The 144,179-nt window shown below is 49.0% G+C and overlaps 1 protein-coding gene across 1 annotated transcript; it reads left to right on the top strand.

Annotated features, from left to right (window-relative positions):
- Nucleotides 1-56,616: 56,616 nt before the first annotated feature.
- Nucleotides 56,617-117,233, top strand: LOC141173167 (dickkopf-related protein 3-like). The gene is made up of 6 exons (XM_073657800.1): nucleotides 56,617-56,960; nucleotides 62,879-62,953; nucleotides 67,176-67,277; nucleotides 82,375-82,522; nucleotides 91,504-91,660; nucleotides 116,733-117,233. Exons 1-6 carry the CDS (start codon nucleotides 56,835-56,837, stop codon nucleotides 117,103-117,105), a joined length of 981 nt encoding a protein of 326 aa, XP_073513901.1. The 5' UTR covers nucleotides 56,617-56,834; the 3' UTR covers nucleotides 117,106-117,233.
- Nucleotides 117,234-144,179: the final 26,946 nt, after the last annotated feature.

The following is a 144,179-nucleotide window of genomic DNA, read 5'->3' as shown; positions in this document are numbered from 1 at the left end:
TGGGTGAACTCATCAAGGAGAGGAACACACACACCAGAGGTGTCTCGACAGGTGCTCCTGATCTATCTGGAAAGTGCTGGACCCCCCTTCCTGGTGGCCGCAGCACGCCGCGAGGAGCAGAGGGAAGCTTTGCGGCTAAAGTTCATCTTAATGTGAGTAAAAACCCTGGATGACTTCACACCCCGCTTCAGCCTGTTATTTACTGTGTGGCACTGCACCCACCATCCTTCCTCACACTGCCCTGAGGCCTGCTCCGCCTGCGGGGAGCCGTCCCATCTTAGCTGTCCGTAACACCGGCCTCAGTGGACTGAAACAGCGCCGCTGTCCGTCACCGGGAACCGTAGGTGGCGTAGTCGGAAAATTACCACTCAACCCTGAAAGCCCATTAAACATCTTTTATTGTGACCGCCCTGGGCACGGACCGGGTCCGGCCACGACTGCAACCCCCAACATCTGACCCGACTCCGAGTAACCCCCCCACTTCCCAGGGTGAGGGCTGTGAGCGTCACATATCTACCCTGCGTGTCATTTCTCCCAGGAAGTCCTCTAAAGCTGCTTGCACTTGAAATGTGGTCTGAACATTACTACTGGTACTTTTCTGTGGGAATTTGCTTGCCTCCTACCAGCCTGAAATATTTCCTGCAAACTATGGTACAACGCCATGGTATTAGCACTGCCCCCAGTACCAGTAGCGAAGCCATCCCCAATTTCCTTCTCAGGAATTTATTTGATAGACTTGAGTTGATGCGCCCCCAGGGCCGTGGGGGAAACCGGAGCCGGGCCTTGTAGATGCTGGGGGTTGTAGTCACCGTGGCGGTGACCCAGTCCGTGACCCAGGGCGGTCAGACCAGGGTAGTGTATGTGTATATGTTTTAAATAGTCCGACTACGCCACCTGTGGATTGTGGTCATTGGTAACCGCCGCTGCGGAGCAGTCCGCTGAAGCTGGTGGTATGTGCAGCCAGGTAGTATAACTCCCCACAGGAAGAGTGTAGCTTCAGGGCAGCGTGTATGGATGATGGTGGTGATAATGCCTGGATCAGTAATAATGACACAGAGTCTTTACAGTGCAGTCCTGGGGTCTTTACTGGTGACAAGTTTATAGGCCCTGATGGGAGTACTTGCTAGGGATGAGCGCCTGGTCAGTCTGGGAGCAATCCTAGAAGTCCCTTGGCCAGGTGGAATTGTAGGCCTGCCGTTCTGACTGTACTCTTTTGGCTATCTCGCTTATAGTCGTGTTGTAGCCCACATCCCTGAGTGTAACGTGCTGCTCACCCGTATGGCTGGCGACTCGGATCCCGTGTATTCCTCGCTCCTCTGTGGCGGTACTGGTCCTTTTGTGTGGCTGAGCCTCCGGGCTTCTGGGGGTCAGGAGACCTACAATCTCCTGCCTTGTGGTATCTGCTGCTGGGCTTGGAGGGTCCCACAGCCTCGGACTCCAGTGTCCGGTCCTCCGTGTGTACTCCGGCTAGGACAAGCTCTGCACATCTCCAGTCATCAGCTCCTTGCTCCTTAGTCCTATAAGACTCCTCACACTACTGAACTCTCCACTAAACTGACTAACCCCGCCTCCAGATCCAGTTACAAAGGGCAAGATCCTCCCCTTTCTGGTCTGGAGCAGGAGGTGTTGCAGGTAGTGTGTTCCTGACCAGGAAACTCCTGTTTTGCTCCCAGACATGGTATTACTACCACTGTGGCAACCAGACCCTCTGGGGTGCCACATTCCCCCCTAGTAAATTTCGGTACTCCCGGACTGAACATATTTTGCAAAAAATATAACAGGTGACAATATACAATACATGAACATATTTACAATACAATATTTACAGACACTACAATCTTTATAGGTCATGGTATCATCCGTAACCAGGTGTCCATTTCACTGAAGATGTAGTTTGAGGGACCCGTCCCAAACCCTCCACGGAGGCCCTGGGGTGGCTACAGGGCATTGATGATCTGGATGCTGGACCACGTCTTCAGCCACCTCCACGGGTTTTTGTTCTGTGGTCTGGCACAAAGGGGGCACTTTACAGGTGCAACTATTTACAGCAAAGTTTTTGGTTATTCATTGTCCATAACCTAAAAAGTCTCTGAAACCTGTCGGGTAACTGGAAAAACAGGTTAAATGCACACATAAAACATTTCAACATTACAGTTATACATTACACTTAAATTCTCCAACGAGCAGGGATCTGACCTCTGGTGCTTCTGGTAGACCTGCGTAACACACTGTCTGTCTGTGTCCCGCTCTGGTCCCCTTTATTTACCCCTGGTGTAGTAGGCACTGTGTGATCTGCACTACTGGTATTTTGAGGTGTCACTGGTAGGTTGGGCAGCTTCCTACGGATCCTTTGGCTTACCGTGGGTACGACAGGCTCGCTACTAGCAGAGGGTAGATTCTCCTAGTCTGCTGATGAGGAATCTTCTGTCTCCGGGGCCAATGGTTCTTCCAACTTTACTGAGACTTCTGCAGTTTCTTGAGGGGCTGGTTGGAGAAATGTAAGGACTGGCACAACTATTGCATTATTTACTTGTGTCCATGACCGGGGAAATTCTCAGAGTACTGTGCTGACCATTTCTTCCACTTCCTCTGCGGGTTGAGGGATATCTTGATCTTCTTTAGCGTGTTGCAGCTGCTCGGGACATTTCTTCAGGTGGTCTCTGGAAACTGTTGCTGTTGTCTCACCTCCGTCCTTACTTATGAGGCACACCTTGGTGTTATCATGACTTGATGGTAGAATGGTGTACGGCTCTTTTTCCCACTGGTCATCCAGCTTGTGGAGTCACCTTTTACTCTTTAGGACTTGCTCTCCAGGTGACAGGGGAACAGCAGGTGCATGTTGATTGTAAGTCCTCTCTTGCCTTTCTCTTGCTTGAGACAGACTTCTTTCAACACTTTCCTGTACCTTGCGGTATTGCTGTTGCCGCTCAGTATCCCAGTCCGCATCTGGTGAAGCGTCCTCTGGTGTTAGGACTCCCATATCCAGGTCAATGGGCAGCTTACCAGGTCTGGCTCTCATCAGGTAAGCAGGCGTGAAGTTGGTGGAATTCACTGGGATGTGATTGTACAGGTCCACTAGATCTGGCAACTTTTCTGGCCACAGACTGCGTTCTTCCAGGGGCAACGTCTTCAGTAGGTCTATCACCACCTGGTTCATCTTTTCACACATCCCGTTGGTCTGGGGGTGATAAGGCGTTGTCCGGATCTTCTTGCAGTCATACAGGTTGCAGAACTCCTGGAATACTTCTGCCTCGAAGGCCGGACCTTGATCAGTCAGCACACGTTCTGGGTAACCGTGTGGGCGGCAGAAGTGCTGCTGGAAAGCTCTGGCTGCTGTCTGAGCCGTTTGATCCTTGACTGGCACTACTACCAGGAACCCGGAGTAGTGGTCCACGATGGTGAGAGCGTAGACATAGCCTGACCTGCTCGGGGACAGCTTCACATGGTCCAGGGCTACCAGTTCGAGTGGCTGCTTGGTGATGATGGGCTGCAGGGGAGCCCGCTGACTGTCACGGTCTTTTCTTCTCAGATTGCACGGTCCGCAGTCTCGACACCACCTCTCGATTGTTCCTCTCATGCCAACCCAATAGAACCGTTCACGCAGCAGGACTTTCAGCTTTTTCCATCCGAAGTGTCCTGCTCAATCGTGGTATGCTTCCAAGACCATAGACGCGTCCCGCCTCGGGACTACCACCTGCCAGACCAGCTCGTGCGTCCGGGAGTTGACAGTTCTTCGACATAGCTTCCCTTCATAGATGAACAGCTTACTCTTCTCTTTCCACAGCTGTTTGGTCTCCTCTGGAGCATCTGGGTCAGGGTATGAGTCGGCTCGTGTCAGCAACTCTTTGATGAGGTGGACGGCCGGGTCACTGTCTTGTGTTTCTGCCCAGCCATGGTGGGGCAAGGGATTGAACGTGGCCTCTTTGGTGGCAGAGTACCTGTCTTTCACACAGTGGGAGCACTGAGTTATCCCATGACGGTGGAAAGCGGGGATTTCTATCTCTTCCAGTTCTTCCGGGTCTTCTCCCCCATCTGGCAAGTTAGGCATCCTGGACAGTGCATCTGCGTTGGCATTCTTGCGCCCAGCCCGTACTTGATGGTGAACTCATAATTGGAGAGTCGGGCCATCCATCTGTGCTCCAGGGCACCAAGTTTCGCAGTGTCCAGGTGTGTCAGCGGGTTGTTGTCTGTGAACACGGTGAACTTGGAAGAGGCGAGGTAATGTTTAAAGTGCTCTGTCACTGCCCATACCACTGCAAGGAACGCTAGCTTGAAGGAGCTGTAATTTTCAGGGTTCCTTTCTGTGGGCCGGAGCTTCCTGCTGGCATAAGCGATTACCCGTTCTCTGCCCTGCTTGATCTGGGACAGCACCGCTCCCAGTCCCACGTTGCTCGCGTCCGTGTGGAGGATGAAGGGCTGGCCATAATCAGGGTAAGCCAGGATCTCGTCCCCCGTGAGGACCATTTTCAGCTGGTGGAAGGACTCATCTTCCAGCTTGTCCCATTTGAATGGCGGCTTCTGGTTCTTGGCCTTCCTGGACTGGCCTATCAGGAGGTCCTGCATGGGTGCCGCCATCTTGGTGAAGCCTGGAATAAATCTTCGGTAGTAGCCTACCAACCCGAGGAACTGCTGCACTTCCTTTACGGTGGTGGGTTTTGGCCAGTCCTTGATTACTGCGATTTTATCGGGGTCTGGAGCTACACCGTCAGCGCTCACCACGTGCCCCAGGTACTGTACCTTGGGCTTCAGCAGATGACATTTTGAGGGCTTCACCTTTAGACCAAAGCCAGCCAGGGCGTCAAACACTTCCGCTAGGTGCTTCAGATGGTCCTCATACGTCTGGGAATATACAATGACGTCATCCAGGTACAGCAGGACTGTCTCGAAATTCTTATGTCCCAGACAGCATTCCATCAACCGCTGGAAGGTTCCTGGGGCGTTGCAGAGCCCGAATGGCATGCAGCTGAACTCACTGAGGCCCATAGGGGTGGTGAATGCGGTCTTCTCCTTATCCGCCTCTGCTATAGGAACCTGCCAATACCCACTAGTAAGATCCAAAGTAGAGAAATAATTAGCAGATTTTAATGCAGCTAGTGACTCCTCTATCCTGGGTAGCGGGTATGCATCTTTGTGTGTTATGCGGTTGATTTTCCTGTAGTCTACACACATTCTCATAGTGCCATCCTTTTTCTTCACAAGAACTAATGGAGCTGCCCAGGGGCTACAACTGTCTCTTATTACCCCAGCCTCCTTTATTTCTCGCAACATCCCTTTGGCATTTTGGTAGTGTGCAGGGGGTACAGGCCGGTACCTTTCTTTAATGGGTGGATGGTCTCCCGTGGGGATATGGTGTTGAACCCCTTTTACCTGCCCGAAGTCAAGTGGATGTTTACTGAAGACTCTTTCGTATTCCTGTACCACCCGGTATACTCCTTGTTTTTGGTGTGGAGGGGTGGAGTCAGTGCCCACATGCAGCTTCTGACACCAGTCCTCCATTTGTCCCTTGGAGCCGTTATCCTCCGCCTGTTGGGATGGAGGCAAGGGTTCCACTGTCTTTATAGAATTCTGGTTGACAGTGAACAGTTTGGCTAGGGTGGCATACCGGGGCAAATGGACTTCTCTCTCCCAATGTTTAGGATGCGGACGGGTACCCTCCCATGGCGGACATCAACCACCCCCCGGGCTGTCAAAATGGTGGGCCTACTGTCAGAGTAGACGGGCTGGTCGTAGCGGTCACTGTTCCTCCCTCTGGATGGTGGAATCCTTTTCTGTCGGCGCCACGGGACGTCCTCCGGACTGGAAGCCAGCTGGATCTTTCCTTTGGGAGACACCTGCAAGGACTGCACAGTTTTGGTTAGTACTGCTACACTTTTAGTTAGCTCTTGGACCTGATGGTGCAGGTCTGTTGACGGAGCATTGTCCAGAGTCTGTGCATCAGCAAATACAGGCTCCGGGGAAAAGTGTGCCACCTCCTGGTGGTAGGTGATAGCTGGGCGGAGGTGAGCTGTAGCGCCACCTGGTGCTGGTTCTCGTAGCACCCGGATGGCCCTGTCCTTAAACTGAGCAAAGTCCAAGTCTGGGTTTTGCAGAGCCATTATGCGCAGCTGGGTTCGGTGGGCGCTGGACAGTAAACCCTCAATAAATTGTTCAGTTAACAGTCTGTTTTCATCACGCACACTGTCAGGGTCTACCTGTTTGATGGCCCTCAGCACCTTCTGCAGGTTTAAAGCATAGTCCCGTACACTGTCCTGTGCCCGTTGTTTGCACCCATGAAACTTCATTTTTATCTCTGCGGTGGTGCGGGTGTCAAAAGTGTCCTTTAGGCGGACCAGTATCTCTTTTACAGTCCCTTTTTCTCTGGCTGACCAGGATTTTACCTCTCTCTGGGCTGCACCAATCAACTGGCCTATGAGGATGCTCACTTTCTGCTCCTCGGACAGGGGGTATACTTTAAACAGGCTGCTGAGTCTCTCCTTGAAGTCACTCAGGGTGTGCGACTCTCCTGAGTACTGGGGCAGCCACGCCGCTCCCGGGATATAGGGCATTGTGAATGGCATCACTGCGGCAGCGGCCGCACTGGCGGTGGAAGTTCCCTCCATATCCGGCGTCTTCCTCCCCCGTAGTGAACTGTGGCCTACCTTCCTTTCCTCTGTAGGCCGCAGTTCCGCAGGCGATGGTCTCCGTTGAGTACCTGGCGTCGCACGCGTCTGACGTCAGCGTGCACTGTGGCTCCGTCCAGGACCTGGCGCTGTGTCAGTACGTGGGGCGGGGCTTTGGACTTCGCGCGCGTTTTCAGCGGTCACGCCCCTCTTCTTCCCGCGCGGCGACCCGAAGATGGCGGACAATGGCGGGAAAACGACAGCGGATGGCGGGAAATCTTCACTACGGTAGGCGACACAGTCTGTGAAGGCGCGCAGTACCTGGTGGTAGCGGGCATGTAATCCTGCCGACTACGCCAAAGTTGACGCGCCCCCTGGGCTGTGGGGGAACCCGGAGCCGGGCCTTGTAGATGCTGGGGGTTGTAGTCACTGTGGCGGTGACCCGGTCCGTGACCCAGGGCGGTCAAACCAGGGTAGTCTATGTGTATTGTAATGCAGCAGCTTGCTAGCATTACTGTAAATGGTCCAGGATGTGTTTACCGGACCATGTACCTTCCCCTTCAGCTGACTGATCACATGACTGTGACATCAGCAAGGTCCTGTCAGTATGTGGCTGTCTGTGCACAGCATATATAAACCCTGCTTAATTTGAGACAGGTGTGTTCGGTGTGAGAGGCGTGAGGCCTGTTCCCCATGTGTGTGGGATACCGTGATACCATGAAGCCTGGCAGCCTGAAAGGTCGAGACTTGATCCTGTGTGGATGCTAGTGGCCTTGGAAGGCAGCGGCTTTGGAGTGAAGCCTGGTACCTGAAAGGTCGAGCCTGGATCCTGCGTGGATGTCAGTGGCCTTTGAGGGAGAGCCGGCTTGAGTAAGAGTCCTGAAAGGCAGAGCCTGGATCCTGTGTGGATGTCAGTGGCCTTTGAGGGAACGACGGCTGGAGACCCCCACCTGGGAAACCACAAAGCCACAGTGGTGGCAGAGTAACGGACTGAGACAGCTAAACCCGGCAAAGGTAATACCCTGTGCAATATGGACATTGTGATATGAACATTGCTACTTTATTACCTTGCCGTAAGCTGTAACCTGGAGCAAGTGGGCCGGTGTGCCACTTGGCTCATGAACATTGTGTTTATGTGTGTCGGCGTGCCACGGAGTTGGACCCGGTGAACTGTGGCTTATGAAGTAATAAACTGCAGCTTTGTGAGAAAAACGTAAAGACATTGCACGTGTGCATTGATTGACGCAGCGAAGCGAGTAACCCCCATTATGATGACTAGCGCTGCCTTACAGTATATGTTTTAAATAGTCAGACTACGCCACCTGTGGATTGCGGTCATTGGTAACCGCCGCTGCGGAGTAGTCCGCTGAAGCTCGTGGTATGTGCAGCCAGGTAGTATAACTCCCCACAGGAAGAGTGTAGCTTCAGGGCAGCGTGTATGGATGATGGTGGTGATAATGCCTGGATCAGTAATAATGACACGGAGTCTTTACAGTGCAGTACTGGGGTCTTTACTGGTGACAAGTATATAGGCCCCGATGAAAGTACTTGCTAGGGATGAGGGCCTGGTCAGTCTGGGAGCAATCCTAGAAGTCCCTTGGCCAGGTGGAGTTGTAGGCCTGCCGTTCTGACTGTACTCTTTTGGCTATCTCGCTTATAGTCGTGTTGTAGCCCACGTCCCTGAGTGTAACGTGCTGCTCACCCGTATGGCTGGCGACTCGGATCCCGTGTATTCCTCGCTCCTCTGTGGCGGTACTGGTCCTTTCGTGTGGCTGAGCCTCCGGGCTTCTGGGGGCCAGGAGACCTACAATCTCCTGCCTTGCGGTATCTGCTGCTGGGCTTGAAGGGTCCCACAGCCTCAGACTCTGGTGTCCGGTCCTCTGTATCTACTCTGGCTAGGACAAGCTCTGCACAGCTCCAGTCCTCAGCTCCTTGCTCCTTAGTCCTATCAGACTCCTTACACTATTGAACTCTCCACTAAACTGACTAACCCCGCCTCCAGACCCAGTTATAAAGGGCAGGATCCTCCCCTTTCTGGTCTGGAGCAGGAGGTGTTGCATGTAGTGTGTTCCTGACCAGGAAACTCCTGTTTTGCTCCCAGACATGGTATTACTACCACTGTGGCAACCAGACCCTCTGGGGTGCCACAGAGTGGCTGCCCAAATACATTTTCTCACAAAGGAGCTGAAGATAGAGTGGCAGTAGGTGCAAATTTCTCCAGCCTGTTAGATATTAGAGGGTGAACGGCAGCACATTGGATCAGTGGTTAGCACTGAAGCCTTGCAGCTCAGGGATCCTGGGTTCAAATCCCAGCAAGGAAAACATCTGCAAGGACTTTGTTTGTTCTCCCAGTGTTTGCGTGTGTTTCCTCCTCAGTAAAAAAGCACCATAGAGTGTCCGGGAACCTTCCCACACACTTTTCTTAGCCAGGACTGCTTCTATGCAAGGTTGGACGGTCCCACCAGAGAATCCTCTGGTGTGCCTTGGCTTCTACCTCAGGAGAGTTCATGATAGCGCTAACTTTGCAGCTGCTATGGGGCTCTTGAGCTGGTGAGAAAGCTTAGCCCTCAGAATCAAATCCTCTGGTGGGCACAATGTTTTTCAATCTGAAACAGTTTCTCAGTGGAAGTTGTATTTCACCACAGCCATATTCTTTAGCTCGGTGAAAGGGCTGGCATAGAGGGAAACCGTATCTACCCCGGCTGTCATTTCTCCGTCACCAGGTTCCGCCCATTGTCACACACGACCATACCTGGCTGTATGTTCAGTGGTGAGAGCCACAGATCAGGCTGCTGTGTTATAGCTTTCAACAACTCTGCAGCGCTGGGCGGTTTGTCAATTAAGCATTAAACATGTTATCTTCAGCACAGCCTGTAGCCGCTTGGCCAAGGCAGTGCTGCAGTGCTGTCAACTTGTGACTGATGTGATCATTTCGAAGATGGAGGAGGAGGTGCATGAGCTAAACAATGTGATTACATTGAGGTTTAATTGGTGACGCTGTTTTTTATACTAAAGAAAGATCCTATTGTTTTGGCTTTTTTACGTTATTTTTTAAGACAAATGTGACGCGCCCCCTGGGCCATGGGGTACTCGGTGCCGGGCCGGTCGTTGCTTGGGGAGATGTCACAGTGGCGGTGACCCGGTCCGTGACCCAGGGCGGTCAGTAAAAAGGGGATTTTATAGTTTTTATGCACAAAGTTTGTGACGCCACCTGTGGTATGTGGCTAAAGGGAGCCGCCGCTGCGGAGCAGGTCCTCTGGAGCTGATGTTAGTGCAGCAAAGCTGGTGTGGCTCTCCACAGGTAGAGCTTAGCTCCAGGGCAGTGTAGATGTTATAGGTGATGCTGGGTGTTGTAGTGCAGGGGTGATGGCGCGGGTAATAATCACAGAGACAGTGGGGTGCAGTCTTCCAAGTTTACTCACAGTTGTTAAGTTCCTCAGGTTACAGGTTCCGGTCTACAACCTCCCACGTCGTGCTGCGTTCACCAGGCAGAGGTTCAGCAATCCCTCAGGTAATTCAAGAGTGCCTGACAGGACCCCTTTCTATGTGCCTTCCTCAGTCGTCTTCCTGCATTGGCTCTCGCCCTCCTGCCCTGTGCCTCACAATCAGTGTCCCAAGCCAGTAGCCTCGGGTCTTGTTGGGCGACCTGCAGTCCCCTGGACCCTCTGTGGCCACCTTTTCAGCGATATAATTGTGGTTGTGGCCACTGCACCTTACAAGTACAGCAGCCTCCTGTTCCTAGCTGAGCCTTGTAGTTCTCCACTAGTTTAGGGGCCGGTCCCCTCTGCGGCTCGATCCCTCCACCGCCTGGCAGATTCGGGCGTACGGGTGGCCTCCAACACTTCCCGTACCCCTGGGATCCCTTCTGTTCCTGGAGCCTTTCTCCTGCTCCCTCTCTCAGTCCTGGGCCTCTCGGGCTAGGCCCGCCTCCCGAGCAGAGCTCCTGCAGAGCCTCTGCTCGTTTCACTTCTCCTTCTCTGACTGGTTTGTCCATCTAAGATGGCTCCCCTTTTTATACAGCTTCTTTCATGTGCTCCCCTAATCTACTTCCTCCACCCACACATACTACATGGTTCCCCCTCGCTAGGTTCCCCTCCAATCCAGCCAGGGACCAGGGACTGTGCTCTCCCGTAGGAGCAATCTCGCCCTGCCCTACTGAAGTGGACGTGTTGGATGCAGGTGTTAGGGTCCCGGGCAGCACTCTATCCTTACCTGAGAGAAGGGGACACCACACCTCTGGGTGAGATGCAGTACCTCTGTGGCGACTGAACCCTCAGGGGCACCACAAATGCATTCACCGGGAAATGTCATTTTAACATTTTACAACCTTATCTGGCAATGTGGTGTGTGACACATCATCAGACACATCCTTTTTTTATTTATGATGGAGGGACTCTGAAAGTCATAAAGCCTATTTTTACAGGGACATCAGATGGCCCTTACTATTCTTAAAAGGCCAGCAGTCGGCCATAGCTATTGTGAGAAAGCCATCAGCCGGCTATGCTTTGTTGTTCCCATTATTAACAAGTGGGTCTCCTATACTGTTATTGCGTATCCAGTGACTGCAAGGGCTGCCAAAAATTTGGACGCAGCCCAATACCCCTTTGAAGAGACATAGAGGAGGGTCTCAGTAAAAAAAATGTTCCCATTATAAAGGAGCGGGTCTCCTATAATAGTAATGCCCATGCTGTGACTGCAAGGGCTGCCAAAATTTGGGAAAAACCCCACTAAGAATTTAAAGACACACAGAGCAGGGCCACAGTAACAAGGTACGACATGTTCCCATTAGAAAGGAGAGGGTCTGCTATACAGTTATAGGGTATGCAGTGAGTCCAACGGCTGACCAATTTTAGGAAAAACCCCACTAAGAATTTAAAGACACACAGAGCAGGGCCACAGTAACAAGGTATGACATGTTCCCATTAGAAAGGAGAGAGTCTGCTATACAGTTATAGGGTATGAAGTGAGTCCAACGGCTGACCAAATTTAGGAAAAACCTCACTAAGAATTTAAAGACACACAGAGCAGGGCCACAGTAACAAGTACGACATGTTCCCATTAGAAAGGAGAGGGTCTGCTATACAGTTATAGGCAGGGGCGGACACAGACTGTAGTGGGCCCCTGTGCAAGAAATTTTTTGGGCCCCCCCCCCCTGCGCTTCATAAGGCAACAAAGTTATCTAAACATAACCCCCCCCCATGTGCATCTCTCGCCCCCCCATGTGCAGCTCTCATCCCCCCCATGTGCAGCTCTCATCCCCCCCATGTGCAGCTCTCATCCCCCCCCATGTGCAGCTCTCATCCCCCCCGTGCATCTCCCATCCCCCCCATGTGCATCTCTCATCCCCCCCATGTGCAGCTCTCATCCCCCCCCCATGTGCAGCTCTCATCCCCCCCGTGCATCTCCCATCCCCCCCATGTGCATCTCTCATCCCCCCCATGTGCATCTCTCAACCCCCCCCATGTGCATCTCTCATCCCCCCCCATGTGCATCTCTCATCCCCCCCACTCCTAGTTAACTACTTGTATTTAAAACAAATAAAACTTGTTATACTTACCCCAATGCGATCCCTGCAGAATCCTGGCGCTCGTCCACGTCGCTGCCACCAGACGGTGCCACATGCATAGCCATCAGCTTTTGTTTTGGCCAAAAGATTTTTAAAGCCGCCACCACGATAAGGTAGACTCTTCTGGCAGGGCCCTACTCTAACCTATTAAAATTTTCTTAAAATATCCAATACTCTTTTTAGATATATTTTTATTTAGTTTTCTTTAAGGGAATGTGTCATATACATTTTTTTTTAAAAATGACCAATAATACCACATACAGGGAATACTGCCACACCATGACCAGACCACATATTACCACAACATAGTGACCGAATAATACCACACAGAAGGGGGAAAAACTGCCACACCATGACCAGACCACATATTACCACCACATTACTAATATTACCACCACATTACTAATATTACCATAAGTGTCATTATGCACGGGAGCTCTATACATGGTATGTATAATGTAAGTGTCCAGGTAATCTAGTGATCACCAGTGACATTATACACAGGAGCTCTGTATATAGTGTCAGTGTACAGGTAATACAGTGATCACCAGTGACATTATACACAGGAGCCCGGTACATAGTATATAGTGTAAGTGTACATGTAATACACTGACTCACTGGTGACGTCTCTAGGTGAAGTCCTTCAGCTACGCTTTTCTCCTTCATCCAGCACAGACCGCCATTACGTCTTCCAGCCAGGACTCGTCTCTGCATAAAATAACACAGTTATCTAGAGCACATTCCCCAACTTCTACATTACGCAGCTGAATACAGACGTGTATCCACCATCAATATATGGTTAGTTATTATACAACCTACCATTCCAAATATAAATTGTAATCCACCACGGTGCCCCCATTAACTGTAAATAGGCACTTAATATATAATTTAATTAGAACCTCTACTCTTTCCGCCAATTTGTTACCAGTTACACTCCTGCATCCGCAACGCCCCCTACTCTATACTTTCTGCTCCCCGCATTCATTATTTACATGCACCCCCTGCCCCAATTCATTATATCATGTCCTGCTCTCCCCACCCCATCATCATTTATCATTTACTGTCCCCCACCCCACATTCATTATGTGCAGCTCATTATCCCCCTACTCCCAATTCCCCCATGTGCAGCTCATTTTCTCCCAATTTCCCCATGTGCAGCTCTCACCCCCCCATGTGCACATCTCTCACCCCCCTCCCCCACATGTGCCCCTCTCTCATCCCCCTCCCCCACATGTGCACCTCTCTCATCCCCCTCCCCCACATGTGCACCTCTCTCATCCCCCTCCCCCACATGTGCACCTCTCTCATCCCCCTCCCCCACATGTGCACCTCTCATCCCCCTCCACCACATGTGCACCTCTCATCCCCCCTCCCCCACATGTGCACCTCTCTCATTCCCCCTCCCCCACATGTGCACCTCTCTCATCCCCCTCCCCCACATGTGCACCTCTCTCATCCCCCTCCCCCACATGTGCACCTCTCTCATCCCCCTCCCCCACATGTGCACCTCTCTCATCCCCCTCCCCCACATGTGCACCTCTCTCATCCCCCTCCCCCACATGTGCACCTCTCTCATCCCCCTCCCCCACATGTGCACCTCTCTCATCCCCCTCCCCCACATGTGCACCTCTCTCATCCCCCTCCCCCACATGTGCACCTCTCTCATTCCCCTCCCCCACATGTGCACCTCTCTCATCCCCCTCCCCCACATGTGCACATCTCTCATTCCCCTCCCCCACATGTGCCCCTCTCTCATCCCCCCCCATGTGCACATCTCTCATCCCCCTCCCCCACATGTGCACATCTCTCATCCCCCTCCCCCACATGTGCACCTCTCTCATTCCCCTCCCCCACATGTGCACACCTCTCATCCCCCTCCCCCACATGTGCACCTCTCATCCCCCTCCCCCACATGTGCACCTCTCTCATTCCCCTCCCCCACATGTGCACCTCCCATTCCCCCCACTCCTAGTAAATTGTATTTAAAAAAAAAAAAAAAAACTTGTTATACTTACCCCCATGCGATCCCTGCAGAATCCTGGCGCTCGTCCAAATCGATGACACCAGGTTCTCCTGACTTCCGGTCATGTGACGGTGCCGTCACATGACTGGAAGTCAGGGGAATCATGAAAGCGCTGCCGCAGCAGCGCAGCGCTAAGATGTTCCGGCCCCGGCGCTTAGCATGGGGCCGGGGGCCCCATGAGGAGAGAGACGCACAAGAGGGGGGCCCCCAAGGGGGCCCCTACCGGCTGGGCCCCATACTGGAGTCAGGGCAGTCATGCCCTGATGGCGGCCCTGCTGGAGGCTGAAGGGGCCCCCTCTCCCTCGGGGCCCCCGTTCAATGAACCGGCTGCACGGGCGGTAGTTCCGCCCCTGGTTATAGGGTATGCAGTGAGTCCAACGGCTGGCCAATATTAGGAAAAACCCCACTAAGACTTTAAAGACACACAGAGCAGGGCCACAGTAACAACAAATTGCCATTAGAAAGGAGAGAGTCTCCCGTAGTGTTGGCCTATGCAGTGTATGGGCTGACAAAATTTACCTCTGGGGGGTATACATGTGACGAGCCCCTGGGCCATATTCTTTAGGGGGAATATCCGGAGCCGGATCAGATGGGGGTTGTAGTCTTCCGAGTGGCTGTGACCCGGTCCGTGCCCAGGGTGTCAAACTCAGTTGTATGTGGCAGTCCTACAGATGTTACTAAGTTCTTAATGTCGACTACGCCACCCGTTGTGTTGCGGTCACTGTGGCTGCCGCTGCAGCAGGGTCCGCTGAGGCTGGTGGTGTAGGTGCAGCTTTGGTGATATAACCCCCAACGGGTGGGGTATAGCCTCAGGGGGATCAGGTGCAGAGGATGGGGGTTGTGGTGATGCAGTGTAGACGGCAATCAGAGACAGAGTCGGGTTATGCAGTTTAGGATGTTTACTCACTGCTGATGTTCCGGTCACTCCAGCTGCGAGTGACCTCCCGAGCCGTGCTGCGTCCACCAGGTTCTGGATCCAGCCAACCCCCAAATAAGTCCGGAGCGTGACCCTGAGCTCTCCTTCTGTCCTTTCTCTGGCCGTCCCCACTATTGATCCACCCAGGTCCAGCTCCCTCGGGCCTTCTGTTGGGAGACCCTTGGCCTTGGGTTCCCTGACCCTCCTCGTGGTATGCCTTCGTGGTGGATGTGGTGGGTGGCCGTGGCAAACGCTGCCCACGGTCTCCGGTCTCTGGCTGGGGTGTGTTTTTGCCCCCACCAGCTTGGGTTCCGGTACCCTGTGCCGACTCTTCACCCGGGGATTTAATTTGGGGTCTTAGAGTCCTTTCTTCTGTTTCCCCCTCTGGGTCTCTCTTTCTCCTCTCTCACTCTGGGTCTCTCTTCTCCTCAGCTCGCTGACTTTCTCTCTGCAACTGACCCTGTTCTTAGTTGGTGCCCACCTTATATACACCCTCTATGTGTGAGCTCAGGTGACCAGCACCCAATGAGCTCCTACCTTTACCCAGGCTGCTCCCCCTATCTGCCCCTACACTACTTGGGATGTACCACCCCCCTCCCACTCCAGCCAGGAACAGACTCGGTCGTACCTGCACATTTCTAAGTGGGAGTACCGTCGGCCTGCTCCTCGGAAATGGGATGTGTGTAGTGCATGCAGCCTACCGAGCTCAGTTCCACTCTCCATCCTTACCCGGGAGTGGAATATCACACCTCTGGGTTGAGGTGCAATACCCCTGTAGCAGCCGAATCCTCAGGGTGCTACATTCCCCCCTGGTAAATCACAGCACGTCCTCGGGCTGTAAGACAAAAACATCACAAAACATACAAAATTTTTCATAAACATATAAAACATATAAAACATATAAAACATTATATAAATTAGCAGCATTAAACATTCTCGTCGTCTTTTGTTCCTCCTCCGGTCACTGGACAACTGTTGACCGGGCAAAGTGCGACAGTTCCTTTCTTTAAGATGATTTAACAGTAAAACCAGTAGGGGGCGCTTTAGGACGCGCAACTATATACAAGGATATGGCCGCTCTCAGTCCTCGGCCAGTTAAGGAGGGAAAGGGAATGGCTGCTCACAGTCCTCAGCCTGTGGGATTAAGGGTAAACGGGTGAACAGTTCACTCAGCTGGTCCCAACGGGGACTATATTAGCAATAACAGTTTCTTTGTACCCCGATCGGGTAACTATTTACAGCACCTGCTCCGCTGTACTCAACAACGTCTTCCTCCTGCTCCTTCTTTGGAGATCTCAGCTTCAGACCCGTCCGGATCCTCTTGCTCTTCCTCCTCACATCGCAGCTCCTCCTCTATCAGGCGATGCACATGGAGGGCGTAAGGTCCTTTGGCACACTTGTGCCGGGTAAAGGTGACCTCGTCCCCGATATAAAGGTCACGACCTCTGTGCCCCTCCGGCAGATGGGACTCCACATCTCTGCGCGTGACAAAGACGTCGCCGGGGGTGTTGTGGTCTCTGATGAAGCCCCACCCATGCTGCATGTTGAACTTAATTACAGTCCCGGTGGTGCGGGGACTGTGCGCTGCACGGGGGTCCCTCCTGGTTCGGCTCTTCTGCTCGGCGCTCCTTATTTGGGCCTGTTGTTCCCGGACCCGCCTCTCTCTCCGCTCCCTCGCAAACTCCTCGAGCTGCTGTCGGCAGCACTCAGCACGCTCCGCTGCAGCTGCCCTGGTTTCTTGAGTGAACCCCATTAGGTCTTCTCCGGTGGGGTCCCACTCAAATTGGGTCTCTTCAAGCGGGGGCGAGATCCTTATCACGGGCTTCGGAGCCGGAATCAGGGGTGCACACATGGCCCCAACTCTCCTCTGGTGCTCCAGTTCATAATATTTCTGGGGCCAGATGAAAGGCTGCCCGTCCGGCCACGTGTGCTGGGCAAACAAGTCCTCTCCCAGACGCGGCACCCTTGGTTTTACGGGTGCGGGCGCGGTGGTGGTGGCGCCCGGGTTGCCCAGGCCTTGCGGCCAGGCCTGGGGCACCTGGAAGGTGAAGGGCACCGTTAGGACGGCGGCGCCCTGGGCTACCTGGCCTTGCGGCCAGGCCGGAGGCTCCGCGGAGGTAGGGGGCGCTGTTGGTGATGCGACGCCCGGGAATTCTAGGCCCTGCGACCAGGCTGGTGTTACTTCCTGTTTTGCCACGCTCGGGGTCGGTGCGCATGGCGTCACAGGGGTCGCGGCGGCGGCTTCCGGTTGGGGCCTAGTCTGCGTCGGTGACATGGCGTTTTCGGGCACAGCAGGGGGACTTTGGGCTCTGCGACGGGGAGCTGGGGCAGGTAAGCGGTGTCCCGGTTTGGGGTATAGACGTCCCCTTTACCTGCCTCCATGCGTTCGGCTCCCTTCTCGGCGCCGTCTCCGGCCTTGGGTCCTCCCGCGCCATCCTCAGAGGCGGTCTGTCTCCTCATCTTGGCTGGCGTGCTCCGGGTCTTGGTTTGCTGGGCCATCTCTCGGCTCCACTCCGCCAATGTCTCTCGCTGTACCCGGGCCATCCTCCGTGCGAGGCCCTCCAGGGCAGTCTGTGCACACTCCCGGTCTCGGGGGAGCTGTGCAAGGACCTCCACTAGGCCTAGTGGGGTCGTGGTTTCCAGCAGGCTCCTGACCAACGGGTCGGTGCTGCTCTGCTCTTCTTCCAGCAGGCTCCTGGCCAGCGGGCCGGTGCTGCTCTGCTCTCTCGCCATCTCCGGGTGAGCTCCTCCGTTACTCTTCTCCAGGCTTCTTGCCTCCGGGTGCGCTCGCTCCAGACTGCTCCAGGCGGCACCCATCTTCGTTCTTTTCTTTCGTCTCCTCCCACCTCGAGGGCGGTCCCGGGGCCACTTGGTGACTGTCAGCTCCAGGGGCGGTTCTTTCACGCTGACAGACACCTCTAGCATCACAGTCTCTGTTGGTGGGGGCGGTTTCCACTTTTGGCGCCATTTTCGGTCCTGGCCCACGATGGGAGGTGGCCTCTCGCCACCCTCTGGCACGCCCATAATGGCGTCCGCTCTGGCAAGGCGGGAAACCTTTGGAAATGGCGGGAATCGCTTCCCAGTGGCGGGAAACTCTGCAGATGGCGGGAAAAAGTTGTTAATGGCGGACAACCGGCGGGAATCGACTGGTGATGGGGTCCGATGGCGGGGACCCTCCGGAACCGGCAGGAGACTTCTTCTTGAGGTAAACTTGCACTTTCCTTCAGGCACGCAGTACCCGGGTGTTGCGGGCACGTAATCCTGCCGACTACGCCAAAGTTGACGCGCCCCCTGGGCCATATTCTTTAGGGGGAATATCCGGAGCCGGATCAGATGGGGGTTGTAGTCTTCCGAGTGGCTGTGACCCGGTCCGTGCCCAGGGTGTCAAACTCAGTTGTATGTGGCAGTCCTACAGATGTTACTAAGTTCTTAATGTCGACTACGCCACCCGTTGTGTTGCGGTCACTGTGGCCGCCGCTGCAGCAGGGTCCGCTGAGGCTGGTGGTGTAGGTGCAGCTTTGGTGATATAACCCCCAACGGGTGGGGTATAGCCTCAGGGGGATCAGGTGCAGAGGATGGGGGTTGTGGTGATGCAGTGTAGACGGCAATCAGAGACAGAGTCGGGTTATGCAGTTTAGGATGTTTACTCACTGCTGATGTTCCGGTCACTCCAGCTGCGAGTGACCTCCCGAGCCGTGCTGCGTCCACCAGGTTCTGGATCCAGCCAACCCCCAAATAAGTCCGGAGCGTGACCCTGAGCTCTCCTTCTGTCCTTTCTCTGGCCGTCCCCACTATTGATCCACCCAGGTCCAGCTCCCTCGGGCCTTCTGTTGGGAGACCCTTGGCCTTGGGTTCCCTGACCCTCCTCGTGGTATGCCTTCGTGGTGGATGTGGTGGGTGGCCGTGGCAAACGCTGCCCACGGTCTCCGGTCTCTGGCTGGGGTGTGTTTTTGCCCCCACCAGCTTGGGTTCCGGTACCCTGTGCCGACTCTTCACCCGGGGATTTAATTTGGGGTCTTAGAGTCCTTTCTTCTGTTTCCCCCTCTGGGTCTCTCTTTCTCCTCTCTCACTCTGGGTCTCTCTTCTCCTCAGCTCGCTGACTTTCTCTCTGCAACTGACCCTGTTCTTAGTTGGTGCCCACCTTATATACACCCTCTATGTGTGAGCTCAGGTGACCAGCAACCAATGAGCTCCTACCTTTACCCAGGCTGCTCCCCCTATCTGCCCCTACACTACTTGGGATGTACCACCCCCCTCCCACTCCAGCCAGGAACAGACTCGGTCGTACCTGCACATTTCTAAGTGGGAGTACCGTCGGTCTGCTCCTCGGAAATGGGATGTGTGTAGTGCATGCAGCCTACCGAGCTCAGTTCCACACTCCATCCTTACCCGGGAGTGGAATATCACACCTCTGGGTTGAGGTGCAATACCCCTGTAGCAGCCGAATCCTCAGGGTGCTACACATGAACATACTGTATAAAAAAATTTTTTAACGGGCATCATAAACACCCCTTAAAAAAATTATGTGGCTGTTGCATCACGGACCACGGTCACCCTGGTGCTATGGTGGTGGAGGATGAGGAGAAGGAGGAGGACAAGAGCAAATAGACAAAATCAGGAAGCATATACCCATGTGTGGGTGTGAAAAGGTGCATGGGAATACATCTCTCAAAAAAAGACACTGGATTTGAGTTTATGTTACGCTGCTATCATTCGGTGGTGTTGAGAAGTCTGGCCCAATACAGCCCTTGTTCATTTTTATAAGAGTCAGCCTGTCAGCATTTTCAGTTGACAGGCGGATGCGCTTATCAGTTATAATTCTACCAGCGGCACTAAAAACCCGCTCTGATAAAACGCTAGCGGCAGGGCAGGCCAGACCTCCAAGGCGTAGAGAGCCAGTTCATTCCACGTATCCAGCTTGGATACCCAATAATTATAAGGCACATCGGAATCACGGAGGACGTTGGTACGGTCGGCAAGGTACTCCCACAGCATCTTCCCAAACTTCCCTTGTGAGAGTACCCCGCGCCTCAGGGCCTGTGCGATGGGAGGGTCTGAGAAAACTCTTCCAGAACTTTGACAGTGTTCCACTGCCTCTGCTGGATTGAAGTTATGTCTCTCTCCCCTGTACTCCTTGGTTGTCCAACGAAGTGTGCCCTCTGCCGCCAGCTTTTTCAGATGGGAATTTTTTTAATCGTTCCGCAACAAGGGCCTTCTGGTACAGCCCCATTTTTGTAGACCTGTCCGCCTCGGGAATAAGAGATATAAAGTTCTCCTTGTAGCGTGGGTCTGGAAGTGTCACCAACCAGTAATGACTGTCACCCAAAATTTTGAGAACACGAGGGTCATGGGAAAGGCAGCATAACATAAACTCCGCCATGCGTGCCAGACTACTAACAGGCAAGACTTCCTTGTCCTCACCAAGAGGATGACTCCTCCTCCTTCTCTCTGTCCTCTGGCCATCCACGCTGAACAGACGGTATGACAGGTGTGCAGGTAGCACCGTCTATAGTGCATGAAACTAGCTCCTGTCCTTACTCCTCCTCCTCTTCCTCATTGTCACCCAATCCACGTTGGGATGAGATGAGGCTTGGCTGTGTGTAATCACCCTGTATAGTTCCTTGCTCCATCTCATCATGCTCCGCCTGCAATGCATCCTCATTGATTGTGAGCAGAGAGCGTTTCAGAAGACAGAGACGCGGGATGGTGATGCTAATTATGGCGTCATCGCCGCTCACCATCTTGGTGGAGTCCTCAAAGTTTTGGAGGATGGTACATATGTCTGACATCCATGTCCACTCCTGAGGTCTTATGTCTGGAGTCTGAACTGAATACCGATGGCCTTGTTGATGCTGGTACTCAACAACTGCCCTCTTCTGCTCACAAATCCTTCCCAACATTTGTAGTGTAGAGTTCCAATGCGTGGGGACATCACACACCAGTCTATGAGCCGGAAGCTGCAAACGCTGCTGAAACACTGCAACGGCGCGCGGAAGCTGTAGCTGACTTTCTAAAATGGGCACACAGGCGGCGTACTTTAACAAGCAGATCCGACAGCTCCGGGTAGGATTTGAGAAACCGCTGAACCACGAGTTTAAGCACATGGGCCAGGCATGGTATGTGTGTGAGCTCGCCTCGCCTCAGAACCGCCACCAGGTTCCGGCCATTGTCACACACGTCCATGCCTGGCTGTAGGTTCAGTGGTGTGAGCCACAGATCTGCCTGCTCTTTCAGAGCTGTCCACAACTCTTCAGCATTGTGCGGTTTTTCACCTAAGCATATTAGCTTCAGCACAGCCTGTTGCTGCTTGGCCGAGGCAGTGCTGCAGTGCTTCGAGCTTGTGACTGATGTGGTCATTTCGGAGATGGAGGCTGAAGAGGAGGAGGAGGCTGATGAGAATGAGGTGCAGGAGCTGTAGACCGTGGGGGGCAACCCTTATTGACCTAGGGCCCGCAATCCTTGGCATCGGGAGGACGTGTTCCGTCCCAAGGTCCGACTGGGTCCCGGCTTCCACTATGTTAACCCAGTGTGCCGTCAGTGAGATGTACCGTCCCTGCCCACAAGCACTTGTCCATGTGTCCGTGGTTAGGTGGACTTTACCAGTAACTGCATTGTTGAGAGCACGGCTAATGTTTTGGGACACGTGCTTGTGTAATGCGGGGACGGCACACCGAGAGAAAAAGTGGCTTCTGGGGACCGAGTACCGAGGGACAGACGCCGCCATCAGGTTGCGGAATGCCGTTCCTCTCACCTCCCTGCTCCGTCCTCGGCGTCCTCTTGCCGCGCTGCTGGCAGCGCTCGCCGCTTCCCGGGCACTGTGCTTAGGGCGCGCGAGCTGTCCTAAGGAGTCCCCGGCCAATTGCTCGTGGAGCTCCCATATATAAGGCACCTCCTCCAAAATGGAGGTGCCCGAGCAAAGTTGTTGCAAAGCCTTTCACCTCTGCTTCAGCCCTCAGGTCCCGTTGCCAGTCTGTTTTCCAGCTCTGTCTACCTGCTTGCATTCCCTGCGGTCCGACAGTCTGTCTGCCAGCATCCGCCAGTCTGTCTATGGACCAGTCCACCTGCGGACCAGGAAGCACCTGCCTGTTACCTGCCTGATACCTGCCTGAGACCACCTGCCAGCCAGCCGAGAGACTCTTACTCGCTCACCTGGGAGCGCTCACCTGCTACCCGCCAGTTAGCCTACCTGGAGGCTCTGCCGTCACTTGCCGTGACCACCTGCCAGCCAGCCGAGAGACTTTTACCCTGCTGTCACTTGCCGTGACCACCTGCCTGTCTAAGAGACTCCTACCCTGCTGTCACTTGCCGTGACCACCTGCCTGTCAAGAGACTGTTCCCGTCACTTGCCGTGACCTCCTGCCCTTCTATCCAGAGACTGTCCCTGTCACTTGCCGTGACCTCCTGCCCTTCTATCCAGAGACTGTCCCTGTCACTTGCCGTGACTACCTGCCCGCCTTCCCTGGGAGCCACCCGCTTCCTTACAAGGACTGCCCCTTTGTATAGTAGCTCAGAGGTTCCACCTCCCAGACCCGTTACAGTTTGCTCAGGCCATGGAACCCGGTGGCACCCAAGCTCCATCGCTCTCGGACCTATGTCATGAACTTTCCCGTCAGAGGTCCCAACAGGACTCCATCTTGGGCCACCTGCATAGTGTTCACTCCCGCCTGGACACACTGACTACCTCGTCGGGAGCTGCTTCCACTCGCACAACTACTACCCCGGCAGCGCCGCTGCCCATAAATACCATGGCATCCTTTCCCGGTCCCTGTCTTTCTGCTCCGCCTCGTTTTGGTGGAGATCCCGGTCAGGCACGGGGCTTCATTAACCAGTGCACCCTGCACTTCGAACTTTTAGCACACCAGTTTTCCACCGACCGAGCCAAAGTGGCCTTCATCATGTCCCATCTCACTGGGGAGGCGCTGGCCTGGCTAAATCCTCTATGGGAGAGAGGAGACCCCCTGGTGTCCAACCTGCCAGCCTTTCTCACGGCCTTCCGGAAAGTCTTCGACGAACCAGGACGAAAGACCTCATCCGCCTCATTTCTGCTACGCCTCCGTCAAGGGAGTCTCACCGTGGGCCAATATGCCATACGGTTCCGTACCCTTGCTTCTGAGCTAGCCTGGGATAACGACGCCCTGGTGTCCGTCTTCTGGGAAGGTCTATCCGGCCGGATTAAAGATGAACTTGCCGGTCGGGACATTCCTACCACTCTCGACGACTTAATAACTCTTGCCACCCGGATTGACATCAGGTTCCAGGAGTGTACCAAAGAGGTCACCCGTGAGAGGAGGTTTCCTCGCCTTGCTCCTACCTTCCAGAATCCCGTCACTTCCTCTGTTACTCCCCAGGCGCACTCACCCGAGCCTATGCAGGTCGACCAGACCAAGATGGTCAAAACCCGTCAAGAGTCACGCCGTGCCGAGGGGAGCTGCTTCTATTGTGGCAGTAAGGAGCACCGGATCCGTTCCTGCCCGGAGAGGTCGGGAAACGCCTGTGTCTAGGATCGCTCAGAGAGGTCGTGCTAGACCAGAGTAAACCCTCTCCATCTCTGATGCTGTCGGTCCCTATCATCTACGGGGAGAACCGTTACTTTGAACTAGCTCAACTTGATTCTGGAGCTGCCGGAAATCTCATTTCTCAGTCCCTGGTAGAGAAATACCGCATTCCCACCAAACCTCTGGTCGAACCCTTATCTGTCGCCTCTGTGGACGGGGGTCTCTTACCGCATCCCATCCAACTTATCACCGAACCCATAACTCTGCAGGTGGGAATGCTGCACTCTGAGAGCATCTTCTTTCATGCTCTACCTGGACTCTCTCATGCCCTTTTGCTTGGCCTACCTTGGCACCAGAAACATGCACCCGTGCTTGATTGGCAGACCGGAGAAGTCCTTCGCTGGGGACAGGACTGCCATAAGACTTGTTTAGTTCCCGTTCGTCCTGCCCGTCCTTCTCCTCCCCCAGCCAATCTACCCGGCCTGCCGGTACCCTATTGGTCTTATGCTGATGTCTTTAATAAAAAGGAAGCAGAGACATTACCTCCTCATAGACCATACTATTGCCCCATCGACTTGGTACCTGGCGCTACTACCTTTTGTCCGCTGCTGAGACCCGGTCCATGTCTGAATATATCGAGGAGAACCTGGCCCGGAGATTTATCCGGAAATGTACCTCCCCGGCGGGAGCAGGCTTCTTCTTCTTCGTTAAAAAGAAGGACGGCTCACTCCGTCCCTGCATAGACTATAGTGGCCTTAACCAGATCACGGTGAAGAATAAATACCCCCTTCCGCTCATTCCCGAATTATTTGACCGTCTGAGGGGTGCTAGAATCTTCACCAAGCTGGATCTCCGTGGGGCATGTAACCTGGTTCGTATCCGTCAGGGGGATGAATGGAAGACGGCATTCAACACCCGGGACGGCCACTATGAATACCTCGTAATGCCCTTCGGTCTCTGTAATGCTCCCGCCGTCTTTCAAGAGTTGGTCAATGATATCTTCCGTGACCTTCTCTACTCCTGCGTGGTGGTATACCTGGACGACATCTTGGTCTTCTCTCCGGATCTCCCCACACACCGGAGGGACGTTCGTCAGGTCCTGCTCAGGCTCAGGCTAAACCACCTCTACGCAAAGTTTGAGAAGTGCCTCTTTGAGCAGACCTCGCTTCCATTTCTGGGCTACATCATCTCTCAGACTGGTCTACGAATGGATCCTGAGAAACTTTCTGCCATCCAGAAGTGGCCCCGACCAGAGGGGTTAAAGGCTATCCAGCGGTTCCTGGGCTTCGCCAACTACTACCGCCTCTTCATTCCGCACTTCTCTTCCCGGACTGCCCCTATCTCTGCGCTCACCCGTAAGGGCGCTAATCCCAAAGAATGGCCGCCCGAGGCAGAGGAGGCCTTCCTGTCTTTGAAACAAGCTTTCTCCTCCGCTCCTGTGCTGCACCGTCCGGACAGCCACAAACAATTCTTCTTAGAAGTAGACACTTCCTCCTCCGGAGCCGGAGCGGTGCTCACCCAAAAGTCGTCTTCCGGAAGAATGGTAACCTGCGGCTTCTTCTCCAAACTCTTCTCCTCATCTGAGCGCAATTATTCTATAGGAGACCAAGAATTGTTAGCCATTAAGTTGGCACTGGAGGAGTGGCGTTACCTGCTCGAGGGGGCTCTTCACCCGGTAATAATCTACACGGATCACAAAAACTTGGCTTATCTCCAGAGTGCCCAAAGACTTAACCCGCGCCAAGCCAGGTGGTCCTTGTTCTTCGCCCGCTTTGATTTCATTCTTCATTTTCGCCCGGCAGACAAAAATATCAAAGCTGATGCCTTGTCCCGATCCTTTTTGTTCTCCGATCTAGAGGAGGAGCCAAAGCACATCATCGACCCCGCCAAGGTAATGCTGGTGGCTCCCGTGGATCTTAATCGTCTTCCACCCGGTAAGACGTTCGTAACAGTACCTGATCGTGAGAAAGTCCTACACTGGGGACATTCGTCTAAGCTAGCTGGCCATGCTGGCCAGAAAAAGACCTCCTGCTTATTACCCGGCATTACTGGTGGCCTACCCTGCACAAGGACGTAATAGACTTTGTCTCAGCCTGTGCGTCCTGCGCCCGCAACAAGGTTTCTAGACATCTGCCAGCCGGCCGCCTTCTGCCTCTTCCCATACCTGCTGCCCTGTGGCAGCATATAGCCATGGACTTTATAATGGATCTCCCTGTCTCTGCTGGTTGTACGGTCATCTGGGTGGTCGCTGACCGCTTCTCTAAGATCGCTCACTTCATTCCCCTGCCGGGTCTTCCGTCTGCATCTGAATTGGCTAAAGACTTTATCCATCATATTTTCCGTCTTCATGGTCTCCCTCTCCACATCGTATCTGACCGAGGAGTTCAGTTCACCTCTCGCTTCTGGAGAGCCATGTGTAAACTGCTGGGGGTCACCTTGGACTTCTCCTCTGCTTATCACCCACAGTCCAATGGTCAAGTAGAGCGGATCAACCAAAGTTTAACCAGTTACCTTCGGCACTTTGTTAATGCCCACCATTCCGACTGGGTGGATCTTTTACCGTGGGCCGAATTTTCCTATAACAATCACGAGAGCGAGTCTTCCTCCAAATCCCCGTTTTTTATTGTCTACGGTCAACATCCTCGGATCCCGTTTCCCGTCTCCGCCTCGGTGGATAATCCGGCCGCGGAATCTCTTGTTAGCGAATTCTCCTCCATTTGGGAGAGTACCAGATTCGCACTTCTTCAGTCCTCCGAGCGGATGAAGAAACAGGCTGACAAGAGATGTCTGGATCCGCCCCAATTCCGTCCTGGAGATAAAGTCTGGCTCTCGTCCAAGTATGTCCGGCTCAAGATTCCTTCCTACAAGTTAGGGCCTCGGTTCATCAGCCCACTGGAAGTTATCAAACAAATCAACCCGGTGGCCTATAAATTGAAACTCCCGGCCAACTTGCGGACCCCTAACTCCTTCCATGGGGGTACTGTAGCGTCAGCGTCCCTGCCTCCTGCTAGGCAGAGACGCCGTTCCTCTCACCTCCCTGCTCCGTCCTCGGCGTCCTCTTCCCGCGCCGCTTCCCGGGCACTGTGCTTAGGGCGCGCGCGTGCTCCCTCTCTCTTAAAGGGGCCGCGCGCGCCGTCCTAAGGAGTACCCGGCCAATTGCCGGTGGAGCTCCCATATATAAGGCACCTCCTCCAAAATGGAGGTGCCCGAGCAAAGTTGTTGCAAAGCCTTTCACCTCTGCTTCAGCCCTCAGGTCCCGTTGCCAGTCTGTTTTCCAGCTCTGTCTACCTGCTTGCATTCCCTGCGGTCCGACAGTCTGTCTGCCAGCATCCGCCAGTCTGTCTATGGACCAGTTCACCTGCGGACCAGGAAGCACCTGCCTGTTACCTGCCTGATACCTGCCTGAGACCACCTGCCAGCCAGCCGAGAGACTCTTACTCGCTCACCTGGGAGTGCTCACCTGCTACCCGCCAGTTAGCCTACCTGGAGGCTCTGCCGTCACTTGCCGTGACCACCTGCCAGCCAGCCGAGAGACTTTTACCCTGCTGTCACTTGCCGTGACCACCTGCCTGTCTAAGAGACTCCTACCCTGCTGTCACTTGCCGTGACCACCTGCCTGTCAAGAGACTGTTCCCGTCACTTGCCGTGACCTCCTGCCCTTCTATCCAGAGACTGTCCCTGTCACTTGCCGTGACCTCCTGCCCTTCTATCCAGAGACTGTCCCTGTCACTTGCCGTGACTACCTGCCCGCCTCCCCTGGGAGCCACCCGCTTCCTTACAAGGACTGCCCCTTTGTATAGTAGCTTAGAGGTTCCACCTCCCAGACCCGTTACAATCGTCCACCTCTTGTGACACATTCCCACCGTCGCCTTCGTGTGACCGTGGCTGCTCAAATATTTGGGCATCGCTACACGCGATCTCCTCTTGCCCCGCTTCAAGTGGACTGGGCGAGAGGCCCGAATCTATAAATGGAAAAGTGAACAGCTCTTCAGAGTGTCCAAGTGTGGGATCAGTTGTCTCTGGGTACTCGGCATGGTGGGAGGAAGGAGGATCATGGTGAAGAATATGCAGTCCAGACTCACGGCTACTGAGACTTGACCGTGTGGAAGACAGGGTGGTGGTGGTGGTGGTGGCTAAGTGACTGGAAGCATTATCCACTATCCAACCAACAACCTTTTGACACTGCTCTGGGTTCAATAGTGGTGTGCTGCATTCCCCTAGAAATTGGGTCAGGAAGGTCAGGCGAGAAGATGTGGGTGTTTGTTGTGGCACAATTTCTGCTTGCCCACGGCCTTGTCCTCTGCCTTTGCATGCACCATCACCATCACGTCCAGTTCCCCATCCCTTGCCATGTGCCTTGCCCATTTTAAATGAAGGACAGTATCTTCCACGCTCACTACAAATGACTGAGTTTGGAGCGAACTTATATGTGATCCGTGTGACGGAGAAAACACAATTTTAAATACGTGGCCTGTAGGTAAGTAGTTTGAACAGCAAACTGTGGTGAATTGCTTCTCTCACACACTAAAGGAAATTTTTAATGGAGGCCAGAAATGGCAGTATTTTCTGACAACGTATATGTGATCCGTTTGACGGAGAAAACACAGTTTTAGATAGCTGGATTTCTAGCGCTCTAATATGGAAAGGACCTGGCTGTATTCTGCAGTGCCAATAAGCAAATGGTGCAGAAAAAATGGTGTTCTCTGGATTGCTTTTTAAGCAAATAATGAGGATTAAGATCCAAAGAAAAGTATTCCTGGACCCTGAGACCTGGGCCTTTGTATAGAAATGTCTAACAGCAGCAGAAGGCGGAATTGGAATGGAGCCTCTTGTGCTATATGCACTGCAGTCTGCTATATACACTGCCTGCCTGCCTATACACCCTGCCGTCCTGATATCTCTGCAGATGGATTAGTCCTCAGAAGGACTGTTTGTTAAGATGGATATGTGTAATGTACGGTATTTCTCCCTACACTACCTAATACACGATCAAATCTCTCCCTGACACAGCAGCAGCTCTCCCTACACTGTCTCATTCGGAGTGACTGTGACGAGCATGGCGGCACCAGGTCTGATATAGACCTGATGATGCTATGCAGCCAGCCAATCACTGTAATGGCCACAACCAACATGGCTACGGCATTAAAGTGCATGGCAGGCAATCCCTGCATGTTCATTGGCTCTCTAAAGAGCGCCAAATATGCAGGGAGGGGACCCGAGTTCCCACCCGAGCAATCCGGAAATACTCGCCGAGCATCTCAAGCAGTGAGATGCTTGGGCGAGCACCGAGCAGTAGCGAGCATGCTCGCTCATCACTAACAGAGATGTCAACCAGGGTGACACATAATCAACAGGTTACGGCAAAAATGAAAGGGACTTTTTTGGAAGTCGTGGCTTATATACAGTAAAAGATCTTATCTGAATGAAAACACATTTGAAAAAAGTTGTCCAAACCTACTGATTTTTGTGGGATTGGCTGACCATTGAATGTGAATGGAATAGTGATGAGCAAGCACTAAAATTCTCGGGTACTCGTTGCTCGGGTTGAGCAAATTGGAATACTCGGGTGCTCGACCCGAGCAACGAGCCCAATGTAAGTATATGGGAAACTCAAGCATTTTTTAGGCGGCTCCCCCTGGCGGTCTGCAGAGGGCCTAAAAATTGCCCAAATCGATGGGAACAGTGCTCAAATGACATGGGAACAGTCAGGTATACTAGCATGCAACACTTTCCTGGCTCCAGACCAGCAACGGGAGCTCCTCCCCTTAGCAACTGCAATCTGGAGGCGGGGTTAGTTAGAGTTAGTGAGAGGAGTTGAAGACAGGACAGCAAAGAGGAAGGACCTGGGGAGTGGTGCAGCACGGAAGTTCACCCCAGAGAGGAGTGTAGAAGAACCAGACACCGGAGTCCGAGGTTGTTGGGCACTGAAGGCCCAGCAGCAGAAACCGAAGGGCAGAAGACTGCAGGTCTCCTGGCCCCATCAGACGCCCGGAGTCTCCGCAGCACATAGGGCCCAGCACCGCCACGTGGGAGCGACACTCCAGGAAGGCCTGAGCTGCCTGCCATACGGGTGAGCACAAAGACGTTTTACTCAGGGACGAGCGCCACAGCACAGCTATAAGCAGCAGGGCCAAAGAGATTAGCGCAAAGGGAAGGCCTACAACTTCACCTGGCAAGGTGGATTCCCAACTTGCTTCCAGGCCGCCCGGACCTCTACTACCAGTTAGTACTCGTGCCCCGGTCTGCCTAACCACCGCAAGTAAAGATAAGAGGAAACAGCCGTTAAGTTGTGGACTAGTTATTATCTGCTCCATCCTCTGCACTACACTGCACAGCAACATCTATAACATCACCATTTCCTGTCCTGGAGCTAAGCTCTACCTGTGGAGAGCTGTCCCAACTCTGCTGCGTCACCATCAGCTCCAGAGGATCTGCACCGCAGCGGCGGCTCCATATAGCTGCATACCACAGGTGGCGTCACGAACATTATATATAGAAACTCTATTCCCTTTTCTTTAAAACCCCTTTTATTGACCGCTCTGGGTCACGGACCGGGTCACCGCCACTGTGACATCCCCCAGCATCGACCAGTCCGGCTACCAAGTACCCCACGGCCCAGGGGGTGCGTCACAATGGCAGCCCGTCCAACATCAACTCGCACTTGTCGGTGGTGCTTTTGACTCGCCCCCAGGGCCGTGGGGTGCTCGGCAGCCGGATGGTAGGGCAGCTTGTGATGGAATGGCTCCCCACAGGTGGAGCGGGCCTCAGGGCAGCATGGGGGGATAATACTGGATGGTGGTGCAGGGGAGAGACGACAGGACGGTCCCGGGGGAAGGATGGACACTCACACAGGAGTAAGCTTCAGTACCTTTACTGATGATGCTGCAGACACGGTCCAGGGTACTCCAGGTGATGGGCGCACTTCTGGACTCTCCCCAGTGAGCGGGTATAGGGCCTCCTCATCCGTTACTCTATTCTCTAAGCTTCTGGCCTGCCTGGAGTTGGGCCTAGCTTGTTCCTGTCTCTCCCTGCTCTGCACCTGCTGACCTGGTGGTAGGGCCTTCTCTTTGGAGATCACACTCCCTGGACGCTGGGACCTCTGTAACTCCTAGCCCTGGTACTGCAATCAGCATTAGGTGGACCTGGGACCTGTAATTCTCCAGGGGTTCCGGTGGTTCCTACTGGGTATAAGGAATCCTTGTAGGCGCGGACCCGGTGTCCGGTATTTATATATCGGGGTGAGCTTGGTATGCTCCTCTGCCCCCTCACTACTTCTTCCTTTTCCTCTCGCCTTCGGCCCACTCAAGGCCCTCACGAGGCTTCCACACGTGCTGTAGGCCTTGGCTCGCCTAAGCACAGCAGCCAGCTTGCTGCTTTCTTCACTGATCTCTGAGCGTCAGCACACTCTCTGCTCACCTCTGAGCTGTGTTCCTCTCTCTCTGAACACTAAACTGAAAACTAGACTGAGCTGCCTTGCTCCACCCTTCCTTTATATATCCCTAACGGGCTCCCTCTGCTGGTCTGAGGTGGTAGGATGGAGGTGTGTGAATGTGTGAGGGCCTCTTGTGGAGAAGTCCATCCATGCACCCTTCTGGGTTCTGTGGCACCAATGAACAGCAGGGCGCCACACTTTGACACACAAACATCTTTCTTTGCGCATTTAATTTCATGAATACAGAGTTGGACAATGGCCTGATCTGCATTGCGGTTTAAGAAATAACATGCATAAGTATGTCCGATCCACATTAAAAAAGCAGCCATAGAGTGTCCGAGAACCTTCCCCCACACTTTTCTTAGCCAGGGATGCTTCTCGGCAGGGTTGGACGGGCCCACCAGAGAACCGGAGACTCCTCCGGCGGGCCCTGGCTTCTCCTTCAGGAGAGTTCATAGTGCCGAGGTGAGGCCATGATGATGATAGAGGCCATCTTCTGCTTAGTTTTCTGTTACTTGGAATGCAAGTGCAAGTATGCAGCCAGCCACCCACCCACAGGCCGCAACACTAAACTGCCAGATTTCTGGGCAGCTACTTGCACTTGAAATGTGGCCTTTTAGGCTTGGGGAGGCGGAAGCTGTCCACAATCTTATGGCGGCGGTGACCGGGTATCCATACTCGGTCCCCAGCCGCCATTATTTTTTCCGGTATTGTCTCCGCCTTCCACAAGCACGGGTCCCCCAACATTACGCGTGCCCCCCCCCAGTGCACTTACTTGGAAGGACCGCCTACCCACAAACACGTGGACAGGTGAATGTGGCCAGGGACGGTACGGAGCCAGTCCACAGCTTTTTTTGCTGAGAGTTGTATTTAGCTCGGTGAAAGGACTGGCATAGAGGGAAACCGTATCTACGCCGACTGTCATTTCTCCATCACCAGGTTCCGCCCATTGTCACACAACCATGCCTGGTTGTATGTTCAGCGGTGAGAGCCACAGATCAGGCTGCTGTGTTACAGCTTTCAACAACTCTGCAGCGCTGGGTGGTTTGTCAATTAAGCATGTTATCTTCAGCACAGCCTGTTGCCGCTTGGCCAAGGCAGTGCTACAGTGCTGTCAGCTTGTGACTGATGTGGTCATTTCGGAGATGGAGGAGGAGGTGCAGGAGCTGAACAATGTGATTACATTGAGGTTAAATTGGTGACGCTGTTTTTTATATTAAAGAAAGATCCTATTGTTCTGTTTTTTTTACGTTATTTTTTAAGACAAATGCATTCACCGGGAAATGTCATTTTAACATTTTACAACCTTATCTGGCAATGTGGTGTGTGAAACATCATCAGACATATCCTGTTTTATTTATGATGGAGGGACTCTGAAAGACATAAAGCCTATTTTTATAGGGCCATCAGATGACCCTTACTATTCTTAAAAGGCCAGTAGCCGGCCCTCACTATTGTTAGAGAGCCATCAGCCGGCTATGCTTTGTTATTCCCATTATTAACAAGTGGATCTTCTATACTGTTATTGCGTATCCAGTGACTGCAAGGGCTGCCAAAAATTTGGACGCAACCCAATACCCCTTTGAAGAGACATAGACGAGGGTCTCAGTAAAAAAAAATTTCCCATTATAAAGGAACGGGTCTCCTATAATGGTAATGCCCATGCTGTGACTGCAAGGGCTGCCAAAATTTGGGAAAAACCCCACTAACAATTTAAAGACACATAGAGCAGGGCCACAGTAACGACAAATTCCATTTAGAAGGGAGATAGTCTGCCATACAGTTATAGGGTATGCAGTGAGTCCAACGGCTGACCAATTTAAGAAAAAACCCCACTAAGAATTTAAAGACACACAGAGCAGGGCCACAGTAACAAGGTATGACATGTTCCCATTAGAAAGAAGAGGGTCTGCTATACAGTTAAAGGGTATGCAGGGAGTCCAAAGGCTGACCAATTTTAAGAAAAACCCCACTGAGAATTTAAAGACACATAGAGCAGGGCCACAGTAACAAGGTATGACATGTTCCCATTAGAAAGGAGAGGGTCTGCTATACAGTTATAGGGTATGCAGTGAGTCCAATGGCTGACCAATTTAAGGAAAAACCCCACTAAGAATTTAAAGACACATAGAGCAGGGCCACAATAACAAGGTACGACATGTTCCTATTAGAAAGGAGAGGGTCTGCTATACAGTTATAGGGTATGCAGTGAGTCCAACGGCTGACCAAATTTAGGAAAAACCCCACTAAGAAATTAAAGACACATAGAGCAGGGCCACAGTAACGACAAATTCCCATTAGAAAGGATAGGGTCTGCTATACAGTTATAGGGTATGCAGTGAGTCCAACGGCTGACCAAATTTAGGAAAAACCCCACTAAGAATTTAAAGACAAATAGAGCAGGTCCACAGTAACAAGGTACGACATGTTCCCATTAGAAAGGAGAGGGTCTGCTATACAGTTATAGGGTATGCAGTGAGTCCAACGGCTGACCAATTTTAGAAAAAAACCCACTAAGAAATTAAAGACACATACAGCAGGGCCACAGTAACAAGGTTTGACATGTTCCCATTAGAAAAGAGAGTGTCTGCTATACATTTATAGGGTATGCAGTGAGTCCAACGGCTGACCAAATTTAGGAAAAACCCCACTAACAATTTAAAGAGGCATAGAGCAGGGCCACAGTAACAACAAATTCCCATTAGGAAGGAAAGAGTCTCCCATAGTGTTGGCCTATGCAGTGAATGCAATGGCTGCTAAAAATTTGGAGGCTCTTCAATGCCCCTTGGAAGAGATGTGGAGGAGGGCCTCATAAAAAAATGTTCCCATTAGAAAGGAGTGGGCCTCCTATACTTGTAATGTCCATGCACTAAGTGTATGGGCTGACAAACATTTACCCCTGGGGGGTAAACATGAACATACTGTATAAAAAATTTTTTTTACGGGCATCATAAACACCCTTTAAAAAAATTATGTGGGTGTTGCTTCACAGACCACGGTCACCCTGGTGATATGGTGGTGGAAGATGAGGAGAAGGAGGAGGACAATAACCAAAATCAGGAAGCGTATACCCATGTGTGGGTGTGAAAAGGTGCATGAGAATACACCTCCCAAGAAAAGACACAGGATTTGAGTTTATGTTACGCTTCTATCATTCGGTGGTGTTGAGAAGTCTGGCCCAATCCAGCCCTTGTTCATTTTTATAAGAGTCAGTCTGTCAGCATTTTCAGTTGACAGGCGGATGCGCTTATCAGTTATAATTCCACCAGCGGCACTAAAAACCCGCTCTGATAAAACGCTGGCGGAAGGGCAGGCCTGGACCTCCAAGGCATAGAGAGCCAGTTCATTCCATGTATCCAGCTTGGATACCCAATAATTATAAGGCACAGTGGAATCACGGAGGACATTGGTATGGTCGGCAAGGTACTCTCTCAGCATCTTCCCAAACTTTGCACTCCTTGTGAGAGTACCCCGCGCCTCAGGGCCTGTGCGATGGGAGGGTCTGAGAAAACTCTTCCAGAACTTTGACAGTGTTCCCCTGCCTCTGCTGGATTGAAGTTGTGTCTCTCTCGCCTGTACTCCTTGGTTGTCCAACAAACTGTGCCCTCTGCCGCCAGCGTTTTCAGATGGGAATTTTTTTAATCGTTCCGCAACAAGGGCCTTCTGGTACAGCCCCATTTTTGTAGACCTGTCCGCCTCAGGAATAAGAGATATAAAGTTCTCCTTGTAACGTGGGTCTAGAAGGGTCACCAACCAGTAATGACTGTCACCCAAAATTTTGAGAACGCGAAGGTCATGGGAAAGGCAGCGTAACATAAACTCAGCCATGCGTGCCAGACTACTAACAGGCAAGACTTCCATGTCCTCACCAAGAGGATGGCTGACCATGCTCTCCTCCTCTCTGTCCTCTGGCCATCCACGCTGAACAGACGGTATGACAGCTGTGCAGGTAGTACCGTCTATAGTGCATGAAAATAGCTCCTGTCCTTCCTCCTCACCCTCTTCCTCATTGTCACCCAATCCACATTGGGATGAGATGAGGCTTGGCTGTGTGTAATCACCCTGTATGGTTCCTTGCTCCATCTCATCGTTCTCCACCTGCAATGCATCCTCTTTGATTGTGAGCAGAGAGCGTTTCAGAAGACAGAGAAGCTGGATGGTGACGCTAATTATGGCGTCATTGTTACTCACCATCTTTGTGTAGTCCTCAAAGTTTTGGAGGATGGTACATATGTCTGAAATCCATGTCCACACCTGAGATCTTATGTCTGGAGTCTGAACTGAATACCGACGGCCTTGTTGATGCTGGTACTCAACAACTGCCCTCTTCTGCTCACAAATCCTTCCCAACATCTGCAGTGTAGAGATCCAACGCGTTGGGACATCACACACCAGTCTGTGAGCCGGAAGCTGCAAACGCTGCTGAAACACGGCAAGGGCGGCGGAAGCTGTAGCTGACTTTCTAAAGTGGGCACACAGGCGGCGTACTTTAACAAGCAGATCCGGTAGCTCCGGGTAGGATTTTAGAAACCACTGAACCACGAGGTTAAGCACATGGGCCAGGCATGGTACGTGTGTGAGCTTGCCTCGCCTCAGAGCCGCCACCAGGTTCCGGCCATTGTCACACACGACCATGCCTGGCTGTAGGTTCAGCGGTGTCTGCCACAGATCTGCCTGCTCTTTCAGAGCTGTCCACAACTCTTCAGCATTGTTCGGTTTGTCACCTAAGAATATTAGCTTCAGCACAGCCTGTCGCCGCTTAGCCAAGGCAGTGCTACAGTGCTTCCAGCTTGTGACTGATGTGGTCATTTCGGAGATGGAGGACGAAGAGGAGGAAGAGGCTGAGGAGGATGAGGTGGAGGAGCTGTTGACCGCGGGGGCAACCCTGATTGACCTAGGGCCCGCAATCCTTGGCGTCGGGAGGACGTGTTCCATCCCAAGATCCGACTCTGTCCCGGCTTCCACTATGTTAACCCAGTGTGCCATCAGCGAGATGTACCGTCCCTGCCCACAAGCACTTGTCCACGTGTCCGTGGTTAGGTTGATTCTCCCGGTAACTGCTTTGTTGAGGGCACGGCTAATGTTTTGGGACAAGTACTTGTGTAATGCGGGAATGGCACACCGGGAAAAATAGTGGCTTCTGGGGACCGAGTACAGAGGGACGACCGCCGCCATCAGGTTGCAGAATGCTTCCGTCACCATGAGCCTAAAAGGCAACATTTCGAGCGCAAGCAGTTGTGAAATGTGAGAATTTAGTAGTGTGGTCTATGGGGCGTTCGCTGCATATTTGCGCTTGCGTTCCAAGGACTGGGGTATGGACAACTGAACGCTGCGCTGGGACAAGGAGATGGCTTTGCTTCCTGATGCTGCTATTTGAGAGTGCACAACGACAGGTGCAGGGCAAGAGGCATTTTTGCATGCACCACGAACAGCGGATTGGCTTGCATGCACAACAGCGGAAGAAGCAATGGTGCCACCTGCAAACACTCTTCCTGGACCCTGGGGTTCAGCCCACAAAGTCGGTTGCTTTGCTGCCACGTGCCTGATCATGCTGGTGGTGGTCAGGCTGGTCGTTTTGCCACCCCTGCTGATGCTGGCCTGGCAGGTGGTGCAAATGACCTTTTTGGGGTTATCGGCAGAGTCTTTAAAAAACAACCAGACTCGTGAAGACCTAACAGTTGTACGGACAACTTCCTTCGTGTTGGTGTTGCGGGGAACGGTTGCCTGCCTTCTGTCACCACACTGCTTCTTCCTGCTTGTTGGGGTGCTCTGCCTCCCTCCCCCTGTGTGCCAGGTTGGGTCAGTTACTATATCATCCACCACCTCGTCTTCCACTTGCGCAACCTTGTCCTCCTCCTGACTTTCTGGTAATTGTGTCTCATCATCGTCCACCTCTTGTGACACTTTCCCACCGTCGCCTTCGTGTGACCGTGGCTGCTCAAATATTTGGGCATCGCTACACGCGATCTCCTCTTGCTCCGCTTCAAGTGGACCGGGCGAGAGGCCCGAATCTATAAATGGAAAAGTGAACAGCTCTTCAGAGTGTCCAAGTGTGGGATCAGTTGTCTCTGGGCACTCGGCATGGTAGGAGGAAGGAGGATCAGGGTGAGGAATATGCGGTCCAGACTCACGGCTACTGAGACTTGACCATGTGGAAGACAGGGTGGTGGTGGTGGTGGTGGCTAAGTGACTGGAAGCATTATCCGCTATCCAACCAACAACCTTTTGACACTGCTCTGGGTTCAATAGTGGTGTGCTGCATTCCCCTAGAAATTGGGACAGGAAGGTCAGGCGAGAAGATGTGGGTGTTTGTTGTGGCACAATTTCGGCTTGCCTACGGCCTTGTCCTCGGCCTATGCATGCACCATTACCAACACGTCCAGTTCCCCATCCCTTGCCACGTGCCTTGCCCATTTTAAATGGAGGACAGTATCTTCCACGCTCACTACAAATGACTGAGTTTGGAGCGAACTTATATGTGATCCGTGTGACGGAGAAAACAGAGTTTTAAATACCTGGCCTGTAGGTAAGTAGTTTGAACAGCACACTGCGGTGTATTGCTTCTCTCACACACTAAAGGAAATTTTTAATGGAGGCCAGAAATGGCAGTATTTTCTGACAACGTATAATATGTGATCCGTTTGACGGAGAAAACACAGTTTTAAATAGTTGGATTTCTAGCGCTGTAATATGGAAAGGACCTGGCTGTATTCTGCAGTGCCAACAAGCAAATGGCGCAGAAAAATGGTGTTCTCTGGATTGCTTTTTAAGCAAATAATGAGGATTAAGATCCAAAAAAAAGTATTCCTGGCCCCTGAGACCTGGGCCTTTGTATAGAAATATCTAACAGCAGCAGAAGGCAGAATTGGAATGGAGCCTCTTGTGCTATATGCACTGCAGTCTGCTATATACACTGCCTGCCTATATACACTGCCTGCCTGATATCTCTGCAGATGGATTAGTTAGTCCTCAAAAGGACTGTTTGTTAAGATGGATATGTGTAATGTACGGTTTTTCTCCCTACACTACCTAATAAACAAGCAAATCTCTCCCTGACGCAGCAGCACCTCTCCCTACACTGTCTGATTCCGGAGTGACTGTGACGAGCATGGCGGTGCCATGTCTGATATAGACCTGATGACGCTGTGCTGCCAGCGAATCACTGTAAAGCCACAACCAACATGGCTGCGGCAATACAGTGAGTGGCAGGCAATCCCTGCATGTTGTTTGACACTCTAAAGAGCGCCAAACATGCAGGGAGGGGACCCGAGCTCCAGCCGAGCAACCACGCAAGTACTCGTCGAGCGCCGAGCATCTCGAGCAGTGAGATGCTCGGGCGAGCACCGAGCAGTAGCGAGCATGCTCGCTCATCACTAGAATGGAAGCCTCCCTACCCTGGACATTCAAGAGCTAATCCTTTTGTTCATCTTGGAGCCTTCAATCCTTAACAAGGGGAAGGTTGGGCGACATAACTGCTGACCCGAACAATCGTTCAGCCAACAGCTATCTAAAGTTAATGAACATCTTTAATTCAGACCTACAATGTGCCTTCAGATGTGATAATAGTTGATTGGTAGGAATGACTGGTGTTAGACCCTCACCGATCTAATATTGAAGACCTATACAGAGGATAAAAGTATTGGACACCCCTTTTAACTAGCATTCAGTTATCAATAGTGACAAAAAAATCTATTATGACTGAAAGGTGGAACCTGTTTTTTAAATGTCACACACATAACACTAATCAATAACCAACATCTTCATAGTTACTTGTAAGGACTCTTTTAGAAGACATATTTAGGAGGTCACATTGCTCTTTCTTTGCAGTAAAGCCCCCCATACACACTGGAATAATGTGGGCTGAACCCACCAATATCAAGGGGTTTGTATGACGGTCTACTGTGTATGGAGGCACCAGCCGACTGAGTGGTGTAACTAGAGTCTGATGGGCCCCAGTGCAAAATTTAGACCTGCCCCCAGCATTTTCATCAGATGTATGGGGCCTTGTAACATTCCAGATCCTATGAAGACATACGTGTTTTCGTCCTCTCATGTAACAATGTCCCCTTCCCTGTAATAATGTCCCCTATCTTGGGCTCATTTCCTATCATAATGTCCTCCATACTGGCCCCTTCCTATAATAATGTCCCCCATTCTTGACCCCTTCCAGGTATAATGTCCTCCATCCTGGGCCTTTTCCTGGTATAATTTCCCCAATCCAGTAATAATGTCCTCCATCCTCGAACGGACTCCTAGTGCACTCTCTGCAACCGCAATCATTATGCCCCTGGTTAGGGGAGATGTTGATTGCTCATGTCTGATTTCGAGCTCCCGAATGTATTGTTCTCTCTGAGATATGCCACCAACCAACGTGTCTTTCAGCGGTGTTCTCATAGAGAACATAGGAGCTCTCGGCCAGGTGAGCACTCTTGTGTATGGGTGAGTCGGCTGAGATGGTTGTCAACTGAGCGATCGGCCGAAGCATTGTTTGACCAATAGCCATTTAATGTGTATGACCAGGCTTTCACAAAATTTTCTACAACCTAGATTTTGTTTTCTTTTCCTCTGGGCTTTTGATGAGTAGATGGAGATTGATTTTGAAGTAGAAAACAGTAGACTGTTTGTGCTAGATAACACCCAACACAGGTGAAATAGAACATCTTCTCCCAAGACCATACTTTATCATGAAACCCCCAAGGCACAGCAATTGCAACTTCAATGATCAATTGTTTTGTTCTCACACGCCCTTGCCCTAAAGGTAGGGTTGGTTTATTTGTCCTAGGCCAGTTTGCCACTTTCTTCCCTTCTCTGAAATTTAGATTGTCTAGGGCTGGCCCCTGGCACCAGTGTAATGTCAGCCACATGCAAAATGTGAGTATTTTCCAAGTATTATTTTTTTCTTCTGAAGAAGGGAGGAAAATAATCTCATTTCTTTGTCTTCTAATTTAAGAGAAAAAATTCGACGTGTTGGAAAATTCCTTTTGGCACAACGCTGATAATGACCATAAAATATGATACAGATGTCATTTTGGAAGCTACTGTAATGACTGACATTGAAAGTGATTGCAATTAAATATTTGTATATTTTTGGGATGAAAACATCCCAGAATTTATGCAGTTGACTACATAAGCAAGAAGTCAGACAATATATTAGAACAAGATGTAGCATCGGCGTCTCTGCCCTCTGACAGGCAGAGACGCCGTCCCCCTTACCGCCGCGCTCCTGGCCCGGCGACTTCCGGCTCTCCTGCTGCTGCTGCTGCCGGCGCGCGCAGCTTCCCGGGCACTGTGCTTAGGGTGCGCGCGCGCTCCCTCCCTCTTAAAGGGGCCGTGCACTCCATCCTAAGGCGTCCCTGGCCAGTGGCCGGAGGACTTCTCATATAAAAGGCACCTCCTTCAAAATGGTGGTGCCAGTGCAAGGTTGTAGCTCTGTGTACTAACTCTGCTTCAGCCCTCAGGTCCCGCTGCTAGCCTGACTACCAGTCCAGTCCACCAGCCTGACTACCAGTCCAGTCCGCCAGCCTGACTACCAGTCCAGTCCGCTAGCCTGACTACCAGTCCAGTCCGCCAGCCTGACTACCAGTCCAGTCCACTAGCCTGACTACCAGTCCAGTCCGCTAGCCTGACTACCAGTCCAGTCCACCAGCTGGACTACCAGTCCAGTCCGCCAGCCTGACTACCAGCCCAGTCCGCGAGCCTGACTACCAATCTGCCAGCCTGACTACCAGTCCAGTCCACCAGCCTGACTACCAGTCCAGTCCGCCAGCCTGACTACCAGTCCAGCCTTACAGTCTGCTTACGGTCCAAACCCGCCAGTCTGTCTATGGGCCAGGCTTGCCTGCCTACCCGGAGAACGTACCAGTTACCTGCCGTGCCTACCAGCCAGCCTACCTGGAGGCTCCTGCCAGTTACCCGTTGTATCTGCCAGTCCGTCTACCCAGATCACCCGTCAGCCTGCCTGCCGTGCTCATCTGTGAAACCGGTCAGTCCCTGCTTTCTGACCTGTGGGAGTCACCTGCTGTCATACAAGGACTGGTCCAGAGTAGCACCTGGTCCCTCTGCTCGGTCCTTCCCTGGTTCACGAAGTCGATTAAGCCGCCGTGCGACCTTGGTCAGTCCGAGTTGATACCTAGTTACGCCCCTCTGGTCCCTCCTTGCACTGCAGCACAGAGGTTCCACCACCCGGATCCCTAACACAAGACAATGAATAAAAGAGACAACTTTTTAAAAAAGGACAAAGGAAATTCCTCATTAAGATTTTTTATCAATCAAATACATTTTAAGCAAAAAAACAGTATTTTAGCCGCAACTATAAATAAATAAAATCCTCAAGTTGGCAGATGTGCAGTACCTAGCCGTGGCCACTATCACTAGCCCGAGCAGCAGTGTAACTGAGCACTTCCCAGCAGCCGCCACCACCGAAAACAGCTGATCGGTGGGGGTGCCGAGTGTCGCACCCCCGCTCATCAAACATTGATGACCTATCCTACGGATAGGTCATCAATGTTAAAGTAGTGGACAACTTCTTTAAGTGCATGTGTTTGAGGCTAAAACTAATTTTTTCATTTGGGGTTTATTAAAAGTTTGGCTTTTTCAGGATCTTTGTTTCTCTGCACAATCAACTTTGCTGTGGTCTGTGGTAATAGATCAGCTGAGAGGAGCTGATAAAAGATAGATAAAAGAGATACAAACTCTCTTGTCAGACATCAGAACTAGAGATGAGCGAACTTGTTTGGAAAACATTCACCAATCTCAAAATCAGCATGAACATTGCACATTCGGATTCGTGTTCGGATTCCTAAGCATTTTCCTCAAAATTGGCAAAATTTGGCCAAAGTTCGGTAAATGATTGAGTTTCCACTAATGCTTTTGTTAGGACTTGGGCTAGGATAGTGGTGCTGTATGATGAGCGGGGGGGACATGATTGATAAGGGGAGGGAGTGAGGAGAGGTCAGAGGAGCGACGGACTGTTATTCCTATTTTTTTTATTAACTTAATGTGTGGAAATTTCAGCAGCCAATGTGTCATTGGCTGCTGTATCATTGGATCTTGTGTCAAATTGTTTGTGCTAATTGTGTGGTCCCACCACCAGTCCACATTTCAGCATCTAAACCCTTTATGCTAATTGTCTGGTCCAGACACCAGTCCACATTTCAGCATCTAAATCCTTTGTATTAATTGTGTGGTTTAGACACCAGTCCACATTTCAGCATCTAAATCCTTTGAGCTAATTGTGTGGTCCAGCCAGCAGTCGATATTTCAGTATCTAAACCCTTTGCGCTAATTGTGTGGTCCAGACACCAGTCCACATTTCAGCATATCAATCTTTTGTGCTAATTATGTTGTCCAACCACACTATCTCAGCAAATAAATATTGATTGTTAATTTAGTGACAGATGACCAACAGGTCTGGGCCTAGGGTTGTGAAACAGCTGGTTAAAAGAGGGGAAGGGTACATCCAACATGAGTGGGAAAAAGCGAGGTAATAGTGGAAGAAGGAATAGGCTTGGTGTTCGAGGTGTACGTGGGGTAGGTGGTAATGTTACTGAAAGCTCTACTGAACAAATACAACTGGCAACTTCTATTACTGGACGGGCTACTCCACTCCCTTTCTTTGGCTGGCGCACAGCCATACACCTTGTAGATGAGGGCCAGAAAAAGCATGTGCTCCAGTGGATGCCAAGCCCTGCATCAAGTGACCTTTCCTCCTCTTCCTCCTCCTTAACACCACACACAGTACATTCCTCAGAGGTGTGACACCCCAATTACTCTTGTCCGCCCTCCTACCCCCCGCGTCACAACTCCAACCTTCCAACTGACTGTGAGGAACCACAGATGAGTGGGTCTGCAGAGCTGTTCACACATTGTATGCCATGGGCATCAAAGGTCTGCTCTAAAGATTCACAGACTCATGAGGAGGAAAGCATCTGCACCAATGTCCACATTTTTTTCAGTTGGATCTGGGGCCAGACTAGGGTCCAAGCAGAATCCAGACATTAACCCCCATGGGTGGAGGTGATTCTGATGAGACTCAAATACCTGAGGCACACGCGGACTGTACTGTGCTGTCAGGACAGGAAGAGGAGGAGAGTGACTCTCAGGGAGAGGAGTGGGAGAACAGAGAGGATAACAATGAGGTTGTAGATCCCACTTGTTGTGAAACCAGAGGCATGCAGCTGAGTAGCTCCGTAAAGGAGGTTGAGGAGGAAGACAAGGAGGTTATGTTGCGGCTTCCCGCACAGACACGAAGTGATGCAACCACGACAAGCACTGCATCCACAGCCACAACTCTGGCTGTGGCAAGGAGCAGTGATGGGTCTGCAGTTTGCAGAGGCGGCAAGGATTGTCTAGCCTGGGAATTTTCTGAGACCACAAAGGATAACCCAACTCACGTTATCTGCCAACTTTGTAAAAACGACTCAGCAGAGGCAAAATTCCATTAATTTGACTACTACAAGCATGAATTGGCACGTGCACAATCAAATTGCATTAGTTTGGGAATCTCGCTGCGCTAAAATGTGGACTAGCGGGCCTCGCCAACCATCGGCCGCCCTATCAACCGCGTCTGCTGCTTCTTCCACATCTGTCATCATGGCTAGTGATCTCACACAGGTCTCACTCTCCGGATGCAGAACCTCCACTTGTTCACCCGCTACAGATGGGTGAGTGAGAGCCCATCAGCTGTTACGGAAGTGGACATGCCTGCTGTTTTTGACCAATCTCAGACACCGAGCACACCACATCTTTCTCAATCCACCATAACATCTTCGCCTGCAACTCACTCACAGTCCAGCAGTTTGTCCAGTTCACCCTATTCCACCCTTTCTCTGCACTGCAGTCAGCCCTCGGTCCTACAGTTGTGGACACGTAAAAGATTGTTTCCGCCTACACATGACAAAGCTAAGAGCTTGAGCTTCACCATCTCCAATCTGTTAGCCACAGAACCGCTGCCTTTCCACCTGGTGGATACAGACGGTTTCTGAAAGCTGATGGGCAGACTAGGCGATGGTATCATTTTTAGTGCGCTGCATTGATCTCGCGTTATTGCAGTCTGTAACACCTTTGTCATGGCTTCTGTGCCTGCTGTTGCTACTGATGCTGATTAATGATGAGCGAGCATGCTCGCTACTGCTCGGTGCTCGCCCGAGCATCTCACTGCTCGAGAGGCTCGGCGCTCGCCAACTATTTCCGGGGTTGCTCATGCGGATGTGTAGCACCCTGAGGATTCGGCTGCTACAGGGGTATTACACCTCAAGCCAGAGGTGTGGTATTCCACTCCCGGGTAAGGATGGAGTGTGGAACTGAGCTTAGTAGGCTGCATGCACTACATACATCCCATTTCCGGGGGACAGAACAACGGTACTCCCACCAGTATATGTGCAGGTACGACAGCGTCTGTCCCTGGCTGGAGTGGGAGGGGGGTGGAACATCCCAGTAGTGTAGGGGCAGATAGGGGGAGTAGTCTGGGTAAAGCTAGGAGCCCATTGGGTGCTGGTCACCTGGGTTCACACATAGAGGGAGTATATATGGTGGGCACCATCTTAGGACAGGGTCTTTTGAGCAGGGGAGCTCAGCCAGGAGGGCTGACTGGGAGCTGTGGCTCCAGTTGGGCCCAGCTCCAGAGCCAAGCCTGCAGAGGAGAGAGGAGAAAGAAAGGCCCAGAGTGGAAGACCAGAGGGAACCCTAAGAACCCAGAAACAGACCAGAAAGGGTGAAGGGTTGGCGGACACGGGTACCGGAACCCGAACTGGTGGAGGCCACTTATCCTCAGCCAGGAACCGGAGGTCGTGGTCAAGATTTGCCACGACCCTCACCAAATCCACCAGAAAGGCACACCAAGCATAGGGTCAGGGAACCCAGAGGAGGTTTGACCACTAAGAGACCCGAGGGAGCCGGCCAAAGGTGGATCCCTGGTGGGAATGGCCAGAGACAGAGAGGGAGAAGGGAGCTCAGGACCACGCTCCAGAACTGCCTGGGGGTTAGCCGAGTCCAGGACCTGGTGGACGCAGAACGGCTCGGGTGGTCACTCAAGGCCAGAGTGACTGAGAGAACACTTGTGAGTAAAACCCCTGAAACTGCATCTCCTGACTCTGACTCTTCTTACTGCACCGTCACAACCCCACTCATCTTCACCTGCTGCCCTGAGGCCATACCCCTCCCGTTGGGGGTTATACCACCACGCTGCACATCCTTATACACCTGGCCTCAGTGGACTGTTCTGCAGCGGCGGCTTCAAAGCCGCACTCAACGGGTGGCGTAGTCGATCAAGTTAACATCTACTGCCATAGACTGCCACTTAGTTTGACACCCTGGGCACGGACCGGGTCACCGCCACAAGGACTACTACCCCTACCCAGATCCGGCTCCGGGTTTCCCCTGAACATGGCCCAGGGGGCGCGTCAGATGCTCTGGTCCCCTCCCTGCATATTTGGCACTCTTTAGAGTGCCAATGAACATGCAGGGATTGTCTGCCACTCACTGTAATGCCGCAGCCATGTTGGTTGTGGCATTACAGTGATTGGCTGGCCGCACAGCGTCATCAGGTTTATATCAGACATGGCACTGCCATGCTCGTCACAGTCACTCCAGAATCAGACAGTGTAGGGAGAGGTGCTGCTGAGCTAGGGAGAGATTTGCTTGTTTCTTAGTTAGTGTAGGTATACAACAACATATTCTACACATATCCATCTCAACTAACAGTCCTTCTGAGGACTAATCCAGCTGCATAGATATCAGTGCTAGGCAGGCAGTGTATGTGGCAAACTGCAGTGAATATAGCAATTCCAGTTCTGTCTGCAGGTGCTTTTACAGATATTTCTAGAAATAGCCCAGGTATCAGGGGCCAGAAATATTTTTTTTGGATCTTAATCCTGATTATTTGCTTAAAAAGCAATCCAGAGAACACTGTTTTTCTGCTCCATTTGCTTGTTGGCACTGCAGAATACAGCCAGGTCCTTTCCATATTACAGCGCTAAAAATCAACCTATTTAAAACTGTAGTTTGTCCGTCACACAGATCACATATAATTGCGCTGAAAATTCTGCCATTTCTGGCCTCCATTGAAATTTGGTTGCAGTGTGTCAGTGAACTTATTGACATGAGGTCGGCGCTGTTAAAAATAGTTACCTACAGGCCAGCTATTTAAAACTGTGGTTTGTCCGTCACACGGATCACATATAATTGCACTGAAAATTCTGCCATTTCTGGCCTCCATTGAAATGTTGTTGCAGTGTGTCAGCGAAGTTATTGACATGAGGTCGCTGTTGAAAATAGTTACCTACAGGCCAGCTATGTAAAACTGTGGTTTTCCATCACACGGATCACATATCACTGCGGTTCAAATCCAGCCATTTGTACTGAACGTGGAAAATATTGTCCTCCATTTAAAATGGGCAAGGCGCGTAGCAAGGGACGGGTAAGTGGACGTGATGGTGATGATGGTGCATACAGAGGACGAGGCCGAGGCCGTGGGCTAGCTGAAATTGTGCCACAACAAACACCGACATCTTCTCGCTTAACTTTCCTGTCCCAATTAATAGGGGACCGCAGAACACCACTATTGAACCCAGAGCAGTGTGAAAAGACTATTGGTTGGATAGCAAATAATGCTTCCAGTCACTTAGCTTCCACCACCCCCACCCTGTCTTCCACATGGTCAAGTCTCAGTAGCCGTGAGTCTGGACCGCATGTTCTTCACCCTGATCTTCCTTCCTCCCACCATGCTGAGTGCCCAGAGACAACTGATCCCACACTTGGACACTCCAAAGAGCTGTTCACTGTTCAATTTATAGATTCGGGCCTCTCGCCCGGTCCACTTGAAGCGGGGCAAAAGGAGATCGCATGTAGCAATGCCCGAATATTTGAGCAGCCACGGTCACACAAAGGCGACGGTGGGAAACTGTCACAAGAGGTGGACGATGATGAGACACAATTGCCGGAAAGTCAGGAGGGGGACCAGGGTGGGAAGTGGCAGATGAGGTGGTGGATGACATAATGGGGACAGCAGCACACAGGGGGAGGGAGGTGTAGCACCACAACAGGCAGGAAGAAGCAGTGTGGTGGCCACAGACAGAAGGCGGGCAACCATTCACCTTAACATCAGCACGACGGAAGTTGCCAGTACAACTGTTAGATCTTCCAGAGTCTAGTTGTTTTTTGAAGACTCTGCCGATAATCCCAAAAAGGTCATTTGCACCACCTGCCAGGCCAGCATCGACAGGGGTAGCAAAACTACCAGCCTGATCACCACCAGCATTATCAGGCACATGGCAGCAAAGCAACCGACTAAGTGAGCCGAACCCCAGGGTGCAGGAACAGTGTCTGCGAGTGGCACCACTGCTTCTTCCGATGTTGTGCGTGCAAGCCAATCCTCTGTCCATGGCGCATGCAAAGATGCCTCCTGCCCTGCACCTGTCGTTGCACACTCTCAACTAGCACCATCAGCAAGCATGTCCACGTCCTTGTCCCAGCGCAGCGTACAGTTGTCCATACCCCAGTCCTTGGAACGCAAGCGCAAATACGCAGCCAACGCCCCACAGGTGTCTCTACTAAATTCACACATATCGCGACTGCTTGTGTGGCGCCCCTGAGGGTTCAGTCGCCACAGAGATACTGCACCTCACCCTGAGGTGTGGTGTCTCCCTTCTCTCAGGTAGGATGGGAGTGCTGCATGGAACCCCAACCACCTACATCCAACACAACACTGCTCCAGGCCAGCAAGAGGGGCAAGACGCAATGTAGTTTTCTGCTGAGCCATGGCCCTGGCTGGAGTAGGGGGGGAACCCAAAGGTAGAGGGAACCAATAGTGGGTGTGGGTGGAGGAAACAGATACACGGAGCACATATACAGTAAGTATATAATAGGAAGCCATATTAGGTCTACAGTGGAATCGAGTACAGTGGGGAGTTCTAGTGAGGGCTGTTCAGAGGAACAGCCCGGGAGCAGAGGCTCAGTCAGAGCTCTGCTTCACAAGTTAGGGCCCAGGATAGAGACCCCGGAGGGGAACAGGGAGCAGGCTCCATTCTACGTAAAGGATCCCAGGGGGTACGGCGCATGCAGGACGGCACCCGTACGCCCCGCTCCTGCCAGGTGATCAGGAGGGATTGGTTGCTACACTCAAAACCCCAGGGGGTCAGGTTGGTCCCGGATCCGACGTACAGGAAGGACTTCAGCATACCCGAGTGGGAATGAGAGTGGGCAGCGTAGGACAACGGTGAGAAGGACCGAGTGTGAAAAAGGTCGAGATAGGTACATATGAAAGGGGTTTCGCCAGGCATTCCTAAATTTGCTTGAGAAAGGATTGAACCCCTGCCCGGTGAATGCAGCACGACGAGGGAGGCCTTCACCTGCAAGGCGCATTTGTGAATTGCCTAAGAACTGTAAGTAAAACCTTGGACGACTGCATCGAACAGCCTCTGTCTGTTTCTTCACCGGCATCACTGATCCTCACCGCACTACAACGCCCAGCACACCATTCCGCCATCTATCTATCTACACTGCCCTGAGGCCCGCTCCACCTGTGGGGAGCTGTACCATCTTTAGCTGCCTTGTCACCTGCCTCAGTGGACTGCTGCAGCGCTGGTGACCTTCACCAGACACCACAGATGGCGTCACGATTTTCTCTGAACTTTGTTAGTAATCGCTACCCCTTTTGTGCACTGTCCGCCCTGGGCCACGCACCGTGATATATATATATATATATATATATATATATATATACTGTCCCCAAACAGTAAGGTCACCAGGGGCGCGACACTTGCGCTCGAAATGTTGCCTTTTAGGCTCGTGGAGACGGAAGCATTCCGCTACCTGATGGCAGCGTCCGTCCCTCGGTACTCGGTCCCCAGCCGCCACTATTTCTCCCGGTGTGCTGACTCCGCATTACACGAGCACGTGTCCCACAACATTAGCCGTGCCCTCAACAACGCAGTTACCGGGAAAGTCCACCTAACCACGGACACGTGGACAAGTGCTTGTGGGCAGGGATGGTACATCTCGCTGGTGGCACACTGGGTTAACATAGTGGAAGCTGGGACCCAGTCGGACCTTTGGACGGAACACGTCCTTCCGACGCCTAGGATTGCAGGCCCTGGGTCAATCAGGGTTGCCCCCACATTCTACAGCTCCTGCACCTCCTACTCCTCCTCTTTAGCATCCATCTCCGAAATGACCACATCAGTCGCAAGCTGGAAGCACTGCAGCACTGCCTCGGCCAAGCGGCAACAGGCTGTGCTGAAGCCAATATTCTTAGGTGACAAAACACACAACGCTGAAGAGTTGTGAACAGCTCTGAAAGAGCAGGCAGATCTGTGGCTGACACTACTGAACCTACTGCCAGGCATGGTCGTGTGTGGCAATGGCCGGAACCTGGTGGCGGCTCTGAGGCGATGCGAGCTCACACACGTACCATGCCTGGCCAATGTGCTTAACATCGTGGTTCAGCGGTTTTTAAAATACTACCCGGAGCTGCCGGACCAACTTGTTAAAGTCCGCCGCCTGTGTGCCCATTTTAGAAAGTCACCTACAGCTTCCGCCGCCCTTGCTGTGTTTCAGCGGCATTTGCAGCTTCCGGCTCACCGACTGGTGCGTGATGTCCCCACGTGTTGGAACTCTACATTGCAGATGTTGGGAAGGATTTGATAGCAGAAGAGGGCAGTTGTTTACTACCAGCTTCAACAATGCATTCGGTATTTAGTTCAGACTCCATACATAAGACCTCAGGAGTGGACATGTATGTCAGACATATGTACCATAAACTTTGAGGACTCCAGGACTCCACAAAGATGGTGAGCGGCGATGACGCTATAATTAGCGTCACCATCCTTTTTCTCTGTTTTCTGAAACACTCTCTGCTCACAATCAAAGAGGATGCATTGCAGGTGGAGAACTATGAGATGAAGCAAGGAACCATACAGGGTGATTACACACAGTCCAGCCTCATCTCATCCCAACATGGATTGGGTGACAATGAGGAAGAGGAGGAGGAGGAAGAGCTAGTTTCATGCGCTATAGACGGTACTACCTTCACAACTGTCATACCGTCTTTTCAGCGTGGATGGCCTGAGGACAGGGAGGAGGAGGAGGAGAACATGGTCAGTCATCCTCTTGGTGAGGACACGGAAGTCTTGCCTGATTGCAGTCTGGCATGCATGGCTGAGTTTATGTTACACTGCCTTTCCCGTGACCATTGCGTTTTCCAAATTTTGGGTGACAGTCCTTACTGGTTGGTGACCCTTCTAGACCCACGCTATAAGGAGAAATTTATATCTCTTATTCCCGAGGCGGACAGGTCTACTAAAATGGGGCAGTACCAGAAGGCCCTTGTTGCGGAATTATTAAAAAAAATTCCCATCTGAAAACGCTGGCGGCAGAGGTCACAGTTCGTTGGACAACTAAGGAGTAGAGGCGAGATAGACACAACTCCAATCCAGCAAAGGCAGGGGAACACTGTCAAAGTTCTGGGACAGTTTTCTCAGACCCTCCCATCTTACAGGCCCTGAGGCGGGGGTACTCTCACAAGGAGTGCAAAATTTGGGACGATGGTGAGGGATTACCTTGCCGACCGTACCAACGTCCTCTGTGATTCCTCTGTGCCTTATAGTTACTGGGTATCCAAGATGGACACGTGGAATGAACTGGCTCTCTACGCCTTGGAGGTCCTGGCCTGCCCTGCCGCTAGCGTTTTATCAGAGCGAGATTTTAGTGCCGCCGGTGGAATTATAACCGATAGGCGCATCCGCCTGTCAACTGAAAATGCTGACAGGCTGACTCTTATAAAAATGAACAAGGGCTGAATTGTGCCAGACTTCTCAACATCACTATATGATAGCAGCGTAACATAAACTTTTATGTTCGAGCATCGAGCACACGAGCACTGAAGAGGAGCAACACCCCAAAAGATGTTTCTGCAAACTGAGATTCTACTTTGGCTTTTATCCTAAGTCATATGGCAAGGCTCATTAAAGGGTCGATATTAAATTTTAGGATTGCTACTTCTAATAGGAGGTGACGCGCCCCCAGGGCCGTGGGGTACTCGGCAGCCGGGCCCCTGTGTATGCCGGTAGGGGAGTATCACGGTGGCTGGCGCGGTCCGTGACCCAGGGCGGTCAGTGCAAAAGGGGGTGTACTTTTATATGGGGTTTTTGGAATTGTTTGTGACGCCACGTGTGGATTGCGGCCAAAAGGAACCGCCGCTGCGGAGCAGTCCTCTGGAGCTGGTGTTGCGGCAGCAGGGGTGGTGTGGCTCTCCACAGGTAGAGCAAGCTCCAGGGCAGTGTAGGTAAATAGTGGTTGCGCTGGGCGTTGTAGTGCAGAGAGGGAATGATGGTGCAGATTAAAGAATGGACAGAGGCAATGCGGTGCAGTCATCCGAGTTTTTACTCACAGTTCTTATGAGGGTTCCACTGGTGCACTGTATAGGTGTCAGCCTCCCACGTCGCGCTGCGTTCACCAAGCAGGGGTTCAGCACTTCCTCAGGTAGATCAGGAGTACCTGGCAGAACCCCGCTTTCTCGTGTTCCTAGCTAGACCGTCTTCACGCTGGGTCTTTCTCCCTCCTGCCCTGCGCTTCCCACTCTCAATTCTGCTCTGGTGCTCTGAAGTCCCTCCTGTCCGTCGGAGTTCACAGACCTGCTTGACCCTTACAGGGATTAGAATGAGGCTTCAGCAACTGACTATAGAAGCCAGAAGCCTCCGGTTTTTCCAGCCGAGACTTGAAGTACACGACTGGGCCAGGGGCCAGTCCCCTTCTTGCGGCCTACGATCCCTCTGTCTTCTGACAGATGCAGGGCGTATGGGTGCCGTCCTGCATGCGCCGTACCCCCTGGGATCCCTTCTTAGAACGGAGCCTACTCCCTGCTCCCCTCCTGGGCCTCTATGACTTGGCCCTACTTGTGGAGCAGAGCTCCTACTGAGACTCTGCTCCCGGACTGTTCTTCTGAACTGTCCTCTCACTACTGTCCTCTGACCTAACTGCCACCCTAAGATGGCTTCCCATTTTATTCTCCTACCAAAGTGCTCCCCCTAACTACTTCCTCCACCCACACCCACTGCTGGTTCCCCCTACCTTTGGGTTCCCCCCACTCCAGCCAGGGTCAGGGCTCAGCAGAAACATACATTGCATCTTGCCCTTCCAGCCGGCCTGGAGCAGTGTAGTGTTGGATGTAGGTGTTGGGGTTCCGGGCAGCACTCCTTCCTTACCTGAGAGAAGGAGATACCACACCTCTGGGTGAGGTGCAGTACCTCTGTGGCGACTGAACCCTCAGGGGCACTAGCGTTTAAGTCTTCTTCCTCTTTGAAGAGACAACTTCCATATTTAATTTCCCAGAAGAGCATTGCATGGCCTATAAGTCTCCTTACACGGGCATGCCAGTCTCTCTAGAAGGAGAAACGTTACCCCTTAGACCTCAAATCAAAAATGGACATGTCGCTGTCATTTTTTTGAGGACACACGGTGTGCAAAAAAACATGGACATATTTTATCCAGGAAAAACTGACACCTGAATGAGGCCTAATAGATGAAGGTTCTAAGTTGAAGATACCCTTTCCAAAGGGTTCATATGCTGTCGTAAAGACAAGCCCTTTAATTGAGACTGAAAACAAAATGCGTGTATCATGTTTCCAAACCAATTATCTATTTTACACTCTCAACCCTTTCCATGTCATAAGTATGAAGGATCAGGAGAGCAAATATCAGCAGAATATTAGAACAAATTATATTTAAATTGTGCTGCAATACAGTCAAGCAGTGTATCTTGAAATTCCTGACCTTCATGAAAGGAAATTTGATGCCATGTATTTCTCTTACCAGTAAACCAGGAAATGACAAGTAGAAAAATATTTGATTTACTGCTTTCTGGAAACGTCTTGGGGCTAAGACTATGCGGTAGGTGCTAACAGCATTTTATCATCAGCTATATGGACATAGAACGTGACTCTAAATATTGCCATAAATGAGATCCTAAATCTCAGGTTGTGGGGTCAATGCTGAAAACAAATCCCTAGGAGGATGGTTGTATTGTAGCTAACACAGATGAGCAAAGCGCGTTTACTGTGCTCTTGAACATCTTCTGGTGTAAGTGTTCATATGACCAGTGCACCTAAACTGCTAATCGGACATGTGGCAAAATATGGTACCTAAAACAGACCTAACAAAGGCCCCAATGCTGACCCTCTTTGCCAAAAGCCGCCGCTTGGATCTCTGAAGAGAAACTGGCAAAAACTAAATGCATTTGGCCATCCAGTTAAGTTCTCAGAAAGCACTTATGGCCAATCGTAAGATCCGACTGGTCCACAAACCAGGAGAGCGGGTTAGCAGACCATTAGCAGGGTGGCTTTATGGGCCAATCGGGGTCTGCGTGATCTATATAACAACCCCAATAAGGTAACACTGTGTCAGCTATTGGATACTTTATATTACTCTGGTGCGCTTGTTGGCTTTTTTTCCACTAGGGTTCTGATGTAGCTTTCTCCTTGACCATTCATCTGGATTATACCCTGAATGTCTACTCTGGTTGGAAGTTGGACTGCCTAACGACTGTCTGTCCATTTTTTCGACCAGACTGACTGGACTCTAACACGGCTATCCATGACCATACAAGTCTGCGTTGAGCTGATGGATTGTTATAAGACTGATCCACGACACAGATGGAAAAGTCATGGAATGCTATAAAGCGCTGACATTACACAAGATTTATTTCTCAGTGTTTAGTATGTTCTGGAAGCTATTACAGGCAGATTACACCAGAATTGCACAAGTTTCTTGGCAGTTTGCTCTGCCAGTATCAAGATGCACTGAAATACCTATTAGTGTAGAAGGAACAGAAATAGAAGGGGACTCCTATGATTACTGAATATCACTCTATATATGTAAGTATTTTACCTAGATTAAAGGGATTTTCCAGTGAAAAAAAGTTATCACTTATCCAGTGAATAGGTGGTAACTTGTTGATCGGTGTGCGTCCGACTTCTGGGAGAATGGAGAACTTTTATCCACGTTAGATTGGAGCGGCAATGTACATATTCAACTGCTGTTCCATCCATTCCCTATGGTGCTGCCAAGCATTGCTGTCTTATTTTTTTCTGGAAGCCCAATAGAGAATGAATGGAGCGATGATCGGGCATCTAACCTTCATTTTGTAAGAGGGATACAAGTGCCCTTATGGGGATAAAAATTCCCTGTTCTGCCGATTGCTATCTCTCTATGGTTATTTGGGCTTGTATGTCTGGAACTTGAATGAAGGAGATGCAGTTCCGGATTTAGTACTTTCCACTTTCCCCATTTTTCCGTACAGAAGCATCTTGCCTACAAGCTGAAGGGGACGTAATCACAGCCCTAGTCAAATGAATGGGGCTGGCTGTAGCTCTAAAGAAGGCTGGTTGGACACCATGCAGGTAATAGGGGGTGCCTCATGTGGTGGTCCAAGATATCTCCCAATGGTTGGCATTTTGCTGCCCTCTAGGAATGGGATTCGGACCTTCTTCAAGCCGGTTGTTAAACTGACAGCTGGCTTGGAGAGCAGGTATAAGCCTTACTCCTTTCATTCAATTGCACTTGTATCTTTCAGATGCAAGAACAATTGAATCTCTGAACCACCGGCACTTTCGGGGTCAAGGTGACATGTAGCAGCGGGATGAGGTCATCTGATCACACTGCTGACATTACTCCTGAGTCACAGAGGAGAAGAGGGCGGCAATAAGGCAAGCGCTCCAATGAAGCCATCTTTCAGTCATAGAGAAGTGTCTGGAGCAGCTACAGTCACCGCTCAGTATGTAACGAGATGGAGCTACTGCCTATGTTCCCCCTTGAAAACACGTGTATAGTTGTAAATGTGCCTTGATGTGTAATGTGTATTTTGATGTGCGTTATTAGTGACGGTAGGGAGAATTAGGGTTATTGTTTGGGACTAGCCCAGAGTGGAAGGGCTAAAGTGAAGTGACAGAGACAGTTTCCTGTCAGGAAGTTAGATAGGGCCCAACCTGTGCCAGAAGCAGACCTAAGGTCTGACTGGTCAGCAGAGCGCATGACATGGGTGTCCCTGTCGTGAGTGGAGACCAAGACAGTGGATAGTGAGATCCGGAATAAAGAAAGGAGAAGTGACAGAAGGACAGAGTGATGCACTGGAGCTGGATCATGGGACAGAAAGATTGGCAGTACGGCCTAGAGTTTATAACTCATAGAGGTAACAGACCAGGATGGAACAAGGAGCGTGAAATGAAGAGAGTGCCCCAAGAGGGAGTTACAAGGCATCAGCAAGAAGAGAAGCTAAGTACCGGCCATACTGGCAAGCTAGTCTCCTTAAGAGGGAAGAGGACGCGGAACCGAAGGTTGAGAATAGGACTCTCACTAACTGGACTGTTATAGTGTGCTGGGTGCTGGTGAAGACAGAGAAATTTGAAGCAGGAACAAGTCAACTTGAAGACGTAGAGAGACTGTGTGTGAATATGCTCCGAATTGTGAAAGAAGCATTTGTGAAATTATGCACCCGCTATCTATTGTACATAGTTCCTGCCAAGTTAATGTTGAGAAAAAGACTGTTTAATTTTGGGTGGTGGTCTCCTTCATTGAACTGTTGAACATCCAGTCCTGGCCAGTCAAAGCCACCGGCATCATGCGGCCTGCAAGGGTGAAGCGCCCCTTTAGACGAAAAGTTCACACAACCAGCAAGGACCCTCATCTTCATGTAACGTGCCAGGGTGTAAGAGACAAGTACCTCACCCACGGCTACCACCCCGCGCCATGTAACAAGTACACCGTGAAAGCAGCTGTAAGTGCTCCCTGACACTTTAATTGACATCTTTGCAGAGCAAGCTGTCAACCAAAGTGCTAGGACATGCTTCAGCTGTCACTCACAGGCATCCTCTATGACTGAAAGCCAGCGGCTCCTTAAGTTAACTTTCTACTGTAACCCTGCTTTCAGTACAGCAGCTGGACAGTATTGTAATGCTATTAACCTGCAGATTAACCCAATATCTACAACTGAATAGCACTTGTGGACATGTTCCCTTTAAGCTGTGTATAGAAGTTGGCACCAAACTGATTTTTTTCCCCCTAGAGCAGGAAAACCTAGATTCACCTCTGTCTACAGTATATCCCCTTTATTCACTGGATCAGTCCCAGCAGTTGGACAAACAGCAATCATAAAGTGATTACATATCCCAAAGATATACCATCATTATGAGCGAACCCAAACTCGGGTTGGGAGAGAGAGAATAAAGTTGGAATAAAATTGGAGTAAAGTTCGGGTCAGGTACCAGAACCTGAACTTCCATGGGTCCGCTCATGGACCAATAATCCATAAAGTCCACAAAACTGATAACTAACGTGAACTTTAACCAGATGCAGAAGACTAAACAGACAGAACAGATTAAAAAAGTAACGTAGCAAATTTTTTAAATCATGTTCTCTAATCTAACATGCATTTTATAGACTTTTTTTTATTATTATCCAACAATCCAGAATATTTATTAATCCAAATGACTCATAATAGTTTCAATGTTATTGGCCACATTATAGCTATGTGACTGTGTAAATCCTGCCTATGTAAAGAGAAATGAATGAGCATGTGCACTAATAACTGATAGCCAGCAGGGGGGGCTCTACCAGGAAAGCATCTCATTCATGCATTCTCCATTGGAGAGAATTGCTTGTGCAGCAGCAGAACAGCTGTGCACATTAGAGACACTGACATCCCTCATAGATCGACTGAGGATTCAGCTGGAAGGCTATTTTTCCTATGCGTTTACATTATACATATATGGCCTATAATTAAGCATCGTGCTGATACCCTACTGCCTGTTGGAGGACATGCCTCTCCTGCTGCCTGCCTTCTTCCTCATTATTCTGAGCACTGCATTTATCACATCTTCCCCGTCTCCTCTGGACCACAGCCAGTATGACGGGGACAGAAATGCAAAGGAAAATACAGAAAAGGTAAGGAGCATAGCAAACACTAAACCGGGGTACGTAGATGAATCATCCAATTGTATAACCTGATTATATAAAAACAATACAATATAAACCTAATAATATATCTACAGTGGGTACGGAAAGTATTCAGACCCCTTTTTCACTCTTTGTTTCATTGCAGCCATTTGGTAAATTCTAAAAAGTTCATTTTTTTTTTCTCATTAAAGTACACTCTGCACCCCATCTTGACTGAAAAAAAACAGAAATGCAGAAATTTTTGCAAATTTATTAAAAAAGAAAAACTGAAATATCACATGGTCATAAGTATTCAGACCCTTTGCTCAGACACTCATATGTAAGTCACATGCTGTCCATTTCCTTGTGATCCTCCTTGAGATGGTTCTACTCCTTCATTGGAGTCCAGCTGTGTTTAATTAAACTGATAGGACTTGATTTGGAAAGGCACACACCTGTCTATATAATACCTCACAGCTCACAGTGCATATCAGAACTAATGAGAATCATGAGCTCAAAGGAACTGCCCAAGGAGCTCAGAGACAGAATTGTGGCAAGGCACAGATCTGGCCAAGGTTACAAAAGAATTTCTGCATTACTCAAGGTTCCTAAGAGCACAGTGGCCTCCATAATCCTTAAATAGAAGAAGTTTGGGACCACCAGAAGTTTACCTGGACCTGGCCGTCCCGCCAGATACAGCAATCGTGGGAGAAGAGCCTTGGTGAGAGAGTTAAAGAAGAACCCCAAGATCACTGTGGCTGAGCTCCAGAGATGCAGTAGGGAGATGGGAGAAAGTTCCACAAAGTCAACTATCCCTGCAGCCCTCCACCAGTCGGGCCTTTATGGCAGAGTGGCCCAACGGAAGCCTCTCCCCAGTGCAAGACATAAGAAAGCCCGCATAGAGTTTGCTCAAAAACACATGAAGGACTCCCAGACTATGAGAAAAAAGATTCTCTAGTCCTATGAGACGAAGATAGAACTTTTTGGTGATAATTCTAAGCGGTATGTGTGGAGAAAACCAGACACTGCTCATCACCTGCCCAATACAATCCCAACAGTGAAACATGGTGGGTTTCATCATGCTATGGGGGTGTTTTTCAGCTGCAGGGACAGGACGACTGGTTGCAATTGAAGGAAACATGAATGGGGCCAAGTACAGAGATATCCTGGATGAAAACCTCTTCCACAGTGCTCTGGACCTCAGACTTGGCCGAAGGTTCACCTTCCAACAACACAATGACCTTAAGCACACAGCTAAAATAACAAAGGAGTGGCTACAGAACAACTCTGTGACCATTCTTGACTGGCCCAGCCACAGCCCTGACCTAAACCCAATTGAGCATCTCTGGAGAGAGCTGAGAATGGCTGTCCACCAACGTTCACCATCCAACCTGACGGAACTGGAGAGGATCTGCAAGGAAGAATGGCAGAGGATCCCCAAATCCAGGTGTGAAAAACTTGTTGCATCATTCCCAAGAAGACTCATGGCTGTACTAGCTCAAAAGGGGGCTTCTACTCAATACTGAGCAAAGGGTCTGAATACTCATGACCATGTGATATTTCAGTTTTTCTGTTTTAATAAATTTGCAAAAATCTCTACATTTCTGGGGTTTTTTCAGTCAAGATGGGGTGCAGAGTGTACTTTAATGAGAAAAAAAAAAAACTTTTTAGAATTTACCAAATGGCTGCAATGAAACAGTGAAAAATTTAAAGGGGTCTGAATACTTTCCGTACCCACTGTATATCTCATTTATTGCATTGATGACGATGATGGCTATAATACATTAGAATTCCTTTAATCCGACACTAATAGGATCTGACAAGTGTCAGATTTTGTAAGTGTTCTGGATGATCAAACATAACAGAAATGTACCATTATATACACTGTCGGACTGGCTGCCAGTAACATTGACTCTGGTGGCCCACTGTTCAGCTATATGCAAATGTCACAAATGTTTCTATATAATAATAAACAGGGTAGTTTGTTAAATGAATGTTCTTCTGTAAGTAGTGAAAGAAATGTATTGTGACAATTACTTGTCATATAGGTGAAGAGGAGAGCCTATTCCTGCAATGGTGGCCCACCGGAGGATTCTCCTGTTCTCCTGTGGGCCAGTTCGAGCCTGATTTTATAATTTAATGCAAGAATGAAATATACCATTGCAATTTAACATTTATCATGTTTGCACTTTATCTTAATGGGAATGTAGCATCAGAAAATAAGCTATTATGTTAACCCCTTTACGACCTATGAAGTATAGGTACGTCATAGGTCGCCTCCCCCTGTTTGTTATGGGCTCTGGCGATGAGCCCGCACCTTTTCGGACACATGACAGCTGATCTGGTCAGCTGTCATGTGCCCCCAACAGCCGAGGGTGGAATCACCACCCGTGGCTGTTAACATGTTAAATGCCGAGGTCAATCTCTGACTGCGGCATTTAACATGGCTTCCCCGGAAGCGCATCACTAGCTCTGACCATCAGCGCCCGTGTCACATGATCGCAGGGCACCGATGAGTTTGCATGACAACCCAAGGTCTGCAGGAGACCCCTGTAGTTGTCATTGTCAATCTTCTATGAGCGCCGCCCCATGGCTGGCGCTCATAGCAGATGAATATTTCTGCTACACATAGCAGAGCTGAAGCCCTGCTATGTGTAGCAGAGGCGATCAGATGATTGCAGCTTCAAGTATCCTAAGGAGACTATTGAAGCCAGTAAAAAGTAAAAAAAATGGTTTTAGAAATATAAAAAAATGGAAAAATATAAAAGTTCAAATCAACCTCCCCCCTTTTGCCCCATTCAAAATAAAACAATAAAAAAAAAATATATATATACATATTTGGTATCGCTCCAATCTATCAAAATAAAAAAAGAATGAATCCGATCGGTAAACGGCATAACGAGAGAAAAAATTAAAACGCCAGAATTATATTTTTTTGGTCATCACAACATTGCAATAAAATGAAATAACAGGCGATCAAAACATCGCATCTACTCCAAAATGGTATCAATAAAAAACATCAGCTCGGCGCGCAAAAAATTAACCCTCACCTCACCCCAGATATAGAAAAATGGAGACGCTACGAGCATCAGAATATGGCGCCATTTTTTTTCTTTTTTTTTTACAAAATTTGGATTTTTTTTCACCACCTAAATAAAAAAGAACCTATACATGTTTGGTATAGGCGAACACATAATGACCCGGAGAAGATTAATGGCAGGTCAGTTTTAGCATTTAGTGAACATGGTAAAAAAAACAAAAAACAAATAACAATTCTGGAATTGCACTTTTTTTTTTTATTTTATCGCATTTGGAATTTTTTTTCCAGTGCACGAAATGGTAAAACCAATGGTGTTGTTCAAAAGTACAACTCGTTCCGCAAAAAACAAGCCCTCACATGGCCATATTGATGAAAAAATAAAGTTATGGCTCTGGGAAGAAGGGGAGCAAAAAACAGAAACAGAAAAACCCAAGATGGTAATAAAGTGATTAAAGGGAACATGTCACCAGGTTTTCCCAATATAAAGTATGGTCAGCACCTTTAAGCCCTTTGTTATATACAGCATAATAGAATGCTGTATATATGTCCCCAATATGTCCCTATTAGTGTTGAGCGAGTATGTTCTATTAACCCTTTCGCCGAGTATGCTCGGGCCGAGCTCCGAGTATTTACAGCTGCTCGGTGATATGGTTGAATCGCTCTCGTGTGCATGATTTGCAACTGTTTGACAGTTTTATTACATGTGAGGAATGTCTATTTCTTACACATTCCTCACTTGTATTAAGGCTATGTGCCCACGATGCAGAAATGAAGCAGAAAATTTCTGCAGCATTTCTGCATCTCCCTGGCAGAAAAAACGCATGCAGATTGTGCATGCGTTTTTCCTGCAGAATTCATGCGGATTCACATGCGTATCCACATGCGTTAACGCATGTGTTTCCGCATGCGGACTGACAAGCACTTTCCAAGCAATAGCATCACTTGGAAAGTGCTTGACAACTAGGTCACACTATATAAATCCATGCAAAAGGCATGGATTTATATAGTGTGACCGTAAAAATAAAAAAATAAAGCTATACTTACCCCCGATCCCCTGCCGCTTGTGCTGTCGCGCTCGACCTGGCTTCTTCTGGGTTGCCGGCATCTCGCGAGACAGTCTGCGGTCACATGACCGCGACGTCATCTCAGGTCCTGGAAGGTAAGCGCTGCAGGGGCCGCCGGACAGGTGAATATAAACTTTATTTATTATTTTATTCTTTTTTTTACAGGTACAATGGTACCCAGGTCTGGATGAGAGTCTTCTCTCCTCCAGAACTGGGTACCATCCGCACATAGAGACGCATAAAATCCGCTTGTAAAAATGTACAGACACGGATTCTATGTATCTCAATGCAAGTCAATGGCGGCGCTTCCGCTGCGCTTCCGCAAAATTAATGAACATGCTGCGGATTTATTTGCGCTGCAGAAACGCTGCGGAAAAATCCGCAGCATGTGCATTGACATTGCGGAATGCCATTGGGGACCATGGGATGCGGATTACCATGCGTTTTTGATGCGTTTCCGCTGCGGAAATTCCGCAGCATAAACACATGAAAAGCGCATCGTGTGCACGCAGCCTTAAGCTGTCAAACAGTTGCAAATCATGCACACGGGAGCGATTCAACCATATCACCGAGCAGCTGTAAATACTCGGAGCTCGGCCCGAGCATACTCGGACAGAACATACTCGCTCAACCCTAGTCCCTATACAAGGCAGAAATAAGAACTTTTATTATACTCACAGATGGCACGGTCCGGTCCAATGGGCGTCTCTGGTCTTGATCCAGTGACTCCTCTCTTCTTATGATCGCCATCCTCCTTCCTTGATTCATGTGGATGATGTGTCCTACGTCATCCACACAGTGTCTTCCACCGCGCTCCAGCACACGTGCACTTCTCTCTGCCCTGCTGAGGGAAGAGCAAAAAGCTGTAGTGCGCATTCGCCGGGTAAGGCCAAAGTACACCGATAACCCGAAGGTAAAGCCGGCGCATGGGCATTACAGTGCTTCCCTCTGCTCTCGGCAGGGCAGAGAGAAATGCGCCTGGAAGCGCGATGGGGAGACCAGGACCCCAGCGCTACAAAGCTAACCACCGTGCTTCTGTCCACTATGGGGGCCCATTCTAAAAAAAAAAAGTCTACGACTCGATATATGATTCTTCCTATCCTCCTTATAGGAGAATGCAGTCTTCAAAAATTGCCATGCTGATGTATGCCAGCAAGATAGAGGCTAACAGGACACTCCTTTTTGGCCTCTGTCTACTTATGGTGCACCAATGGAAACGTTAAGGGCGCAGGCACCAGAAGTCTTTTCCACCCAATAAGGTCTTCAAGCGCAAATCGCTTCCAAAATCTCAAGCTTTCTTTTCCTGAAGTGTCCTTTTTAACATCTCTTTAGCTTTGTTCCTGAGTATTTTTCTAGCATTTTTGGCCCCTACTTTTTACTGGAGTTTTTTTTTTTTTTTATCCCATTTTCCAGCAAAAACACTGGCAAAATGAGAAAATAAAAGACTACCAGACTTTTTCTGAGTCTTCCCCATTGACTAGTACTGTAAATCGCAGAGTGTCTTCCGAGTGGAAAACGCTTGAAGAATTGTCAGGTTACTTCTTTTGTTTGCTTGGCATCTTTGAAAGAGGTTAAAAGACGCTCGAACGAATAAACAGATGAACAGCAAGTTGTTTTTATATAGAAACGCTTATGTTCATTCTTTTGAGTTCTTAGCGCTTTTTCAGGGGGGTTTGGAGCGGAACCGCCTGAAAAAGCATTATGTGCACTTTTCAAGGTGTATACATTCAGCTAAGTATAAAGAGTTTGACAGAGTATTTGGCTGTGTGCAAAATGTCCGTTGTGCACCAATTGTTCAGTTTCCAACTTTCTATATTCTACAGAAGAATAACAGTAATGTCCCGATGCAAGTGACGGATACTGCACAGGAGAAAAGAACTGAGGACCAACAAGCAATGGTAAGGCATGTGGCGGTGCCGACAGTTGCAAAGGATAATTGGCCATCACTGAATTTAACATATTGTCCAAAAATCAGTGCAACCCACGCCTGCCAACCCCTTTTAGAATATCATGTATGATCCCTTTATCTTCATCTGGAGCACTTGTCTGTAGCTTGGATCAGGCTGAATTATTCCCCAACCCTTGCAGGTGCTCAACATTGCAGTGCCCATCTCTATAGTAGCCTAAATAGAAGTGTAAGCCTATAAGTCCACATGGAATTTCTTACATTATTTTACCCACCATTCAGAATTACTGCTAAATTAATGTCAGCAGCAGAGCAGTGATTTCCACCACTTTCATGGCATAAATTAAAGCAACTTTGTCAGTAGGTTTATGCTATGTATTATGTAGGGGCTGAGAGTTTGATTCCAGTGATGCATCACTTACTAGACTGTGTTTTGCTGTTTCAATAAAATCAGTGTTTTATCAGCAGGAGATTATCACTAGAGGACTAGATGTCTTGTGCCTCCTGGTAAAAACCACGCCCTCAGCACTGATTGGCAGCTTTCTGCCTTTGCACAATATACACAGAAAGCAGCCAATCAGTGGTGTGGGCGGGGTTATACACTGCTCAGCATTCTGCGCTCTGCTAGATCTGCAGCAGAGAAAACTGTGATTCTATCACAACTGCTGCACCCAGTAAACTAAGCGACACATCGCTGGAATCAGGGTCTCTGTCTCTACATCATACTGGTGTCAGAGTACATCACAAAAACCAGCTGACAGATTCCTTTTAAGATACATTTTCCAACTACACTCGGCAATGTCTGTTCGGCAGTAAAATCCTCCCACTTTTCAAAAAGTTGGCAGAGATGGCTAAGAACTGGTATACATATGCCAAAAGTGGTAACATTTTCTGATGTTTCAAGCAGTTTTATACCAAAATTCTGGTGCAAACTGTTTGATAAATCGGCCCCTTTGGGTGGTGTCATACATTGCACTTGGCTACGAGACTAAAGTTACGTACATCCATGGCGGGTCAATGGCCGTACGATTCTGAAACAAAATTGTGCTTCAATTAGCCATTCAGAACAGGAACTTCCATTTCGGTAGCAAATCAGCTGCCACTCCGATGCAGCTCTCGCTTCCGGTGTCATTCTGTAGAGTCGGTGATTGCCGCTTCCATTTATTTTGGAATTGATCTTTTCTTTTAAAAGAGGTTTTTGGCATTGCATGCCAATACTTGGAGCCCAGGATTGTCTTAAAGGGATTGTCCAGGCTTGGAGATCAAGTCTGCAGTCACTGAATGTGACTGCAGAATTGTTAATCATCACAGCATGCAGAGGGCACTGGCAGGATTCTCCAATGCCAATGCCGGGAGCGGGTTGGCACGTGAGCGCAAATATGCAATTTGAATACATGCAGTAACATGCCGACTAGACTTGTGCGAACTTGCTCAATTCAAGTGACACGTCTAGTCGAAATATGCAAATTGTATACTTCTGATCACATGACCACCCGCTCACGGGAAATCCTGATAGCGAACACTGTGAACGCTGTGAGGGTTCCCAAGTCTACGGTCACATAAAGTGACTCCTAACTTGGGCTCCAAGACTGGACAACCTTTTTAATAAATCTTGAATTATTGTTTGTCATGGAGTTTGGGTCAGGAGACCTTTATTACAAAGAAGGCTTGCAAATCCACATATCTTCTAAAACACACCATTTCCACCTTATATAAAACCATATGAACCCAATAGTGCCAGGTGCTTTTTAATATTCATGCAAATTGTATAGACGAAGATTTCCAGACCTGTAATTAGAATTCTTACCAAGGAGGTAAAAAAGGTGATAATATTGTTGCAAGGTCTCATTGTCCCTGAGTCATTCATGAGTCATGATATCCTCAGAATAGTCGTGTGTTGTGCATACCGTATCATTATGTAAATGGGGATTAGTCATTTATTCTATATAACAGTTGTCAGGTGGCAGGAATTATAGTAGTCATGTGACTTCACTATCGGGCTCCTAAGAAGAACCGGCGGAGCTTGTTTAACGAGCGTAATGGTGAATCAGAAGGGTCCTGTCTCCATATGGATCCTCACTTGCATATTTCCATTTACGTAGGAAGGGAGATTTCAATAATATAAATTCAGAATTAAATTTAATATAATTTGTGAAATTATACCTGTGCCTTAAAGGACAAATCCACAATAATCACAGAGGAAGAGAACAGGGTCTCTGGTGCCACCTATTAAACATAGCAATTCTAAAAGTTAATATTGACCCTTTAAAATGTCGTGTCAATGAAATAATGAACCATTAAGATGGGAAAAGTAGAGAAGACTTTTCAGCACTCTCCTTTTGATCACAGACTGGATTACAATGACTGGTATCACAGCATATATGTAACGCTGAGTCACTTCTCATGGTCAAACCGTGAGTCAAGGTAGTCAAGGGGTCTGAGGTCAAGAGGAGGTGGGTATGTCACAAAGAGAGGGAAGAGACAAAGGCATAGCCAGGTAACGGTCCGAGGTCAGAATACCAGGAGGATAGCGGATCAGAGCAAAAGGGGTAATACAATAGGGTAGTCAATAGGAAAGTCCAGGGTCTGGCAACAAGTGGCAGAAAGTCAGAATGCTGAGAACAAGGCAAAGAGGAACAAGCCGCACAGAGCTGAAAGCTACGACCTGCAGCTATCTGGGCCAGACAGTTCAGTTAAGTAGCCAAGTAATCACTGGAACAGGGAACACCTGAAGGAAGCTCAGCACCTCCCAGACTCAGATTGGACGGCAAAGCTGTCACTCAAAATATCGACAGCTCAGCACTAGTGTTGAGCGAATTTATTCAGCGTTTCAAATTCAGGTTCGTGTTCAGGGTTCCGATTTGTTCGTGCAAAAAAAATCTAATAACATCTGCGTGACAGCGTGGCAAATCAGGGATGTTCATGGGCGGAACCCCGAACACGAACCTGAATTTGAAACGCTGAATAAATTCTCTCAACACTACTCAGCACTTCCCTGCACCAGATTGGATGACTGAGCTGTCAATCAATGCATCCAATATACAAAGAGCGGTGGACTCATGACAATATAACAGAGAATCCACCATTTACATTGGGTGATGTCATAGATTCCTCTCCTCTCCCTTTACATTGACCTTTGTACATGCTCATTAGATGCTTCAATAGAAAAGATAAGGTCTGAGTCAGTCTATTGCTGCTAATATACATGTGACCTTCCTAAAATAACAAGCTGTATTACTGTAATATAACTCCAGTGGCATTGTGAAAATTGCAAGATATATATATTTTTTTTAATTTACATTGTTATATGGAAAAATAAATTATGGAAAAAAACAAAAATGAAAAAATATATATATATATTTAACATATAAATTTGATATCATTATTTAGAACATTTTTCCTTTAAGTTGGTCCAAAACTTTTGCCCTGGAAGAACAACTTTTTCTACAGTAATTTCCTACTGATTTCCAGGCAGAGTGTTGATGGCACAGTGGACCAAAGCATCAGTGGGTATACTATGATGCTGTCATGTGGGACTCTACTGTCATCTTCAGGGACTACAATAGAGTCTCAAGCTATGTGTATATGTTTGAGATTGTATGTATAGGTGCCAATCGTTCTAGAAATCCAAAAATTCTCTCTCTTGGCACATAAAATGTGAAAAAGGAGCAATCAGCTCACCTGTCCGGGTGCACGGCAAAATACTCCAGTCATAGCAACAGTCTAAATAATAGCCGGCACTCACATCTTCTTAAACAAATTGCTTTCATGATCCAGTAGCATCAAAGGCACAAAAAATGGTTGAACACAACATTACAAAAATTAAAAAGGCATAAAAGAAATGTCTGCTGCGCTCCCAGGCAACATGTTTCAGACCTGCATTGTCCTTCGTCAAGTCAATACCAGGTAGGTCTGAAGCATGTTGCCTGGGAGCGCAGTGGATATTTCTTTTATGCCTTTTTAATGTTTGTGCTGTTGTGTTCAAACATTTTTTGTGCCTTTTATGCTATTGGATCAATAAAGCAATTTTTTTAAGAAGATGTGAGTGCCGGCTATTGTTTGGACTGTTGCTTGGCACATAAAGGTTACTTTTTACAATTTGTTTTTACCATACTTGGCTGCCTAATTTTTCAAGCAGTCCTTTAGATGTATGAAATGCATTAAAGACTGATATTACTGTGTCAAATAGTTTTTTTCTTCATATTCTGTATTAGATGCTGCAGGGGTGCAATGATTCACGTGACTGCCCAGAGAACCAGTACTGCCATTTTTCACCTTATATATCCACGTGCCAAGACTGCAAAACCAAAGAAATGGTAAACAACTAATTTTGCTACACTGCCTCAAAATGAACCAGTCACCTGCCATTTTTTTTAACTTGGATAAGTTATATTCAGTGATCAATGGGCGCAGTCAGACGACTGTGTAAATCGGACCAAGATCGTAACACAGTGCGCGGACTGGCTGGTGGCTCTACCCACCCGAGCATGACAGCTACATAGAAATACATGAAGCTATCACACTCGGGTCGGGAGAGCCGCCGGCCAGTCCCTGCACTGCATCCCAATCTCGGTCCGATTTACACAGCCGTCTGACTGCGCCATAATAAGACGAGTATACATATTCACCGCCAGAGTCACCGATCTTCCAAGGGAATACACGATTAGGAATGTTGAAATCCCAAATTAGCAGTCCTTCTTTAGCCTAAGGCCCCGTTCACACGTTGAGTATTTTCCATCAGTATTTGTAAGCCAAAACAGAAGAGGAACAATTACAGGAAAAGTATAATAGAAACAAGTCACCACTTCTGTATTTATCACCCACTTCTGATTTTGACTTACAAATACTGATGTAAAATACTGACCAAATACTGAGCATGTGAACGGGGCCTAAAGGTAGGTTCAAACAACCATATTTTCAGTGTAAGTGCTGTCTGTGAAAAAAACAGACAGCCCTAAGACAAATGTTATTTACTGGAGCAGTGCTGATGAGCTATTTTTTATTCACGGACCGAATCTGAGCATGAAGAAAAATTGCAGTGTGCACTAGTCACTACCGTAAATCGGATGAGACTCACCCATTTAAGTCTACAGGTGCGCAAAAGCAAAAATTGGATTCCATACGGAGCCACAGTATAGCTTTCGATTTATATGAATATGTACCAATTCTTTAACATAGGAAACTGTAAATGGTCTTATAAATTATTTATAGATGCTGCTGTTAAAAAAACGGATTGTACACAGATGGCAAATAGGGAAAAAATGTCGTCTGAGTTTTCTGGGTGAAATTCGGACAATTTTTTTATATGTTTGTGTGAACCTGGCCTAACATTAGTGGTTGGAGAAAGGATGGGCTACATATTAGGTGATCAAACCAACCAAACATGATCAGATCAAATAAATACCGTATATTAGATGTGGAGGCAGCAATTGCACACTGATGACCCCTTTGCCATGACAGTAATATTAAAAATCTATCTATCTATCTATCTATCTATCTATCTATCTATCTATCTATCTATCTATCTATCTATCTATCTATTATCTATCAATCATCTATCTATCTATCTATCTATCATCTATCTATCTATCTATCTATCATCTATCTATCCATCTATCTATTATCTATTTATCTATCTATCTATCTATCTATCTATCTATCTATCTATCTATCTATCTATATTATTATTATTTATTATTATAGCGCCATTTATTCCATAGTGCTTTACATGTGAAAAGGGGTATACATAGCAAAAATAATTACAATAATCTTGAACACAATGTGACAGCGACTGGTACAGGAGGAGCGAGGGCCCTGCCCGCGAGGGCTCACAATCTTCAAGGGATGGGTGAGGATACAGTAGGTGAGGGTAGAGCTGGTTGTGGAGCGTTGGTTACTGCAGGTTGTAGGCTTGTCAGAAGAAGTGGGTCTTCAGGCTCCTTTTGAAGGTTTCCCCGGTAGGCGAGAGTCTGATACGTTGGGGTAGAGAGTTCCAGAGTAGGGGGGAGGCTCGGGATAAATCTTGTATGCTATTGTGGGAGGAGGAGATAAGAGGGGAGTAGTGAAGGAGATCTTGTGAGGATCGGAGGTTGCGTGCGGGTATGTAACGGGAGACTAGGTCAGAGATATATGGAGGAGACAGGTTGTGGGTGGCTTTGTATGCCATGGTTAGTGTTTTGAACTGGAGTCTCTGAGCAATGGGAAGCCAGTGAAGAGATTGACAGAGAGGAGAGGCCGGGGAATAGCGGGGGGACAGGTGGATTAGTCGGGCAGCAGAGTTTAGGATAGATTGGAGGGGTGCGAGAGTGTTGGAAGGGAGGCCACAGAGCAGGAGGTTGCGGTAGTCAAGGCAGGAGATCACACTAGTGTTTTTGCGGATTCATGGTTGAGGAATGTGCGGATCCGGGAGATATTTTTGAGTTGGAGTCGGCAGGAAGTGGAAGGGGCTTGGATATGTGTTTTGAAGGAGAATTCAGAGTCCAGGGTTACCCCAAGGCAGCGAACTTGAGAGACTGGGGAGAGTGGGCAGCCATTGACGTTGATATATAGGTTAGTTGGGGGGGTTGAATGAGATGGCGGAAAGATGATGAATTCTGTTTTGTCCATGTTAAGCTTTAGAAATCTAGCAGAGAAGAAGGATGAAATAGCAGACAGACGTTGTGGGATTTTGGTTAGTAGGGAGGTGATATCGGGTCCAGGGAGGTAGATCTGTGTGTCATCAGCATAGAGGTGATAATGAAAGCCATGAGACTCTATGAGCTGTCCCAGGCCTAAGATGCAGATGGAGAAGAGTAGGGGTCCTAGAACTAAACCTTGGGGGATACCGAGAGGGGGCGAGATGAGGAGGTGGTGTGTGAGTGGGAGACACTGAATGTCCTGTCTGTTAAATATGAGGAAATCCAGGATAGGGCCAAGTCTGTGATGCCGAGAGATGAGAAAGTTTGTAGTAAGAGGGAATGGTCCACTGTGTCAAAGGCAGATGACAGGTCTAGGAGGAGGAGAACAGAGTAGTGTCGCTTGGATTTGGCGGTTAGTAGGTCGTTGGTGACTTTAGTCAGTGCAGTTTCAGTAGAATGGTGCGGTCGGAAACCAGATTGTAGGCGGTCGAAGAGGGAGCAGGAGGAGAGGTGGGAGGACAGTTCATAATGGACGTGTTGTTCCAGTAGTTTTGAGGCATAGGGGAGAAGTGATATGAGGCGCTAGCTAGTCAGAGAGGATGGGTCAAGGGAGGGCTTTTTGAGGATGGGTGTGATAGAGGCATGTTTGAAGCTTGAGGGGAAGACACCAGTTGTGAGTGACATGTTGAAGAGGTGGGCTAGGGTTGGGATGAAGATAGTGGTAAGGTTTGGGATGAGGTGGGACGGGATTGGGTCAAGTTTACAGGTGGTGAGGTGTGATTTGGAGAGTAAAGAGGAAAGTTGATCTTCCGTAATGGTGGAGAAGGTGGTTTTGGAGGAGGAGGGTTGAATATTTGTGGGGAGGGGCTGTGGGGGCTTTAGGCAAAAGCTTTGTCTGATGGTATCAATCTTCTGCTTGAAGAATGAGGCAAAGTCTTCGGCTGAAATAAGAGGAGAGGGAGGAGGCACTGGGGGACAGAGGAGAGAATTGAAGGTGTTGAATAGTTGTTTGGGGTTGTGAGACAGGGAGGATATGAGAGATGCCAAGTATGTTTGTTTGTTTTGCTGTAGTGAGTGTGGACTTGAAGGTAGTGAGGGACTGTTTGAATGCAATGAAGTGCTCATTGGAGTGAGACTTTTTCCATCTATGCTCGGCAACCCTGGAGGCTCGTCGCACATCTTTAGTTAGGCTGGTGTGCCAGGGTTGTCTGTTGATTGTGCGAGCTTTGGTATGTGTGTGGGGGGTGACCGAATCGAGAGCTGCAGCTGTTGTGGTGTTGTATAAAGTGGCAGCAACATCTGCATCATGTAAGGAGCTAATGTCTGTAAGAGGGAGAAGGGATTCAGAGAGTGAGTGTAGGTCAAGGTGTTTAAGATTTCTGCGAGGGTATGCAAGTTTGTGGAGTGGGGATTGTTGCCCTGGAGAGGAGAGGATAGAGAATGTGAGTAGGTTGTGGTCAGAGAGAGGGAGAGGTGAGTTAGAGAGGTTAGATAGGGAACAGAGGTGGGTGAAGATGAGGTCCAGTGTGTGGCCGTTGTAACGGGTCTGGGAGGCGGAACCTCAGAGCTACTATACAAGGAGGCGGTCCTTGTAAGGGAGCGGGTGGCGACCAGGGAAGACGGGCTGGAAGTCTCAGCAGGTGAACGGGACAGTCTCTGAGTGAACGGGACAGTCTCTGAGTGAACGGGACAGTCTCTGAGTGAACGGGCTGGAGGTCACGGCAAGTGACCAGGGCAGTCTCTAGGTATAGGGTTGGTACGACCTGTGGCGGCTGAAGATAGACGTGAGCTCCCAGGTGAGCAGGCGAGAGTCTCTGGATGAACGGGTGGTCACAGCAAGTGACGGCGGAGCCTCCAGGAAGACCAGCAGACAGGCGACAGATGAGCGCTCCCAGGTGAGCGGGCAGAAGTCTCTGGACAGGCGGGTGGTCACAGCACGTGACGGCAGAGCCTCCGGGTAGGCAAACAGACAGGTAGCAGAAGAGCGCTCCCAGGTGAGCGGGCAGGAGTCACTGGACAGGCAGGTGGTCACAGCACGTGACGGCGGAGCCTCCAGGTAGGCTAGCAGGCAGATAGCAGATGTGCGCTCCCAGGTGAGCGGGCAAGCTGGTCCATAGACAGACTGACAGGAGTTGGAAGGCAGACCGTCGGACCTCAGGCAGGCAGGCAGGTAGCTGCTGTGCGCTCCCAGGTGAGCGGGCAAGCTGGTCCTTAGACAGACTGACAGGATTAGTAAGGCAGACCGTCGGACCTCAGACAAGCTGGCAGGTATCTGATGTGCGCTCCCAGGTGAGCGGGCAGGCTGGTCCTTAGACAGACTGACAGGATTAGTAAGGCAGACCGTCGGACCTCAGACTAGCAGGCAGGTAGCAAGTAATCAGGCAGGAATCTGGCAGGTAACTGGCAGGTAACTGGCAACGGGACCTGAGGGCTGAAGCACAGGTGAGACACAGGTGCAAACAACATTGCTCGGGCACCTCCATTTTGGAGGAGGTGCCTTATATACGGTAAAGTCCTCCGGCCATTGGCCGGGGACTCCTAAGGACGGCGCGCGCGGCCCCTTAAAGAGGGAGGGAGGGCGCGCGCGCGCGCCCTAAGCACAGTGGCCGGGAAGGAGCGCGCGCTGCCAGCAGAGCGGGAGAGGGACGCCGGGCACGGAGCAGAGCGGTGAGGGGAACAGCGTCCCTGCCTAGCAGAGGGCAGGGACGCCGGCACTACAGTACCCCCCCCTTTAGGCCCCCCCTTTTTTAGGCCAGATAGAAATTTAGCTAGGATGAGAGGGGCATGGATGTTCTCCCGGGGCTCCCACGTTCTCTCCTCAGGACCAAACCCCTTCCAATCTACCAGAAAAAAGGTCTTTCCTCTTACCCTTTTGGTGGCAAGAATGTTCTCTACCTCAAACTCGTCCTCAGCAGAAACCGGAGCAGGAGGCGTACCTGTAGACTTGGAAAAAGAGTTAAGCACCACGGGTTTGAGGAGAGATACATGGAAGGAGTTGGGGATCCGTAAGTTGGCCGGGAGTTTCAATTTATAGGCCACCGGGTTGATCTGACTGATGACCTCCAGAGGGCCGATGAACCGAGGCCCTAACTTGTAAGAAGGTATCTTGAGTCGAACATATTTAGATGAGAGCCAGACTTTATCTCCTGGATGAAATTGTGGAGGATCCAGGCGTTTTTTGTCAGCGTGTCTTTTCATACGCTCGGATGACAGAAGGAGTGCGGACCGGGTACTCTCCCATATGGAGGAAAATTTGCTAACGAGAGATTCCGCAGCCGGGTTGTCCACAGAGGTGGAGACAGGAAAAGGAATCCGAGGATGCTGACCAAAGACTACAAAAAACGGGGATTTGGAAGAGGATTCGCTCTCGTGATTATTATAAGAGAACTCGGCCCATGGTAGGAGATCCACCCAGTCAGAATGGTGGGCATTAACGAAGTGCCGGAGGTAACTGGTCAGGTTCTGATTGATCCGCTCCACTTGACCATTGGACTGTGGGTGGTAAGCGGAAGAGAAGTCCAGGGTGACGTCTAGTAGTTTACAAGTGGCTCTCCAGAAACGTGAGGTGAACTGTACCTCACGATCCGACACGATGTGGAGGGGCAGGCCATGAAGACGGAAGATGTGGCGGATAAAGTCTTTAGCCAGCTCGGGTGCAGACGGAAGGCCTGGCAGGGGAATAAAGTGAGCCATCTTGGAAAAGCGGTCAGCGACCACCCAAATGACCGTACAACCGGCAGAGACGGGGAGATCAGTTATAAAGTCCATTGCTATATGCTGCCAGGGGGCAGCAGGTACAGGAAGCGGAAGGAGGCGTCCGGCTGGCAGATGTCTCGGGACTTTGTTGCGGGCGCAGGACACACAGGCAGAAACAAAGTCTATTATGTCCTTGTGCAGGGTAGGCCACCAATAGTGCCGGGCAATAAGCTGGAGGGTCTTTTTCTGACCGGCGTGGCCAGATAGTTTAGACGAATGGCCCCAGTGTAGGATCTTCTCCCGATCAGGTACTGAAACAAACGTCTTACCGGGAGGGAGACGATTTAGACTCACGGGAGCCACCTGCATTACTCTGGCGGGATCAATGATATGTTTAGGTTCTTCCTCGAGATCGGACACCAGAAAGGATCGGGACAAGGCGTCTGCTTTGATGTTTTTGTCAGCCGGGCGAAAATGAAGAACAAAATCAAAACGAGCAAAAAACAAGGACCACCGGGCTTGGCGCGGGTTAAGTCTCTGGGCATGCTGGAGGTAAGCCAAGTTCTTGTGGTCAGTGTAAATTATTACCGGATGAAGAGCCCCCTCGAGTAGGTAACGCCACTCCTCCAACGCCAGTTTGATGGCCAATAACTCTCGGTCTCCTATGGAATAGTTGCGCTCAGAAGAGGAGAAGAGTTTGGAGAAGAAGCCACAAGTTACCATTCTCCCGGAAGATGATTTTTGAGTAAGTACCGCTCCGGCTCCAGAGGAGGAGGCGTCAACTTCCAGGAAGAACTGCTTGTTGCCGTCCGGGCGATGCAGCACCGGGGCGGAAGAGAAGGCCTGTTTTAGGGAAAGAAAGGCCTCCTCTGCTTCGGGCGGCCACTCTTTGGGATTAGTACCCTTACGGGTGAGTGCGGAAATTGGGGCAGTCCGGGAAGAGAAGTGCGGGATGAAGAGGCGGTAATAGTTGGCGAAGCCCAGGAACCGTTGAATAGCCTTCAACCCCTCTGGTCGGGGCCATTTCTCGATGGCAGACAGTTTCTCAGGATCCATTTGTAGGCCGGTCTGAGAGATAATGTAGCCCAGAAACGGAAGCGAGGTCTGCTCAAAGAGGCACTTCTCATATTTAGCGTAGAGATGGTTCTGCCTGAGCCTGAGCAGGACCTGACGAACGTCCCTCCGGTGAGTCTGGAGATCCGGAGAGAAGACCAAGATGTCGTCCAGGTACACCACTACGCAGGAGTAGAGAAGGTCCCGGAAGATGTCATTGACCAACTCTTGAAAGACGGCAGGAGCGTTACAGAGACCAAAGGGCATTACCAGATATTCATAGTGGCCGTCCCGGGTGTTGAATGCCGTCTTCCATTCATCCCCCTGACGGATACGAACCAGGTTGTACGCCCCACGGAGGTCCAGTTTGGTGAAGATTCTAGCCCCCCTCAGACGATCAAATAACTCCGGAATGAGCGGAAGGGGGTACTTATTCTTCACCGTGATCTGGTTAAGGCCTCTATAGTCTATACAGGGACGGAGAGAGCCGTCCTTCTTTTTGACGAAAAAGAAGCCTGCTCCCGCCGGGGAGGTAGATTTCCGAATGAATCCCCTGGCCAGATTTACCTCAATATATTCGGACATCGACCGGGTCTCAGCAGCGGATAATGGATAAATACGCCCACGGGGAGGAGAAGTACCAGGTAACAGGTCGATAGGACAGTCGTATGGTCTATGAGGGGGTAGTGTCTCTGCCTCCTTTTTATTAAAGACATCAGCATAAGACCAATAAGGAATCGGAAGTCCAGGTAGATTAGCTGGGGTAGGAGAAGGACGGACGGGATGAACGGGAACCAGACAGGTCTTATGGCAGCCCTGTCCCCAGCGAAGGACCTCTCCGGTCTGCCAGTCAAGAAAGGGTGCATGTTTCTGGAGCCAAGGTAGGCCTAGCAAGAGGGCGTGAGAGAGTCCAGGCAGAACATGGAAGGAGATACTTTCAGAATGCAGCATTCCCACCTGCAGAGTAATGGATTCGGTGATGAGTTGGATGGGGCGTGGTAAGAGCCCCCCATCCACGGCAGCAACAGACAAGGGTACAGCCAGAGGTTTGGTGGGGATGCGGTATTTCTCTACCAGGGACTGTGAAATAAGATTCCCGGCTGCTCCAGAGTCCAGTTGGGCTAGTTCGAAATAACGGTTCTCCCCGTAGACGATTGAAACTGACAACAGCAGGGATGGAGAGGATTTATTCTTGTCTAGGTGGACCTCTCTGAGCGAACCTAGACACAGGCGTTTCCCGATCTCTCCGGGCAGGCACGGATCCGGTGCTCCTTACTGCCACAGTAGAAGCAGGTCCCCTCGGCACGACGTAAGTCCTGACGGGTCTTGACCATCTTGGTCTGGTCGACCTGCATAGGCTCAGGAGGGTGTACCTGGTTAGAGACAGAAGGAGTGACGGGTTTCTGAAAAGTAGGAGCTAGACGTGGTAACCTCCTCTCACGGGTGACCTCTCTGGCACGCTCCTGGAACCGTAGGTCAATCCGGGTGGCAAGAGTTATTAAGTCATCGAGAGTGGTAGGAATGTCCCGACCGGCAAGTTCATCTTTAATACGGCCGGACAGACCCTCCCAGAAGACGGAAACCAGAGCGTCGTTATCCCAGGCCAGCTCCGAGGCAAGGGTACGGAACCGTATGGCATATTGGCCCACGGTGAGACTTTCCTGACGGAGGCGTAGCAACGATGATGCGGATGAGGTCTTCCGTCCGGGTTCGTCGAAGACTTTCCGGAAAGCCGTGAGAAAAGCAGGCAAGTTGGACACCAGGGGGTCTCCTCTCTCCCATAGAGGATTTAGCCAGGCCAGGGCCTCCCCGGTGAGATGGGACATGATGAATGCAATTTTGGCTCGGTCGGAGTTAAACTGGTGGGACAAAAGTTCAAAGTGCAGGGTGCACTGATTTATGAAGCCCCGAGCCTGAGCGGAGTCGCCTCCGAAGCGAGGAGGTGCAGAAAGCCGGGGTCCAGGGTAGGATACCATGGTATTAGTGGGCAGCGGAGCTGCCGGATTGCGAGACATGGCACTGGCGGAGGTTGCTGGTGGAGCAGTCAGAGTGTCCAGGCGAGTATTGACATTCCGCAGGTGACCCAGGATGGACTCCTGTTGGGACCTTTGACGGGACAGTTCATGACACAGGTCCGAGAGCGAGGGAGCTTGGGTGCCACCGGGTTCCATGGCCCGAGCAAACTGTAACGGGTCTGGGAGGCGGAACCTCAGAGCTACTATACAAGGAGGCGGTCCTTGTAAGGGAGCGGGTGGCGACCAGGGAAGACGGGCTGGAAGTCTCAGCAGGTGAACGGGACAGTCTCTGAGTGAACGGGACAGTCTCTGAGTGAACGGGACAGTCTCTGAGTGAACGGGCTGGAGGTCACGGCAAGTGACCGGGGCAGTCTCTAGGTATAGGGTTGGTACGACCTGTGGCGGCTGAAGATAGACGTGAGCTCCCAGGTGAGCAGGCGAGAGTCTCTGGATGAACGGGTGGTCACAGCAAGTGACGGCGGAGCCTCCAGGAAGACCATCGGACAGGCGACAGATGAGCGCTCCCAGGTGAGCGGGCAGAAGTCTCTGGACAGGCGGGTGGTCACAGCACGTGACGGCAGAGCCTCCGGGTAGGCAAACAGACAGGTAGCAGAAGAGCGCTCCCAGGTGAGCGGGCAGGAGTCACTGGACAGGCAGGTGGTCACAGCACGTGACGGCGGAGCCTCCAGGTAGGCTAGCAGGCAGATAGCAGATGTGCGCTCCCAGGTGAGCGGGCAAGCTGGTCCATAGACAGACTGACAGGAGTTGGAAGGCAGACCGTCGGACCTCAGGCAGGCAGGCAGGTAGCTGATGTGCGCTCCCAGGTGAGCGGGCAAGCTGGTCCTTAGACAGACTGACAGGATTAGTAAGGCAGACCGTCGGACCTCAGACAAGCTGGCAGGTATCTGATGTGCGCTCCCAGGTGAGCGGGCAGGCTGGTCCTTAGACAGACTGACAGGATTAGTAAGGCAGACCGTCGGACCTCAGACTAGCAGGCAGGTAGCAAGTAATCAGGCAGGAATCTGGCAGGTAACTGGCAGGTAACTGGCAACGGGACCTGAGGGCTGAAGCACAGGTGAGACACAGGTGCAAACAACATTGCTCGGGCACCTCCATTTTGGAGGAGGTGCCTTATATACGGTAAAGTCCTCCGGCTATTGGCCGGGGACTCCTAAGGACGGCGCGCGCGGCCCCTTAAAGAGGGAGGGAGGGCGCGCGCCCTAAGCACAGTGGCCGGGAAGGAGCGCGCGCTGCCAGCAGAGCGGGAGAGGGACGCCGGGCACGGAGCAGAGCGGTGAGGGGAACAGCGTCCCTGCCTAGCAGAGGGCAGGGACGCCGGCACTACAGCCGTCTTTGTGGGTGGGTGTGGAAGACCACTGAGTAAGGCCGAAGGAGGAAGTGAGGGATAGAAGCTTAGACGCAACTGAGAGGGAAGTGTCAATGGGAATGTTGAAGTCGCCCATGAGGATAGTGGGAATGTCAACGGAGAGGAAATGAAGTAGCCAAGTGGTGAAGTGGTCACAGAAAGTGGTGGTTGATCCTGGGGGGTGGTAAATGACAGCCAGTTGGAGGTTGGAGGTGGAGTAGATACGCACACAGTGCACTTCAAAAGAGGATAGAGTAATGGAGGGCGGCAGTGGGATATGGGTGAAGGAGCAGTTATCTGATAGGAGGAAACCTATTCCTCCACCATGCTTGCCGGTGGGGCGGGGGGTATGGGAAAGGTGGAATCCGCCGTACGAAAGTGCAGCTGGAGAGGCCGTGTCGGAGGGAGTGAACCAGGTTTCAGTGACGCCGAAGAAGGAAAACTTGTTAGTGATGAAGAGATTGTGAATGTAGGAAAGTTTGTTGCAGACGGAGTGAGCGTTCCATAGAGCTCCTGTTAGAGGGACTGGGGAAGTGAGGGCTGGGCGGATGGGTATAACATAGTTTAACATAGTTTTTAAGGTTGAAGGATGACTAAGTCCATCTAGTTCAACCCATAGCCTAACATGTTGATCCAGAGGAAGGCAAAAAAATCCCATGTGGCAAACACTAAGCTCCACATTGGGGAAAAAAATTCCTTCCCGACTCCATACGACAATCAGACTAGTTCCCTGGATCAACACCCTATCAAGGAATCTAGTATATATAACCTGTAATATTATACTTTTCAAGAAAGGCATCCATGCCCTTCTTAAATTTTAATAGTGAATCACTCATTACAACATCATGCGGCAGAGAGTTCCATAGTCTCACTGCTCTTACAGTAAAGAATCCCCGTCTGTGATTATGATTAAACCTTCTTTCCTCCAGACATAGAAGATGCTCCCTTGTCCCCGTCTCTGGCCACAGAGTAAAAAGATCAGTAGAAAGGTCTTTGTACTGTCCCCTCATATACTTGTACATAGTAATAAGATCACCCCTAAGCCTTCATTTTTCCACAGTAAATAACCCCAAGTGTAATAGCCTGTCTAAGGTTAGAAGGGTTATGAGAGTTTGGGATAGCTCGTGGGTAGGTTGTGGAAGTGATTGTAGGGATGTGGTGAGGAGGGCCAGGATGTGTAGAGATGTCGCCGCAGTGAGAAGGAGCAGAGAAAGTGTTAGCAGGTGGGAGCAGTAGAGGGCATGAGGTGGCTGTCTGTGTTTGGAGACAAAGGATTGTATGTTGAGGAATAGCTCTGAGGAGGAGGTGAGATGGGTGGGGAGAATGGAGGGAGAGATGAAGAGTTCATTACTAGGTTTAGGGATTAGGGGTGGTTGTAAGAAGTGAAGGATTAAGGGGGTGAGAGTGAGAACAAAGACAAACATTGTTTACTGTGACTTAGTATTCAGTTACCTTCAGTTCCCTTCAGGTTCAATTCAGGATTAATTCATATTTCTTACACTTAAGCAATGGCCACACTAAAGTCTAAGAGACTCCTAGTTCACAATATATTTGCTACAGAATGCATTCAGCTGTGAACCAGAGGGGAGTGGTCTGTGCTCATCTTGATCAGCTGATTAAGGCTGGAACAGATGCTGGATAGTCAAAGGCTAAGTAAATAAGGTCATAAATGAAAGAGGGGGGTAGCTGGTGTTAATTGGAGAACATACCATTAGTGAATAGGAGCAGAGAGGTATAGAGAAGTCTGCATGGAAGTCAGGATGGGAAAGCTGAGTCACGTACCATTAGTAAATAGGAGCAGAGAGGTATAGAGAAGTCTGCATGGAAGTTAGGATGGGAAGCTATCTATCTATATATCCATCTATCTATCTATCTATCTATTATCTATCTATCTATCATCAATCTATCTATCTATTTTTCTATCTCATATCTATCTATCTATCATCTGTCTATCTATCTATCTATCTATCTATCTATCTATCTATCTATCTATCTATATTGCATATCTATCTGCCATGACAAGGAGTACCCTGTCAAATTAAAACAATTTGCCATTCACATTGCACCACCACCATTTTGCACATTGCAGAAGATTACATCAGCCAAAGAAAGCTAATATTATCACTGGTACAACCGGACGGCCTTCCCTATAATGCTTTTCAGCTACTACATCACAAATGTATGGCACAGCTAATAAGGAGAGACTAGACTATCATAGCATGCATAAAGCAGAGTCAGGGAAGGCAGCAGCCATTTTTTGGTGAATTTAAATACTGAGAGTACATCAGAGCTCAAAGCTTATCCATGGAGATCGGGCGATAAGCCAAAAAAACACTGAATAAGCTGTACAGATAGTGTGTGACAGTGTAGCAGTGAAGATTAGTGTGTGAAGAACATCTGTTTACCCCTAGCTATATACAGTATAGACCAAAAGTTTGGACACACTTTCTCATTTAAAGATTTTTCTGTTTTTCCATGACTGAAAATTGTACATTCACACAATGAAGGCATCAAAACTATGAATTAACACATGTGGAATTATATACTTAACAAAAAGGTGTGAAACAACTGAAAATATGTCTTATATTCTAGGTTCTTCAAAGTAGCTACCTTTTGCTTTGATGACTGCTTTGCACACTCTTGGCATTCTCTTGATGAGCTTCAAGAGGTAGTCACCGGAAATGGTTTTCACTTCACAGGTGTGCCCTGTCAGGTTTAATAAGTGGGATTTCTTGCCTTATAAATGGGGTTGGGACCATCAGTTGTGTTGTGCAGAAGTCTGGTGTATACACAGCTGATAGTCCTACTGAATAGACTGTTAGAATTTGTATTATGTCCCCAAGTGCAGTGCAAAAACCATCAAGCGCTACAAAGAAACTGGCTCACATGAGGACCGCCACAGGAAAGGAAGACCAACAGTCTCCTCTGCTTCTGAGGATAAGTTTATCCAAGTCACCAGCCTAAGAAATCGCAAGTTAACAGCAGCTCAGATTAGAGACCAGGTCAATGCCACACAGAGTTCTAGCAGCAAACACATCTCTTCAACAACTGTTAAGAGGAGACTTTGTGCAGCAGGCCTTCATGGTAAAATAGCTGCTAGGAAACCACTGCTAAGGACAGGCAACCAGCAGAAGAGACTTGTTTGGGCTAAATAACACAAGGAATGGACATTAGACCAGTGGAAATCTGTGCTTTGGTCTGATGAGTCCAAATTTGAGATCTTTGGTTCCAACCACCGTGTCTTTGTGCGACGCAGAAAAGGTGAACGGATGGACGCTACATGCCTGGTTCCCACCGTGAAGCATGGAGGAGGAGGTGTGATGGTGTGGGGGGGCTTTGCTTGTGACACTGTTGGGGATTTATTCAAAATTGAAGGCATACTGAACTAGCATGGCTACCACAGCATCTTGCAGCGGCATGCTATTCCATCCGGTTTGCGTTTAGCTGGACCATCATTTATTTTTCAACAGGACAATGACCCCAAACACACCTCCAGGCTGTGTAAGGGCTATTTGACCAAGAAGGAGAGTGATGGGGTGCTACGCCAGATGACCTGGTCTCCACAGTCACCAGACCTGAACCCAATCGAGATGGTTTGGAGTGAGCTGGACCGCAGAGTGAAGGCAAAAGGGCCAACAACTGCTAAGCATCTCTGGGAACTCCTTCAAGATTGTTGGAAGACCATTTCCGATGACTACCTCTTAAAGCTCATCAAGAGAATGCCAAGAGTGTGCAAAGCAGTCATCAAAGAAAAAGGTGGCTACTTTGAAGAACCTAGAATATAAGACATATTTTCAGTTGTTTCACACTTTTTTGTTAAGTATATAATTCCACATGTGTTAATTCATAGTTTTGATGCCTTCAGTTTGAATGTACAATTTTCATAGTCATGAAAATACAGAAAAATCTTTAAATGAGAAGGTGTGTCCAAACTTTTGGTCTATACTGTATGTTAAGGTCACTTTGACATTACTTAGGCTAGGCACACACTGTGTCTGTGCACTTAACTTACTGCATCCATTAGGTTCTTTTCCCGACCCCCATTCACCAGACGGAGGCCAATCGTGTGTTCTTTCGGCCTCCACCTGGTCAGTATGGAAGTGTATACTGTTTATTTAGTGAAGCGCTTTTCTACACAAAGAACCACTGCAAAGGAAAGTATAACATGATATATACTTTTCTTTACAATGGGTCTCTATGATAGATGGATGCCTTGGCACCTACTTTGAGAGTGGCTATCGTTGGGCACGTACCTCCTGAGCATATGCCCCCAATAATGACTACAAACGTAGTGTATACCTAGCCTAAGGCTGTGTTTGTGTTAAGAAGTTTGAAAGGGGTTGGATACAGTCCTAGTAGTCCTCAGAGTGTTACAGGCATCTATCTATCTATCTATCTGTCCTTTCCATTTCCTTCAAATGGTTGCACAGAATTTATTGTAGACCCCTTGATCATCTATCATTTCCCTCTCCCATTTCCTGGAAGACACCATATCCTACATTAGACATAAGAGCAATAGCTAGAATTTAATGAATAATAATTTGTCAATGTGACATGTCGCCAGTTTTGCTATGTTGGAATGTCACCCCGCCAGTAAATATTCTGCCTCTGAGCATTTCATATAATGTATAAACTATATAATATTGTTCTTTTATCTCCGTATCAGTTTTGTCAGCAAGATGAAGAGTGCTGTCATGGGTGGGTCTGCGCCCTGAGCAAATGTACTGAACGTCTGAGCACCGAAAGTAGCAGAGCAAGGTGTGATCTGTCAGAAGATCAGTGCGCTCCTGGTTTCTGCTGCTCAAGAATGGAGAGTAAGTTAACTCAGTCATAACTGGAGTATAGTAAATAGGCCGAAGGAGTCAATAAGGCAGACCCTAATGTTAAAGGGTTGCCCAGTGAATACAAGTTATCTTTCCAAAAGATAGGTGATAACTTGCTGATCAGTTGGGGTCCGACTGCTGGGGCCTGCACCGATCGGTAGATTAGAGAACCTTTATTCCCATTAGAAAATGGAGCAGCAGGTCTGACATCTTACTGTTTAGAACGAGTGCACCGCTCAACAGCTCCATAGGGAATGAATGGGGCAGCATTCGAGCAAGTGCACAGCCACTCAATTTTTTGTTCGGCCAATCAGTATGGATCTCAGCGCTCGGACACCCACTGAGAACAAATTAACTTTTTATGCCTCGGCTAGGAGGCAACTTGTTTTTTAACAGACAACCACTTTAAATTTGCATTCCTTTTAAAGCTTTCCAAAATTGTTTTCCTGGAGATGGAGAATATTTTTGTATAGCCACACCTTGCCACAGACCCTGTCCCCGTCCCTTGAATATATTTCTGGACCACTGGCTTTTGCCTTAGGGCTCATTCACAAGTCAAATTTTTCCATGTATGAGAAAAACGGATCAATTATTCTGATCAGTATTTGATTAGAGTTTGATCAAAGTTTGATTAAAGTGTATTCCGAGTTTCATCCATTTTTCTCGTACGTGGAGAAATTTAAAAAAAAGTTTCTCCACCTCCTCCATTCTGACAGTCTGTGAATATCGGGCAGAACTCAGATGTTATCCCAGTGCAGTCTGATCTTTTTCACAGTCTCATTGACTTGCATTGACGATTTTGATCTGACCATCGGATCAAAATTGGACGTGCGTATGGTCCCATAAACTATCGCCGGTACGATTGCTATCCGTGAAAAACACTTGTACGTGAAAATAGGGCGTGTGAATGAGTACGTATAGCAATAAAAATGAAAGGACAAACCTTGCTTTCCAGGAGGTTCGCCTTGGAGATTTGTCAACTCTATAGGGGGTGAGATGAGTCTGGCAGGTTGCCCCTTTTTCTGGGAGCCTCAATAGCTTCCCAGGAAAGTTAGCAAGTCTGTTTTATTTGCAAGTATTCAATAAGATGTAATAAATGATATAAGTAAGATGTGAATCATAAGAAATAGACCAGAGTTTCAAGTCATTGGCTTGAATGGCCAAAAAGTCAGAGCTTGGGCCCACCAGAGGATCATCTGGTGGGCCCAAGCTCTGACTTTTTGGGATGGACATCTATTGGGATGGGATGGACAGCCATTGTGTCACCTTATCATATTTGTCACCAAATGTCATGTCACGCGGACAGCTCAACTGGATCTCAACGCTAGCCTAGATGAGTGGGCATGGAGAATCCGGAAACACACCTCTTGGACTAATCACCTCGCCCCCCGCTGTGGCAATGTTGGAGATCGGCCATGGATCTTTCCCTTTGCACTGCAAAGTGTGAAATCCATGGTGAAAATCCACATAAAGAATTCTCATGCAGTGAATTAAAAATCCAAATTCACGGTTAATTCATGAATAATTTTTCACAGCATGTGGATGAGAAATTCAGATTGTAAATCACCCGCTTATTCGTAAAGTGTGAACATAGTGTAAAAGTGCTATGCTACAGGTGCTACAGGTATTTTCCAGTCAAAATGCTTAAATCATTAATCAGCAATCATTTCATTGCAAGTGTTTGCTTTGGATATTGATAGTGACAGCAGATGATGGTGATTAATTGGACCTACTTTACTGTGAAAAAGTTTTAGGAAGGCGTGTAAAAACTGCTGCAAAGTAAGAATATTCTAACTCCATAACTGATAGACAAAATCCCAAAAACATGGTGCTGGTTGGCTCATCAACACGTACAAAATTGTGTGTGCCACCACATGAAAACCACTCCAGAAAAATGGAGAGACGAAAGAGAAAAAACATTCCCTTGAGAAAGTTTCTTACAATTCACGTGAAACGCGCGTCTGGAAATTAGGTACTTCTGTACCGCTCTCTCTTTGTGGCGCCTGTCCTAGGCCGGGTAAGCAGTGTATTATTTGTGTTACTTATGGCCTGTACACCATTGAGACTTGTTTCTCAGGTCCTTTTTTTCGGTTCACTGTACACCGAGTCCTGTGAACCACAGGGTTTATTTGGCTATTTGTCCATCAGTATTCCCTGTGTCTGGCCTCTGTCTTGATTAAACTTACTGCTTGGCTCCCCAGTTCTGAGACGCCCTATTTATCTCTGCATCTTCATATTACTGGACATGTCCATTGTTTACTATTTCTATGAATTCATTTTATTATATGTACTTAATAAAGATTTATACCTATTTACTATAACCTCAAAACTCCTTTTTTCTCTTGCGTCTCTCCATGACTCCATAACTAGGCTGAGTGTGGGGCGCTTGAGATACCTTTTCTGTGGCTCTCTATGTACCATTACTTATGAAGTGATTTCATCAGATAGCTTGAACTCGACTGCAGGAGGCACATGTGAAGATTCCAGAAGAAGGTTTATTATCCAGCTGAATTCTTGAAGTTATGTACAATTACAGCAGGTAAAAAGAAGTCATTCTGAACCAGAGATACGGACACGTGTACTTCTTAACATGGCGGACATGGAGGGAGGGTTTACTGACATCAGAGCTACATCAGAGTCACATGGAGAGAGGGAGGGCAACTTCTAAAAGGAGCAAACCCTACTGCAACGCAGCATAACAACAACACAATGATAATACAATAATGTCTGTATGATTCCTGTCAGGTAATGACAAAGAAGAAATGTTAATGGTATAGTTTTATCGATTAACAAATTGCAAAGTGAATGAACATAATCTAGATCAAATCAGAATATTGTGTAACCATCCTTTGCCTTAAAAACATCATCAAAGCATCAAGTCTTCTAAATACACTCGTACTTATCTCAGTTTTCGTTGGAACTCGGCAGGGAGATTGTTCCAAACATCTTGGAGAACTAACCACAGATCACTTGTGGTTGACGCTTGTGGAAATTTTTCTGTGTCTTCACATAATGTCAGAGAAACTCAATAATGTTGAGATCAGAGCTCTGTGTGGGCCATATCTTCATTTCCCATATCTCTCGTGGGAAGAAATATTGTTCTTAATGACACTGGCTGTATGTTTGGGATTGTTGTTCTGCTGCAGAATAAATTTGGAGCCGATCAGCTGCCTCCCTGATGACATTGCATGATGAATAAATATCTGCCCGTATTTCAAAGCACTGAGAACACCAAATAATGGGCAACGTTGTGGACCGTAGATGCAGTCGTCAGTCACAGAAACTTGGTGCAGCAGATGAAAGACACATCATATTTATTTCCCTTCGAAATCACAAGATGTCCAGCAGTGCCATCAGCTTAGAATTGTCAGCCCAGCTACATCCATCTATTTTTCAGAGAAGTCTGACCACAATTGTTCACAATTGAAAAATTGTGGCCAAAAGCCATGAAAACAAGACCAAGTGACCCAACAATGCATGAAAACACAACTGAGTTCCAGAAAAATCAACTGATGAGTCAAAATGAGAAATGTTTTGCTGTAACGGAAGGCAGTTTGTTCACCGAATAGGTGGAAAGCAGTACAATAATGATGGTCTGTAGGAACAATGAGGCATGGTGGAAGGGCCTTGTAAGCTAAGGGTTTCAATTCAGCAAATGGAGTTGCGGATTTGGTCAGGTTTAATGGTGTTCTCACTACTGAAAAATACAGGCAGATATTTATCCATCATCTCGTACCATCAGGGAGGCGTCTGATTGCCTCCAAATTATTTTCTGCAGCAGGACAATAACCGCAAGCATACAGCCAATGTTTAAGACCTATTCTCTAAACCAGGGGCAACATGAATTATAGCCTAGCGTTAGAATTGCAGCCAAGTATGACTTTGCCCATGTGTGCACATAGAGACCTGTCAATCAAATGGACTGGTCGCATTTCTTCATTTCTCTCTATAGCCCTGGAACGGCTTTTCAAACTGTTTTTAATGGAACGGCACATAGCGTTTTAGAGAAAATCATACTTGGCTGCAATCCTGAAGCTGGACTCGGAGTCACTCTGCCCTTGTTTCGGGCAGCATGAATCTAATGAAAGATTCACTTTGAGCCCCATTTATACGAGTCCATAATTGGCCCATCAGTCATCGAAGGCGTAAAACCCCTAGATGTTAGCTGCTTGGATCATTCATACATGCCACAAAATCATTTTTGTGTAATCGGGGGATGTGCTGCCAACAACATACAGAATTGGCACTCCTGCAATTCTGTCAGATAATACTCAGTTTCTTCCTGAAAATGATTGCAATCACAAATTCTTTGGTATTATTATCTTTATTTAATTTGCCTTCAATGAAAAAACACAAAAAGAATTGTCCTAAAGCCAAATTGGATATAATTCCTCACCAAACCAAAAAAAAGGGGGTGGACAAAAGTATTGGCACTGTTTGAAAAATCATGTGATGCTTCTCTAGTTCGTGTAATTAACAGCACCTGTAACTTACCTGTGGCACCTAACAGGTGTTGGCAATAACTAAATCACACTTGCAGCCAGTTAACATGGATTAAAGTTGACTCAACCTCTGTCCTGTGTCCTTGTGTGTACCACATTGAGCATGGAGAAAAGAAAGAAGACCAAAGAACTGTCTGAGGACTTGAGAAACCAAATTGCGAGGAAGCATGAGCAATCTCAAGGCTACAAGTCCATCTCCAAAGACCTGAATGTTCCTGTGTCTTCCGTGCGCAGTGTCATCAAGAAGTTTAAAGCCCATGGCACTGTGGCTAACCTCCCTAGATGTGGATGGAGAAGAAAAATTGATGAGAGATTTCAACGCAAGATTGTGCGGATGGTGGATAAAGAACCTCGACTAACTTCCAAACAAGTTCAAGCTGCCCTGCAGTATGAGGGTACAACAGTGTCAACCCGTACTATTCGTCGGCGTCTGAATGAAAAGGGACTGTATGGTAGGATACCCAGGAAGACCCCACTTCTTACCCCGAGACATAAAAAAGCCAGGCTGGAGTTTGCCTAAACTTACCTGAGAAAGCCTAAAGCGTTTTGGAAGAATGTTCTCTGGTGAGATGAGACAAAAGTAGAGCTTTTTGGCAAAAAGCATCAACATAGAGTGTACAGGAAAAAAAAAGAGGCATTCAAAGAAAAGAACACGGTCCCTACAGTCAAGCATGGTGGAGGTTCCCAGATGTTTTGGGGTTGCTTTGCGGCCTCTGGCACTGGACTGCTTGACCGTGTGCATGGCATTATGAAGTCTGAAGACTACCAACAAATTTTGCAGCATAATGTAGGGCCCAGTGTGAGAAAGCTGGGTCTCCCTCAGAGGTCATGGGTCTTCCAGCAGGACAATGACCCAAAACACACTTCCAAAAGCACTATAAAATGGTTTGAGAGAAAGCACTGGAGACTTCTAAGGTGGCCAGCAATGAGTCCAGACCTGAACCCCATAGAACACCTGTGGAGAGATCTCAAAATGGCAGTTTGGAGAAGGCACCCTTCAAATATCAGGGACCTGGAGCAGTTTGCCAAAGAAGAATGGTCTACAATTCCAGGAGAGCATTGTAAGAAACTCATTGATGGTTACCGGAAGCGGTTGTTCGCAGTTATTTTGGCTAAAGGTTGTGCAACCAAGTATTAGGCTTAGGGTGCCAATACTTTTGTCCGGCCGTTTTTTGGAGTTTTGTGTGAAATGATCAATGATTTGATTTTTGCTTCATTCTCTTTTGTGTTTTTTCCTTGCAAGCAAATTAAATGAAGATAATAATACCAAAGAATTTGTGATTGCAATCATTTTCAGGAAGAAACTGAGTATTATCTGCCAGAATTGCAGGGGTGCCAATACTTTTGACCAGCACTGTATGTGCCGTATGAGTTCCCATACAGCTTTGTCGGCCTTTTGTCCAATAAATGAGCGCCGCTCCTGTATACAGTCAATCAGCGCTCACTTATTGGCAGAAATCAGCTGGTGTAATGGGCCTTGTGAGGGGCTCCTTAGTCATTATTTTAGTCCGGCAGAAGCATTTATCACCTTAGGACATAATACTCCTCATTGTGCTCACCTGCTTTGACAGGAAATAAAACCGCATTTATAAGATGTGAGCTTTGCAAACCGAGACATCTGATATGTTAACTTGTCAGTCTGTTGTTTCTTTTACTCTGTTTACAAGTCAAATGCAACAAAACCTGATGTATCACCTGAGATTAGGATCTGTCCATTGTGGGTGCGGAATATCAGGGGTATTCTGTTTCATTGCCTGCTTGTTCTCCAGTATTTACTGACACGCTTAAAAGATTTGTTTCTGAAACAGGAGAATCAAGTCCCCCGTCACACTAAGCGAGATCGTTAGCTAGATCGCTGCTGAGTCACAAGTTTTGTGACGCAACAGCGACCTCAGCAGCGATCTCGCTAGGTTTGACACGTAGCAGCGACCATGCCCCTGCTGTGAGATCGCTAGTCGTGTCGGAATGGCCTGGACCATTTTTTGATTGTTGAGGCCCCGCTGGGTAGCATGCATCGGTGTGTTTGACACCTTACCAACGACCTCGTTGGCGACTCAGAACTGAGACACATAGGCGTGCATTTGCGTTGCATCGTCATACAGGTCGCTACGGGTCGCCGTATCATTGTTGCGTCGTTGGGAAGATCTGACTGTTTGACATCTCACCAGCGACCACATAGCGACGCAGCAACGATCCGTGACAGGTCGTATCGTTGTCGGGATCGCTGTAGCGTCGTTAAGAGTGACGATACCCTCAGATTCTTATAGGAAACTGTCCCTACTTAGACAAGTGAACTAGCGGCCGTCTGCTGACAGTCATCAGCCCCACCGCCCCTAATACAAAGCAAGTTCTGCTCACGTATATTATGTCTATGGTGGCTACTAGTGATGAGCAAGCATGCTTGTGACTTGAGATTTACGAGCAGGCTCAGGTGTTTTCCAAGTATCTTCAGCATGCTCAGGTGTTGTGTTTGAGTCACGCTGAGCACATGATTTGCGACTGTTTGACAGCTTTAATACATATTAGGAATGCTTATTTCTTAGGCATTCTTCACATGTATTAAAGCTGTCAAACAGTCGCATATCATGCACACAGAGTAACTCAAACATAACACCCAAGCACGCCGAAGATACTCGGCAAGCACCCGAGCATGCTCGCCGAAAGGGTTAACAGAACATGCTACAAGAAGAGGCTCCAACTTGATCACTCCAGAGCCTTTACCTCTGTTCATTCACAGATTCTCGGTGCATGCATACGATACCAATACTACAGAATTTGTAGTGCCCATAAATATCAGATGGAACCAGCAAACTATTTAATGTGCGTGTCCACAGATTGAAAGAAGGATTGGGCATGTAGGATTTCGACACGCCCGATCCTTTGTTTCCACAAATTGCTGCCAGAGTGGTCTGTCAAGAAGCTTATTCCCCTCTCCCTATTGAAAAAGCTGTGCATTTATCTACTTAAAGGGGTTGTCCACTATTAGGACAACCCCCTCTTGATCTAAATGTTTGGCCCCAATAAAATAAAAAAGCTTATACTCACTTCCCATGCCAGCACTGTTCCAGCGGTGTCGGCACTTGCAGACTTGGGGCTCCCGTGCTGTTGTTGTGACACTTGAACCTGGCTCCCAATGAGAGCTGGTGTCACTGGCCCCACCCTAGTACGAATTGAACAGGAAGAGGAAGTCAGAGATCATACGCAGCCCAGACTTCCTCTTCATGTTAAATTCAACAGAAGGCAGAGACAGTGATGCTGATTGGGCGCTGGGGTCACGTGTCACAACACTGCTCGAGAGCACCGACCATGAGTGCCGACACCGCTGGAACGGCGCCAGCACGGTTGGTGAGTATAAGCATTTTTATTTTATCAGAGCCAAGGTGTTGACCAAGAAGTGGACAACTTGTTTAAAGGGGTTGTTCAGCCACCTTAAAAATAGCTTAGAATGCTATAAACAATAGAATTGCTAATATACATAAGCGATCTCCCGCTGGTCTTCATAGATTTCCAATTGGTACCAATACTTCTTGGCTCCCACACTGGTTTTTTGTTCTTTCTTTTCCTGCACTAACATGTTGATGTCTGTAGTCAATAACTTGTTGAAGTGGTGATGTGTCAGTAAGGCTGAGGTCACCCATGCAGCCATTGATTGGCTGCAGTGGTCACATATTAGTATTGACATGTCATCACAAGATTAACAAGAACAGACTGGCAGTGGACCCAGGAAATGATGGAATGGGAGCAATTGGTAAGGTGGTTATTACTCCTATTATAGCTGTCACATCTTCACCAGGATCTGCTCCTGTGATGTATTCTCCTGACACCAGGCACCCCCGTATTCATTCTGCAGGTGACGCTGCTGATAGGCTCTGTCCAGCCATTTCGATTAGGGTGGCTGGGACCTGTAGCGCCGCCCAGTCTGGCAGTATGGGTGTGCGCACTGTCCAGCTGGAGTTATCAGCTTCCTGCTCCAGTCAATAGGAGAGCACCACACCCTACTTAAGCTTCCAGCTTACTGCTGCCAGATATAACCTTGTGCTCCTCTGGATTAGTCCTGTCTGTTTAACTGCTTGTATTATTGTTGCTTGTTATGATCTCCGCTTGTTTCTGATTATTCTTACGGATTCTGATTTTGTACTTTTGTGCCCTCTTGGCTTCATCCCGGCTACATGACCATTCCTGCCAGCCTGCTCCACCGTACAGCGGCATATTCCATGGCCCCAGCCCAGGGGCCCCTGTTTAAGTCCAGATCACTGTACAGAGGTTAAAGGGTGAAGGTGTTGTTTGAACATATTTTCTTAGGTGGCTGGACAATTCCTTTAAAACATTTTCAAAACAATTTATGAATGACAGTAGCTCAATATTATAATTTTTAATTCCTAATTATGATTGCATAGGTTACATTTACTAAGAATAAGAATTATTCCGCTGTTCTCTCTGCATTAACCCTAGAATTTCTTCTTTTCACAGCACTTCCATTCCCAATATGTTTGCCGCTTCCATCTGAAGGAGAACAGTGTCATACCCGGACCAATAACCTCTTAAAGTTGATAACCTATGGTGCAGATTATGATTTGGGTTTGCCGCGTTGTCCTTGTGCTGAAGGTCTGGTGTGCACCAGTAAAGGGTATGCTTGCTAATGAGGCTTCTATAACACAAGCATTTGTGAAAATATATATTAACTGATCCTATAGCATGACACAGGGAAATACATACATAAGCATTGTCATCACTAGGCACTTGAGACTTTGGTAAGCACATGTAAAATATGTCATTCATCATTCTACTGTTTTCGTATGTGACAGAGGGACCCTTAGATCCCTCAAGTACCAGGCTCGCTCATATGTCGCTGTAAAATTTGGTCTACCTGCTGCTTCCACTAGGGGGAGTTTTATGCTTACCGCTTACCATTTACACATTGAACTCAATAATGTGCTCCCTCTAGTGGCAACTGTAGGTACATAGAATGTTATCACTTAGCTCTATGTCTTTGCAGGAAATTGGGAGCTCTGTATAATAAAAAGTGAGTTCTAAATCTAATAGTGATATATTAGCTAATTAACTATAATTTAATGTTTGACCTAAAAATGACTTGACATTATATGAACATTTACTTTAAAGCATAAATCACTTTTCTGAACCCGAATACAATACAAGGTTGTGACGCGCCCCCTGGGCCGTGGGGTACTCGGTAGCCGGGCCGGTCCGTGCTGGGGGTGTCACAGTGGCGGTGACCCGGTCCGTGACCCAGGGCAGTCAATGAAAGGGGAATAAAGAAAAGGGAATAAAGTTTTTATATATAATGTTCGTGACGCCACCTGTGGTATTCGGCTATATGGAGCCGCCGCTGGGGTGCAGATCCTCTGGAGCTGATGATGACGCAGCAGAGTTGGTTCAGCTCTCCACAGGCAGAGCTTAGCTCCAGGGCAGTAAGTGGTGATTTTATAGATATTGCTGGTGTAGTGCAATGCAGGTGATGGCGCAGATAATGACCAGTCCACAACTTAATGGCGGTGTCCTCTTATCTTTACTTGCGGTTATTATGCAGACCGCGGCACGGGTACTAGCTGGTAATGGAGGTCCGGACGGCCTGGAAGCAAGTTGGGGATCCACCTCGCCAGGTGAAGTTGTAGGCCTTCCCTTTGCGCTAATCTCTTTGGCCCTGCTGCTAATAGCTGTGCTGCGGCCCTTGTCCCTGAGTAAAACATCTTTGTGCTCACCCGTATGACAGGCAGCTCGGGCCTTCCTGGAGTGTGGCTCCCACGTGGCCGTGCTGGGCCCTATGGTGCTGCTGAGCCTCCAGGCGTCTGATGGGGCCAGGAGACCTGCAGTCTCCTGCCCTCCGGTTTCTGCTGCTGGGCCTTCAGTGCCCCACAACCTCGGACTCCAGGGTCCAGTTCTGACTCACAGCTCCACTCCCCAGGTCCTTCCTCGTCGCTGTCCTGTCTTCAACTCCTCTCACTAACTCTTACTAACCCCACCTCCAGATCCCAGTTGTCAAGGGGAGGAGCTCCCCTTGCTGGTCTGGAGCCAGGAACGTGTTGTATGCTATTGTACCTGACTAGGGGACCCCTGCTTCCTTCCAGGCATGGCATCACCCCTTGTGAGGGAGGCAATGCCACTGTGGCAACCGGACTCCTGGGGTGCCACATTCCCCCCTAGTTAACTTCAATACTCCCGGACTGAGGATACCTTTTAAAATTAACAATTAACAATTCACATTACAAATAGTTTACAAAGTCCAAAATTACAAAAACCCAACCAAAAACATATAGCAGTCACTGCGGCGCTTAGTCTTTACGCCACAATCCGGATAACTGAAATTTGGCTGGTGGGAACCGCATCAACCCACTTTGTGTATCGTCCCTGGGCGTGGCTTCAGGGCACTCTGTCGTTGGGCCTGGTCTTCGGCCATGCCTGCGGTTTATTTTCAAGGCCACTTACCAACTATTTTCAACATTGTCCTGACCACACCTAGTCCTGTGGTCCAATTGTCCATAAATTTAACAACTATATATATCCAGGATTATTTAATGGTTACAACTATATATGACATACACTTTAGTTCCTCCAGCAGGCAGGGAGCTGACCTTTAGTACTCCGGGTCGATCTACGTGGTACATTTGTTGTCACTGACCTACCCTGGTCCCTAGTGTCTACCCCTGGTGTGGTGGGTTCAGTGTGAACTACACTACGGGTAGTCTGAGGTAACACCGGTAGGCTGGGTAATCTCCTACGAATTCTTTGACTCACCCTGGGTACGACAGGTTCACTGCTAGCAGAGGGTAGATTCTCCTGATCTGCTGCTGATGAAGCATCTGTCTCTGGGGCCGACTGGTCTTCCAGATGTTCTGGAGCCTCTGCAGCTTCTGGTGAGGCCGCTTGGAGAAAGGTCAGGACCGGTACCACAATTGCTCTGTTCACCTGCGTCCAAGACCGGGGAAATGCTCCAAGGACTGTTTGGACCGTTTCTTCCACCTTTTCTGTGGGCTGAGGGCTGTCTTGGTCTTCTTCTTTGTGTTTCAACTGGGCATATCTTCAAGTGGTCTCTTGAGACTGCCGCTGAAGTTTCCCCTCCATCTTTACTGATGAGGCACACTTTGGTGTTATCGTAATTCGAGGGTAGGACGGTGTATGGCTCAACCTCCCACTGGTCATCTAATTTATGGACTCGTCTCTTCCTCTTGAGTACCTGTTCTCCAGGTGACAAGGGAACTGCAGGTGCGTGCTGATTATAAGTTCTCTCCTGCCTCTGTCTCGCCTGGGACAAACTTCTCTCAACACATTCTTGCACCTTGCGGTATTGTTGCTGCCGCTCTGTATCCCAATCTGCATCTGGTGATGTCGTCTCTGGTGTTAAAACTCCCATGTCTAAGTCAATGGGTAGCTTACCGGGTCTTGCTCTTATCAGGTAAGCAGGTGTACAGTTGGTGGAGTTCACCGGGATGTGGTTATATAGGTCCACCAAATCTGGTAACTCCTCTGGCCACAGGCTACGTTCTTCAAGGGGCAACATCTTCAACAGGTCTATTACCACCTGGTTCATCTTCTCGCACAACCCGTTGGTCTGGGGATGATACGGCGTCGTCCTTATTTTCTTGCAGTCGTACAAGTTACAGAATTCCTGGAACACTTCTGTTTCAAAGACTGGACCTTGGTCGGTAAGCACTCGTTCAGGGTGAAACGCTTTGGCTGCCATCTGAGCCGTCTGATCTTTCACTGGCACTACTACCAAGAACCTGGAGTAGTAGTCTACTATGGTGAGAGCACAGACATAGCCTGACCGGCTTGGGGCTAGCTTCATGTGGTCCAAGGCTACCAGTTCAAGTGGTTGTTTGGTGATTATGGGCTGCAGGGGAGCACTCTGGCTATCGCGGTCTTTCCGTCTCAGGTTGCATGGACCACATTCTCGACACCATCTCTCGATTGCTTTCCTCATGCCAACCCAGTAGAATCGCTCACGTACCAGGACTTCCAACTTCTTCCACCTGAAGTGTCCTGCTCCATCGTGGTATGCTTCTAAGACCATTGGCACATCCCGCCTCGGGATTACCACCTGCCAGACCAGTTAGTGTGTCCGGGAGTTGATGCTTCTTTGACACAGCTTTCCCTCGTAGATGAACAGCTTGCCCTTCTCCTTCCACAACTGTTGGGTCTCCTGTGGAGCATCTGGATCAGGGTGTGAGTCAGCTTGTGTCAACAACTCCTTTACCAGGCGGACAGCCGGGTCGCTATCCTGCGTTTCTGCCCATCCATGGTGGGGCAATGGGTTGAACGTGGCCTCTCTGTTGGTGGAGCGCTTGTCCCTCACACAGTGGGAGCACTGGGTCACCCCGTGCGATGGAAAGCGGGTAGCTCTTTCTCCTCCAGCTCTTCCGGGTCTTCTCCCCATCTGGCAATTTGGGCATCCTGGACAGCGCATCAGCATTTGTGTTTTTGTGCCCCGCCCGATACTTGATGGTAAACTCGTAGTTAGACAGTCAGGCCATCCATCGTTGTTCTAGGGCACCAAGCTTCGCAGTCTCCAGGTGCGTCAGCGGGTTGTTGTCCGTGAAGACTGTAAATCTGGAGGAGGCGAGGTAGTGTTTGAAGCGCTCTGTTACAGCCCAGACTATGGCTAAAAACTCCAACTTAAAGGAACTATAGTTGTCGGGGTTTCTTTCCGTGGGCCAGAGCTTCCTGTTGGCTTAGGCAATCACTCTCTCTCTGCCTTGCTGTACCTGGGACAGCACCGCTCCCAATCCCACGTTGCTGGCATCCGTATGAAGTATAAAGGGTTGGCCATAGTCTGGGTAGGCCAGGACTTCGTCTCCAGTAAGAGCCATTTTCAGTCGAGTGAAAGATTTGTCTTCTGGTTTACCCCATTTGAACTGAGGTTTCGGGTTCTTGGCCTTCTTGGACTGGCCCACTAAGAGGTCCTGCATGGGCGCCGCTATCTTGGTGAAACCCTTGATAAATCTCCTGTAGTAGCCTACCAGCCCTAGCAACTGCCGCACTTCCTTGATAGTGGAGGGTCTTGGCCAGTCCTTGATCACGGTGACTTTTTCAGGGTCTGGTGCAACACCTTCGGCGCTTACCACATGACCTAGGTACTGCACCTTGGGCTTCAGCAGGTGGCAATTGGACTGTTTTACTTTCAGGCTATAACCAGATAGGGCTTCGAACACCTCGGCCAGGTGCTCCAGGTGGTCTTCATATGTCTTCGAGTAGACAATTACGTCGTCTAGGTACAGCAGGACGGTTTCGAAGTTTTTGTGTCCTAGGCAACACTCCATTAACCGTTGGAAGGTTCCTGGGGCGTTGTAGAGCCCAAATGGCATGCAGTTGAACTCGCTGAGACCCATTGGTGTTGTAAACGCAGTCTTTTCTCTGTCCGCCTCTGACACGGGAACCTGCCAATACCCACTGGTGAGATCCAAAGTGGAGAAATAATTAAGGATCTTAGTGCAGCTAATGATTCCTCAATTCTGGGTAATGGGTAGGCGTCCTTATGTGTAATGCAGTTAATCAGCCTGTAATCAACACACATCCTCATTGTACCATCTTTCTTTCTAACGAGAACTAATGGATCTGCCCCGGGGCTGCAACTATCTCTGATCACCCCAGCCTCCTTCATCTCCCGTAACATTCCTTTGGCACATTGATAGTGAGCTGGGGGTACAGGCCTGTACCTCTCTTTATTGGGCGGATGATCTCCTGTGGAGATATGATGTTGGACCCCTTTTACCTGCCTAAAGTCTAGTAGGTGTTTGCTGAAGACTTGCTCATATTCTTGGACCACCCGGTATACTCCATGCTTTTGGTGCAAAGGGGTGGAGTCAGTGCCCACTAGTAGCTTCTGACACCAATCCTCCATTTGCTCCTTGGAGCCATTATCCTCCCCCGGTTTGGACGGAGGCAAGGGTTCCACTGCTTTTATTGCATTGTTACTGACAGTGAACAGCTTAGCAAGGGTAGCATACCGGGGTAAATGGACCTCTTTCTCCCCACAATTTAGGATGCGTATTGGTACTCTCCCCTTGCGGACATCGACTACACCCCTGACTGTCAAGATGGTGGGCCTTCTATCAGAGTACACGAGTTCTACCAGGGCCTGATAATCTTGACCCCTGAGACCTATTGCTGCCCGACACCATATTAACATTTCACTCCTAGGGGGCATTGCAATGGGGAATGGATCACTCATTCTGACACTGTTGACTTCTCCTCCAGAAAGCTCTACCTGTTGTCTTTGCATCAGGGCTCTGATCTCCTTCTGCAGAACTCGCTACTGACTGGAACTGGCAGTCTCTGCGACCTGTTGCAACAAACAATAATTTCCCCAAGACAATTCTCTATCACATTGGTGCCTATAGTTATCATAGGATGACTTTCTCAGCGATCAATATCAACAATAATCAACCCTTGTGATGGCAATTCTACTCGGCCAACTTCTATGGTCACCTTTTTATACCCCACCTGAGGCAAGGGCTGACCATTGCTGGCAAAGATGTTAGTATGTTCATCTGGACTGCGGGTAATGTCTGAATCAATCCAGTATCGTTTGAAAAGGATATATGGTATCGTTGTCACCTGGGAACCAGGGTCCAGTAACGCGTTCATCGGGATGCCATCAAGCACGACAGGTAGGACCGGTTGTCCTCCCACGTACTTGTCTCGCCAGCTTTGTGGGCCTGGTCGTCTTACTCCTGGGGGTTGGCCCTCTGCCCCAGGGGTTGCTCGTTTAAATTACAGAATCTTGCGAGTAGTGTTGAGCCACCCCCGTAGTGTTCGAGTTCGGTTCGGTTCGTCGAACACCCGTGTGTTCGCCGAACTGTTCGTCGAACTGTTCGTCGAACACCTTCGAACACCGTTAAAACCAATGGCAGGCAAACAAAAACACATAGAAACACATAGAAAACACCTTCAAAGGTGTCCAAAAGCTGACAAACTGCTCAGAAGACACAACTAACACATGGAAAAGTGACAAGTACATATAGTCATGCGAAAAGAAAAGAGGTGGAGGAGTAAAAGGAGGGGGAGACACAGATATAGGCATGTCATGCCCTACTAAAATCCAAAAAGTGAGAAGCCGACACGGCTAGTCCGTTCCTGCCTGTGCCACCTCTGTGTCGCCGGGTTTGTGCCAGAGCCACGGTGGACCCTGACGGCCAGCCCCCCTATCCCAATACTGGTGCCTGTCCGCCGGTGGGTCGAGGCCCCCCACGGTGGGGGGGGGGGTAACATCTGCAGAAGAAAGACCATCTTCCAGCCAAACTAAGATGTCGACTTCTTTTCGTGGACAATGTGATACGATCCCATTCTTACGGACACGCCCATCGCTACAAATTCTAGATGAGGCACAAAAACAGCAGGTGCTTCAACGGATATCAAGTGCTCCTTCAAGTGGGCTCTCCATCACCTCAATTTCAACATCACAAATACTCCAGTCCTCAGAGGTGTCACCCCAATCGCACTTGCTTCCTCACAGCTCCCAAGTCTCCAGCTGCCCGTCTGAGTATGGGGTAACACAGATGGCTGAGTCTGCCCAGCTGTTTACTCATACTATAGCCTGGGAAACGGAGGTCTGCTCCAGAGCTTCTGTTAATCCAGATGAGGAAATGATCTGATCCGATGCCCAAAATCTTTATAAGTTGGATCCAGGACCAGATGAAGAAGGTTCTGAGCATAATGTAGACCCTTGTTCCCAAACTGTAACTCCTGTTGGTGGAGACAATGATGAAGACGATGATGAGACTCAAATACCTGATTGGAGCGACAACTTGACTTTTCGGTCAGGGCAGGAAGAGGTTGGCTCTGAGGGCGACGGGTGTGATAACACACAGGGTGATGATGACGAGGTTGGAGATCCCACTTACTGTCAACCACAGTCAGACAGTTGATGAGGTCAGCAGAGGAGGTGGAGGAGGATGTGACTAGCCCTGGGGATGGGGATGACTCGGTACCCGGGCATTTGCCTGGCCTTGGGGATGTCGCGGTGGTCGGCTCCCTGGCCCGTACCCTGGGGTCTCTCTTTAAAAGGGTGGATAATTGTTAATTTTATAAGAGTTCATGACGCCACCTGTGGTATCTGGTGACAAGCACCAGCGCTGCAGCAGTCCACTGAGGCCGGTGATAAGGCAGCTCGATGGTATAGCTCCCCACAGGTGGAGCTAGGTCTCAGGGCAGCGTATGCAGGGGGAATGCAGGAGAGGCGAGACCCAGCTGGGTCAGAGCAAGAACGGGAACGGACACGGTAGTCACTTCAGTACCTTTTACTGGTGGAAATTCAGGCACATACCGGAGCACTGTAGGGTGAAGGGTGCATATCAGGATCCTCCCCAATGAGCGGGTGTAGGGCCTCCTGTTTCTTGCCTCTGCGTAGTAAGTTTCTGACCTGCCTGGAGCTAGGCCTAACTTTGTCTCTGTCCTGCGCTGGCTGACCTTGTGGTAGGGCCTTCTCTTGGAGTTCACGCTCCCAGTATGCGGGGCCTAAGCGTCTCCTGGCTCTGTTACATATCAGCACCTTAGCGATCCTGGGACTTGTAGTTCTCCAGGGATTCCGGTTATGCCTTACTGGGTCATAGAGATACCGGTAAGCTCGGATCCTGTGTCCGGTAAATGCTTCGGGGTGAGCTGGTTAAGCTCCTCTGCCCCTTATGTACTAACTCGCCACTCGCCTTCGGCCTACTCGGGTCCTCACTAGGCTATACACACTAACGGCAGCTTGCCGCGCTTCACTGATCTTACGGCACCGGCACACCTTAAGCTCTATCTGGGCTCCCTGAATCTAGCAAGCAGGAGCCTCGTGCTCCACTGCTGAACTATTAACTGCGTTCTCTAGACTAGACTGAGCTCCACTGCAGACTGACCTCTCTTAGGCTTCTCTACTGCAGGAACTCTTCAGAGGAACTGAACTGCCTAGCTCCACCTTCCCTTTTTATATCCCTAACGGGCTCCCTCTGCTGGTCTGAGGTGGAAGGTGGAGATGTGTGAATGTTTATGGGGGCCTCTTGTGGAGGATTCCATCAATGCACTCTTGTAGGATCTGTGATACCAAGCGCAGCGGGGCATCACAGATGCTATTGACGATGAGGTTAGGTTGCGCCTTCCTGAACAGAGACGGAGTACTGGAAGCACGTCAACAACTGCATCCTCAACCACAACTCTGCCTCTGACCACAAGTTGTAGTGGCTCTTCAGGTCACATGGGCTCTAAGCCTTGCATAGCCTGGGCATTTATTCAGATCGATAAGGATGACCCAAGTCGTGTTATCTGTAATATTTGTCAGCAAAAGCTAAGTAGAGGCCAAAAAATACATAGTTTGACTACTTCATGCATGTACCGTCACATGGATATGAAGCATAAGTTGCAGTGGGAAGCTCACTGTGCTACAATGCGGCCTAGCCGGCTGGGCCAACCACCGTCTGCCCCATCTTGTGCATCCGCAGCCTCTTCATCCTCTGTGACTGGGGGGACAGCAGTCACACATGTTTTTGGACGCAGACCTGCCACCTCTTTACCCGCAACAGCCAGTGTGATTGGCAGGTCGTCAGTTCATTGGGAAGTGGAAACACCTGCTAGTGTTGAGCGCTCTCCGACATCGAGAGCACCACCTTTGGATCAAGGCAACCTAACATGTCCGCCTGCATCTTCCTCACAGACCGGCAGTTGCCGGGGACACCCTACTCAACACCGTCTAAGCACAACAGCCAGCCCTCGGTCCCTCAGATGTGGAAAAGTAAAAGACCATTTCCTCCTAGCCATGAGAAAGCTAAGAGGTTGAATTTCACCATCTGCAAGCTGTTGGCTACAGAAATGCTGCCTTTCCACCTGGAGGACACAGAGGATTTTCAAGACCTTATGTCCGTCACAGTGCCCCAGTACCAGATGCCCAGTCGGCACTACTTCTCAAAGAAAAGTGTGCCTGCGCTCCACTAGCATGTCGCACACAACATCACCGCTTCTTTGAGAAACTCTGTGTGTGACAGGGTGCACTTCACCACAGACACTTGGACGAGAAGGCAGGGACAGGGGCGTTACATGTCGCTGACTGGGCACTGGGTAACTATGGTGACAGCAGGACAAGGGGCTGCTGTCCAAGTCTTACCGTCCCCACGAGTTGTGTGTTAATCCTCTTTATCTCGAACTTCCTCCACTGCTTCTGCCTCCTCAACCTCCTCTCGGTCCTCCACCTGCACCCAAAGCCTGTCTGGTAATGCCACCTGCTTTCTAACTGCACAGAAGGAATCCTGCACACCTCCTTACTATGCTGGCAGCAGGGCTCAACGCATCAGTGTTTACTTTGAAATGTCTGGGAAATGTGAGTCACACAGCTGAGGAGTTTTGATCAGCTCTGGAGACCCAGTTTCATGAAAGGTTGTCTCCACTGGACCTGCAACCAGGGAAAGCCATGTGCGACAAAGCTGCAAACCTGGGTGCGGCACTTCGCCGGGGCAATGTCACACACGTGCCTTGTATGGCTCACGTGTTGAACCTGGTTGTCCAGCAATTTTTAGCCCACTATCCCGGACTAGATGGCCTTCTGCAGAGTGCACGGTCGCTGTGTGCTCACTTCCGCCGTTCGCATCCCGCAGTTCAACGACTTACATCTCTACAGAAGTCGTTGGGCCTGCCAGTTCACCGGCTGAAATGCGATGTGCCGACACGGTGGAATTCAACTCTGCACATGTTGCAGCGACTGTGGCAGCACCGACAAGCCCTGGTGCAATACGTTCTGACGTATAGCCTGGGCCAACGAGATCCAGAGGTGGGGCAAATCATGCAGGAGGAGTGGTCTCAGATCAGGGACCTATGCACCCTTCTGCACAGTCTTGAAATGGCGACGAAGATGTTTAGTGCTGACGATGCCATTATCAGCATGACTATTACGGTGATTTACATGCTGGAGCACATGTTAAACAGAATTCGGAGTCAGGTGGTGGGACAAGAGGAGGTGGAGGAAGTAGAGGAGGAGTCGTATGCGGAAGGGATAACATCTCCAAGGTCCAGACGGTTGGCAGCACCAAGGCGGCAGGCATGGGAGGGTGGGGGAGAGGGATTAACCAGGGCGCATGGTAGCAGCCAAACTGTTGAGGAAGGTGCAGGAGCCGAGGAAGAAGTGGAGGACGAACTGGCAATGGGCATGGAAGACTCATCAGATGAGGGAGACCTTGATCACATTTCTGTTGTGCAAGGTTGGAGGGAGAGGGCAGAGGAAGGAAGCATGATTCTTACCTCGCTACCAACACAACAAGGACTTGGTCCTTCTGGATGCGCAAGACACATGAGTGCCTTCTTGCTGCACTACCTGCAACATGACCCCCGGATTGTCAGAATTCGAAGTAATCCCGACTACTGGGTTGCCACACTCTTAGATCCCCGGTACAAAAGTATATTTGCCGAAATAATTCCTGCCATAAAAAGGTATTGACGAATGCAGGAGTATCTGTTGCAGAATCTTACATGTGCTTTTCCACAAAACACCAGTGGTGCACCTAGTGAATCTCACAGTTCTAACTTGCCAACGGTGGGACTGTCGAGTCTTCATCACTCAAACAGTAACAGTAACACAGTATCTGCTGGTAACAGCAATTTTGTGGAATCGTTTCACCACTTTTTTAGACCATCCTTTGCAAGGCCACAGGAGACAAGAAGTCTGACACATAGTCAATGCCTAGAGAGGATGGTACAGGAGAATCTCCAAGTGAACATCGAATCCATGACTGTGTCACTGGACCCTTGCTCATTTTGGTATTCCAATCTTGAAAAATCGCCGGAGCTCGCCACTCACGCCTTGGAGATCTTGTCATGCCATGCAGCCAGCGTTCTCTCTGAACGTGTGTTCAGCGCTGCTGGTGGTGTGCTGACAGATAAGCGCACGCGGCTGTCCACTGAGAATGTAGACAGACTCACGTTCATAAAGATGATCAAATCATGGATTCGCAAGGACATTTCTACCCCTGCGTCATCCTTGGGAGACTAAAAGCTTGGGGATTTGGTAAAATCACCTCACCAACCGTTTTAAGCAACAGTGGGGCAATTGATGCCACTTAACCCTAGAACGCATGACCATAAAAATCTACACTTTCACATACCTGGGGCCCTTTAGGCCCGTGTGCAAATAACATGGAATAACTCAAACTCAAATGACAAACAACTATATACATGAAGAATACCTAGAGTTTCAAAATTCTAACTAAAGCAATCTTGCAGAAAATAGAAAACAATTAACTGGGCGGGCCTGCAAGGCCACAGGTATGCGTTCTAGGGTTAAGTGGTGTCTGTGCCACAATTTTGGGAGTCCCCTTGCTGTGTCTTACGTGACGTTGGCATCGTCAATTCCAGGTGGGTTGGGTCGCACCCCCCCCCCCTTTTAACTGTAAGAAACTACATACACTATGGCTTGGGGTAACACAGATGGTTGAGCCTGAAGAGCTGTTTACTCAGAGGTCTGCTCCAAATCTTCAGTGTCTGCTAGTCAGCGTAGAATTTTTAACTGCATCTAGCCTAGGCAATACTTTGGGCATAGTAGCCCAGCTGCGAAGCAAGCTGCACCGCCTGTGTATCTAATAAGAATTTTTAAATTAATCTAGCCTAGGCAGACTGTGGGGACCCCCAACCAAACCCAGATGCTCAGCCCCCCTACCGCCCCCCTTTCATGGACAACCCAATAATGTAACTCTTACAACTGGATGGGTGAGGATCGGTCACAGCTTTATTAACTCTTTATACTCATTCCATTAGAAAGGCATTTTATTTCTAAAATAATTCAGCTTGTTGCAGCATGCCCTGGGTCCCCACTCCGGCAAGTTGGCCAACAAGTGTAACTCTCCAACATGTCCTTTCTATTTCCAGGCCACGGAGGATTCAGCTTACTCGTATGCAGGACTCTGACCCCCACCCATCACTCTTAACGCTTGTTCCACTCCGTCCTGGAGTCCTGACAGGAATATGTCCAGTCCAATATCTATTAAGTGAACACCGTCGGGCCGTATGAGGCCTGCTTTATCTCCTTCCAGTTGTCGGTGTCGTATCACTACACCGCCTCTGTCTCTTCTAAATTTTGCCATCCGAATATTTATTACCCGCCTTGTCCATTCGATGGCCGTGATGTCTCGCGCACCTTGCCATACCGCTATCGGCACAATCTCTGACCATACTATAGCTAATTTTGTGAAAAATTCTCTGAAGCGCTCAGTGTCTAGTTTCATTATTGCCATTAGTTATGCGCTCTTGTGATGACCTAGGTTGTTTCCCCCGGCCTGTATAACTAAGATGACCGGACCTCTTGCCTCTCTCCCTACCTTGATTACCTCCATTAGTACCTGTGGCCATAGCAGGCCTCTAATACCTCTCCAGTTGAAATATGTGTTATGAAACTCTAATTTCCTCCCGCCTGGGCGGACTTTTGCCCTTTTTTGTGCCCAATATATATACGAGTGGCCTATCACTCACACTGTTGGCTTAGCGTCACCTGTAAAAGAAACAAACCACGTTAGGATAACAAGTCCGGTCTTATGTATCTCGCCAAACACGTGGATCGCCATCTCCCTATCCTCTGAACTTCCGTTTCTGACAGTCCTGCTCTTGCTGCTTCCGTGGCCGCACCTATGCGGAATGAGTGTGTCCCGTAATCTTTGGGGTGGTTCCCTGCCGATGTTATGCATTTATTAAATATAGCTTGGAACAGGTATCTTGATAATGGCGTTCCATCAATGTGTGATACGAAGAAATTACTTTGTGATCTGATGGTTAGATATGTTTTTACTATTGTTACCCGACTCAGTGTACCGTTTGTGGGTTGTAGAAGTACCCAAGTACCCCTGCCCGCTGGAACCGTTTTCGATTGGTGTATGCGTACACGTATTGCATTATTGGCTATGACTACTTCCTGGTGTAATAAGCGTCCACTGGTGGTAATTTTGGATTGAGGGACTAATTCGCTTATACATAGCGCCCCGAAGAAGGCGATCACAAATGCAGTAGACATTAGTGTTGCTTCAAATTGTGAGTGTCATGTTAATGGTGTTAGGGATAAGATGTGAGAAATCAGTTTTAGTGACACGGGACGGGACGTCTACATTCCTGACTTGGCTGACCCCTTTTCCACCCTTTTATGGATTGTCTGATGATGAATCTTTGTCACATCTCCCCAATTCAGTAGTTGGAAGTGAAATGCTACTCCGGTCAGACACCGCTGCGCTGACACCCCTGATATGCCCCTCATCATTAGCTGGTGGAGAAATTCTATGGTGACTTGTGATCTGGCTTGTTCACATTGGTCAACCCGTCTGCCTGCTACTAGTCGTGTCCACTCTTCCCATGCCTTACCGTATGCTTGCCACGTTGACGGGGCAACTGACGCTCTGATTAATGGCATCAACTATTCGCCACTAGATCCCATAGGGAGGGTGGGCAACTGTTGCCCGATGGCTGGGCGTTGTGGAAGAGCTCTGTGAAAATCTGCCAATTGAATTGTTATAAAGCGTTAGCAGCAGCTTTATACCCCTCAGCATAGTGGCTAGCGCGGACCCATACATTGTGTTTTAGGCACAGGAATACTAGCCTGCGTAGTAGGCCTAGCACTGGGAGAGACGATGATGCCATCTTATTAATGCAGTGCGCTAGGCTGGTGTTTTGTGTTATGAAGCGTATATTTTTGTTAGCCAGGCGCGCGCCCCATATTTCTATTGCTACCACTATTGGGAAAAATTATTTTCAGGGCTAGATGCAGCTAAAAATTATTATTAATTTCAAAGCTGGTGGAGCTTGGTATAGATGGCCTAATACAATGAGTCCCACACACTGCTAGAAGCCCAAATATTTTTTCAGAGGTAGATGCAGATAAAAATTATTTTTAATTTGCAACCTGATGGAGGTCAGTATAGATGGACTAATAGAGAAAGTCCCACACACTGCTAGAAGGCCAAATATTTTTTCAGAGCTAGATGCAGATAAAAATTATATTCAATTTGCAACCTGATGGAGGTCAGTATAGATGGACTAATAGAACAAGTCCCACACACAGCTAGAAGCCCAAATATTTTTTCAGAGGTACTTTAGATGCAGATAAAAATTATTTTTAATTTACAACCTGATGGAGGTCAGTATAGATGGACTAATACAACAAGTCCCACACACTGCTAGAAGCCCAATATTTTTTCAGAGGTAGATGCAGAAAAAAATATATTCAGTTTGCAACCTGATGGAGGTCTGTATAGATGGATTAATAGAACAAGTCCCACACACAGCTAGAAGCCCAATATTTTTTCAGAGGTAGATGCCGAAAAAAATATATTCAGTTTGCAACCTGATGGAGGTCAGTATAGATGGACAAGTCCCACACACAGCTAGAAGCCCAATATTTTTTCAGAGCTAGATGCAGAAAAAAATTATATTCAATTTGCAACCTGATGGAGGTCAGTATAGATGGACTAATAGAATGATGCTATGCCCAAAAGATTTTACTTCACTAGGTGCAGTAAAAAAATTGGTATTCTATACACAGGTGGTATATCTTGCAACACAGATAGGCTACTCCACTGACTAACACACTCTGCAATAGGCCAAAAAGGATTAGCTTTGCTAGATTCAGCCAAATGCTGTGAAAAAAACTTGCACAGCACTGGCACAGACCTGCCTGGCAAAAACTGATAGGAACTGATGTAACCTAGTCCTGAAAAGGACTGCAATTACAATTAGTCTTTACTCCCACAATCTATCTATTTAAGAGCACAGACCTGCCTGATAAAAGTCGTAGGAAATGCTGTAACCTAGTCCTTAAAAGGACTGCAATCACAACTATTCCCTGCTCCCAAGCTATCTGTAGATTTGTGCGAAAATTGGCTTGAAATTAACAAGGTATAGCGCACACAGCTGCAGCAGTGAGAAAATGGTGGCGACGGGGAAAATGGCTTGGTCTTATAGGGCAAGGACATGTGACATACACTGCCAATGACACATGCCCTTGCTTGTGTGAAAAAAAGCACTTCGCTCCGTGTGTGCGCTGCTGATAGGCTGACAGATTGCACCTCCCCACTGTAAATGCGGGAAAGAGAAAAAAAAAATGGAGATCTTCATTGTTCCTGCAGAGATCCATCCCCTGCCCCTCCCCCCACCCCGCTGTACACTCAAACTGCATATTAACATTAATTTTCATCATTACTGAGAAAAAATCCAGTTATGATTTTGGTGCACGAACAGTTATCGAACATAACCTCGAACAGCCGAATTTTTCTCAAATTGTTCGTGTTCGCCGAACGACTCGAACACCGCCCAAAACAGCTCGAATTTGAGATTGGCGAACAGTGCGAGTAGAACAACGCTCATCTCTACTTGCGAGGTGCCCAGCCTTTTGACAGCTGCGACAGATGGGTTGTCCATTCTGGTCGTAGCGATCGCTGTTCCTCCCTCTGGTCGATGTAATTCTTCTCAGCCGTCGCCACGGGACGTCATCTGGACTGGAAGCCAGCTGGATCCTTTCCTTTGGAGACACTTGCATGGTCTGCACTTTTGGTCAGCTCCTGGACCTGTAGACGTAGGTCTGCAGACGGGTCATTATCTAGGGTCTGCGCGTCAGCCTCCACAGGTGCTGGGGAAAAGGAAAAGGATCCCAGGTATGTGATAGCTGGGTGCCGGAGGGATGCAGCGCCACCTGGGGTTGGTTCTCGCAGCACCCGGATGGCTCGGTCCTTAAATTGCGCAAACTCCAAATCAGGGTTTTGCAGAGCCATAATGCGCAGCTGTGTCCGGTGAGCGTTAGACAGGAGCCCCTCAATAAACTGCTCAGTTAGCAATCTTTCCTCGTCTCGCACACTGTCGGGGTCTACCTGTTTAATTGCCCGCAGCTCCTCCTGCAGATTTAGAGCATAGTCCCGTACACTGTCCTGCACCCTTTGTTTGCACCCGTAGAACTTCATCTTAATTTCTGCGGCGGTGCGGGTGTCAAAGGTATCCTTTAACCGGGCCAGTATTTCCTCAACAGTGCCTTTGTCCCTGCCCGGCCAGGACTTACCTCTCTCTGGGCTGCACCGATTAGCCGGCCTATGAGGATGCTGACTTTTTGCTCCTCAGACAGGGGGTGCACTTTAAACAAACTGCGCAGTCTCTCCACAAAGTCGGTCAGGGTGTGCGACTCCCCTGAGTACTGGGGCAACCACGCCACCCCTGGTATATACACCATTGATAACTGCATTACAGTGGCGGCGGCCGCGCCCGCGGCTGACTTGTCTCCCAGGTTGGGCATCTTCCTTCCCCCTAGTGAACCTCAGCCAGGTCCTGGCGAGAGGGATCGCTTACCCGGCGGTTCCAGATCGGGGCCTCCTGCTTTCCCTCGGCTGACGGCAAATCACGTGATGATACAGTTCAGCAAAGTCTATGGCACACAGTACCCGGTTAAGCCGGGCTTCGTGAATCCTGTTCGTGACGCCAAGTTGACGCGCTCCCTGGGCCGTGGGGTACTCGGTAGCCGGGCCGGTTGGTGCTGGGGGTGTCACAGTGGTGGTGACCCGGTCCGTGACCCAGGGCGGTCAATAAAAGGGGAATAAAGAAAAGGGAATAAAGTTTTTATATGTAATGTTCGTGACGCCACCTCTGGTATGCGGCTATATGGGGCCTCCCCTGCAGTGCAGATCCTCTGGAGCTGATGATGACGCAGCAGAGTTGGTTCAGCTCTCCACAGGCAGAGCTTGGCTCCAGGGCAGTAAGTGGTGATTTTATAGATATTGCTGGTGTAGTGCAATGCAGGTAATGGCGCAGATAATGACCAGTCCACAACTTAATGGCGGTTTCCTCTTATCTTTACTTGCGGTTATTATGCAGACCGGGGCACGGGTACTAGCTGGTAATGGAGGTCTGAACGGCCTGGAAGCAAGTTGGGGATCCACCTCGCCAGGTGAAGTTGTAGGCCTTCCCTCTGCGCTAATCTCTTTGGCCCTGTTGCTTATAGCTGTGCTGCGGCCCCTCGTCCTTGAGTAAAACGTCTTTGTGCTCATCCGTATGGCAAGCAGCTCGGGCCTTCTTGGAGTATCGCTCCCACATGGCGGTGCTGGGCCCTGTGGTGCTGCTGAGCCTCCGGGCGTTTGATGGGGCCAGGAGACCTGCAGTCTCCTGCCCTCCAGTTTCTGCTGCTGGGCCTTCAGTTCCTCACAACCTCGGACTCCGGTGTCTGGTCCTTCTGCGCTCCTCTCCTCTGGGGTGAGCTGACTCACAGCTCCCCTCCCCCAGGTCCTTCCTCGTCACTGTCCTGTCTTCAACTCCTCTCACTAACTCTTACTAACCCTACCTCCAGATCCCTGTTGTCAAGGGGAGGAGCTGCTGGTCTGGAGCCAGGAAAGTGTTGCATGCTAGTATACCTGATTAGGGGACCCTTCCTTGCTTCCAGGCATGGCATCACCCCTTGTGAGGGAGGCAATGCCACTGTGGCAACCGGACTCCTGGGGTGCCACAGTTGTGCGTACACAACAAGGTCACTGGCTTATTCGGCATTCTGTGTATCGCTCTGGTGCTTGAATTTGGCCAGTCTTCTGACGAAAGTGAGCATTTTCATCTAATAAATAAGGCCTTTCATCTTCTTTAGGCCTCCATGTACATTACAGTCTGCGAAATTGCTTGACCATTTAATGTCCAGACTCTACAGGAAACAAATTATGTTGAAGAGAGAAGAATCAGGCATTTTGAATATGAATGCATAATCCTTTTGTTTTCTCTGAAGATGAGCCGAAGCCAGAGAAGTCTGGTGGGTTCTTACAGTGCTCTTATCACTTTGAACTTATGATCCCTTGAGCATGCATGTGTATGAGGAAGTCCCAAGAGGGAGCTGTCAGCTGGACAAGCTTTTGTCTGTAAGCTATCTGATGTGTATGGCAACCCCAATGGCCCCCAATAAGGTTGTGAGCTATCTGATGTGTATGGCTACCCCTATGGCCCCCCCATACGCTATAATATATCTAATGTGTAACGCTACCCTCATGGCCCCCCATAAGACTGTAAGCAATTTGCTGTGTATGGCTACCCCTATGGCCCCCCTTAAGGCTGTAAGCTATTTGTTGTGTATGGCTACCCCTTTGGGCCCCCATATGCCAATAAGATGTCTGATGTGTATGGCTACCCCCATGGTCCCCCATAAGGCGGTAAGCTAACTGAGGTGTATGGCTACCCCGATGGCCCCCCCATACATAATAAATAGCTGATGGACCAACAATAGTTAGCTTTTGATCATTCGTTTGACAGCTATCTCTTCCGAGTCCCCCAAAAATGGGAACATTCAGCTTAGCTCCTTTGACCTCTATGAAAGAGCCGCTGCCAGACTCCTCTGGCAGTGGCTTACAGTATACAGTATAGCTGTGCCCAAGGTGGTAGCCATAGGTGAGTGTCATGTGTCCGACACCCCGACATGTTACAGAAAAAACGAGACTTTTGGATGTGTGTGTGTATGCTGGCTGTGTACTAATTAGTACCTTCCCCTCCAGGTTGGTCCTGTTCCACTCCTCACCAGGTCCATTAGACTTCAAGACAAGGACACCAGGCACATTCTTAAAAATAAGGCACTCTTTACTTGGCAACATACTTAAGTACACAAAGCAGCAGGCAGTACACTTTGCATCTTCTGTCTCATCCAGAGGTACGTTCTTATCATTTTCAGGTGATGACACTTTACATGTGATGGTAAACAAGAAGAGCAAAACAGCTAAATCTCCATCTTCCCAGTGCAGGGACACAAGGGTCGATATGCTACACTGTGAACCCTGCATCCAAACAATAGTTTGTGCTCCATTAACAAGGGCCTCTCTTAGAGCCGAGTCCCTCTGTCATGTCCTCAGCTGGGCAAGGCCTTTCTCTAGAGGGCCTCCCATGTCTGGCGAACACTGGACTCACTTCTTATTTTAATTCCGCCACAAATAGATTTCACCCACTTGCCTGCTGAACTGGAACTCAGTCATCTCTAAAGTTTTGTAATGGTTCTTGCTGCCTTGTACCTTCCAGCTCCACACTAGTTCTCTTCATATCCAGATCTCTGCACACTCTCCTCTCTTTTGTTACTTCACTATCTTTCTCAATTTCTCACTACCTAGAGATTCCCAATACCCCTCCCCACTATGGGCCAACCTTACGGTTAATCCTGACATAACTGTCTGCCCCTGCCGTCTGGTGCTGGGCAAACTTAACTTGCATTCTATACAAGAGTGAAAAGGAGGACAGAGACATCTTGTGGCCATTGGTTAATACTGCAGCACACCTGGAAATTAACACATTTACATTAAGCTCATTCTAGGGGGAAACATGACAGTTGTTCCACCTCCTCACAAGTATCTGCCGGAGAGCAAAAGGACCGGCCATCGGAAATCTAAAGATCCTTCTCTCCACCGATATCATCAGTCAGGAAGAGTCGAGAGGGCTCCTTGTACAGCAGACTGTCGACCAATGCTGACCATATCAGGGAGTTCGGCAGCTGTTGGTCTAATGTTTATGGGCATCTTTAAAATGTAATCTCCTGCACTCCACTGTTTATATTTGGTTTTGGGCAGGGGTTATCTACAGTGTATGTAATTTGTATTCCCTGATTATAGAGCACTGCAGAATTTCGCAGTGAGAGAATCGCACCACAGGTGTGGAGAAGATGGATAACGTAATTTTTCCATTTTCTCCATCGCCTCGGTGTAATTACATCGGACTGCACTCAGATGACATCAAAACGCAGTCCAATGATTTACACGCACCCAAAGTTTTGTATGGGTGTGCGTGATCCGAATTGGCATGAGAAAAAAAATCGCAGATCTGCAGTGCCCCATAGTATAACAATGGACTGAGTGCTATCCGATAAAACATCAAATACCACTTGGCCGTGTTATACGGCAGTGTGAGCGAATCCTAAGGCCACGTTCATGCGTTCAGTATTTGGTCAGTATTTTACCTCATTATTTGTAAGTCAAAACCAGGAGTGGAACAATCAGAGGGAATGTATAATAGAAACAAGTCACCACTTCTGTACTTATCACCCACTCCTGGTTTTGACTTACAAATACTGATGTAAAATACTGAACATGTAGGTCTCATTCAGATGTCCATCTTTTTGCGTATGAGAAAATCGGCCTGATTATTCTGATCAGAGTGTGGTACGAGTGTCATCCAATTTTCTCATATGTGGAGAAGAGAAATGTAAAAAAAAAACAATTTTTCCACCTTCTCCATTCTCCATGAACATGGGAAAGCACTTGAATGTCATCTGCGTGTGGTTTGATTTATTCACAGACCCATGGACTTGCATTGCCGATTTTGATCCGATCTTCGGACCGAAATTGGACATTTCTCCGATATTTTTAGCTGACCGTTCGGTCCGAGGAAAAAGTTGGACATGTGAATGATCCCACAGAATATCATGGGTACGAGTGCTATCAGTGAAAAACATGAATAGCACTCATACGCAAAAATCAGACATCTGAATGAGGCCTTAGAGATGGTGTTGGGGCTCACTCACATCTGCATATAAAATCGACGAGTGCAATGTGATAAAACGCATTGCACTCACACCAATGTTATTCAATGAGGCAGTGCTCATCTGTGAGTTTTTTCTCAGCTGGAATCGGGCTCAGGAAAAAAATCGTGTATGCAGTCTGATTGTTACACACACATCTCACAGGAACCATGACATTTCATCAGCCAAGTAGAGCAGATTCACAACCAGAACCCTGAGAATAGATAGATATCCTGTAGCCATATAATTTCACAAGCCCCCTACATATAATAAACTAGCACCCTTTAGTGCCTTTCATGTGGCACTAAAGGGTGTTGAGCCTTGTTTAACCTAATGAATAAGTAAATTTAAAAAAAACTACGTGGGGTCCTCCCTATTTTTGATAACCAGCCAAGGTAAAGAAGACAGCTGCAGGCTTATATTATCAGGCTGGGAAGGTCCATGGTTATTGGGCCTTCCCAGCCTAAAAATACAAGCCCAAAGCAGCCCCAGAATTGGCGCATCACATGCGCTTTGACCGGCTCTTCCCAATTGCCCTGGTGCAGTGGTAATTGGGGAAATGGTAGTTGGGGTTGATGATAGCTGTGATTTGTCAACAATCACAGCTGGCATCAAGTCCTGGGGTTAGTAATGGAGAGGTGTCTATCAGTCACCCCATTACTAACCCAGTAATCGAAAATAAAAACACACACAAACAAAAATACTTTATCTGAAAAAACACTACCCAACACTTTCGCTGGTTCCATATATATACAACCCCTGGCAAAAATTATGGAATCAACGGGCTCGGAAGATGTTCATTCAGTTGTTTAATGTTGTTGAAAAAAAGCAGATCACAGACATGGCGCAAAACTAAAGTCATTTCAAATAGCAACTTTAGGGCTTTAAGAAACACTAAAAGAAATCAAGATAAAAAATGTGGTACTCAGTAAGGGTAATTTTTTTCAGACCACGCAGAGGGAAAAAATTATGGAATCACTCAATTCTGAGGAAAAAATTATGGAATCATGAAAAACAAACATACAAAAGAACACTCCAATACATCACTAGTATTTTGTTGCACCACCTCTGGCTTTAATAACAGCTTGCAGTCTCTGAGGCATGGACTTAATGAGTGACAAACAGTACTCTTCATCAATCTGGCTCCAACTTTCTCTGATTGCTGTTGCCAGATCAGCTTTGCAGGTTGGAGCCTTGTCCTGGACCATTTTCTTCAACTTCCACCAAAGGGTTTCAATTGAATTGAGATACGGACTATTTGCAGGCCATGGCATTGACCTTATGTGTCTTCTTTCAAGGAATGTTTTCACAGTTTTTGCTCTATGGCAGGATGCATTATCATCTTGAAAAATGATGTCATCATCCCCAAACATCCTTTCAATTGATGGGATAAGAAAACTGTCCAAAATATCAATCTAAACTTGGGCATTTATTGAAGATGTAATGACAGCCATCTCCCTAGTGCCTTTAGCTGACATGCAGCCCCATATCATCAATGACTGTGGAAATTTGCATGTTCTCTTCATGCAGTCATCTTTATAAATCTCATTGGAACGGCACCAAACAAAAGTTCCAGCATCATCACCTTGCCCAATGCAGATTCGCGATTCATCACTGAATATGACTTTCATCCAATCATCCACAGTCCACGATTGCTTTTCCTTAGCCCATTGTAACCTTTTTTTTTCTGTTTAGGTGTTAATGATGGCTTATGTTTAGCTTTTCTGTATGTAAATCCCATTTCCTGTAGGCGGTTTCTTACAGTTTGGTCACAGACATTGACTCCAGTTTCCTCCCATTCGTTCCTCATTTGCTTTGTTGTGCATTTCCTGTTTTGGAGACATATTGCTTTAAGTTTCCGGTCTTGATGCTTTGATGTTTTCCTTGGTCTACCAGTATGTTTGTCTTTAACAACCTTCCCATGTTGTTTGTATTTGGTCCAGATTTTAGACACAGCTGACTGTGAACAACCAACATCTTTTGCAACATTGCGTGATGATTTACCTTCTTTTAAGAGTTTGATAATCCTCTCCTTTATTTCAATTGACATCTCTTGTGTTGGAGCCATGATTCATGTCAGTCCACTTGGTGCAACAGCTCTCCAAGGTGTGATCACTCCTTTATAGATGCAGACTAACGAGCAGATCTAATTTGATGCAGGTGTTAGTTTTGGAAATGAAAATTTGCAGGGTGATTCCATAATTATTTCCTCAGAATTGAGTGATTCCATAATTTTTTCCCTCTGCTTGGTCTGAAAAAAATTACCCTTACTGAGTACCACATTTTTAATCTTGATTTCTTTTAGTGTTTCTTAAAGCCCTAAAGTTGCCATTTGAAATTACTTTAGTTTTGTGCCATGTCTGTGATCTGCTTTTTTTCAACAATATTAAACAACTGAATGAACATCCTCCGAGCCCGATGATTCCATAATTTTTGCCAGGGGTTGTATATAATCTCCAAATTGAACACATTATATATACATATTAAGTAGGGTTGTCCAGAATGGGGTTTTGCATACGGGAATATGCACACAGCATCTTATAAATGCCAGCGTACCCACATCGTTTTTGCTTCATGAAAACGCCAACCTTTTTATTTGGCTTCTTTTTAGACATTTTTTTCCAACTTTTTTTATAACTTATTTTTAACTAATGCTGTATTCAAGGTAGTGGCGGCTTTTAAAAGCTTAAAGAATGGTTAGGTCAGTTCTTGTAGCCACTTCACAATTTTCAAAGACTGAAGGGGTTAAAAGAAGTTACAAAAGACCGCAGTGCATAAGTTCATTATTTTTCATTTTTATTGAGCGCTTTTTAGCTGGATTCCAGGCAGAATCTGTCTGAAAAAGATGCCATATGCACATACCCTTAGGCTATGTTCACACGTTGAGTTTTTACAGCATTTTTTTTTTTTGCATGCAAAACCTTTTCTCTTGACAGTAAAGAAGCTGCTTACAAAAAGCATATTTTGCTGCATTTTTGCTGCGGAATAAATGTGTCAATTGCCTACGGCAAATATTTTATAAAGTTAGTTGTAGGCTACATTGCCACAATAAGTTTTTGGTGAGTTTTTTCACTCTGCGTATTTAAAAAAGATGCAAGTAACCTATTTTATTTAATGGATGCAGAAATGGTGCAGAAAATCTGCAACATCAAAAACTCACTAAAAAGCTCATCGTGGTAATGTTGCCTTATTGACCAAAAATGCATGGTTGTGTTTTTTGGACTTTCTCATTTCTTTCTATGGGTGAAAAAAAACAGCAAGAACTGACATGCTACAGATTTAAAAAACGCTGAAGTTTTCTATTTCAGTCAGAAAAATATAAAATAAGCATGTGCATGAGATTTCTGAATTTATTTATTTTTTTGCTGGGTCTTTAAAGAGCAGCTTTTAATTTGCATAAAAAACACTGCAAAAATGCAACATGTGAACATAGCCTTAAAGTGAATGTCAACGTTTCAACTCTTTCATGTGTAAGTCTAAACTTCTGTTCTGATTAATTTCAGAATATATTTTAATAGTCAGAAATCCATTTTTTTTATTATACAGAGCTCCAAATCCTAAGTACAGATATAAAATAACACAGTTCTTACCGCTAGATGGAGGAAATGGTGCTGTAATATGATAGTCTATAAAAAGTTTAGTCTTTCTTTAAAGAAACACTCTTGTAATCAAAATTTTTATCCTCTTAATATATTGCAATCTTCATGTTATGTAGCACTGTGTACTTACAATTGCTAATTTTGCCTTTCTACCCAGCTAATTCTTCTCTTTTCCATTAGGTCTATGATATCACATGATTAAAAACTGACTAGGTGAATCCTTCTAAGCTCTATGTAAAAACAAGAGGTCAATTTTCCCTGCATGAGTCATATGTCACTGCAAAAGTCAATGGCAAGGGGAGGAAGGAGCAGCTGGGTCAGGAGGGGAATAGGGGAATGATTTCTGCAGGGAAACGAGACTTCCTGTTTCTACATAGCGCAGAGAAGAGAGAAGAATTACTGGGTAGAAAGACAAAATGAGCAATTGTAAGTATACAGTGCTGTATAATATGAAGACTGCAAGATGTTAACAGGATAAAAAAATTGATGGGAAGAGGAGGAGGAGTACTTCTTTAAATTTTATTTTTAGTCATACTGAACTATAATATTGCTATTATCATCATCAGAACAATTTTCATGCTGCTGATTTTATTCCTATCATGTTTTGCGCCATGTCACATCGGTGTTCCTCATGTTTCCGTTTCTAGAAACCCAATATCATCTTGCGAGAAGCCAGATGAAATTATAGACTTCACAAACTACAGAGAAGACTCTTTATTTCAACCAATGGTCCGAAGAGATGAGGAGTTGAACTACTATGATGCAGATCTTGTCCCTTGGACCTCCCAAGATGACCAGTTAGCTTTTGCAGACTTTCCAAAGACAGGTGAAGTGAACGAGAGGGATGTAAGAAATAACTTTCAAATATTCAATACTGATTCGGGAGACGAGTTGAAGGAAGAAAATCTGAATTTCGATGATCATGTAGGTGAACCAGGCGATCCAAGTGAAGCAGATTTCCAAGAGCTCAAACAACTTGCTAGTGAAATGGGGCAATTTTTCGGTCCTGGTTTCTATTAGTTATTTTTTTTTTAGTTTATGGTGTTATTATGCTGCTATGTTCTTACAATTTTGTTTTAATTTTATAAAACTGATACATTTGCAATACTTTGTTGTATGTCAATGTGGGCAGAATAAAATGATTCCATCACATGGAAAGAATTGAGTAATGTATCAATGTAATTTTTTTTAACCAGAATGTTACTGGAGAGCTCTATGTTTCTACAGGCTCATTGGCTGGGAAAAAAAAGAATTATGACATTGGATTTTGAAGATTATTTTTCTAAAGTGTTTACCAAGCAGTATAAATATATGCACACATATTACTAACTTTATTCTACGGGTCATTGCGATTATAAGTAATATCAAATCTATATATATACTGTATATAGATTTTTTTTACTGCTATTGCATATTTAAAACTTTTTTTTTTTTAAACGGTTTGTTCGACAGAAAAATATTTTTTTTTTAGCTAAGGATTAATCAAAAATAATAATAAACCTGGGCATACATACCTTCTAGAACGCCCATAGATCAAGCGCTAGCTTTTCGGAAAGTTTCCACTGGCTGTGGTGTCTGCTCCATTTTGAGGTCCCAGCACCACTGCAGCCTTTTATTGGCTCCAAAGGTCAGGTGACCATAAAGAGAGACAACTGATAATGCCATCCTGTACTAACTTGACCGCTATTACAAGCCAAAGCGGTGCTTTGACTTCTGAATATTGTAGACAATGCTTCTGGCTCGATACCTACCGAGCAGCATGCGTTGTGTTTACCGGGACACCAGAAGATGGCCATGCATCTCTTTGTTGTTTTCAATGAATCCATGGCTATTTTTTTTCTGTAGGACAACCCCTTCAATTCCATTGATAGAGCTGTATGACAATCTTCTGCTTCACCTAATTGTCTATGTTAATTACTTCCAGACTGCTCATGACCCATAAACAGTCCACGTTTTACTCTGCAGTGACATTCTAAAATGTCACTGCACAGTAGAGCTGTTGCACATAATTATGCAGCTGCAGGAGCTGGAAGCTGGCTGTCAAACACACCTGAGCTTCCCATAGAGAAGACAGGAATGGTTTGTTACCATCTATACGGAGCGCTAAACAAGCAATGTATACAGAGCCTATAAGAAGCACTGACAGTGCTTCCTCTTCATGACCCAGTGGTCATGTGATCTCTGGGTTTAGGGTAAGAGCAGAAGTTGCTGAGTCCCAGGAGACCTAGTCAGCTCTGCTATGCAGCCGGTAGGCTACATTTCCACTGTAACTGATGCTAATATACCAGTCCCAATTACAGGGGAAATACAATTTTAAAAAAGTATTTAAATTTTGAAATTTCTCCCAAAGGTCTTTAATGACCTTTATGGAGGCACAAAATGTGAAATAAGTAAAAAGTAAATAAATAAAATAAATTGATAAAAAGCAGGTAAAAAATACGTAAATTAATAAAAGCCTCAGCCAATCCAAATTGTTATTACTAGCCGTGCCCCCATCGAATAAAATGAATAAGTAAATAAATTTGTCCAATATATAAAAATGATTGTTACACAAAGAGGAACATATTTTAAAATGAATTTTAGTTGTCGTTTGTGGTCATAAAAAAAATGAGACCAAGAGGAGAAGGTTGGGATATCATGCAGGCGCTGTTGTGAAGGAGGGGAGGCCAATTCCAGGTACAAAAGGATTTATTGGACTATACGTTTCATCCCTTCATCAGATGTGATCAAACAGGAAGTTATTCCCGACCCCCATAAAGGTTGGAGATGACGTGACAATTACATCTGGGTGATTAACCCCTTGCTTGCAAGGATAAATATCAAATATATTATATAAAAAAAATGTGAAAAACATACATGTATTTACTTTATTTTTCCACCAATGCCTGATACCAGCAAAAAAAGATTAAAAAAAGAGGCTATGAAAATAACATAAAACTTGTGCCCGGCGTAGCATGAAAAAATTATTTGAATATATGAATGAGAAAAAATGTTTTAGCTTTTAAAACTGCATGAACGAAAAAAAATAAATAATGTCCCTGGTCAGGAACGTGGGTAAATGACCCAGTCTAGAACTGTTTAAACCTATTATTTAAGAATTTTTGTTGAATTATTTACATTTTCCTTCTTATTATTTCGATTTTTTTTTAAATCTTGAAATCTTGCAGTTTTCATTCTGGACACCTAGCTTAACTTTAGGCTGACATTTCCTGTTTTTTTTTCAGAGAACATTTCTCATGAATAATCTTATTGTAATCATAAGCAGCATTATAGATTAGAAATGAGCAAACAGAATTACAGAGTTTTTACTTCTGTGGCACACATCATGGGCCCGGGAACCTGGGTGCCACTGGCATTCACCAGGCCTTGCGAGTCATCATGATGTGCATCACAAAGTCTATACCAGAGGCACCCAGAATGTCGGGTCAGAGACTCGGGCCATGGAAATGAAGATTGTCCTGGTCCGGCTGCCACTTAGGACTGGACCATGAGCCAGGCCAGCACAAGTGTTTTGCTGAACTATAATATACTGTATATAGGTAACACAGGATCCACCATTCACAATAGGTGATGGCTATAGCTCAGATTTTCCTCTCCCTTCCTGTAAAATGACCTCTGCACAGATCTCAAAGCATTCCTAGAAAACATAGGTAGCAATGAGCCATCTTCAGACTACAGGTTCCTATGGCCAGGATTCGACTGGCCAACAGGAGAACTAGAGAATCTTCCGGTGGGCCACCATCATCTTATATAAGCAGTACCTGGCACAATATTCTTGAATCACTACACCGCGTGCAGAATTATTAGGCAAATGCGTATTTTGATCACTTTGATACTTTTTATAAATGTTGTCCTACTCCATGCTGCATAGGCTTGAGAGCCAACTACCAATTAAGTAAATCTGGTGATGTGCATCTCTGTAATGAGGAGGGGTGTTGACTAATCACATAAACACTCTATATAAGGTGTGCTTAATTATTAGGCAACTTCCTTTCCTTTGGCAAAATGGGTCAGAAGAGAGATTTGACGGGCTCTGAAAAGTCCAAAATTGTGAGATGTCTTGCAGAGGGATGCAGCAGTCTTGAAATTTCTAAACTTTTGAAGCGTGATCACCGAACAATCAAGCGTTTCATGGCAAATAACCAACAGGGTCGCAAGAGGCGTGTTGGCCAAAAAAGGCGCAAAATAACTGCCCATGAATTGAGGAAAATCAAGCATGAAGCTGCCAAGATGCCATTCGCCACCAGTTTTGCCATATTTCAGAGCTGCAACGTTACTGGAGTGATCAAAAAGCACAAGGTGTGCGATACTTATGGACATGGCCAAGGTAAGGAAGGCTGAAAAATGACCACAAGCAAGGTGGAGGTGGGGTACTAGTATGGGCTGGTATCATCAAAGATGAACTTGTGGGACTTTTTCGGGTTGAGGATGGAGTGAAGCTCAACTCCCAGACCTACTGCCAGTTTCTGGAAGACAACTTCTTCAAGCAGTGGTACAGGAAGAAGTCGGTATCGTTCAAGAAAAACATGATTTTCATGTAGGACAATGCTCCATCACATGCATCCAACTACTCCACAGCGTGGCTGGCCAATAAAGGTCTAAAAGAAGAAAAAATAATGACATGGCCCCCTTGTTCACCTGATCTGAACCCCATATAGAACCTGTGATCCATCATAAAATGTGAGATCTACAGGGAGGGAAAACAGTACACCTCTCGGAACAGTGTCTGGGAGGCTGTGGTGACTGCTGCACGCAATGTTGATCGAAAACAGATCAAGCAACTGACAGAATCTATGGATGGAAGGCTTTTGAGTGTCATCATAAAGAAAGGTGGCTATACTGATCACTAATTTTTTGGGTTTTAGTTTTTGCATGTCAGAAATGTTTATTTCTAAATTTTGGGCACTGATATTGGTTTACCTGGTGAAAATAAACAAGTGAGATGGGATTATATTTGGTTTTTATTAAGTTGCCTAATAATTCTGCACAGTAATAGTTACCTGCACAAACAGATATCCTCCTAAGATAGCCAAATCTAAAAAAACCCACTCCAACTTCCAAAAATATTAAGCTTGGATATTTATGAGTCTTTTCGGTTGATTAAGAACATAGTTGTTGATCAATAATAAAAATAATCCTCTAAAATACAACTTGCCTAATAATTATGCACACAGTGTATGTACAGACAAAGGCAGCATCTTATTCACTTACAATCTACCCAGTTCATTGTTATATAAATTTGTGATTGAGGATAATGTCACATTTGTATGTAGGTGAAAAGTGGGGCCCTGGAGTTGGTTACTGGTGGGCCCACCCCAGTCTGACGCTGCCTATGGCCCATGTGGCTGCTGTATAGCATGTTTCTGAATTCTGATAACTGAAGCTCAGACATGATGTCTGCCCCCATAAAGCATTAACAGATATATACAGTACAGACCAAAAGTTTGGACACACCTTCTCATTTTAAGATTTTTCTGTATTTTCTTGACAATGAAAATTGTACATTCACACTGAAGGCATCAAAACTATGAATTAACACATGTGGAATTATATACTTAACAAAAAAGTGTGAAACAACTGAAAATATGTCTTATATTCTAGGTTCTTCAAAGTAGCCACCTTTTGCTTTGATGACTGCTTTTCACACTCTTGGCATTCTCTTGATGAGCTTCAAGAGGTAGTCACCGGAAATGGTTTTCAGTTCACAGGTGTGCCCTGTCAGGTTTAATAAGTGAGATTTCTTGCCTTATAAATGGGGTTGGGACCATCAGTTGTGTTATGCAGAAGTCAGGTGGATACACAGCTGATAGTCCTACTGAATAGACTGTTAGAATTTGTATTATGGCAAGAAAAAGCAGCTAAGTAAAGAAAAACGAGTGGCCATCATTACTTTAAGAAATGAAGGTCAGTCAGTCCGAAAAATTGGGAAAGCTTTGCAAGTTGTAGCGTCGGCGTCCCTGCCTCCTGCTAGGCAGGGACGCTGTTCCCCTCACCTCTCCGCTCCGTGCCCGGCGTCCTCCTCCCGCTCTGCTGGCAGTGCGTGCTGCTTCCCGGCCACTGTGCTTAGGGTGCGCGCGCGCGCGCTCCCCCTCTCTTAAAGGGGCCGCGCGCGCCGTCCTAAGGAGTCCCCGGCCAATGGCCAGAGGACCTCACCATATATAAGGCACCTCCTCCAAAATGGAGGTGCCCGAGCAATGTTGTTACATAGCCTATCACTCTGCTTCAGCCCTCAGGTCCCGTTACCAGTTACCTGCCAGTTACCTGCCAGATTCCTGCTTGATACCTGCCTGTTACTTGTCTTTCTACTTGCATTCCTGCGGTCTGACAGTCTGCCTACCAGCCCTGCCAGTCTGTCTATGGATCTGATTGCCCGCTCACCTGGGAGCGCTCATCTGCTACCTGCCTGCTAGCCTACCTGGAGCCTCCGCCGTCACGTGCTGTGACCACCTGCCTGTCCAGAGACTCTTACCCGCTCACCTGGGAGCGTCCACCTGCTACCTGCCTGCTAGCCTACCTGGAGGCTCTGCCGTCACATGCTGTGACCACCTGCCTGTCCTAAGACTCTTACCCGCTCACCTGGGAGCGTCCGCCTGCTACCTGCCTGCTAGCCTACCTGGAGGCTCTGCCGTCACCTGCTGTGACCACCTGCCTGTCCAGAGACTCTTGCCCGCTCACCTGGGAGCGTCCACCTGCTACCTGCCTGCTAGTCTACCTGGAGGCTTAGCCATCACTTGCTGTGACCACCTGCCTGTTCAGAGACTCTTGCCCGCTCACCTGGGAGCGTCCACCTGCTACCCGCCTGCTAGCCTATCTGGAGGTTTAGCCGTCACTTGCCGTGACCACCCGCCTGTCAAGAGACTGTCCCCGTCACTTGCCGTGACCTCCTGCCCTTCTACCCAGAGACTGTCCCCGTCACTTGCCGTGACCTCCTGCCCTTCTACCCAGAGACTGTCCCCGTCACTTGCCGTGACCTCCTGCCCTTCTACCCAGAGACTGTCCCCGTCACTTGCCGTGACTACCTGCCCGCCTACCCTGGGAGCCACCCGCTTCCTTACAAGGACTGCCCCTTTGTATCGTTGCTCAGAGGTTCCACCTCCCAGACCCGTTACAGTTTGCTCGGGCCATGGAACCCGGTGGCACCCAAGCTCCCTCGCTCTCGGACTTGTGTCATGAACTTTCCCGTCAGAGGTCCCAACAGGAGTCCATCCTGAGTCACCTGCGTAGTGTTAACTCCCGCCTGGACACATTGTCTACCTCTTCGGGAGCTGCCTCCACACGCACACTTACTACCCCGGCACCGCTGCAGCCCATCAACACCATGGCATATCTTCCCGGTCCCCGCCTCTCCGCTCCTCCTCGTTTTGGCGGAGATCCCAGCCAGGCACGGGGCTTCATTAACCAGTGCACTCTGCACTTCGAACTGTTGGCACACCAGTTTTCCACCGACCGAGCCAAAGTAGCCTTCATCATGTCCCATCTCACGGGAGAGGCACTGGCTTGGCTAAATCCTCTATGGGAGAGAGGAGACCCCCTGGTGTCCAACCTGACAGCCTTTCTCACGGCTTTCCGGAAAGTCTTCTACGAACCAGGACGGAAGACCTCATCCGCATCATCTCTGCTACGCCTCCGTCAAGGAAATCTCACCGTGGGCCAATATGCCATACGGTTCCGTACCCTTGCTTCGGAGCTGGCCTGGTATAACGACGCCCTGGTGTCTGTCTTTTGGGAGGGTCTGTTCGGCAGTGTTAAAGATGAACTCGCCGGTCGGGACATTGCTACCACTCTCGACGACTTAATAACTCTTGCCACCCGGATAGACATCCGGTTCCAGGAGCGCGCCAAAGAGGTCACCCGTGAGAGGAGGTTTCCACGTCTAGCCCCTACCTTCCAGAAACCCGTCACTTCTCCCGTTACTCCCCAGGCGCACTCACCCGAGCCTATGCAGGTCGACCAGACCAAGATGGTCAAGACCCGTCAAGAGTTACGCCGAGCCGAGGGGAGCTGCTTCTACTGTGGCAGTAAGGAGCACCGGATCCGTTCCTGCCCGGAGAGGTCGGGAAACGCCTGTGTCTAGGATCGCTCAGAGAGGTCGTCCTAGATAAGAGTAAACCCTCTCCATCTCTGTTGCTGTCGGTCTCTATCATCTGCGGGGAGAACCGTTATTTTGAACTAGCCCAACTTGACTCTGGAGCTGCCGGAAATCTCATTTCTCAGTCCCTGGTAGAGAAATACCGCATTCCCACCAAATCTCTAGCTGTACCCTTATCTGTCGCTGCCGTAGATGGGGGCCTCTTACCACATCCCATCCAACTCATCACCGAATCCATAACCCTGCAGGTGGGAATGCTGCACTCAGAGAGCATTTTCTTTCATGTTCTGCCTGGACTCTCTCACGCCCTCTTGCTTGGCCTAACTTGGCTTCAGAAACATGCACCCGTGCTTGATTGGCAGACTGGAGAAGTCCTTCGCTGGGGACAGGACTGCCATAAGACTTGTTTAGTTCCCGTCCATCCTGTCCGTCCTTCTCCTACCCCAGCCAATCTACCTGGTCTTCCGGTTCCCTATTGGTCTTATGCGGACGTCTTTAATAAAAAGGAGGCAGAGACATTACCCCCTCATAGACCATACGACTGCCCAATCGACCTGATGCCCGGCGCTACTCCTCCCCGTGGGCGTATTTACCCTTTGTCCGCTGCTGAGACCCGGTCCATGTCTGAATATATTGAGGAGAATCTGGCCCGGGGATTTATCCGGAAATCGACCTCCCCGGCGGGAGCAGGCTTCTTCTTCGCCAAAAAGAAGGACGGCTCACTCCGTCCCTGTATAGACTATAGAGGCCTTACCAGATCACGGTGAAGAATAAATACCCCCTTCCGCTCATTCCGGAATTATTTGACCATCTGAGGGGGGGCTAGAATCTTCACCAAGCTGGACCTCCATGGGGCGTATAACCTGGTCCGTATCCGTCAGGGGGATGAATGGAAGACGGCATTCAACACCCGGGACGGCCACTATGAATACCTGGTAATGCCCTTTGGTCTCTGTAACGCTCCCGCCATCTTTCAAGAGTTGGTCAATGACATCTTGTGGGACCTTCTCTACTCCTGCGTAGTGGTGTACCTGGACGACATCTTGGTCTTCTCTCTGGATCTTCTCACTCACCGGAGGGATGTTCGTCAGGTCCTGCTCAGGCTCAGGCAGAACCACCTCTATGCTAAATATGAGAAGTGCCTCTTTGAGCAGACCTCGCTTCCGTTCTTGGGCTACATAATCTCTCAGACCGGCCTATGAATGGATCCTGAGAAACTGTCTGCCATCCAGAAGTGGCCCCGACCAGAGGGGTTGAAGGCTATTCAGTGGTTCCTGGGCTTCGCCAACTACTACCGCCTCTTCATTCCGCACTTCTCTTCCCGGACTGCCCCAATCTCTGCGCTCACCCGTAAGGGCACTAATCCCAGAGAATGGCCGCCCGAAGCAGAGGAAGCCTTTCTTTCCTTAAAACAGGCTTTCTCTTCTGCCCCGGTGCTGCATCGTCCAGACAGCAACAAACAATTCTTCTTGGAAGTGGACGCCTCCTCCTCTGGAGCCGGAGCGGTACTTACCCAAAAGTCGTCTTCCGGAAGAATGGTAACTTGCGGCTTCTTCTCCAAACTCTTCTCCCCTTCTGAGCGCAATTATTCTATAGGAGACCGAGAGTTATTGGCCATTAAGCTGGCACTGGAGGAGTGGCGTTACCTGCTCGAGGAGGGGCTCTTCACCCGGTAATTATTTACACGGACCACAAGAACTTGGCTTACCTCCAGAGCGCCCAGAGACTTAACCCGCGCCAAGCCCGGTGGTCCTTGTTTTTTGCCCGCTTTGATTTCGTTCTTCATTTTCGCCCGGCAGACAAAAACATCAAAGCTGACGCCTTGTCCCGATCCTTCCTGGTGTCTGATCTAGAGGAGGAGCCTAAGCACATCATTGATCCCACCAGAGTAATGCAGGTGGCCCCCGTGAATCTAAATCGTCTCCCTCCCGGTAAGACGTTCATAACAGTACCTGATCGGAAGAAAATCCTACACTGGGGTCACTCGTCTAAGCTAGCTGGCCACGCCGGTCAGAAAAAGACCCTCCAGCTTATTACCCGGCATTACTGGTGGCCTACCCTGCACAAGGACGTAATAGACTTTGTTTCAGCCTGTGTGTCCTGCGCCCGCAACAAGGTTCCGAGACATCTGCCAGCCGGTCGCCTCCTTCCTCTTCCAGTACCTGCTGCCCCGTGGCAGCATATAGCTATGGACTTTATTACGGATCTCCCTGTCTCTGCCGGTTGTACGGTCATTTGGGTGGTCGCTGACCGCTTTTCCAAGATGGCTCACTTCATTCCCCTGCCAGGCCTCCCGTCTGCACCCGAGCTGGCTAAAGACTTTATCCGCCACATCTTCCGTCTCCATGGCCTGCCCCTCCACATCGTGTCGGATCGTGGGGTTCAGTTCACCTCACGCTTCTGGAGAGCCACATGTAAGCTGCTGGACGTCACCCTGGACTTCTCCTCCGCTTACCACCCACAGTCCAATGGTCAAGTGGAGCGGATCAATCAGATCCTGACCAGTTACCTCCGGCACTTCGTTAATGCCCACCATTCAGACTGGGTGGATCTCCTACCATGGGCCGAGTTCTCTTACAATAATCACGAGAGCGAATCTTCCTCCAAATCCCCGTTTTTTGTAGTCTTCGGTCAGCATCCTCGGATCCCATTTCCCGTCTCCACCTTGGTGGAAAATCCGGCTGCGGAATCTCTCGTTAGCGAATTCTCCTCCATTTGGGAGAGTACCCGATCCGCACTCCTTCAGTCGTCCGAGCGGATGAAAAGACACGCTGACAAAAAACGCCTGGATCCTCCACAATTCCGTCCTGGAGATAAAGTCTGGCTCTCGTCCAAGTATTGTGGGGGTCGTGATGACATTCCACTCATCCTCCAGTCACTCCAAATTAAGGCTATGAGCATGGGTCAACCATTCAAAGAATGAGTCAGACAACAAGCTGGTTCAAACTCAGAGCACGCTCAAAAGACTACTACAGACAACGTTCTCAGCAATGTTCTGTGTTTATTCCTACATACACAAACCTAAATACACTACATAATGGGGAGGGGAAAGGGGTTGTCCGGGGCGGGGTAAGCCATGAAAGTCCAGTGTCTGGCCACTCCTGATTGGTCCACATCTCCTTATCTCAGTCTCTGGGCAGATATTGCAGCCGTCAGCTTATAATCTTGTTTCGTTTCTCTGAAATAAGTCTTGGCAACACTGGAACTGTCTTAGTTTAAGTTTCGATTTGAGTAATACGTAGCAAGGAAAGCTTATTGTTATAAGACACAAAATGGTGGTTAGTACATTAGCAAAAAAGCGTATAAAAGTTACAAAAGTATAAAAGTTACAAAAATATATATTCTCTTTTACCCCGACATTCCCCCCTAAACACTAAGCTTTCCCTTGCTTCGGGGCCTTTGAGACTGTCCATGTGTGGGGAGAGGGGAGGTGGATTTCTTCACCCAATCATCTTAGAAGCTGCCCCCTTATGGGATGCCCCCAGACAATCGAGCCCTATCCTGGGTGACACATGGAGTTCTCCCAACTGTCCCTAAACTAAATCTCTCAATTGGACTTTGTCATGGGGGGGCTGGTCAGGCTTGTTCAAAGGAGTGTATTTCTCCATATCTTCTCTTGATTCAGAAAGGTCCCGGAGGTTGGGACAGCATTGGTTATAGCTTTCCTGTATAAGGGGACTATGCAGCACAGGACCACCAGGCCCAATACTAGTAGACCTCCCATTACTAGACAAACTTGTTGGAGGAATCCCTTGAGCCCTCCCAACCAACCTGAGAAGAAGGAGGTATCTACCCCTGTGTGGTAGCTGTCCACCCTGGGACAGACAGTAAGCATATGGAAAGGATATAGAAGAAGGTAGTCATCTTTTATAGACTCGTTCTGTCTCTCTTGCAGTGGGAGGCGTGAATCCAGGTGCTCTTGCCCTCAAGCTTCAGAGCCGTCGGGGTGGTGAGAAGCACAGTGTACAGTCCCTCGAACCGCGGCTGGAGGCAGTCTTTCCGGACAAACTTCTTCACATACACTAGATCGCCTGGGATGAAATCATGTACTGCATCACCTGTAGATTCTGGGAGAGAAGCAGATACTGGAGAGCGGGTGTTAGTCAATTCTCTAGACAAGGCAATCACAAATTTTACCACTCTATCATGTGTTTCAGACAACTCTTGGGGCCTAATCTCTCCTATCTTGGGTGGGGTCCCAAACAAAATTTTATAGGGAGTCAGCCCATGTTTGGCCTGAGGAGTGTGTGTGATATGATACAATACTATGGGGAGTAGGTCGGGCCAGGGGAGGGGATGATCTTAGGTCATTTTCAAGAGCTGGGTCTTGAGTGTGGAATTCATTCTCTCTACTTTGCCTGAACTGGCAGGATGGTATGGAGTGTGGAGGCCCAAATCTGTTCCCAACATGTTCCAGAGTTCTTCGTAGATATTTGCTGTGAAAGCTGGTCCTTGATCCGATTCTATGACTTGGGGAACTCCAAATCTGCAGGCAATTTCGGTGATCAGTTTCTTGGCTGTGACTTTAGCAGTCATGTTGACAACCGGGTAGGCCTCGGGCCAGGCTGAGAACATATCCACGGCTACCAAAACGTACTCCTATTTTCCTGCTTTAGGCATTTGGATATGGTCGACTTGTATTCTCTGCCAAGGGTAGTCTGGTTTAGCCAGGTGTTGGAGAGGGACCCGTGCCGTACACGTTGGGTTGCAGGTAGCGCAGACAGAGCAGGATTTTGAGTACGCAGTCACAGTGGAAGAGATTCCGGGTGCAAAGTACAGTTTCTTGATACATGCCAAGGCTTGATTCTTTCCTCTGTGTGTAGGCCCGTGAGCCCATGCTGCCACAGCTGAGTACATGCGTCTAGGCAAGCAAGGCTTCCCATCCACTTGGTAAAGAGTCGAGTTGACCTTTGAATCTTTGCGACCTGCCAGCACAGCTCCTGCCGCTTTCCATTGCTTGACTTCTTCAGTGGGGGGTCTTCCTTTGTTCCTCACACAATTTTTCTTCAGGCATCCTGACCCCCCTGGATTCCACTCGTGTCTCCGCTGGACTTGTATGGTCTTCCGCCGGCTGTTCTTTGGCTCTTGCTCTAGTGAGCGCCACAGCTACGGTTTGCAGGGTCTCCCCCATCTCTTCTTCCTTTTCCTGCCACTTTGATGACACATTCTCCACTGCTGCAGTCTTGGCTGCTTGGTCAGCTAGGTGGTTGCCCCTGGCTTCTCTGGATTCTAGTCTTCCATGAGCCTTGACCTTGATAACAGCAACCTGAATGGGTAGTTCCAGGGCCTTCATTAGGGCCTTAATCCATGAGACATGTTTCACTGGTGTACCTTAAGCTGTGATGAATCCTCTAGACTTCCACAAGAGTCCAGAATCATTGCAAATTCCATGTCCATACCTGGAATCGGTATATATATATTCGCCTTTGTTCCTGCTGCCAGGTGGCAGGCCTCTGTGAGAGCCACAAGTTCAGCTTCTTGTGCAGACATGTATGGTGGTAGAGCTTCAGCCTTGAGGACTGTTAGGTCCGTTGTGACAGCATATCCCGTGTGGAACTTCCCTTGAGGGTCTGCGAGCGGATGTGCCACCATATTCTCTGGAGCAGAAGTCTCTTCCTGCAAAATTTTTATACAATCATGAGGTTCCACCAATGGACCTTCACCCTCTTCACCTTCCCCCCTAGAAGGTGGAAGCAAAGTGGCAGGATTGATAGTCAGACATCTGGTAAATGTTATATTGGAGGGCAACAATAGGGAACACTGCAGCCGCAGGTGTCTTTGGTTGGTTAGATGTTTCGGAGATGTTTGTTGCAGAACAGCTGAGAGATCATGGCCGGCCTGTATAACTAGATCATGTCCAAGGACGATATCAGCTGACTTGTCAAGGAGGATGTGAGCAGCGTGGACCGCCTTAAGGCACGTGGGGGTAGTTCGGGCGACAGGGTCCAGGCGGGCTGAGTAGTAGCCCAAAGGCCGATACTTAAGATCATAGCGTTGTGCTAGAACTCCAGAGGCATGACCTTCCGATTCCGAGACAAAAAGGTGAAATGGCTGAGTATAGTCTGGTAAGCCCAAGGCCGGGGCAGAGACAACAGCCTGTTTAAGGCGGTCAAAACATAGTCTGTGTTGATGAGAAACACGTGGATCTTCAGCATGAAGCCAAACTGAGCCTTCATCCTTGAGACAGTCGTACAGAGGTTGCATGAGCTTTGAGGCATCAGGGATCCATTGCCTGCAGTAAGTGATGAGGCCAAGGAAAGTCTGCATAGCGGAGTAGGTGGTTGGGAAGGTGATATCCATGATAGCTTGTTTTCTTTCTTCAGTCAGATGTCTAGCACCTTGTGATATACAATGTCCGAGGAAAATGACCTTGGACAGACACCATTGGACTTCGCCTTTCGAGACTTTACAGTTAGCTGAGTGAAGAAACCAGAATAGGGATGCTGACATCTCTGGCAAATTTTCTTCAGTGCCACAGAGTAAAAGATCATCCACATACTGTAGAAGGGTGACCTGAGGGTTCTCTTGAACCCATGGCTCCAGAATAGACTTCATAGAATGAGTGAATTGGTTAGGAGAGTTCTGGGCTCTTTGCGGAGTCCTGGTCCATGTAAGCTGTGCTCCTTGAAAGGTGAAGGCAGAAAGAAACCACGAATCTTCATGTAAGGGTATACTGAAGAAGGCGTTGGCCAGATCTAACACCGTAAACAAGGTGGCCGTTGGAGGCAGCTGAAACAAGAGGGTGTTTGGGTTAGGTACCACTGGAGTTTCTAAAATGGTAGCTGCATTGACGGCTCTGAGATCCTGAACCAACTGGTGTCTTGGAGACTCTCCCGGAACGGTTTTCTTTTTTACAGGAAAGAGGGGTGTATTGTATGGAGATACACATCTGACAAGGACTCCTGATTCCAGGAGGGAAGCGATTTGGGTACCCAAGCTTTGTTCTTGTGCAGCCTTGAGGGGGTATTGTGGCAACCGTGGGTACCTGTGTCCAGGCTTGAGGTGTACTCGGACCGGGGGAACCTGTAGGAGGCCGACGTCCTCTGGCCCACTGGACCACAGAGAGTGAGGGAACTGTGAGATATCAAGAAGAGTGTGAGGTTGTGTGGTCATCATCATGAGAGGGAAGGCTTTAAGAACACAGCGGTCTTCAGTCCCTTGTTCGGAATGAGGGTCCCGCAAAAGAAGCTCCATACCATGGTTTCCGAAGGTAATTGTTGCCTTCATCCACTCTAAGAGATCGGCTCCCAACAGATTGACAGGGCAAGTTTCAGAGACCAAGAATCTTGTGAGTACTCCGGTGAACGGTCCTGCAGACACAGGGACTGTGAGTGGAGAGGAAATATGTTGGCCTTCCACCCCAACACAGGTGAGGGTATCCGGTGATAGGGATACAGAAGGAGGGAGCTGTGCAGAGGAAATGACAGATGTGGCCGCCCCAGTGTCCACCAGGGACTCCAGTGGTTGATGGTCCACCTGTAAAGTGACAGTCCCACAGGCGGCCGTGAGATGCGTAGCCGGGAAAGTGGACACTGGTTGACCGAGCCGTCATTGGCGTGGATGAGATGGTTCACGGGAAGGTCCATGGTTGTGTGGACCGTCACGGAACGACCGGTCATGGTACTGTCTGCGGGTTGGACAGTCTCTGAGGATGTGGTCAAGGCTATCACACTCCCAACACAACATTCGTCCTCCAGAATCACGAGATTGTCTTCTGTTTCTAGATGGTCCCTTGTCATCTCTTCTGTCTTGTTTTCTATATGTGGGAGGAGTATCATCACCTGTGCCTTTAACCATTACCCACTTGATTCCATGTTGGTTGCCAGCGGGTGGGTAGCTTTCTTGAGCTTGATATACCATGGCAGGAGCGGTTTTCTTCTTTGGCTTAGTATCCTTTTTCATTTTTAGCATTGATTTTTGGAAAGCTTTAACGATGTCCACCGCGTCGTTGAAAGAAGAAGAACGAATCTCGGGCCGTAGTTTCAGGACTTCATCTCTGAGAGCGTCTTGTAGGCCATCTACTAGGGCCTGAACCAACAGGGCGGCCTGCGTCTTGACGTGAGGACTGTATCCGAGATCCTCAAAATGCATGCTGAGTCTTGCAGCATAACTTTCCACAGATTCATCAGGGTCTTGTTGAACATCTTGTACAGACCCAGCTTGATCTGACAAGCGATCCTGAGCCCAGGCCTTTAACTGTTTCATGTATTCTAGGCCGGATTCATACGTACTAAGAGATCCTGCTTTTGTGGAATCCATGGCCTTTTCGATAGTAGGCAAGAAATATTCCTTGGCCTTCACAGATGTGATACCTGCCAAATCAGCCCAGGTTGCACCATAAATGGCTCTGGTTGTGTCCAAGCGTCTAGCATACTGCATGGGAGATTTATCGGGATCAGGAAGCTTTGAGACCAGAGTGTCTACTTGTACTGGGGTAAAGGGTTGATATTTAATCATCCCTAAAGGTCCAGGAACTTGTTGAGGACCGGGCAGCGTCGCTTGTTCCTTGGTGGTGTTTGGGGTGGCCGCTAGGGAAGATTCTTCAGGCAACAGAACCGCATTAGGAATCGGTGTCGGGGAGGAGGTTGCCACTAGTAGCTCAAGGGCCAAAGGCATAGCAACATGAACTGCTGGACTACGGACACAGACAATGCGTATCGAGTCCAATCCATGAGGGAGGGTCTCTATGCCTTCCTTGAGGGCCAGTACGTGTTCCTCCATGCACGGCCCGAGTGGGTAGCCGAAAATTCCAGAAGATATGAGTCGTATCGCTAAAGTGCGTCTGGGCATATCCTGATGACTCAATTTTCCTGCATGAAGGAGTACTGAACGGATGGTAGATGCGAGAGTGGAACGTGACTCTTCAGGGTTCCGGGAGTCATAAATAGGACCCACTGCATGTATGATGACATCAGCGGGCAGTCTACCCGCATGGGTGACTAAGGTCTGGCCTTGTGAAAGCTCTCCGTTTTCGGCTAAGTGAGCCTGGCATTCTGCAGCCAGAGTAGAACCAGCAGCAAGGGAAATTTTGCGAGCCAATCCTCCAACATGGCTCATACAGGTGTTTGCAGGGTTGACTATGGCCCCCACCCGATGTGTAAGGATGTCACCATAGCCTATTGACAGAGTAACAGGGCGTCCTGATGGGTCTACTAGATTACGGGAGCGGCAGGGGTCCCAAACTTCTGAGAGGCTGGGGGGTGGTGTTCTTTCAGCAGTTGCTTGGAACAAGGGCCGGAGTACGGGTAATGGATGTGGGGTGGAGGATGCCATAGGAGACGTATGGGGTAAAGGAGGGGGGGCTGGAGTATCTTGAGCCCATCCCTCATCTGGCTCCGTATCGTCTTGAGTAACAGTATGTTGGCGGAGGGAGAGCAGTCTGGCCTGAAATTCTGGGGAGTTGAGGAGGATATCCCCAGGGTTGTGGGTGACTCCCATAGGAAACAGGGGAAGCGTCTCAGCATCGTGGACTGGAACAGAGGGTGTCACATTAGCTTCAGATGGGTGCTCTGGGACTGCGGGCTTTTCCACCTGTGCTGGTGGCTGGTAATATGCACCGGACGGATCTAGTAGTGGATATAGGCCGGATTGGGGCTTTCCGGGCCTCCCACAACAAGTAAGAGGTGTAGCAAGATGGCCGTGGGAGGGAGGAGTTAGAGTGGAAGTGGGATTGTTCTTGGAGGCAGGAAAAGGTGTAGTAAGATGGCCGTTGGAGGGAGGAGGTGGAGTGGGATTGTTCTTGGAGGCAGGCTGGGCATCGTGCCATGGGCGGCCCGCCCCAGAGACACAGCAGAACTCCGCCCAGGGTGGGTTTTGCTCTCCACACACCCGACACGTCCACCCCTCCGGTGATTTGTTGTTGGCACCATTATGGGGCGGTGGCTGAGGGCTCGGTGTAGTGACAGGCATCAAAGGTGCAACGGCCATTTTGGGGGCACATAACAAATCACAGTCTGCAGCTTTCATGTATCCGAACAAAGGCTCGGCATTCTCTGTCCCCCCCACACCATCTACTTCTTTCCAGCCTTCAGACTTCAAATCACTCGCTACTCTAAGATGTGCTTGAGCCTGGTGCAGAAGTCCTCACCCAGCTTTCCCAATTTCTGTGTAACACATTCTTTCTAAACTGAAGGCTAAAGCCTGCCTGTACTGGATAAGCTTATCATGTTATACAAATTCCTAACATTCTTCTTGCCTTCTTGCCTTCCCGTAACTCCACTAATTGGCTTAACTCCCACAGCAGCATTCCGCAACTTACGAGATCTTTCAAATTTGAATATACGCAACATTTTCTTATAGAATGCAATGATCTGTCGCGACTCAGATCACTGGTGCAGTCTACAGGTCGCCACCCGTCAGTGTAGAGTACTCCTCAATACACTGATAAGACAGAGAGACCCCTCATCTATCCCTTTTTCCTAACCTTGAATGGCGACTTTACAGTACGACTCACCACGGCACCCTGACTGACAGCAGAACCCCTCCTTATGAGGTTTCTCTGTATAAGACGAAGAGTACACCTCAATTCGTCACAGATTCTGACAGCACAACACCTCCTTATGAGGTTTCTCTGTATAAGACGAAGAGTACACCTCAATTCGTCACAGATTCTTTCTCCCTTACACTACAATTCAGGAATGCTTTGAAACCTCGACTATCAGTTACGGGAGGCAGCTATCTAAAGACAGTTCAGTGACCGGAGGAGGAGGAGATGGTGTTCACACAAGCACGCGCAGGCATGCGACGTCACTCGTTTTAACACTTGCTGGTTCAGGACGTGGTGCGGGACGCCTGAGGTCTCACCACTCGACCGATCACCCACCCAGATCCAACCTGACAACCCAACAGGAACCGCTGCGGCTGACACACAGGCAAGTGAGACATATAAAATACATCTCAACTTACCGTGTTCAATGGAGGTTGATCAGGCCTCAAATTCAGCCACCGCGGTCACCACCAGGGAAATCAGCGATATGGGTCCGGGAGGGCGGCGTACCGCTAGCCACGCCCCACGTTGGGCGCCATTTGTGGGGGTCGTGATGACATTCCACTCGTCCTCCAGTCACTCCAAATTAAGGCTATGAGCATGGGTCAACCATTCAAAGAATGAGTCAGACAACAAGCTGGTTCAAACTCAGAGCACGCTCAAAAGACTACTACAGACAACGTTCTCAGCAATGTTCTGTGTTTATTCCTACATATGTGGCACCCCAGGGGTCTGGTTTCCACAGTAATAGCAATATTACGTCTGTGAGCAGGTGGGAGGTCTCCTGGGCAGGAATCCTAAGCATGCCACACCTCCTGCTCAGTCCTGGGAGGGGAAGAACTTCCCCTACATAAACTGGGGCTGAGGCAGGGTTAGGAGAGAGGAGTTCCAGACAGAGACGGAGTCTGGTCTGGACACGCAGAAACAGGGACAGATAGACATCAGGAGCTCTGTAGGAGCCAAGGAGAAGCGCCAGGGGCTGGAGCTGTGCAGAGCTCGCCCTGGGAGAAGGTACTAAAACCGGACACAGGAGTCCGAGGCTGTGGGGACTAAGATATACCCAGCAGCAGAATCCATCCGGCAGGGGATTCCAGGTCCTCTGGCCATAAAAGCCCGGAGGCTCAGTCACAACGAAGGGACCAGCACCGCCATCCCGGAGCGGAGGCTAACAGGAGGCCCCAGGTCACCAGCCATACGGGTGAACACCACACGGTATACCCAGGGACGTGGGCTACTTGTAACCGCCGAAAGCAGGGTAGCCAGGAAGGGTACAGACTAATGGGAAGGCCTACAACTCCACCTGGCCAGGGGAACTCCGGCTTACTCGCAGACTAACCAGGCCCCAACTACTAGCCAGTACTCCCGGGGGAATTTGCCTTGTACCATCAGTAAAGACCCTGAACTGTACCCTCGCGTCTCCGTGCTTCCTTGTCGCACCATTAGTGCTGGGACATCCACACCATCACTCCCAACATCAACCTCATCCTCTGCCCTGAGGCCATACCCCTCCCGTTGGGGGTTATACCATCCACGCTGCACATCCGTACCACCGGCCTCAGCGGACTGCCCTGCAGCGGCGGCTTCATAGCCGCATTCAACGGGTGGCGTAGTCGGACACTAATACCATCATACCAATAACTGCCACTTAGTTTGACCACCCTGGGCACGGACCGGGTCACCGCCACACGAAGACTACTACCCCCCATTGGATCCGGCTCCGGGTATTCCCCGCGCGCACGCGCGCCGCACTACAGCACTGGCCCAGGGGGCGCGTCAACTTTGGCGTAGTCGGCAGGATTACGTGCCCGCAACCACCGGGTACTGCGTGCCTGAAAAAAAAAAAGAGACTTTTATACTTACCTGTGGTGAAGTTTCCCGCCGTCCGGAGTCGTTTCCCGCCATCTGGAGACGATTCCCGCCATCCGACGCCATCTTCTGCCTTCTTCCCGCCATCCGTGGAGTTTTCCCGCCATTGGACGCCATCTTGAGGGCGCCGCGGGAAGAAGAGGGGCGTGGACTCCGAAAGCCCGCGAGAACTGAAGCCCCGCCTCACGTCCGGACGTTGCGTAAGGTCCTGGAAGGAGCCCAGCAGACGCCGACGTCACAGGAGCGCGACGGAAGGTCCTCAACCCTGACGATCCACTGCGGAGCCGCGGCCTACAGAAGAGGATCATCGCAAGGTAGGCCACGGTCCACTAGGGGGGAGGAGAATGTCGGATACGGAGGAGAGCTTCACCGCCACAGCCGCCGCCAGCGCCACCGCTGCTGCGGTCATGCCTTTCACCATGCCCTATATCCCGGGGGCAGCCTGGCTACCCCAGTACTCAGGGGAGTCACATACCCTAAATGACTTCAGAGAAAGGCTGGATAGCCTCTTCCAGGTGTATCCCCTCACGGAGGCGCAAAAAGTGAGCATCCTGGTGGCCCAATTAATCGGGGCAGCCCAAAGGGAGGTAAAGTCCTGGCCACCTGGGAGGAAGAGGACTGTCAGAGACATACTAACCCGGCTGAAAGACACATTTGACACCCGCACCTCAGCCGAAATAAAACTAAGATTTTATGGGTGCAAACAACGGGCACATGAGAGTATAAGAGACTATGCTCTAAACCTACAAGAGGCCCTGAGAGCCATTAAGCAGGCAGACCCTGACAGCGTGGGAAATGAAGATAAGCTGTTGACTGAACAATTCATTGAGGGTCTGCTGTGCAATGCCCACCGAACCCAGTTGCGGGCAATGGCCTTACAGGACCCTGACCTGGACTTTGCACAGTTCAAGGACAGAGCCATCCGGGTGCTCCGAGAACCGGCACCAGGTGGCGCTGTGACCCACAGGTGCCCTGCTATCACTTATCACCAGGAGACGGCGCCCTTGTCTGCAGGGCCTGTGGGAGCTGATGCGCAGGCTTTAAACAGTGACCCGGCTACAGACCTGCACCATCAGGTCCAAGAGCTAACTAAAAGCGTTGCCGCGCTAACCCGAACTGTGCAGTCTTTACAGGTTTCTACTGCAGGGAAGATCGAGCTGGCATCCGGACCGGAGGACATCCCGTGGCGCCGACCAAGGAGGACCCCACCGGCCAGAAGAAGACCCAGCGATCGATACAACGAGGACGGACGACCTATTTGCCGCCGCTGCAATCAACCCGGACATGTGGCAAGGTACTGTCATTTAAACGGGCACAACCTGGGGTAGAGGGCCAACCCCCAGGCATAAGACCATCAGGCCCATCAAACTGGCGTGATAAATACGTAGGGGGACGTCCAATCTTGCCTGTGGTACTGGATGGCATTCCTATGAGTGCCCTACTAGACACTGGGTCACAGGTCACCACCATCCCGTACGTGCTCTTCAAGCAGTACTGGAATGATTCGGACATAACCCGCTACCCAGACGACGACCTGAGTATCATCGCCAGCAATGGTCAGCCCGTGCCGCAGGTGGGATTCAAGGAGGTGACCATTAAAATCGGTAAAGTCGAACTAGCGGCACAAGGACTGATTATAGTGGACATCGACCGTCATGAGAGTCACCATAGAATCACCCTGGGAACCAATGTAATTGAAAATTGTCTTGCAGAGGTGATTCTCATTTTACAGCAGGTTGCCAAGAACGCCAGTTCCGGCCAGCAGCGTGTGCTCCAAAAAGAGATCCGGGCACTGATGAAGCGGCAACAGGTGGAACTATCTGGTGGTGAGATAGGTAGCGTGAGAATGTGTGACCCGTTCCCTATTGCCATGCCCCCAAAAAGTGAGATGATGATTTGGTGCCGGGCAGCTATTGGTCTAAGAGGTAGAGACTACCAAGCAATGGTAGAACCCGTCTACTCAGACAGTAGGCCCACCATTTTGACAGCACGGGGGGTGGTCGATGTACGCCATGGGAGGGTGCCCGTTCGCATCATAAATATCGGTGAGAGAGAAGTACACCTGCCCCGGTATGCCACGCTAGCTAAATTGTTCACCATAAACCAGAATTCTGTACAGGCCGTGGAACCCTTGCCTCCATCTCAACCAGAGGAAGGTAACGGCTCTAAGAAACCAGTGGGGGACTGGTGTCAGCAACTACATCTGGGTACCGACTCCACTCCCTCACACCAGAAACAAGGAGTCTATCGGGTGGTTCAAGAGTACGAGAGAGTGTTTAGTAAACACCCGTTAGACTTCGGGCGAGTAAAGGGGGTAGAACACCACATCCCCACGGGAGACCATCCTCCCATAAAGGAGAGATACCGACCCGTACCCCCTGCACACTACCAACACGCCAAGGGGATGCTTAGAGACATGAAGGAGGCTGGGGTAATCAGGGATAGCTGTAGCCCCTGGGCAGCTCCACTAGTCTTGGTTAAAAAGAAAGACAACACCATGAGAATGTGTGTAGATTACCGGAAAATCAACCGTATCACACACAAAGATGCGTACCCCTTACCAAGGATAGAGGAGTCTTTGGCTGCTTTAAAATCTGCTAACTTCTTCTCCACTTTGGATCTCACTAGCGGGTACTGGCAGGTTCCTGTAGCAGAGGCGGACCGGGAGAAGACCGCATTCACCACCCCGATGGGACTTAGCGAGTTTACCTGCAACACACCAGGAACCTTCCAGCGATTGATGGAATGCTGTCTGGGACACCGGAACTTTGAGACGGTCCTGCTGTACCTGGACGATGTTATAGTTTATTCCAAAACCTACGAGGACCACCTGAAACACCTGGCGGAAGTGTTTGAAGCCCTGGCAAACTACGGTCTGAAGGTGAAACCGTCGAAGTGTCACCTGCTAAAACCAAAAGTGCAGTACCTGGGACACGTGGTGAGTGCTGACGGAGTGGCTCCCGACCCTGATAAGATCACCGCGATTAAGGAATGGCCAAGACCCTCCAGCGTAAAGGAAGTGCGGCAGTTCCTCGGGTTGGTAGGCTACTACCGAAGATTCATTCCCGGTTTCACCAAAAAGGCAGCTCCTATGCAGGACCTCCTGATAGGCCAGTCCAGGAAGGCCAAGAACCAGAAGCCGCCCTTCAGATGGGAGAAGCTGGAAGAAGAGTCCTTCCGCCAGCTGAAGATGGCCCTCACGGGGGATGAAATCCTGGCGTACCCGGATTACAGCCAGCCCTTTATCCTCTACACCGACGCAAGCAACATCGGGCTAGGAGCCGTGCTGTCCCAGATCCAGAAAGGAAAAGAACGGGTAATCGCTTACGCTAGCTGAAAGCTACGACCCACCGAGAGGAACCCTGAGAATTATAGCTCATTCAAGCTGGAGTTCCTGGCAGTAGTGTGGGCAGTGACCGAACGTTTCAAGCATTACCTTGCCTCCTCCAAATTCATCGTGTACACGGATAACAACCCGTTGACACACCTGGACACTGTAAGGCTCGGTGCTCTGGAACAGAGATGGATGGCTCGCCTGTCCAACTTTGAATTCACCATCAAATACCGGGCAGGACGCTCCAATGCCAACGCGGATGCCCTGTCTAGAATGCCGAACTTACCGGACGTAGGGGAAGATCTAGAAGATCTGGAAGAAGTTGAGCTCCCTGCGTTCCACCGTCATGGGATTACCCTGTATTCCCACCGTGTGAAGGGCAGGCGCTCCGCGACGTTCAATCCCTTGCCCCACTACAACTGGGCGGAGACGCAAGACAGTGATCCCGCAGTCCGTCTGGTGAAGGAAATGCTGACCCAAGCCGATGCCAGTCTGGACCCAGACGCCCCAGAGGAGACTAAGCAACTGTGGAAGGAGAAAAGTAGGCTGTTCCTCTACAGGGAGAAGTTGTGCCGGAGAATGGTTAACTCTCGAACACATGAGTTGACCTGGCAGGTAGTGGTCCCCAGACGAGACGCGGCTATGATTCTGGAGGCGTACCACAACGGAGCAGGACATTTCGGGTGGAAGAAGCTGGAGTTCTTGTTGCGGGAACGGTTCTACTGGGTAGGCATGAGAGGAGCCATCGAGAGGTGGTGCAGAGACTGAGGACCGTGCCACCTAAGAAGGAAGGACAGTGCCAGCCAGAAGACTCCCTTGCAGCCCATCATCACCCGACAGCCACTGGAACTGGTAGCCCTGGACCATGTGAAACTGGCTCCAAGCAGATCTGGGTATGTCTACGCCCTCACAATCGTAGATCATTACTCCCGGTTCCTGGTGGTGGTCCCGGTCAAGGACTTAACGGCTCAAACAGCAGCTAGAGCCTTCCAGCAGCACTTCTGCCGTCCACACGGGTACCCGGACCAAGTGCTGACAGACCAAGGGCCAGCCTTCGAAGCGGAAGTCTTCCAGGAGTTCTGCAACCTGTATGGCTGCACGAAGATAAGAACAACGCCCTATCACCCTCAAACCAATGGACTCTGCGAGAAGATGAACCAGGTGGTGATAGACCTCCTGAAAACATTGCCCCTGGAAGAACGCAGTATGTGGCCTGAGAAGCTGCCTGATCTAGTGGACCTATACAACCACATCCCTGTAGGTTCTACCAACTGTACCCCGGCTTACCTAATGAGAGCGAGACCTGGTAAGCTGCCTATCGACCTGGATATGGGAGTCCTGACGCCCGAGGACACCTCGCCAGAGGCAGACTGGGATACAGAACGGCAGCAGCAGTATCGGAAAGTACAGGAGAGCGTCGAGCGAAGTCTGTCTCAAGCTAGAGAAAGGCAAGAGAGGGCTTATAATCAGTATGCTCCCGCTGTTCCCCTGGTACCTGGAGAGCAGGTCTTGAAGAGGAAAAGACGGCTCCACAAGTTGGACGACCAGTGGGAGAAAGACCCGTACACCGTACTGCCATCAAGCCATGAGAACCCAAAGATTTGCGTGATCAGTAAGGATGGAGGAGAAACCACAGCCGTTGTCTCCAGAGACCACCTGAAGAAGTGTCCCGAGCAGCTGCAAAACCCTGAAGAAGAAGATCAAGAAAACCCTCGACCCGCAGAGGAAAGGGAAGAAATGATCAGGACTGTACTCGGAGACTTCCCCCGGTCTTGGACACAAGTAAACGGTGCTGTTGTGGTACCCGTCCTCACCTTTCTCCAGCCAGCCCCGCAAGTGCCTACAGAGGAACCGGAAGAGCTGGAAGAGCAGCCGGCCCAAGAGGCAGAAGAGTCCACACCAGCAGTACAGGAGGATCAACCCTCTGCTAGTAGTGAGCCTGCCGTGCCCCTAGTGAGCCAAAGAGTGCGCAGAAAGCTGCCCAGCTTGCCCATAACACCTCCTACACCCTGTAGTGCAGGACCAGTTATTGAGCTCCGTAGGTCCACTAGGGTTATCAGAGGCCAGATGCCCGTACGTTGGAGAATCTAAGTTGGCTAGTTGCTTTAACTATTTTATGTTTACCTGTTTTGTTGTAGCCGTTGCTAATTATGTTTTTCACTTACAGATTTCTTTATATGGACTGACAGGTTATGGACAGTGAGTAACCGGAACTCTGTTGTAAATATGTTTGGAGCGTAACCCAGGAATGGACTAAAGACTGTTAAAGACTCGGGGCAGGACAGACCCCTACCTGGTTACGGCTCCCTGTTCTTTGGTGAAATGGACACCCTTATTGCTTCCCGGTTACGGACACGCCGTGACCATCTCATGTATTTAATTGTTCCTGTTTATACCCTGTTATGTTTTTGAAAAAAAAAAAATATATATATATATGTTTAGTCCGGGAGTACTAAATTTCACTAGGGGGGAATGTGGCACCCCAGGGGTCTGGTTTCCACAGTAATAGCAATATTACGTCTGTGAGCAGGTGGGAGGTCTCCTGGGCAGGAATCCTAAGCATGCCACACCTCCTGCCCAGTCCTGGGAGGGGAAGAACTTCCCCTACATAAACTGGGGCTGAGGCAGGGTTAGGAGAGAGGAGTTCCAGACAGAGACGGAGTCTGGTCTGGACACGCAGAAACAGGGACAGATAGACATCAGGAGCTCTGTAGGAGCCAAGGAGAAGCGCCAGGGGCTGGAGCTGTGCAGAGCTCGCCCTGGGAGAAGGTACTAAAACCGGACACAGGAGTCCGAGGCTGTGGGGACTAAGATATACCCAGCAGCAGAATCCATCCGGCAGGGGATTCCAGGTCCTCTGGCCATAAAAGCCCGGAGGCTCAGTCACAACAAAGGGACCAGCACCGCCATCCCGGAGCGGAGGCTAACAGGAGGCCCCAGGTCACCAGCCATACGGGTGAGCACCACACGGTATACCCAGGGACGTGGGCTACTTGTAACCGCCGAAAGCAGGGTAGCCAGGAAGGGTACAGACTAATGGGAAGGCCTACAACTCCACCTGGCCAGGGGAACTCCGGCTTACTCGCAGACTAACCAGGCCCCAACTACTAGCCAGTACTCCCGGGGGAATTTGCCTTGTACCATCAGTAAAGACCCTGAACTGTACCCTCGCGTGTCCGTGCTTCCTTGTCGCACCATTAGTGCTGGGACATCCACACCATCACTCCCAACATCAACCTCATCCTCTGCCCTGAGGCCATACCCCTCCCGTTGGGGGTTATACCATCCACGCTGCACATCCGTACCACCGGCCTCAGCGGACTGCCCTGCAGCGGCGGCTTCATAGCCGCATTCAACGGGTGGCGTAGTCGGACACTAATACCATCATACCAATAACTGCCACTTAGTTTGACCACCCTGGGCACGGACCGGGTCACCGCCACACGAAGACTACTACCCCCCATCGGATCCGGCTCCGGGTATTCCCCGCGCGCACGCGCGCCGCACTAAAGCACTGGCCCAGGGGGCACGTCACATACACAAACCTAAATACACTACATAATGGGGAGGGGAAAGGGGTTGTCCTGGGCGGGGTAAGCCATGAAAGTCCAGTGTCTGGCCACTCCTGATTGGTCCACATCTCCTTATCTCAGTCTCTGGGCAGATATTGCAGCCGTCTGCTTATAATCTTGTTTCGTTTCTCTGAAATAAGTCTTGGCAACACTGGAACTGTCTTAGTTTAAGTTTCGATTTGAGTAATACGTAGCAAGGAAAGCTTATTGTTATAAGACACAAAATGGTGGTTAGTACATTAGCAAAAAAGCGTATAAAAGTTACAAAAGTATAAAAGTTACAAAAATATATATTCTCTTTTACCCCGACAGTATGTCCGGCTCAAGATTCCTTCCTACAAGTTAGGGCCTCGGTTCATCGGCCCACTGGAAGTTATCAAACAAATCAACCCAGTGGCCTATAAATTGAAACTCCCGGCCAACTTGCAGATCCCTAACTCCTTCCATGTATCTCTCCTCAAACCCGTGGTACTTAACTCTTTTTCCAAGTCTACAGGTACGACTCCTGCTCTGGTTTCCGCTGAAAACGAGTTTGAGGTAGAGAACATTCTGGCCACCAAAAGGGTAAGAGGAAAGACCTTTTTTCTAGTGGATTGGAAGGGGTTTGGTCCTGAGGAGAGAACGTGGGAGCCCCGGGAGAACATCCATGCCCCTCTCATCCTTGATAAATTTCTGTCTGGCCTAAAAAAGGGGGGACCTAAAGGGGGGGGTACTGTAGCGTCAGCGTCCCTGCCTCCTGCTAGGCAG

Source organism: Phyllobates terribilis, unplaced genomic scaffold (genome assembly GCF_046119375.1).
Source record: "Phyllobates terribilis strain yellow unplaced genomic scaffold, ASM4611937v1 Scaffold_12__6_contigs__length_324123572, whole genome shotgun sequence".
Classification (NCBI taxonomy): Eukaryota; Metazoa; Chordata; class Amphibia; order Anura; family Dendrobatidae; genus Phyllobates; species Phyllobates terribilis.
The sequence above is the reverse complement of the archived record's forward strand: the minus strand, read 5'-3'. Positions and strand labels throughout refer to the sequence as shown.

Bases quoted from the DNA above. Each gene is read 5' to 3' on its own strand.
- LOC141173167 (XM_073657800.1), top strand. From the start codon at position 56,835: ATGCCTCTCCTGCTGCCTGCCTTCTTCCTCATTATTCTGAGCACTGCA. The intron at 56,961-62,878 runs GTAAGGAGCATA...TATATTCTACAG, and splicing joins CAAAGGAAAATACAGAAAAG to AAGAATAACAGTAATGTCCC. The intron at 67,278-82,374 runs GTAAACAACTAA...TCTCCGTATCAG, and splicing joins ACTGCAAAACCAAAGAAATG to TTTTGTCAGCAAGATGAAGA.